Below are 144,179 nucleotides of genomic sequence, written 5' to 3' on the forward strand. Positions count from 1 at the left end.
TCAGATTCAGATTTCAGATTCAGATTTCAGATTCAGATTTCAGATTCAGATTCAGATTTCAGATTCAGATTTCAGATTCAGATTTCAGATTTCAGATTCAGATTTCAGATTCAGATTTCAGATTCAGATTTCAGATTCAGATTTCAGATTCAGATTTCAGATTCAGATTTCAGATTCAGATTTCAGATTCAGATTTCAGATTCAGATTTCAGATTCAGATTTCAGATTCAGATTTCAGATTCAGATTTCAGATTCAGATTTCAGATTCAGATTTCAGATTCAGATTTCAGATTCAGATTTCAGATTCAGATTTCAGATTCAGATTTCAGATTCAGATTTCAGATTCAGATTTCAGATTCAGATTTCAGATTCAGATTTCAGATTCAGATTTCAGATTCAGATTTCAGATTCAGATTTCAGATTCAGATTTCAGATTCAGATTTCAGATTCAGATTTCAGATTCAGATTTCAGATTCAGATTTCAGATTCAGATTTCAGATTCAGATTTCAGATTCAGATTTCAGATTCAGATTTCAGATTCAGATTTCAGATTCAGATTTCAGATTCAGATTTCAGATTCAGATTTCAGATTCAGATTTCAGATTCAGATTTCAGATTCAGATTTCAGATTCAGATTTCAGATTCAGATTTCAGATTCAGATTTCAGATTCAGATTTCAGATTCAGATTTCAGATTCAGATTTCAGATTCAGATTTCAGATTCAGATTTCAGATTCAGATTTCAGATTCAGATTTCAGATTCAGATTTCAGATTCAGATTTCAGATTCAGATTTCAGATTCAGATTTCAGATTCAGATTTCAGATTCAGATTTCAGATTCAGATTTCAGATTCAGATTTCAGATTCAGATTTCAGATTCAGATTTCAGATTCAGATTTCAGATTCAGATTTCAGATTCAGATTTCAGGTTCAGATTTCAGATTCAGATTTCAGATTCAGATTTCAGATTCAGATTTCAGATTCAGATTCAGATTTAGATTCAGATTTCAGATTCCAGATTCCAGATTCCAGATTCAGATTTCAGATTCAGATATCAGATTCAGATTTCAGATTCAGATTTCAGATTCAGATTTCAGATTCAGATTTCAGATTCAGATTTCAGATTCAGATTCAGATTTCAGATTCAGATTTCAGATTTCAGATTCAGATTCAGATTTCAGATTCAGATTTCAGATTCAGATTTCAGATATCAGATTCAGATTTCAGATTCAGATTTCAGATTTCAGATTCAGATTTCAGATTCAGATTTCAGATTCAGATTTCAGATTCAGATTTCAGATTCAGATTTCAGATTTCAGATTTCAGATTTCAGATTTCAGATTCAGATTTCAGATTTCAGATTTCAGATTTCAGATTTCAGATTCAGATTTCAGATTCAGATTTCAGATTCAGATTTCAGATTCAGATTTCAGATTCAGATTTCAGATTCAGATTTCAGGTTCAGATTTCAGATTCAGATTTCAGATTCAGATTTCAGATTCAGATTTCAGATTCAGATTTCAGATTCAGATTCAGATTTAGATTCAGATTTCAGATTCCAGATTCCAGATTCAGATTTCAGATTCAGATATCAGATTCAGATTTCAGATTCAGATTTCAGATTCAGATTTCAGATTCAGATTTCAGATTCAGATTTCAGATTCAGATTTCAGATTCAGATTTCAGATTCAGATTCAGATTTCAGATTCAGATTTCAGATTTCAGATTCAGATTCAGATTTCAGATTCAGATTTCAGATATCAGATTCAGATTTCAGATTCAGATTTCAGATTTCAGATTCAGATTTCAGATTCAGATTTCAGATTCAGATTTCAGATTCAGATTTCAGATTCAGATTTCAGATTCAGATTTCAGATTCAGATTTCAGATTCAGATTTCAGATTCAGATTTCAGATTCAGATTTCAGATTTCAGATTTCAGATTTCAGATTTCAGATTTCAGATTTCAGATTTCAGATTTCAGATTTCAGATTTCAGATTTCAGATTTCAGATTTCAGATTTCAGATTTCAGATTTCAGATTTCAGATTTCAGATTTCAGATTTCAGATTTCAGATTTCAGATTTCAGATTTCAGATTTCAGATTTCAGATTTCAGATTCAGATTTCAGATTTCAGATTTCAGATTTCAGATTTCAGATTCAGATTTCAAATTCAGATTTCAGATTTTAGACTCAAATGAAATCAATACTGCTACAGATTGTTGCAACTTCAGCTTGCCAGAAACAGTTAAAGTAGAATGAGAAAAGCAGTAAAAAACTTATTGGAATGTGTTGGGACGTCTGCTTGTGCAAACACTGTTCGCAGAAACCTATGATAGTGGACAATGATGAAAATGAATTACATATAAACCGCTCAAAGCGAACGTTCTGCAATAAAGGAGAAATTAATCATTACAGTAACTACAAAATTACACCGGCAACAGTGTACTATTATCCGCCATTATCAGTCTCATCAATGGCACAATAAGACAAACTAGAATCAACACCAATCGACAAACGATCGTCGAACAAACGAATGAATGCAATTGCTGGACTCCACGGCATCGAAGTAGCCAGATGGCGGCGAAAGGCGAACGCGCGCGCTTCCAAACAGGGATTCGAATCAAGCAAGCCATGCCATGACTCTTCTTCAAACTCCCGGACCCGGATCGGCTCGCAGCAGCAGCAGGTTTTGCAACTTTCTGAACCAACAACAAACCAGTTTGCCTAGCGCGATGGATGGAGGCCTACTTCGATCTATGCTGCTCTTACTGCAAAACGCGTCCTCCTAGAGCAGCATCGCTTCGGGTTACGTTGATGTAGGTTGTTGTTATTGGTGTTACTGTTGATGTTCAGGGCTGATAAAGTTCAAATGCCGGCCCCCCCGCTAGAGGTTGTCTATCAGTGAGTGAGGATTGTGTGCATATGGATTGCGGTGAATTAAAATACCAACCAACCAACGATCGGACAGAAATCCGGCTGTGTGGTGGAGTTTCACTTTTTTTTTCTGTATATTTATTTTATTTGCGGTAGCCACCTCAATGGGCAGCTAAGCATGTCCCTGGGAAATTCGTTGGGTAGCCCCCCCGGAAAACTATCGGGTGGCTGTTTGATCTGGTACCTATCCCTGTTTGCCCTATAGGACTTTGAAGAAGTTACGGAAGAGATGCGCGATCGTTAGCTAACAAGCGATTACAGCGAGCCTGCTGTCTTTAATTGAGCCTTTAAAAGTAAATACACTGAGAATGCCCTTTGCCTTTATTGGCATTTGTACTGTTTGGGCGATTACTTTCGGTAACGATTCATTGACCTTTTTGTTCAAACCTGTCTTCAAAATGGCAAACTAGTTTGGGGTTTTTTTTTGGGAAAACCTCCCTCCGAACATTGCTTCAACCAATTTTACTAATTCTACAGCTAGTACTGTTCCATAAAAGGAGTAAAGCTTTTATTGAACCGAGTATAAAAACAAAAACAAAAACAAAAACAAAAAGGCATTCCGTGCTACGCGGTTATTTGGGCGCGTGCCGGTCATGGCATCCATCCATGTGCCACCCGGTGCCCCGAAAGACTGGGTCAAGTAAAACGGTATAATGCCATAATAAGTGGCTCTTACTGCGAGTTAAAATATTTTTTTTACTCCATTCCCATATTGTACTAGTAAAGCAGTGGCCAATTCAAGTAGTCCACCCCATTGCCAATGGTCATTCTAAAAACTACTCATTACAGACACATAAGCATGTTTCACCCGAAAATTTAACATTCGTTTACGATACTAGCAAGCTGGGTAATTTGTCGCCTAGGTTACCACTTTCCTGCACCAACTAAACAAAACGCGACGGTCGGCTTGCTTCGATGATGATGTTTCATTTAAACATAACCATCTGCGTACCCCTCCTGAATAATGGCGAACAACGTTGTTGTCAAACAAGCAAATGTCATTTTCACATCACATCTCGTAGTCTAAGCGTTCTGCTGCTGCGGCACCTGTAGGGTAGAATCGCAAATTAGCGGACAGTTGGACCCGTAAGCGACTGAAATAAATTCTCCATTTGGTAATAACTAGGTATCGTCACCATACTGGACGAGGTTGACACAGATGAGTTGTTACGTTACACTTAGTCCTACTAAGAGTGCACGCGGCTGCTCTCTGATATCGGGTTGATGATAATGTAACTGCTGCTATCGTTGTTGTTGCGAGCGAATTTGCATCGTCATTTGCATAACTTTGAACAGCTTCGCTTCTGGCTGCTCTGGTGTCTGGTTGCTGTCGTTCTCCGTTGTTGACTCTGATTAGGGTTTGATGTCTTTGATGGTTTCATCAGCTGCCAACTCAGCCAACCGCTGATAGAGAATTAATTGATTCGAATTTACGACAACTCTGTTGAAGTTTCGGGATTTACATTTAAAAAGATAATTATTAATAATTCATCTTTTTGTTTAAAACTTATTTTCTACATCCTGTTATAAAAAAATATTTATTTTTGTTTAAGGAGACATTTACATGATCTGAACCAGTTAAACACTGAACAGAAATACTTTACGACTTGTTTACAATTTTGATTACAAAAGTGTATTTTAAACACAGTAGGCGGTCATCAGCATACTTTCTCATCTTTGAACGATCAGTAACCCAATTTCTATATTTCTTTTTATGGAGACTCCTTGAAAAACAGTTCCCAGAACGCATTCGTGCTTAAGAGAATAACTGCACTTTCTAGAGTGAAATGTGAAAGGAACCCTGGAAAGAATGCACCAGGACAGGACACAACGAACGGTAACATTCTCTGCGCAGTGCAGCGTCTTTCACTTATTTACTTACTTATGTTGGATACTTGGTGAAGGGAAAACTTGTCCCGTTTACAGTTATTTACCTTTGCGTTTGATCAGCCTCCTCCAAGAGCGCGTGTGTGCCATTATACGATCATCATCTTCATCTCTTTTTTTTTGTAGGCAAACTGGGGCCAGCGGGAAAATTGACCGTTGAACAGAACCGGCTTTCCAATCACCCAACAACCAACAACCAACAAACGAACGACGGACGACCGCAATCACGGTCAACGAAACCAGGAATGGGATCAAACTACTTACTTCAGTCTTCAGCTGAGATGATTCTCTTTAGTGGGTTTAACCACCTACAGTAAGACATACACGGTATACACGCTAACAAAGAATGTATCGTTTAACAGATTTGTTCCCATTTATATTTAGTAACCTATTGAAGCTCAAAGATTTCGTTTAAGATTGACATCGAGACGTTTTGTTGCTTCCCGAACACCTAAATTCAATCAATTGGCTCCGAGATCCAGCCTCCGGTTCTCGTTAGATTGATCGCAACATTTCAGCAGTTACATCATGGAATCTTGTTTATTATTTTTTTTTTTCGTCGAAGGGAGTGACTTGTGGTTTATGGGATACCACTTTGCAGCAAAGTTGGTGCGGCCACATCGAAAAGGGTAAGGGCATCTTCCCGAAGCACAAAACGCCGAAGCCGAAAAGGTTAGCTGCCTCAATTGAATTAATACCAAGTGATCACTGATGGTAAATTGAATGGATGGAATCATACAATATAGAGTGTAGGAGCATCCATTTCGAATGATATTTTGATACAATTGAATCAAGCTATCGATCTGACTGTGTATGTGGATGCTTATTTGGGAAACTTAATTCATTTTAAATATTCAGAATATTTAGAATGAATAAAGAACAATTTGATATAATCAGAAATGATATTTTGTAGTTTTTGCAAAACTCAGACAAAAAATTAATGTACCAGAAATGTCGGAAATATGAACATGAACAACTTATTTTACTTTAGCATTTCTACATGATCAAATTCGGCAAAAAGAGAAGGAATGAGACCTAAATATTTACCAGATATCGAAAGTAATCAAGAAGAAATTTCCAAAATAAGTAGAAGCTTTACCGTAAAATGTGGTAAAAGAGTGGATAATTCATTTTAACCACAACAAATTCTTAAACTTTAGATAACATGGCCAGCCAGAAAGTTCCGAACTTACTCAACAATCAAACCAACACTCTTCTACTGATCACTGAATAGCCCAATTCTCAAACGCCATTTATTGCTACAAACAAGTCCGAACTGACATGGTCGAGAGTTCTAGATTACGGATCTCCAATATTCCTTCTTACCCAAGCCAAAATTGCGATAAATCTCAGTATAAACATTTGCATTTTGTTATTTCGAATCCTACGGCCATAAATGGCATTGCTCCTCGGTGGCGCTTCAAAAATTCACCTGAATTTTGGGTGTATACCTACTTAAGAATTGTTACCAGCTTGGTAGGCGATGACTTTTGTTAATCGCACGTGTTTTTTTTACGTCTGCGGAATTCTATTAAATTATTAATTATTTAAAATATTTGCGAATTAGATAGAAAGGGTTAAAAGTGAAAGCTGTAAGAAAGTGCAGAAGTGTCCACCGAAAGTTTCGATAATTTTTCCCCTCTAAAGTGTTATTTCATAAAAAGATTTGCAAACCGGTAGCTGCAGAAACGGAGTGTTTACACATTGAATTTAAATTTTATTCTCGTGAGGATGTCTTGTCTTGTTAGGGGCGCTTATTGTGACGAGTGTTCGAGAGCGCTATGTGAAAGTTTAGAAGTAATTTTGTTCCTCGAAGATAACATATATAAACTAATTGTTGAAAGCCTTTACCGAATAGAGAGAAATCGGCTCCGATGTGCTTTATTTAGCCCTTATTCGGGCTACGCAAATGTATTCATTCTGCGCTCGGCTTGCTGCGATCAATTTTTTTCCTTCGATTCAGCTGTACCTATCCGAATTTTTTTTTAACTAACACACACACACACACAGGATCTCAATGAAACTTGATGTTTCTTCGAAGATATTCCTTTTTCTTAACTCTAAGCTCTAACTTTCCCGGATATGATGGCTAGCATCTTACAAATGCTAAAACCACCAACCCACAGAAAGTTGACTATGTATGCCGTGACCAGGACTCGATCTCATACCCGCTGGCTTAGAAGACTTGAAGGCTATCCTCTAGTGCGGCTGCGGCTTATGTTAAATAATTCTATATAATATCTGCTATAATCTGCTATAATAATATCTGCTCTTCTGCCGTGATACGCCGAAGTGACGTATATGCCTTTCCCAGCGCACTTCACCAAGAGTGTCTTTCTCCCCCTCTCTACACTCGACCTCTCCAGGACCCGTCACGAAATGTGATCTGTAAACAGTATTTCATGAAAAGTCCCGGAGGAGTGGAAAATGGGGCAAAAAATAGAAACACTGTTATCGGTGAAAACAAAAATAGGCATATACGTCACTTCAGCATATCACGGCAGTTTTGGCGAAAGGCTCATCGACAGCGGATTCACAACTACTTGGGACAGTAGCTATTCAGGCAGTGGAAAGCTGGATGCCCTCCAAGTGCCTGCGCCTAGCCCACCACAAAACCGATATGGTGCTGATCATCAACCTGATCTCACCCCAAACAGGTACCTTTGAAGTTGAACCGTGTGATATCGTGTCCAAATGCGCAATTAAGTACCTAGGGATGATAATCGACGGCAGACTCAGCTTCACGAGTTGGTATGTATTAGGGCGGTAACGGTCACGAGCGTACTCACACGGATGATTTCGAACTCCAGGGTTGTCCCGAAGTAGCGAGAGGAAGATACTTTCAAGCGTGACCAAGTCAATCTTGCGGTATGGAGCGGCGGCCTGAAGGCAGGCCCAGAGAAAACAATGATACCTGCCGAGACCTTGCAGCGTTCAGCGGCTGATGAACCTGCGGGTTATCAGTGGATACCGGACCATCTCGTCCAAAGCCGCCTGCGTAGTGGCGGGCGTCATACCCATCTCGGTTTTGTTAGAGGGGGATGCCTATTGTTACGAGAATAAAAACACGCCCAACGTACGAGCAACAGCTGTGGGACAGCTCAGTTAGAGGAAGGTGTACCCATCGTCTGATCCCCCGTGAAGTGGACTTCCATATGACGCAACTCCTGACTGGTCATGGATGCTTCATGAAGTACCACTACCGGTTTGGACATGTGGCTTCGCCGCATTACCCAGCTTGTGGTGACGAAAAGAAGACACCCGATCACGTGGTGTTTGCCGGTCCGAGGTTTGCGGCGGTACTTGCCATCTGTGGGCCTGGAGCTGGATTCTAATGGCAGCCCGCGAACAGTGTAGGATGACTCCATCGCCGGGGAGCATCTGAGTAGTGCCGCTTCCTACGGGGGGAACTACGGGGATAAGACAATACCTTCCTCGTAGCAGACCTCGTAGGAAGGAGGTAAACCATTGTCGGTCTCGAGTCGGTGTAGCATGTCGACACTGTCGAAAAAAAATCCAAGTCGCAGCTAATGAAGTGTGCCGTGAAACGCGCGAGTCTAGGACAAGCTGCACTCGATCTGGCACATGACGGACAAAAAAGCCGCGAGCCAAAAATCCTAAAGTTGTCAGGCAAAGGGAGTCAAGAATACCGGACAACGGTCGGAGTAGACTGACCCCATCGACGGGGGGCTGTCGAGTAGTGTGCGTCCGATCTCACGGTTTTAAGCTACAAAGATAAAGCAACATCTTCTGCGTAGCGGATGCCGTGGGTACGCTGAGCTCGTGCGTAAGATGATTCACCTTAGGGGAGTATCTGAAGAGTGCGGTTCCCAACAAACGAAGCTGCGGGGATGAGGTTTTACCTTCTTCGCAGTGGAAATCATTACGAAAGGATTATTCCACGATCGAGGAATACCCATGGGTAGAGTGGCTCGTTCAAGTCGGGTCTTCGCCGGGAATCATCCAAGTAGTTGCGTTAAGTCCTCTGCGTGTGCTGTGACAGGCGCGTGTCTAGGATAAACTGCTCTCGATCGGCACACGACGGGCGGAAGAGTGGCAATCCTCGAATCTAGAGGAGAGGTCAGGTCGGGAGTCTTCAGGAGAAGAGGAATGTCTGATCAACTCCGAGTCTTTACGATAAAAGATCGGATCTCTAGTCGCAAGAAGAGAGATCAGGCCTTTGATCAACAAGAGAAGGGATTTAAGTGTTTACCTCGAGTCATTACGAGGAGAGTTCAGATCTCGAGCCGCTAGAGGAGAGATCAAGCCTTGAGTCGTGCAGAGGAGAGGTAGGTACGTCAACCTCGAGTCGATGCGAGGAGGGGTCGAATCTCAAGTCGTAAAAGAAGAGATCAGACTTCGAATCGAAATTCGTCCCTGAGTATCGCCTTGGAGCGCAGGAAGAGACCTCCCACTATTGTAGGATAGTATGTTAAACAGTTCGAGGTGGGAACTAGGTCTGCGGCCCTAGGTGGAGTTTAGGGAGCAGGAGGTATACACGGATTATATCACGAGTCTTCCCATTGTACCCGTGTGGTTACCAAAAAAAAACAAACACAGCAGTGCTGCGATCGGGGATGATAGATCCACCTTCTCGTGGTCCAGAGCGGAAACGTATCTGTTAATCTGGCGATTGCAGATGCACGGCTTAAAGAACTACCACTAAACCCACCAGAGACCGTCGACAGATCCTTGCCAAAGCTGCGCGGAAAAAGCGGTGCATTTGGATACCAGCACTCGGCTGTTAGTGTTGTTAGGGTCCGTCAAGCGTTCGAAGGATCATGTCCCCGAACTGTGCATGTGACCGTAAGAAGTGCGATCGACAACTCGTTTAACATTTTGGGACCTCGTGAAAGTGATGACTACCTACAAGTTCTTGCTGGCTGTACGTGTCCATATGGCAAGCAAACTGGGATTCATCACTTGAGATGTGGTTTGTGAAAAATATTTCAAGGCAGAAAAGCAACATGCAGTAAGATAATCTCCCAACTACGAGGTCAACACTACTGTTCAGGAAGGATGGCTTTGCAAGCAACTAAACGATGGTAATCTCGACAAATAAATGACAATATGTGACAACCCTTGACAATATTCCGGGACAATATCCGAACAGCTGCCAAGTTATCATCAACTCTTTGAAATCGACCCAGTTAATAAGAAATCGTAATGGAAATGGTTATTTAAATCGTTTCTACAGATACTTTTAATCACCATCGTGAATAAGTCTATTGAGCGATTTTACATGATTTATTTACGAAACACTTTGCTCAAAACAAGTTGAAACAGGTAAATGATAATTTCGTAAATATGTTGTCAAAAAGTCGCAAATATGGTAATTGATTTTTAACGATTTAAGCTGTTATTAGAGTGAAGTGATTTTTTGCTTCAATTGACATGGTCCTTTATGTTCTTCCCTCGGCATACTATTCAACTGACGAGTTAGCCTTGTGGTAAAATGACTTAGAGAAGATTCGGATGGCTCGAGTTCGATTCTCGGTCGGTGCGTTTTTAATACTGATGATCCTCCATTTGTCATTATGTGTATATCGTTTCCACTTTTGTAGCTATATGCTATTTTGGTAAGTTTGATTCTGTTGTTCCTGTGAAATACCTTCTCAAAGCTGGTTAGAGCATCTATCTTAGTCACAACAAGCAATGAAAACTTTTTTGATATTGTCTGAAACTTTCAGACTTTTTTGTGTTCCATCAGACTATGTCCGCAATCAGTAAAAAAGGTTATCATCTTAGAATTGCTCCAAAAAAATTCAGAATTTTCCGCTATTTTTTTCTTTATCTACCAGACATAAATAGTTGGCAACTATGAAGAATATCACGATGGGTGAATAAAGTGATTAGCAATGTTGCACACTAGGCAAGAATTTTACTACTTTTCGTTCATTAATAGTTCTTTTGAAGAATTCATTAGGAGAAATTCAGCAACGACTCGATTTCTTATAGAATAGCGACCTCCACATTTCCACATTTACTCTAGTCATTCGAATTGACAACAGTTTTGGATGCTTAAAATGGAGCGATTAAAAATATTCAAGGTTTTTTACGCGATTCCCAACCAGAAAAAATAAAAAAAAATTCTCGAAAAAAAATATAAGGTTTTTTATGCAACACCCGACCAGAAAAAAAATTGAAAAAAGATGTTTCCCAAACAATTTTCTAGTTCAAAATTTGTGAGTGATTAAAACAATTCAAAGTTTTTCACGCGACCCCCGACCAGAAAAAATCGAAAAAAAAGATTATTTTTCGCAAAGTTTGTAGTTCTAAATTTTTTGTGATTCAAAAAATTCAGGGTTTTTTACACGACCCCAGTCCAGAAAAAATCGAAAGAAAAACGATTTCCAGAAAAATTTTCAAGTTTGAAATTTTGATTGATTTAAAAAAAAATCAAGGTTTTTCACGCGACCCCCGACCAGAAAAAATCGAAAAAATATTTTTCTCCAGAAAAATTTTCAAATTCTAAATTATCAGTGATTCATGAAATTCCAGGTTTTATGCGGGGGCAGTTGAAGTTGGCTACCCACAGATACTGAATGTTTATAACCGTATCAAAGTCAAACTCTAACTTCAACGGAAATGATCACAAAGCACAGTATTTCCCATCCAAAAACTTAAGAAGACCGTGCAGAGTCCGAAAAACTATCGTTCCAACTTTATATTAGAAAGGTTTCTTACGCTTAGGCTATTTTTTAAGGACAGACTGGAGTTCTTAATACTCCGTACTAGTCGTGACGTAATTTTTAGTAACAGCGGAAAGATGATCGTGATTTCCAGGCCTTGATTTGATAGTGTATTTGTCAACATCTCACTGAAAAAGCTAACTCCTACTCACCATCGACTCATCAAAATAACATTTGTGCGGAAGTGTCAAATTTCTAATCTCGACATTCTTTCAGAACGTGCTTAGCACTAACTCACCACCTTTATGTGAATCATACCTAAGTAGCTTGCCGAATCGTGACTTCAACCTTCCTCTGTCGAATTTCACATCCAACGGCGGCTTCGGGAAGCTGTTTACGTTAGATGATTTAGAAAAACCTGGACCAGATGGCATCCCTCCAATCCTGGTTAAGAAATACGCCGATTCGTAATCCGTGCCAATTTCGATTATTTTTTACCGAGGGATTTCGATTCTTAGCTGTTTGTCTCATGACGTACGTTTCAAAGTTGGTTACCAGGCTTGAAAAACATCAACAAGTCGATGTATGTTATGTAGACTTGAGCAAGGCTTTTGGTAGAGCACCGCACAAATTTGTCATCGAAAAATTGCATCGGATAGGACTACCTGATTGGCTTTGCAAATGGATCAACTCTTATCTTGTAGACCGGACTGCTTATTTACCTACGGCTGAACAACGTGTACTCGACACCTTTTCGAATCATTTCTGGAGTTCCACAAGGAAGTCATTTGGGACCTTTGATGTTCGTTCTTTTTGTCAACGATCTATGCGCTATTATTGAATCGGAGAAGCTGTTGTACGGCGATGATCTCAAAATTTTTCGTACCATAGCTTCACTAGTTGACTGTGGTGCTCTCCAAAAAGACATCGATTCAATTCTAACGTGGTGTCATCAGAATGGTATAGCTCCTAAAATTTCCAAATGTAGTGTCATATCTTTCACTCGTAAACGTCAACCTTTGAACTTGGAGTACAAAATGTCACCGACTACCTTAAGCCGCAACTCCATCGTCAAGGACCTTGGCATAATTTTGGACAACAATTTCACTTTCTTGCAGCGTATCTCGACTAAAACTGCTAAGGGATTTGCGGTTCTTGTTACTCCAGACTTCCCGAAAAAAAAGACTTGTTAACTAGCAAGATGAGTTCAACAACAAGCACTCCTCACAAATCATATTCCGGCAAATTTTGTTTAGGCATGGGTATTAGAGTGCCCCAAATGACCCGACTTTTGAAAAAGTTATGCGCTGCAGGCTAAAATTGATCCTTGGCGTAATACAAGATCTCATGCAAAATTTGGGCGAGATCGGATCACGGGAAGGGATCGCTCAACGAGCCTGAAGTTTGTATGTGATTTTGAGACATTTGTTCATTGGAAACATGAAAAACCAGTTTTTCATCAATAACTTTGGTTTCCGTCTGCCGGTTTCTTTCAAAAGCGGGTTTTCTTAAAGCCTAAATTATGAAAAATATTTCATCCGAAGACTACATTTCGATAAGAGTTAAGATAAAAAAGTGATTAGGCTTCAAAAATGGGCTAACTTTTTTAACGGTGGTATTCAGCACTGTTAATGAGGCGTCAATATGTTCGACAGCCTCGACTCATTAACAGTGATGAATACCATCCTTAAAAAAGTTAGCCCATTTTTGAAGCTTAATAACTTTCTTATCATAACTCTAATTGGAATGTAGTCTTCGAATGAAATATGTTTCATAATTTAAGCTTTAAGAAAACCCGTTTTTGAAAGAAATCGGGACGGGAATCAAAGTTATTGATGAAAAACTGGTTTTTCATGTTTCTTCCGAACAAAATGTCTAAAAATCCCATACAAACTTCAGGCTCATTGAGCGACCCCTTCCCGTGATCCGATCTCGCCCAAATTTGGCATGAGATCTTGTACTTGGACTAGGACCAATTCCAGCCTGCAGCGCATAACATTTAACAGGTTTTGAATTTCCCATACAAATTTGGGGCAGTTTAATGGGTATCCTAACTCATATTCGAAAAATGGACAAAACAAGTTAATTTGTAAGATTTATTTTTGTGTAAACCAATATTTTAAAAGAACAAACAATTTCCGATATCGTCACCAATCTGGATTCCTTATTATATCCCCAACGACGAGCTCAAAAATCAATTATTTACATACCATTAGGTAAACACAAAACCAAAATCACTAATCTCGCAAAAGCCACAAATTTGTCTCCTGTGGTCTTCTGCTTCGCTTCGAATCACACCAACCAGACATGGAAAATGAAAACAGTTTGCCTGACACTAGTTTAACCAGCTTTTCACTTTCGTTCAAAACAACATCAAATCTGGCCTAAGCCCAGGCAGGCACGGTCGATGCCATAAGGGACAAGGCGCTTGGCGCTCTTAAATGGAAAATTGACCACCAAAACCACACAAATGAGAGTGGAAATTAGTTTCATCCTTTCCGGACTTCTTCCACGGTTTGTTACCCAGACTCAGGAGGAGAAAAGAGACGGTTGTCGAGAGAGTGACAATCATACTTATATCGGTCTAGTGATTGGAATCTTCGGTACGGTCCAAAACTATTGGTATCACATGGTAGATATCTGCACCGCATCTCGGAAACCGGTGTTGGCCTGCACCAAACAAGGTCGTAAAACATTTCTTCCGAAAAACCACACGATATCACACCGTACGCCATCATCATCATCATCATCATCATGATCGCTACTACTATTAGGGGTACAGTCGTCGTCACATCCGACTTGACTTCAGCTGTCAGTACCCGCCATGTGGTTGGTTGAATGCACTTTCTAACCTAGAAATTTCGTCCCGAAGCTCGAACTGGATGATGAACTGAATTCGGTCATCAATAAATAGTCCGTTCCATGTGGCCGGAAGAAAAAGCCGTTGCTGTCATTCCAAGCTTCGGTCGGAGCCTACTAGATCCAAATGAAGTCGACTGGCCTGGCTGGCTGGAAGTCAGGAAATGTCACCTGGGACATTTGTCAATTGCATGGGAAACAACTTTTCTTGATTGAATTTTCCTGACTGTGTACCTCTGCAATGTTTTCCGCTTGGATTTATACTCCAAGCAATGATGATAATATTAAATTCATGTTAGACAAATCAAGATTATGGCTACCCTTACCTTTTAATTGCTGTCGTTAGTTGCCATCCGTTGAAACTCTGCTTGTAAAGTTAAGCGAGCTCCGTATGAATTTCTGAAATAAGAAAAGAAAAAATATTTGGTTAGTTTATTGTGACTTACATCAATTTCTTGCGAGTTAAAATTAATCAAATTAAGAGATCTCATATCCTGCACGTAATTGCTTCATTTCGTTGCAAGAACCCATCATTCATATTTTTCTTCAGGCAAATCAGTAGCACAGTAGGCGATTCGTAGAAGTTCAAATTCTCCCCGCCTACCGTGATTGAGATGATGACCCGGTCATCAGAAAAACAAACACAGTTTGCTTGTAGGATCCACTGAGAAAAATGTTTTGCTTAACTCAAAAGTCAAAATAGTAGGTAAATAGTAGGCCGCGCCGCCGGCACAGCGAGATTTTATCACACCTAATCGGACCTGTGTGAATCACTTTCATTATTATTTTAGACGACGGTTAACAAGCAACAATCTTGGTGGGCTCCTCCCTCTGGCTGATTTGACAAATGCCGTGGTCGCTGCAGGCTATGGCATAATAGAGGTAGATTTTTGGCTGTAGGCGAGTAGATAGATAAAAAACACCGGGAGAAAAAGGCATTCCGAAAGAAATGCCACTTTTCCGTCTGATTCGTCTGCGAGTCTGTCTGTCTGCAATAGTCAAGACGATCACAGCAAAATAAACGAAAAAACCTAGGCCGCTTAGCTTTGACAAATCGCTCATTATGGTTATGATTGTAATTTTACATTTTTTCGGTTGTCTTTTGTGAAGTTTGTTTTTATTAGTGGCAGCGGATGCTGTAGAAAATATGCTGTTTATCATAGCTGTTAGGTAATTGAGCCGGCGCGATATGTCAGGATGAGTTGATGTAAACGGAATGAAAATGACGCCACTACTGCTGGGTTATATGACACAGGTTTTAACTATCAACTTGTGCAAGCTTTTCTGTTTATAGGGTGCATAAATCTTGGTGATTGCAGCGAAGATTTGTATCGTTATGACCTTGATCTAAATTTATATTTTTGGATCTTGAATGGTTTGTAAAACACAAAACAGTAAAAGTGAACCAAATCATTCAGTAAATTCGTATTTACTTAAATGCATGCCTTTAAAATTCCTTATTCCCTTAATAAAATATTCCAAAGCAAACTGCAATAATTCGAATGTTTCAATAAAATTTTAAAATTAGAGTTGTATACAAGTATGTATTCAATTCAGGATATCAAACAAGCTGATTAAGCTTAAACGTGTTAAGTACGTTCCTTTTCGAAATGTTCCTCTATTTTCTTAAACATGAGGTCGTATGATTCAAAATTCATGGCATGCTCGGCGAGATGAAATATTTCAACAGATATGAAAAAAAAATTCTCTTAAAGTTCATCTCACCGAGCATGCCATGAAATATTGAATCAAATAAAAATAGAATCAAATGAAGTAATTTTTAAAGTTATAAAACAAACAGTGCTGGTTTACTTTTTAATGTTTATTTGGGTTTTAAAGATTTCAAACTTTTGTTTCAAGTTACAATGCATATGAGGCCCCTGGAGCCAAAGGGGTATAAGTGCATAAAAGCAAATGAAGCTAATAAGCTTTAAAGTTGTTGTGTTTGTTAATTTTTCATACATTTTTTTAAATTTTATATTTTTCTTCGTAACGTAAAAGTATATACACAAATTCGAAATAATGTATGTATGTATGTATGTATAGTTCCCCCATCGGTAGCAAGGTCCAGCCTATGTCTGTGTGGCTTGGCCTTTCGAATTGACTTCTAGGGCTTCCACGGCCGATGGTTCGTCGAGAGAAAGCATCCAACCCTCAGAAACCTACAATGGTTGGCACTCCACTCCGCTTGCATAATTGCTTTAGGTTATCCCCAGATGCCTTCTCTCTGGTAAATGAAATACAGTATAAATATAATACGATTGTGGATATAATACGATTGAAAAACAATTCATAATAAAATATAACCATACAACAAGATATGTAAACAAATATAAAAAATATGATATATATAATGATAGAATGAAAATAGTTTTATGTGAATACTACAATGCAACACGATAATTAAATTATTGATTATAATACATTAGAATGGTCCATTTAAATATAATATAATCCGATTCAATATAACAACACATTACATCAGAATAATGAAATGTCTACAAAACGATGAATTGATCAAATAACAAATAATGATAGATAATTTGATTCTATGATAATATTCGTAAATGTTATTCCTGCAATTCAAATAAAATAAATAAATTCTGTGTACGCCTGCGGAGTTCGCTGAATTAAGCTACAAATAAGTGTAATTACATAATGGTTAGCGAATGAAGTAAAATGTATCAAATTTAATTGAAATTTGATTAATATTTCGCACCTGAAGAATATTCCATAAGAAGATGAGAAGAACTAAGTGAAAAAGTCTAAATTAAACAGTTTAATATAATGTTATTAAATTTATTAAAAAAAATTCAGTTAATAATATTTTACCGTCCAATGAGTTTTATATAATGGTGATATTTGAAAAATGCTTACAATGAGTCCAGTTTCTTGAAAAAGGGTTAATTATTATTGACATAGCTTGATGAGAACATTTATTCGATATGAAACCCCTGCAATTCATCATTAAAACATAAAGGAATAAGTGTTTTTCTTACTCTCTGAAATGTAAAGAAAAAAATATTATGCTTAATTGTTTTAACTGAAAATTATAACCCAGAAAGCAATATCAAATTGACTGAGAAAGTATAAAAACAATAATCAATCGCAATAAAATAATAAACGTCCTGCGTACTATAATGATTTGACTATGAATACCCAGGAGTACAATAAAGGGTTTATAAATACAATAACTAATAGTAACATTTTGTAAATAATCCGATTGTTGATACTTTTAAATAATTTCTAAGAAAAAATAACAATTAAATATTTTTTTATAAGTTTGTAATAGTTCCTGGTTAATGTAGAAAAAGATTAAATTCGAAAACCAACTAGAATAGAGTAAATGATTATTCGTAGTTCTAATTACTCAATTTTTGAACTCTAAAATTTTAATAAATGAATGATATGGAAATATAATAATAATAAGGCATATGAAAATGATGTTAAAAGCAAAATGATCAAACAACGATGAAGCTTGATTAAAGATCAAAGATATTTTAATCCATTAAAACTTTGATTATAATAAGAAGTACGTTCACAGTCGTAAACAAATGAAGCGCTGAAAATATCCAGAACATAATGAAATTATCGAGGTAAAAGTTGAATGGAGTCTGATGATACTTTAAATATGTGACTTGAGATGATATTCTGTCTTTAAACTGATGAAGTAATACATCAATATATCTACGTTATAATCCTTCAAACACGAAACCCAGTCATTTTCATGAAATAGATGGGCGGCTGTCTGTCATTAACTCCTCTTTGTATTATTTCTCAGCTGTAAAATATCACACTGAGGCATGAAATTGAAAAAAAAAAAAAAAAAAATTAAAAAATATGATAATTGTGTTGTTTATGGATTTTTCAATGTGTTCCTAGCTGCACTCAGTCTTATATAGTAAATGTAAGAATCTGGTAATCAAATCTATCTATTTAAAACTAATTTCAAATGCGATAGCGCGGGAATTTTGCCACTACTCATGACTCAGCTGGTGCGATTCATTTAACAAAAAAAAGTATAGCAGTCTAGCTCCTCTGTTGTTTTGATGAATGTCCACAATAATCTTATTACAACTATTAAAAGAAATCTATTTGAAGTTTGTTGGCTATTTCTATCCACCTTAAATTGTTGAATCCGTTTTGATTGATTCACATTTATTGCATTTAGTAAAGAATCCTCCCTTTTATTAAATCTTTTCCATTACTCTGTATATTTTGAATTTTTCGATAAACAACAACGCTGGAAAAAAAACAAACAACATATCTTGAAACGAAACTATTCGATCAATTGCCGTAGTCGTAGTGTTCTATAATGCATTATATAATACATATATTAATAATACTAGTCCATTTAACTAATTCTTTTAAAAAAATCACAGCATTGTCAAGCATTTGCTTATCTTAACTAGAATATCATTCAATAAAGAATCCTTTGCCGTAAGCCCTGAACTTACCTGTGCCCTACCTACTTTTTAATATTTTAGTGCAATAATAATAATCTTCTTGGAGAGAAGTATGTTAGAAATTTAGGCACATTGCCACTTTTCACAACCTTATAAAGTGCATTTCTCAAGGGCTAAATAAATTCAAAATCACTTACCAGATAATATCCACAGGCTTATATCAAGTTACCAAAACTGCTTACTTCCTCCTCAGCTTGAAATTTCTTCTACGCGACATCCAACAGTCCATGGTAAATCTGTGATTTCCGCTGGAGCTCCAAAAATAATTAGAAGTATTCATATCAAATAAATATCAACTTTTTGTTTTGGTTTCGATCCAAAAGGAAAAAAGACTCGACTAAACCAAAGATAGTCTTTTCCAAAGTCAAGCACTATAAAACTTAATTTTATTAGTATGGTGATAAATTATTTATCTCGTTTGATATCCAACTAAATTTTTCTTTGTTATTCAGCTTGATGATTCAGAATTTTAATGAAATCGCCGTAATATTTGTAAGGCTCGATAAAAAACATTCCACGGAAACAAGAAAATGTTTGCCGGTCTTTACGACTACCCTGTCTTTCATTTGAAATATTTCCACCCTTTTGATCCCACGCAACAAAACAAAAATGTATCGTTCCATGTACACTGAAAAAAGAAAAAAAAAATACTTCCAAGATTTCAATCGAGTGCAACACTATTTCAAAATGTTTGTAATTTTTTAATATACTGAAACCTGCATCACAAATTAACTTTAAATTTAACCAACGATTGTAACATATAATAAGAATGTTTTAACGTATTTATATACACAAATTCGAAATAATCAACAAATATAGTTTGAAATATGAAGAATCGTTTTTCATTGTTTACTCAGAACCGATTATTTTTACATATACAAGTTATACCCCTTTAGCTCTGAGGACTCCATATTTGAAAAAGACCAAAAACCAACTGGTTACAAAAAATTCAAATTAATGTTATGCAAAATAGTTTAAAATTCTTGTAAAATCATATCTTGTTCAAGTATTCACAATTTTGTTATTTTAATGGATGAGCATTAGAGTGCCCCAAATGACCCGACTTTTGAAAAAGTCATGTGCTGCAGGCTAAAATTAATCCTAGGCCTAGTGCAAGATCTCATGCCAAATTTGGGCCAGATCGGATCACGGAAAGGGGTCGCTCAACGAGCCTGAAGTTTGTATGGGATTTTGAGACATTTTGTTCGAGAGAAACATGAAAAGCCAGTTTTTCATGGATTACTTGGGTTTCCTTCGGCCGATTTCTTTTGAAAACGGGTTTTCTTAAAGCTCAAATCATGACAAATATTTTGTCCAAAGACTGCAAATCGATTCGAGCTAAAATAAAAAAGTCATTAAGCATAAAAAATGGGATAACTTTTTAATTTTACAGGTTTTGAATTTCCCATACAAATTTGGGGCAGTCTAATGAGCATGAATTCTAGATATTTTATTGAAGGTGAACAAGTGAAAAAATTATTAATTTCAAGTTAGTAAATGCAAACAATTCTTCGTATCTTATCTATTATCAGTATAAAATTCTGATTTTTTTTAAATGTTTTCTTCATATTTGGAATAAAATGTGTGACTACCTGTATTTTCCCGAAAATTTTAAGGCTTTCAGAGCCAAAAGGGTATAAATGCATTAAAGCTGTTTTTTTGGGAAAACACGCTCCAAAGTTTCAAAATTGGTGGCCTCGGTCAATCACGGAGTAGCAACCATTGGCGATGTGGAATTCGTTCTACTGAGCCACGCCTGCGATCATGGGATTCGAAATGCATTTTATCCAATATCATTGTTATACCAATAAAGAGTTTCTATAAAGTATACTGAGGAAGTTCAACGGCATTAGTCAATATTATTTTAATACTTGTTAATTAAATAAAGCATTTCGGGTTCAATGTTTAAAGGTGGATGTGAGTAGTCAATCAAACTAAGCTAAGCTAAGCTAAGCTAAAACACGCTCCAAAGTTTTCGATCTTTCCAATTCCTATACATTTTTCGAAATTTTGTAGTCATCGTAAGATTAAAAAAATATAGAAATAAAATTCTAAAAATCTTAAAATTACACCCCATAACGATCTATAGAATATGGAAAATGATGCATTATGAACTCGAATTTTACGATTTTTGTATTTATACCCCTTTGGCTTCAAACGCGTTAATGAAAAACGGACAATACGAAAACATCGAAAGGTGTTTTCCTTGAAACCCGCTTTTATGATTCATTTCCTATTTGACTCTGAGGGTTTCAAATAATATACAAATTCTATATATGAATAAGTTCAGGGTAACGAAAATATTTCTTCAAAGCTCAGCTGAAATTCCACACAAATTAAAAAAAAACTTATGAACGCTTTCGACAACATAAGTGGAGAAGTAGATTGCATTTGAAAGTCGTTAAAAATCAATCCAAGAACTATAATTTAATATCAACATTTTTTTCAAAGCGACAATGAATTGAAGATAAAATAAAATTAAAATATGAAATAAATATCCACTGAAACCTCTTTGTGGTGAAGGATAAAAATACTTCAAAAACTCAAATTACAGATTTTCTGTGATTTTTACATTTTTCTTATATTTTCCATCGAATAAAATTACATACGATTCGCATCATTTTACTTGGCTTTTCCGGCCTCAGTTCCATGCATACTTGTGAATTAATTAGAAAATAAAAGAGGAGTAGAGGATACAAAATTCAAATCTACATTATTCGATTCCTGCCGTTGGCCCAACAGTCTTAATTTGATTTTCTTTTTAAAAAAAAAAAGGTCTACCATATTCGGATTTTAAGATACTAGATCCAGCTCAGAATTCATTGTTTTTTCAAAATGGTGGGGACAATCGGGGTAAAACTAAATTCATATATTGGGGGGAAAAAGTATTCGAAGCTATGCAACAAAATTTGTCCAAAATATTTTAACTGATTTTTATCCCACTGCCTGCTTTTTCGAAAGCTGAATAACTGTATAATGAAAATAAAAACATGCAAAAAACCTCTTCTTGGAAGCTAAACTTGGCAGTTTTTGTTTACTGTTTTTTGGATTAAGGATTTTAAATGTTTGCGTTGGCCTAGCGAGCCAGAGATTGTGGGTTCAAATTCTGTACAGTGTAGTCAGATATTTTGTTAGACATTTTTCCAAATAATTTTTATTTCTTTTTTTTTAACTTTTCTGTCAATCTAACCTGTCTTAATGGACTCATTTCCAATTTTAGTTTTTACTGGCTTTTTTAAACCATAATCCGCTCTTGTTTTCTAAGGAGTTTAGTGGCTTGTAACTTATTCGGGTGCATGCAAATAAAACCATTTCTTCGGGGATCGTTAGTGAATTCTTGAAAAAAACTGACTGTTCAGACCTTGAGTGTCAATTTGACACTCGTCGCTTAAAATCACTAAGTATATCTCTTTAGTTTCTCAACCAATTTTCACAAAGTTTGGAAACCTCGTAATGTAACTCAAATATATTGTTCAGACTACATTCAGCTCTAACGCTTCAGTTATTCAAAGTCTAATAAAAAAAAGTCCTTAAAAACATGATTCGGAAAAAAGATTGTAAATCAGTTACAAAATGCTCAAAAAAAAATTCACGTAGTGTCCAAGGAAGCAGAAAGTTGCACATAAGGATATATATTTTTGAAATTTTCTAAGACAGGGTGGCCAGCGGGTTTCCATTTTCAAATTCCAGGTTTTTTCCCGGTTTTCCCTTGTGAGATTTTTATGTTTTAATACCTTTTACAAGATTTATTGACCGAACAAATAGACATTTCCAGATATTTGTAAGTGAAAGTGTGTCGAAAATGAAAATTTTTAGTAAATCAATTTTGTAATTCGAAAATTATTCATAACTTCAAAAATTGCGGTGAAACTTGATCGGTTTCATACCGATAATAAAGAACTGTTTTGTTACGGAAAATTCTTTATTTTTATAATTTGAATTTTTTGGGCGTCAATTGGAATCTTGAAGTACCGCATTGCATTAGTTGAAATCACATTATGATATCATGTTGAAAATCTAAGTTGACGTTCAAGATCTCAAATTATATGGGAGATTTCAAAGTTTATTCAACTAATCAGAACCGGATCTTCTTTTTGTCAATAAAACAATTTTGGGGTTCAAAGGTTTCTTAAACAATTAAATTAATGATGAGGAAAATATATTTTCCGAGACATTTAAGGTTAGTTTTTTTGTGAAAATCATTAACCAATTAAATAAAAATTTATGAATTCTTCGAAAAATCAAGTTAGATTTGTTAAAATTGGCCAAACATAGATATTTATTGTCATTATTTTCTTTAAAACTCTAAAAGGAACGAACAACCCATAATGATGTCTCAAGATGAAAGCTGCAGCACCAAAAGGGCTGGAAAATGATATATTTTGACAAATATTTGACGATACAGGTGATAATTTTTTATAGATTGCTCATGTAGTTTACTTCATTTTAATTCAAAACCTGGTTAAATTTCAATGCTTTTATTTGATTCCACTTAGGAAGTTATAAAGTTAAAAAGTGCATTTGAAAAGGGGTTCATCAATCTCTAAAATCTCTTAAAATGAAATTTATAAAAATCGCCACAATGAACCAAATTTAAAACAATTTAAATTTTTTTTAATAATTCAGAAAAATCAGTATATTTAGATAAATAAACAAGTTTATTTTTTGCTGTAAATGTATTTTACTTTTAAACTCTGACTTGAATAGTTGAACTCAAATTCTTAAATACCGGCTTTGTAATGAAATTCTGATCATTAAATGTCTATTTGTTTCAAAATTTTATAGTCAATTCGAACTTTGAGTTTAAATTTTGAATTCTAAGCAATGCATGCATGAATAGTGTTACTATTATTTTGTTTTTTTATTACTCTGAATAAGGATATATGATTTTTGAGTGTTATTGGAATAATTATTTCTGAAGTCTTAGTACGGGGTACTGGTTAATAAATTATGGATTTAGGTTACAAGTTTCTTAGTTTCGGTTTTATTTCTGTCCTAAAATGAGTCTGTTAATTCCAGATAATGAGTCTGAATTTTGAATCTCAAGTTAAGTTATATTTTACATTTTGAAATTTAATTTTGAGTCCGATTCCAAAACTTGAAACCTCAAACTTACACCACAATCTTTTTGAAATTCATCTACATTTTCAGTCCAACTTCTGAATGCATGAATGCAAAGTCTTAACACAGAGAACTTAATTCGACCTTCTTAATTCTAAGTTCTGAATCAAATCTGTATTCAGAATCTAAATTTGAACTATCATACTGAGCATGAATTTAAAAAAAAAATTCTATATCAATTCTGGATCTAAAATTTGGATTCTAAAAGTATAACTTCAAAAAATTCTGGAGTAAATTTTTAATATTCGCGAACATTGAAGAATGGAAACACGCATAAACATTTCAGTTTTGTATTTTCATTAAATAAACACAATTTACGTCTGTGTCAAAGTTTTAATAAAAATTAGCTTTTGATTAAATTCAACCTTTTCTATACGAAGCTTTTATAAAAAAAACAAAGTTATTGCACTGCATAAGGTTTTTTCCCGGTTTTGATGTCAAATTCCCGGGAATTTCCCGGTTTTCCTGGTGCAATTTTCAATTCTCGGTTATTTCCCGGTTTTCCTGGTTCGCTGGCCACCCTGCTAAGATCATGACCACAAAAATGTAAAAAAGTGGTGTTAAACTCTACTTTTCAATCAATGAATCGTCAAAATTGTTCAAGTCATACCAGATAAATTTTGAAAGCAGGATTGGAAAGTTGACGTTATTTGGCACAATTTAGCATCTAATATTTTCAAAATACTAAACACAGAATTTTTCACAAATTTTAAAAGGTAGCCGTTTTTCGAACATTTTGTAAATTTGCAATTTTTCAGCTTTTCTTGCACTTAAATTTAACTTTGCACTAAAGGGTGATACGGTCAAAATTTGGTCAATATCAACTTGACGTATTTCTTTCAATTTTGCATTTAAAAAACCTGAACACGCCTCATTTTGAAGGTGTGTGGAATTTTGCTCCTATTTTGATTTTGGAATTCCCTCTTAATTTGTCAAAATGCCGTCCAAGGAAGAAGAGCAGCGTATCAAAATTTTGCGCATCGCGAAAACAGCGACAGCCAGGAAGTCTGGATCGGGGGGAAAAAGAAAACCGGAAGCCGCTGAGACGACAAAGAGAGTTGCAGGTAGTTTCAAGCGAAACCCTAACCTCTCTCTCCGAGATGCCGCCAATAAGCTGGGTGTATCGTCTACAAACGTGCATCGAGCCGAAAAACGAGCCGGACTATCGACTTACACAAAGGTAGTGACTCCAAATCGCGATAATAAACAAAATACGACGGCCAAAGCGCGATCCCGGAGGCTGTACACGACGATGCTGACGAAGTTTGACTGCGTGATAATGGACGACAAAACCTACGTCAAAGCCGACTTCAAGCAGCTTCCGGGACAGGAGTTTTATACGGCAAAAGCAAGGGGAAAGGTAGCAGATATTTTCAAGCACATGAAACTGTCAAAGTTCGTGAAGCTGCCCTTTCCTGAAGAAACACGCTTGTTCCGTACTGTTTTGGCCGGATTTGGTATCTTCCATTACGGTAAAAAGGCCATGGAGTGGTACGCCGCCAACAACGTGCAGGAGGTTCCCAAGGACAAGAACCCTCCCAACACGCCAGAGCTCCGCCCAATTGAGAAATACTGCCCCGACAATTCGGATTTGGAAAAGCAGAAGCCCAACTGAATATTTTTCCTGAATTTTATACTAATTAAACTTGAAAAAGAAATTAAATTTGATTTTTTGAATAAACGATTTCACCGATTTACACGCGTTTTCCCTTGACCAAATTTTGACCGTATCAGCCTTTAGGTGTTTAGTATATTCACGCAAGAACTCATGTAAAAATCGGTTGAGAAACAAGACAGATATTTTGGTTTAAGTCAAATTGACACTCCAGGGACTGTAACTGGTAAAAATTTCATGGACGGATGAGTGTTGAAAAAAATTAAACAAATACATACGCACGTACAAAGCAAGAGATACCAAGAAAAATAAGTTTAGAACTCAAAATTTATGATATCAGCATGATTGATAACTAAACCTTTTTGGCAGAAAGATGAAAAAAGTCATCAGTACGGCATTCTTTAATGCAGCATAATTTATCCTGGTTTTTATATTCACGGTTTCCTGAATTTTGGAAAAAAAGTTGGCAACCCTGTTAGAGAGTAGGCGTTAACTTGATGACAGCGCACGCGTTTTTTCTCCTTCCGTGGAAATTTTGGTATTTTTTAATTGTCAAAGTGAACATTATCGAAGAATCTTGAAAAAAAACTTTTATCAGATAGTCCTAATATGTGTTGTATAAGGAAAATTTATTTCTCATAGCTTGGGTCGTTTAACTGTGCATTTTTCGGAACCCGTATACTAGGGGTTAAAAAACGGAATTCCATCAGTTCCATGGGTGGCATTTTCTGTCTTTTCACGGAAGAAAGAATGGTGATTTGGGCATTCAGCTGGTGCACAAATTTTCAATCATTTTGAAGAATATGAAGTGTGTTTTGATTTTTGCTAGTTCAATTCAGTTTTTGATAAATGTAAATTTGGAATTGCGCATCGAATGTTCAGGAATCGAAAAACAAAAAGGTCATGCAAATGGAGTACGCTGGCTGGCGTTCTATTTTAGAGATAATGGTTCAAAAACAACTACTAAATATAAAATGAGTGCACATTTTAAAATGCAATTGAAAATTAATTAATGAAAATTCCAAAGCTGATTCATGGTTGCATTAGAGAGTGAAATATTCTCGTCCCTGCTGCAAGTAATGTGATGTTCCCGTGCATGTTTTTCGGTTGCAAACTTTGCCGATTTCTGGCTTGCTATGACTATTCTTAAGTGTTTGCCTAATAGAGTTCCTGGAAAATGAAGAATTGGCTATAAAATTGATGAAGAACTAACGTCATGATATTCATGTGCTCGAGCGAATTGTGCTCGAGCGAGAATGTTTATGTGTTAAAAAGCTTAAAATTGTTGGATAACTTGAACGTGATCTAATAATTAAATTTCCATCATTAGGATATTTTTTTGTTTTAAATCTTTCGAGTTCTAAACAGACTCGAAAGGTTTCATGTTCTACTAATTCTCTTTCTTAACTTCAAGAGCGAGTAAAGGCGCTTTATCCTTGGTCGATGACCAGAACACAATCAACTGAAAACGATGAAAAAAAACTTTCTCAAGTGAGTACCACAAAATTTAACATTTAACATTTAACTGTCAACCACTGGCCCAAAGTTTACATATTAGATATTTGTTAGTTAAAATATCTGTTTTGATTTGGTAACACCGTTTTTCATAGTAGAAATTTATTTAAAAAAAATCTTCTTGACGTGATTTGTTCCTTTCTCTTATAAGTAACATCTCGTTTGTTATTATGATTAAATTTTCCGATTTTTTAACTTCAATCTTAATTTAACTTAAAAATAACAACATCAAAAAACATTCACAAGGCGTGCTTTCGAAAAAAAAATCCAACGCCTGCCCTTTTCTGTTCGACTAAATTAAAATTCTCTTGATTACAGTTGAGTCTGTTTAAAAAACTCAAAACATGATTAGTCACATTCGGTGCGTTCAAAAACTTGAACCGTGAACAACAAAATACCGTAGGCTATCGAACTGTTTCCCAAAACGATAGACGGCGCATCTTTCAAAGTTAAGCCAGTTTAGATTCGGTGGGAGAAATTCTTCGTAAAAAAATGAACCTAAACTAGAACAGGTACCATACCTAATATGTTTGGTGAATGGGTTTAGGTTTAGAAAACTGGTTTTCCATTTCCCCAGAATTTCATCATCACCCCTGAGATAGAATGATGAAAAAAAAACCCATTCTGCAAGTTTGATCGCGCACACACACCCCGTGCTTGGCATGAGTTTCATTTAATATCGAATTTTTTTCCCAAATTATACCTCACATACAGGTGTTCCAAACGTGGTGGTGGCACATTTTTTTTTTCAACTTTTCCTCTCGCTACCCGACGAATCGATAATGCAAATTGGAAGCAATCTAGAGTTTTTGAGACCCCGGTGTGTGTGCCTCTGCTTGTTTGAAAGAGAACTTCTCTTATCGTTTTTTTTGGGATTTTTTTTTGCTAACCTTCCAAAGTAGCGCGTTTTCGCAATCTTTTCGATATTTTTTGTCGGTTTTTGGGGGAACATGTTCCTCGAGATTTTTTTTTTGGCTCTTCCACTGGTTGTTATGGGAATCTAAAGTCAAGCACTAGTAGGTAGTGCCTTGGATTGGTGTTGAATTGGATGCCTATAGAGAGCCATCCCATTCAATTGGGTTTGTTGTAGAGAAGTACCCCATGTGTTGAGTGAGATGATGATTTTTTTTTCTTAACCCCGAACACTTCGAGAAGCCGGTACACGTGACGTGGGAAGATAATTTCGAATCGAAACGAATCGATTCCGATCGAGTTTTATTCTACAGGGTTTCATAAATTTTACGTGTACGTACCATTTGAAGTGGGAACGTGATAGGAATAATCGACTATGGAACTTGTTGAAGATTTCAAATCAATCTTTGAAATAATTTTAGATTGGAACTTTTTAATAACAAAATTCAGCTCAATGTGGAATTTCGCCAATCGTTATCAAAGAGTTGAAAACGATGTTAATTTGCCGCACACTCTTATCTTTCGAAAACGTTATCTTGTGATAATTGATTTCTTCCTTTGAGAAATGACCTGGTCATTACTCACTATCTGCTGGTCGAACAACATTTTGAAGGTTTCCTGTTGATGACGCTGATGACTTCAGTAGCAATATCTGGTTTGTCTAATTAAAGTTGCTAATAGATCGCTGAAGTCGACCTAACGTCCCTAACGTGTTCTTCCAACAGCTGGATCGATTAAACAGGTTGACGAAGATGATGGACTTCACCAGGGATGATTCGTTCAACCTATGATGGACGTACCGTATCCAACGTTTGCAATAAATAACCCTTCTCATGGTTCCTCTGGCCTGGAACCTGTTTGCGCTAAGCTGTTCTTCATCAAACGTAAACCATCGTTCTTGATTGGGGATTCATCGTTGCCATCCGGTCTTCGCTAGCTAGCTAAAAAAAATGACAGCAATTATTAATTGATTAGTTGAGACTCATTCTCAACGGGCATCAGCGCTAAGTCATATTAAAAAACCTTGATTAAGTCATGCTTCACACCGCTGTTATGCAACTTTGTAAAACTTCAGCCAGTTGAAGTGTTCTTAGGAAGACTGAGCTCCCCAAATCTAATTTCAAAGTCTCACCCGACCCGTGAGTGTGCCAAACTAAAGTTAAAACAAAATAATTAGCCTACTTTGACTGGGCAATTGGGCACACGCGAACGAATGGCCTGCTGTTTGGATTATTCCTTGGTTTGTTGGTCGCGGTCAAGTCAAAAGTCGTCATCACGTGCGATTCGCTACTTTGAAACACCTAAAGCCGGGTATGGTGGACTACTAGATGCTGAAAACCTACCATGCGAACGCGTGTTTACAAAAGCGGAAAAGAAAATCAAAACAAAACGGAAGTTGCTAGCAAATCAATTCATCTTCGTCGGGTGGGACCATTTGTGTTGTGTTGTTGTTTTTCGGGCAGCAGATTTTTGCTGTTTTGATTCGTTGCTGCCTATCAGCAGCCAGGTTGGAAATTGAACGAAATTGGCGTGTATCATTGCGGAGCGGGGAGTACAAATTGCCTGAAAAGATTCCTTCAACAGTCGGTTTACAGGGGGTGTGATTTTATTCATGTTCTGATGCTTGATTTCCACGAATGTAATCGAAGTTTTGGTCGTGATTGGGAAAAAAGTAAGTCTAGACGTTCCCTGAGTTAGCTTTGGTATTTTCTGAGCAACACATACAGAGTAAATATGAGAATAATTTATTTATTTATTTATTTATTTATTTAGATCCTAGGCTTCAGCCCTTCATCTTAATCTAGATGATGGCACAAAACTTCCATTCTGAACGACAAAACAGCTTAACCTCAATAAACGGATTCGGCAAATATTTACTTTTGTTCGGGTTTAATGTACCGTTTTGTTTAGCTCAATCCAGGTCAATTTCACCTCGCTACGAGGTGAATTCTACCTTATTTGGATTTACCTTTTTTTCTAGGTGAATTATACTTTTTTATTGGGCTCAATTCAGGTGAACTTCACCTTGCTACGAGGTAAGATTTAACTTTTTTAGATTCACCTTTTTTCTCGGTGAATTGTACCTATTTCCCAACCTCGATTCAGGTAAGTTTTACCTCGCTGTGAGGTGAGTTTCACCTCGAAGAGGTAGAAGTTACCTTTTTGGCTTTCACGAGCGTTCACCTCGCTATCTCGGTAAATTTTACCTTTTTATTATTTTCCGTGGAGAAAAAGTAACCACATTGCATTTAGAGTCGTTTATTTTTATTTTAAGGAAGCCTTTTAACGAAGCCATGTTGAACATCTGAAATTTTTGTTTCTATCCACGGGTACATCTAGTCATAGACAATGCTTTCGAAAAGCTTGGGTATAGCTGAAAGGATTGCTACACCACGATAGTTTTCAACGGAGATCCTAGAACCACTCTTGTGTATGGGCACTATACGTGAAATCTTCCAGAACTTAGGAAAAATTCCTTCATGAATCGAGGCAGTAAAAAGAAACAGAAAGGGCTCTTCGAGCGCATTCACGCATTTTTAAGGAGTGAGTTCGGGATTCCATCTGAGCCGCATCCTTTGTATTCGTCGAACATTGAAATTTTACGTCGCAAATCTGTCATCGAAGATGTAAGATCAGGAAAAGTTTGGGCTGGCAGAAGAAATTCTTGACTTGTTCTTAAGGAATCCGAAATATACACACTGCGGAAGAATTCAGCAAAAAGTTCAGAGGCATCTTCCTAGGATAAGGCTTTTTTCGAATTGTATGAAACTATACATATGAATAATGAACAATTATGTTATAAATAATGTAAAAAAAAAATCATCTACTTTTGTGGTAACTGGTAATAGATACTTTTGGTTAATTTTATTTTCTCCTTCAGCTCAGTAAATTCTACACACTTTCGTCCGGGTGCATAATGGAAAAATACCTTAAAAGTTGATCGCTAAAGGGCTGTTTTCGACATTTCTTACGCACACTTGCTGAGCGTGTACAGATAAGTCGGGACAATTAACCTCAAAAACTTTCGGTACAAAAATCGGGCAGCCGGTCGAAAAACTGTAACAGCCGACTAGCTCAACAGGACTGTTCTTCTCAGGATCGGCTACACTTGTCTGGGGCGGACTCTCGACCACGATAACGGCCACTCAACAGCGGACTTAGCTAGCACAAAAATAGAGCGGGATTTCGGACTGACGTGTATAAGGGCGAAAATTTACATTTTATACAATTATTGGGGTTTTCAGTGTTACAGGATAACATGCGGTCAACATAGGGCGTTAGGGTACGGATGTGAGCTGAGTTGATCACGCATACCTGGTAGTGACTTCGGAATATGTGGGTCTTCCGGTTGCTTCCGGTGGTAATGGCTGGCACCCAACCTACACTGGGACTTCCGGCGACGGATGACTGGCGGACACTCGATTCGTCTGACCGGGAATTGAGCTGCAGCAATCGACCTCTTCCTGGAGTTGATGACCAGCGGTTATTCAGCGTGGCGATTCCTATGGTGATGGAGTAATGCCTGACACGTGCTCGACTGTTCTCGAGGAGACTCCTGAGTTACCCCGCAATGGAGCAACGACACCTGAGCCCTTACGGTGGGTAAACTCCGGATCTAAAGGACCGGTGTCCTTGGCCTCCTGATTGATCTGCCGGACCACGAGGTGTTCGTGATGATGGTTCACGACACTCGGATGCGCGCGTGCTGGTCTCTCTGACCGATCTGGCTGACGGTCTCAAACTTTCTGACCCGAATTCTTTCTTCCGTGTTTTTTCCGCATAAACTAGTCGGCATTCATTCGGTAAAATCAGCAACACGTCGTTGAAGAAAAGCGCAAATAAGAGTGGCCCAAGCTTGCTGCCTTGTGGTACGCCCGAGCAATTACTAAATGCAGAAGATATCTGGGATCCAAGTTTAACTGCCATTTTTCTCTTCTTGAGATATTGCGTGAGCTTATTGCGCTCACTGTAAATTACTATTCAAAATGCCTTCATGAATATGGGATATTTAGGTAAGGTAATGAAAATTTTTGTAATGTAATGTATTTGTATCGTATTTCTTGTAGAACACCCCTATATGAAATCTCCTGGGCAAACCCTTCAACTGCATTTGATTGCATTCAACACAACATTGTCGATTTTAAAAGTGTACTGCCTAATGAAACACAGTAGTGTGTCGTTCATAAATTGCGAATGAAAGTTTTCCAAACGACTTGTAAAATTATTTAATTGAAGTCTTATTATAAATCCATTTTATTTGAGACCCCAACTTTAAATGTAAATGATTTGGAAAAAGTTTCAGTTCAATGAATTTTGTATGGGAGTCCTCCCTTTTATGATGGGAGAGCATTTCAAAGTAAAGAGTAACCTAATTAGATCAAAACATGTAGGCGTTTCAAGCTTGAAGAAAATCACAAAATAGTTCATGTTTGTTTGTAAATGAAATGTGATGAAAATCGGTATTTGATGAAAACGGAAAGATTGTAACTTAGTGGCACCCGTTTGAAAAATGTCACTTTTGTAATTTTTATAATTTTTGTAATTTTTGTCATTTTGTCATTTTTGTCATTTTTGTCATTTTTGTCATTTTTGTCATTTTTGTCATTTTTGTCATTTTTGTCATTTTTGTCATTTTTGTCATTTTTGTCATTTTTGTCATTTTTGTCATTTTTGTCATTTTTGTCATTTTTGTCATTTTTGTCATTTTTGTCATTTTTGTCATTTTTGTCATTTTTGTCATTTTTGTCATTTTTGTCATTTTTGTCATTTTTGTCATTTTTGTCATTTTTGTCATTTTTGTCATTTTTGTCATTTTTGTCATTTTTGTCATTTTTTGTCATTTTTGTCATTTTTGTCATTTTTGTCATATTTGTCATTTTTGTCATTTTTGTCATTTTTGTCATTTTTGTCATTTTTGTCATTTTTGTCATTTTTGTCATTTTTGTCATTTTTGTCATTTTTGTCATTTTTGTCATTTTTGTCATTTTTGTCATTTTTGTCATTTTTGTCATTTTTGTCATTTTTGTCATTTTTGTCATTTTTGTCATTTTTGTCATTTTTGTCATTTTTGTCATTTTTGTCATTTTTGTCATTTTTGTCATTTTTGTCATTTTTGTCATTTTTGTCATTTTTGTCATTTTTGTCATTTTTGTCATTTTTGTCATTTTTGTCATTTTTGTCATTTTTGTCATTTTTGTCATTTTTGTCATTTTTGTCATTTTTGTCATTTTTGTCATTTTTTGTCATTTTTGTCATTTTTGTCATTTTTGTCATTTTTGTCATTTTTGTCATTTTTGTCATTTTTGTCATTTTTGTCATTTTTGTCATTTTTGTCATTTTTGTCATTTTTGTCATTTTTGTCATTTTTGTCATTTTTGTCATTTTTGTCATTTTTGTCATTTTTGTCATTTTTGTCATTTTTGTCATTTTTGTCATTTTTGTCATTTTTGTCATTTTTGTCATTTTTGTCATTTTTGTCATTTTTGTCATTATTGTCATTTTTGTCATTTTTGTCATTTTTGTCATTTTTGTCATTTTTGTCATTTTTGTCATTTTTGTCATTTTTGTCATTTTTGTCATTTTTGTCATTTTTGTCATTTTTGTCATTTTTGTCATTTTTGTCATTTTTGTCATTTTTGTCATTTTTGTCATTTTTGTCATTTTTGTCATTTTTGTCATTTTTGTCATTTTTGTCATTTTTGTCATTTTTGTCATTTTTGTCATTTTTGTCATTTTTGTCATTTTTGTCATTTTTGTCATTTTTGTCATTTTTGTCATTTTTGTCATTTTTGTCATTTTTGTCATTTTTGTCATTTTTGTCATTTTTGTCATTTTTGTCATTTTTGTCATTTTTGTCATTTTTGTCATTTTTGTCATTCTTGTCATTTTAGACAGAAATTTCTAAAATCACAAAAGGCAGTACAAAAAGAAATTCTGAAAATTGAAATTTAAATTTTGATTCCAAATGACTAAGAAATGCGAAAGTCGCCTATAAAAGAAGTAATTTTTTATCGAAAAATTCAATAAAATCAAGAATATGAAAGGTGAAATAACTCCTATCTTCCAATATTTCTTTTTTAGTCTTGTAATCTTTCGGATACTTGACTTCTTTTCGAAATTTACATAAAATACTTAAAACTTTATTAATCTCCCCTTCGGGTTTTTTGAAATTTTGAAGGGGGGGCGGATGGTTGACAAAAGAAGAAATTGAAATTTGTTCCAGGTTAATTGGGACTATCAACAAAATGTATATGGTCCGTTCATAAAATTTTTCTCATATTTTTTTTGCCACCCTTGTGATGGTTTCACCAAGAGATATCTTTCATTTTTTTACCAATACACTTATTAAAGTTTTCGAAAAAAAAATCAAAATGACAAAAAAAAACGATGAATTCTTCAGAGAGTTCCTCCCATCCAAAAAAAATGGAAAAGATTTTTTGCCAATATATTCACATTTTATATCCGGTGCGCTTTTACCTGTCTGAAGTTGGCCAGATCAAATTCACCAGGCAGCAAAACCTACCCACCCTTCGAAAAATACAACTACAACGTGCTCATAAAAAATCCTTTTTTTCTTCCTGTTGGTTCTATAACTCAACTGTTTTGCACAATTTTGCACTTTTGTAGTAAGGGAACGATGCGCTCCAGGTTGTTCCAGTTCCCACTAGTTTTGGGTCCTGTCTGGACGAAACGTATTTCCTCCTCATCCCAAGCATAGAGGACGAAAAGCTCAGTCCTCAGTCCGGTCGTTTGAGGCTGTGTGGTGTCGTCCACGGGGCGGTGCAAAGTGATATTTATGGTTAGTTTTAAGGTTGACATGAATTTCGGTGTGGGTCCGTATGGAATGTGCTGGTAAAAGTAAAAAAAAACCTACGGTATATGTTTCGGGTTCGTTGGATTACTGTGTAGCTTTTACACAGTCCAGCAGATACCGATACAGAATTTTGGGTGGTGAAGTGTTTTTTTGGACAGTTTTGAAACGTAATAAAGCCCCTGCTAGTGGAGGTGCAAAAATCGAAAAGGGTGTTTTTGCATAGACTTAGGACAGCTCGACAACCGAAAAATGTGGAATTATGTTGAATTTTTTGTCGGTTTTTTCTTTTCAAACCAACAAGCAAATGAATGAAAAGATGAGAGCCCCTATCAGAGCTTCGATGTTTTTTTTTCGTTTAGTGTAACAAATATTTTGCCTTGCTTTGGATACGAAAAAGGGTGCTAAACCAAATGCCAAACACCCTCGTGTGCTGTACCTTTTTTTAATAGTTTACATTTACACCGTTTCTCATGTTTATTTTTGTTGTTGGCTGGAGCCGTTTTCCTGCTTGTTTTAAACTTTACTTCCATTTGTCTGCATGAGTTGGTCCAAAGGGGAAAAAAACTGCTAAGCCAGCAGGAAACGAACCTTTGAATGGGCAGCCACAAAATTTGCTATAACATTCAACGAATTTTAGTGTTTTGTTTTGCTCGCCGATTAATTGCACAACTCGACGGAGCTAAGCTGGTTTAAAATTCGTAATGGGAAACTTTGTTGCACCAGCATAACTAGCTCTGAATGAAGCTTCTGCTCATGACATTTAAGTAGCTATCTGCAAAACAGCTGGCTGCAGTGGCACTGGATGAGTAATGCTCATACCGCACCCAAGAAACCAACTACATACTTGAGCGCAAGTTCTAAATAGTGGCGCGGCGCCCCGAAGTTTCAAGTTCAAGAAATACAACTCCACATTCCAGCCTGCCATGATTAATCGGGTGTACGTACATCGTAGTTGCGTTGCGTTGAACTCTAGCCATGCATCGAGGAACTCCAAGCGAGTGGGCTACTTGGATTGTGTGAATGGCGGCAGGCTTTGGCCAATCAACTGAGACGGTGAAGTGCGGAATCATCAACGAGGTAGGCGTTGGCGTGTGGAGTGTGGAGTCAAGCGCCAAGTCATCGAGAAGTCGTTGCTCGGCCGCTCAACCTTGTTCCACGCTTCAGGTTCACTGCAGAAATTACGTACAGTAAAAGAAAAAAAGCAAACATACCTATACTTATTGAAGCAGGTCGGTCGATCGATCGATTGACGAAAGGAGGCAGCAGCAGCACCAACAGAAGGGGAGATGTGGAGGTTTTTTCCCTTCTTCATCACGCGTAAGAAAGTTACCCTACCGGTTCGAATCCGGTACTTAACTGTTCGAAGCCTACTTTGTCTTACTAGTATGAGCGATCGATCTGTGTGTATCTCATGGCAGCAAACGAACGAATCACCCATAAGCACTTTAAGTAGCTCGGTGGCTACTACAAACATAAGAGCGCAGAGCAGAGCAGACTGACGCTCAAGGCACGCAAATCCGCTTTCCTGTTGTTGGTTGGCTTGAAGTGCAGCACACCTAACCACCTAACGCACAGCTAATTGTAATAAGCGCTCTCGATCCGTTTAGGCTTGGCACAGGAAAAAAAAAAAGAAACGCTTCGGAATGTATGTGCAGTGGGTAGCTTTTTAGCAGGTGTGACAACTGGTTTTGCGTTTGGTGTTTCGGAGAATCGCTGCCTTGCGAGCTAGATTTCCGGAAGTTTGGCTAATAACGCTGGCTTGGGATCAGCGAGGACATCATTAAGTTTTGTTAAAAGCGAATGCAATTTAAATTCTTCTCTTGTAGAACATCACTAGGACATTTTTCGTGACGAACTCCCTTAAAGGATTTAAGTTTTAAAGTGGGAACTAGGAACAGAATCGTGAAAACCTCCGCTCATTTCAACTTCATGAATCACTGGGACCATTCTTCAGCGGCTGGAAATGATTTTTTTTTTGCACACAGAAATCACTTCTTCTTCTCCTTCTTATTCTACTCGCCAATAGGTCGATTCACGCACTGCCTGACCTCACTGTTTTTGATACTTCGCGAATCTTGTTTTGATTCCTTATTTTCCAATTCTCATTCTTACGTTTTTAGCAATAGTTCTCAGCTCAATTTGGGATAAAAAAAATTAAAAAGGAAATTAGTTGTTAAAAAATTAGATGTTCTTAGTGTCAAATAATGAAAAATCAATCATTTTGTTTGTTAATCCAGCTGAAAACAGAAATATTGGAATAAACGGATACAAACTTAAAAGTTAAACTATCCGACATGATTTTTATTCCTCGAAAATATCATATCCCTAAAAATTTAGAATAGTTCAGCCATTTCTTTAAGTACGTTTACCGGAGAATTTCCCAATATTGGATTTTCTGTCCCTGGATGGTGCCGTCGTACAAGTATGTGCACTGTGTTCACAGCTTCCGGTCAAAATTACACATGGAGCTTCCGGACATTCGATTCGACATATTCGAATTCTTTAGAAGCTTCCACATTTTATGTTTCAAGTAGAAGCGCTGTCCCAGAATATTCAATGCAAAGTGGGTTGTTCAAGAAAAAAATATGTTGAAAAAAGGGTTTTAAAACACGTTGAAACATTTCAATAAACAAACCTTCTTTTCCTACTTTTTAAGAATTTTCAACTTTCTGTACATTCCCGGAGAGATTTCCGACAAGAAACCAAAAAAATGCGCTAGATTTAGTTAACAAAATGGGACTTGATTGTTTGCTATCCTTAAACTGAGTTTTTAGTTAAATTTCTTAACCGTGCATCTACACGGAAAATTTCGACCCACCCCATTTCTCGTTCGTAAAATTTTGTAAACCATGATGAATCTAGATATGGTGGTCTCACTTTGGCAAAATGTAGACGAGGGTTGAATGCGGCGGTGGGGGCGGAACAGCTGGGCTGCTGGCTGGCTGGGATGCCAGGTGTTCTGATTTTTTGTAAAACACGGAGTTTTGCCAATCATCAATATATTGCTCAGATAAAGATTTCGCCATGAGTTTTGCAAATATAATCCATAGAAACGGAAATTTTTTTCCGGCTAAGTTCCGGCCTGGTAAGCATAGCTGGAAGAGGTTGAACCAATAGGTGACGGTGCCAGTTTTGTCGGTAGCATTGAGTAACATTAATTATCCATTACTTATAACAGATTTATGCTTATTCAACAATATTTTCTTCCAAGAGCTGTCTGACAGCAGCAGAAAGTCATCGAATCGGATGGTAACATGGCGAGGTATGACATTCCATCGTCCGACTGGCCTTCCTGCAGGAACATCTGATCTTCATCGAGATGAAACAGCTGCTTCAGGAGGATCCCCATCTGATGCCATCGCTGCTCCAGAAGATCCAATCGAGTAATCCGAATAGGATGGGTATCATTTGGGAAAACCCGATGGAGTTTTTGGCCCTTTTGAACGAGGGAACCGGTGGCAGCGTGGCGCATGATGTAGCCTCGACTGCCGCTTCGATGGTGAACACCCTGAGTCCGACCTTGATGCCATCGATCGGACAAGCAACAACCGGTTTAGGATTATGGTTGTTTGGTGCACCCTTGAAAGATCCTTCCTATTATCACGGTTAATCACAGCTATTTCGGAGCATCCGAAAAGTGCGGAGTGTATTGTAATTAAGGAAATAAACTAAAACCCAATTTTATTTTAAATCTTTTGATCTTTGGTCTACGACATGCACAGACACACATACACTTTTTTTCTTTGATTTTGTATCTCAAACAGCTGGCATCCCGAGACCCCCTTTTTCGTAAACACTTCAGCCAGCTGTCAAAACTTTTTTCAATATGGCTGAACGTGCGATTGGCATGTGAGACCACCATACTAGATTCATCATGGTTTTTATCACAACTCGGAACTGCCTTATCGAGCAGCAGTTTTCGTTTATTCTCTGTAGGGTTTACAATCTTTTATACTCCGTAGAGATATTTTTGTGTTCTTTTCTATTTCCGTAGAGTTTGCTCTTTCCGTTTTCTTTGTTACATTGTTTCATTTTAAATTTTTTTTTAACTGTTTTGTATTGGAATGTACAATCTTTTCTGGTCGTCGACCAAGGATAAAGCGCCTCTACTCGCTCTCGATAAAAAAGAGAAATGGAAAGTATAATAGAACATAAAACCTTTCGAGATCTCGAAACGTCTAAAGGTTTTCCAAAAAAATAAATTTCATAAAATTTCAGGGTGGCCAGCGAGTTTCCATTTTAAAATATCCGATTTTTTCTCGGTTTTCCTTGTGAGATTTTTTGTTTTTAACGGTACCTTCTACAAGATTTGTTGACCGAACAAATAGACGTTTTATGATTTTTTTTTACGTGTGTGAAAAAAAACCGCCAGAATAGATCAAAATTAATTTTTTACAATATTACTGATATATCAGTATATTCTGATAAATATACAAGCTTATTTTGTACTGTTAATGTATTTTAGTTTTAAACTCCGACTTGAAAAGTAGAAATCAGATTCTGGAATACCAACTTGGTATTAAAACTAAGATTCATAAAATTCGATGTAAATATCAACATGTAATTGCCTATTTGAACTTTGAGTTTAAATTTTGAATTCCAATCCTTAGATTTAAACTTAGAAATTTTGATTATTATGGCTTAAATAGCATTACTTACAGATTCTGAATATGGGTTCATGATTTTCGAATGTTATCATAGTACTGTGTAAGTACTGCTTAATAAATTATGAATTTAGATTATAAGTTTCTTAGTTGTGGTTTCATTTCTGTTCTAAAATGAGTATGTTCAATCCAGATAATGAGTCTGAAAGCAAAATCTCAAACATTGTTATATTTTTACCTTTTTAAATTTCATTTTTAGTCCGATTTCAAAACTTGAAATCTCAGACTTATCCCAGAATCTGTTTGAAAATTCATCTGAATTTTCAGTTCAACTTCTGACGGAATGCATGATCCAAGTCTTAGCACAGAGAACTCAATTCGACCTTCTTAAATCTGAGTTCTGAATGAAATATGTATTCAGAATCTAAATTTGGAGTATCATACTGAGCCTGAATTATTAATCAAATTTCTATATCAATTCTGAATTAACGATTTGAATTTCGAACAATTCTGGCTTCAATATTTAATATTTGGTGGAAAAGCAAAAATTGAAGAATGGAAACACGCACAAACTTTTCTTATTTCGTATCATAAATAAAAAATTACTCTTGATTTTATTCAACCTTTTCTATACGTAGGATTTATATAGAAATAGTGATATGCACTGCATAAGGGTTTTTCCCGGTTTCAATGTCAAATTCCCAGTTATTTGCCGGTTTTCCCGGGCCTTTTTTTAATTCCCTGTTCTTTCCCGGTTTTCCCGGTTCGCTGGTCATTTCATTTATAATCAACAATCATTGTTATCTAAATATAATGCATGGCTTCCCTCATGCATTTTAAATATAATTCTAGGATTTTTAAATTTATTTAAAAAGGAATTCGATAATAAGTTTTGAAAAAGGTGAATGCGTCAAATATAAAAAAATGGAGTTATCAGCTGGGTAAAGAGGTCCTTTCGGAGATCTTCATTTTAATGGTACAAATTATCTGAAGGATATTCGGTTTTTGAGATGTAAAGGAAGCAAAATAATATTTTTGCAGGCAGCTAATGAAGCTGTCGAAACTTTGAATGCATTTTTTTCGAAACGGTGATCAGTGTTACCACATATACAGATTTTTCTGTAATTACCCATACAGATTTTTTTTCAAATTTTTGGAACCAAGAATCTGTATATACAGTTACAGATTTTTAAGAATTCATACAGATTCAATAAAGATTTTCAGTCTCCGGCAGATTTTCATTGTTTAATTAAAATTTTCGCTAGTGGCCAACAATCTTTCCACAGGCATATCCAGAATGCGAAATTTTCCAAAATAAAAATGTAATCTGCTGTCCACAAGCTTCAAAATGCTGTTTGTTTGATAAAAATCTTGGCCAAACATGCTCCAAAGGACCAATCAAGTGTATGAAATTGGTCTATAAAACCAAATAAGCCTAAACTTCAAGATAAGATTTTTTTCAGCACGTATCCGGGTTATTTTATCTAAAATCTCGCAAAATCGGGGCAATTCATTTAAAAATTGTCGGACAAAGTTCAGGCAAATTGGTCAAAACCCAGGAATTATTCAACCGAAATCAAGAAAAAAAAAACTTGAAAAAAGACTTAGTAAAACTTTTCAGCAGATTTTGAATCGTATTTAAGGCTTCCACACAAATTTTTTATGTTGGTAATCCACCATGGGTGCACGGATTCACCGCAGTTTCTGCCAAAGTATGGGTTCACATGCATTCCTTAGATTATTAGGTTCGACAAATCTCCAATGCAGCGCGTACACCATACCCGGACCCTATGGCTTCGTGTGAACTGTTATGGAGTGAATGTGGTGTGTTGATGTAGGTGTATTTTGGAAGAACGAATCAATAAGGTGGGCTAGTTTACTTACAGGTATTCCGGCATCCGTGTATATACCTGGCCAGCTGGCAACTGATTGAACATTCCAATTATATAGTTAGTTATATAATGAAACACATCTTACCTGTCGGCCCGCTTATGGGATTCGAACCCAAAAGTTTTTCTTGCCGATACCGGGAATCGAACCCAGTACGCCTGGCGTACCAATACCAGACTCGCGCCAGCCTATCCACTAGACCACATCGGCGCTTATGGCTTCCACACAAATTTTTTATGGTTATTTAACATGCTCAAAAAATTTCGTTTTGGACGCAAAAATTAAAAAAAATGTACAGCAAAATTTACTTTTTTTTTCTTTGATTTGGCAAATAAAGTGAAGAAATCCAGGCATTTTTAAAAAGAAATCCAGGCATCTGGACAAGAGCGGACTTTAAATATTCGGGCAAACCCGGATAAAACCTTGCGATCTGGTAACCTTAGTCTACACCCAATTTTCTTATTGAACTTGAATTGAAAATTCATGTTTTAAGTAGTTTATCATTCATTCTTACCTTTTTGAAACATTCTGCTTCCAAATGCTTTCAATACAGATTAGCTTAAAAATACGGATTTTTATGTAGAAACGCTGACGGTGATGTTGGTGCATTTGCTATATTTCAAATACCGAATTCTACCGACAAAAATGAGTTTACAAGAAAATACTTTTTAAACATCTAAATAAAACTGATTTTGAAAAAGATACCTTCTATTTCAAAACACGTAGCTGCTCAAAAAAAATATGAAAGATACTTATCTTTGCGCAGCTTGATAAGCGAATAAAGTGTAAGCGAAAAACTTTTCTTCCACGCCTTCGGAGAAGCACGTGAACAGTTTCGTAAAATTTCATCTGCATCTCACTCCAGCACACGTAAATTCATGACCAAAACTCGTTCCCAATTCCATAACCAATTTCTATCAATTCTGGAACTCAATTAAGGAATGACGAAAAAACAAGTCATAGTAAGCCAGAAAAATTTAGGCATAGTTTGCAATCGAAACATGCGTGGTAAAATCACACAACATGTAGTAGGGAGCACGAGAAAAAAAGCACTTTCTTATGCCAGCATGAATCAACCCCAGTTTATTTAATGTTCATTTAAAAACATGCACTTCCTTGTTTTCAATCTTACAACTACAAGTGACTGCCTGTTTACCCAACAACACTAAAATCGAACGCCAACAAGCGTACACTTCTATCACATTTGTATTTCGATTCCTGATGATTTGATTCGAAATTCCCACGTTGTCTCTAAACAAAGAATGAAAAAACACTAATTTGAATGTTTTCACTAGAAATTAAATTGTGTTCTTCATTATTAACAAATGTTTGTCACTAGATCTGAAAAAAAAAACCATACACAGCACTTTTTTTTGAATCAACACCTGCAGATTACTATAGCAAAAGAACTGTTTTCCTGGCCGAAATTCCGACAGTCCCGTCAGCGGCTGAATTATAACGATTTTTGGAAAAAAAAAACTATTTCTGCAAATTACCCATAGTTTTTGAAGCAAAATAATTTCACTCCTTGATGCCTCGAACCAATTGCGCAAACTAAGATTGAAACCTCCTACTCAGAGCAAATTTATGCACATCAATAGCCAGTTTAAACACATCTTTCAGCCAAAAGTCTAAAAGTCGGTTTGAAACACCACCGGCGCTCAGTAATTCTATACAAATTCGGTCACTCGTTAAACATATTTTCAAAGATCTTATCTCAAGAATTATAAAACAAATGAAACAATCAAAAAAATAAAAATTTTCAAGGATCGAAATTAAAAACACGTGTGATGCCATCAGGTCAACGCCTACTCTCCAATATGTAACGTTGCATTTCTATTTTAAAATTAATAACATAATTTACACACCTGTTAGAAAGAAAAATTTGATAAATATTTTCCTTGGTCTGCTCATGATAAATTCTTGCTAACGAAAAACAAGCGAACATATTGATTTTCCTTCAGAAAGAAGCGAAAAACAATAGAAGCTGATAATGAATTCAAAATAGACCATAATGTAGTGCGGGAAGCAGAACACCAACATCCGCTTTCAGCATCCTCCTGCCTCACCGACCAAGAGTCAGTCCATCACGATTCGGCACAAGATTAAGCACCAGCCATTAAAAGAAGTTTTCCCGGGGCCAAACGACGACGATATGGTTTCTGCTGTGTGCTGTGGTGTGTCGCAATTTTTTTTGCACTCTTCCACCCCGGTGTGAAACTTTTACTTTCCAGGTTTTTTTTTGGCTTGTCTATGTAGCCATCGGGACCCCACGATATCCTACCTTTTTCTTGCCACTGCTGTTAGGGATAACAAAAAAAAAAGTGAGCAATCGATCTAAGAGAGGGTCGCGGTTAAAAAAGGCGGGAGGTAGACGAAAAAAGTACAGCCCCGAAAACCCTCATTGAGCGACCCTAATGGCCTCCCATTTGGACACCGCAGGTCATAAATTTTCAACCCTGCCTTGTGGCCTTGTGAGAAGAGTTTGAAAAAAAAACACCCTCGAGGAGCCTTGCTAAAACGTGGAGAAAAATGGTGGAACTATTTGAGAAGGCGCTAAACGAAAAAGCAGGATTTGTGTGGTCTACACGATATTGCATCATTCTACTCATCATCGACAGCCATCAGTCTATATGGGAGGTGGTTCATCACAAACTCTCCCTCTCTGTCAGTGTAGTTTGACAACCGTATGTTGGGAAAAGGTCCCCCCAGGCAGAAACGTCAATCGAGGATGTTTGATGGCTAAGTAGTGCTGCTATTGATTTAGAAGCTCTGGGATGTCACAACATCGATGCATACATATATGGCAATATAACAACCCAGCTTGGATGCTTTGACAGGACTCAGCGCTGCTACGTTAGTTCATAACAAGTGGTATCTAGTCGACGTCAACTACAGGGGAAAAAAGCGCAGCCTACTAGATACAAGCGACAAGCGACAATCCTCTGATGATGCTGCTACTGCAATAGGCCATCAGGGAGATGTGTCGGTAGGCTTAGGAGTTGCATGGCGGGCGTTGTAATTGATTGAACTGCGGAAATGGGATGCAATTTATGCAGCTGGACGATGATTATGTGTGAGTGACGTAAAAGAGTAACCCAGGCGCGGGGATGTTACATCACATCACATCACATCAATGGCTGGGTGATTATGAGTAGCTAAGGCTCGGCTGTTGCTGGGGGTGCGCCGCAGGATGATGACGATGATGATAGTTGGACGAATGTTTTCCAACTGGCGACCATAGCTAGTTAGTTGGCTAGCCGTTGGTTGTTCGGTTTAAAGTGTCAGCATGTGGTAAGCAAAAAGGTTAATCCGTTTCGATACGGTGAGGTATTATGTTTATGTTCTATGTGGAAATCTTTGGTTGCAGGCTCACATGTTGTGCCTGTTAACAGACTTTCTGCCTTCAAACCTTCTCAAAATTATACATTACACAGAGCGGAGTTTAACTTCTTGTGATGAACACATTTGCTCTCGATTTAAAATCATAATTTTTTGTAAATTTTAAGGAACTTTTGTTTCATTTGTTGTCACTATGTGGCATTTCTGTAACATAGTGGTGTAATATTTTTGTCACTTGGGTCATGTAAGTGGAATTTTCGTGTAATTTTTATGTAGTTTATATCATTTTTGTTGCAATGTTCTGGCATTTTGTGCCAATTTTGTGTTATTTTGGTGTTTTTTTTGTTTCATTTTTGTTTCATTTTTGTTTCTGTTTTTTTGTATTCTTTTTTATGTTTTGTAGTATGTTTAGTATCATTTTTATTATTTATTCCGTTTTTTTATATTTAAAATTAGCTGACCCGGTGTGCTTTGCAATTGCTTCCAAAAATAAATAAAATTTCGAGAAATTTTTCGAAATTTTTCTTAGTACTCGATTTTTGTCAAAAAACTTGTATGGGAGTCTTCTTTTCATCCGCAAATGCTGGAAGAAGGTAGGGATCCCATTTTTTGTAATCCAAAACCTTCTCATATCAAATTTGGTTCTATTGGTTGATAAACTTTAAGAAATACGACTTTTCACACTACAAGGCAGAAGTGTCTGTAATATTCATGGAAACATATGACGTACTCAAATTTGTTTCCATGTCAATTGGTATTCTATTTGCTTAATAACTTCTCCAGTGATATAAACAAAATTGTATTGAAGCGGTTCCCCACTTCCTATGTGATCCCTTGAAGAAGGGTGGTGTTCCAAACAATCATAGAACTATTTCTCGTACCCAAATCATTTCATATGTCATATCTGGTCCAAACGTTAGACAAGTTCTTGGTTTATGCAAAACAATTTTATGGGAGCTCTCCTCTTCTCTAACTTTATCCCCAATCAAAGGAGAAAGGAGTCTCAAATAAGCATATATCCAACCGTTTCTCATATTCAAATACCCTCCCATGTCAAATTTGGTTCCATTTACACGATTAGTTCTCGAGTTATGTATAAAATTGTAAAGGAGCCCCCCTTCCTATCACTCCACTGCCTATTCCATGGGAATATTGTACAGGCAGTACGCCATGGAATGGAAGGCCGCTTGTTTTTGAGCACCGAAGAATCTATTGGAATCTACTGTTAAGTATTGGTCAGTTGAGTTTAGATTCCGATATATTCCGAATTTGGTGGTGTTGTCCTCTTTTTTGAGATTAAGAGGTCAAAGCAAGGGAGTTTTCCCTCAATTTCTTTTTCCATTGTAAATTTTATCGACCTGTGTTTGGAATTTGTCATCGACGTCACCAGACACGTGGCCAAGAGTCTCATATGACTGGAATACGAGTGAAGAGAGCAGATTTCGCTGGAGGAAATGCGGGACATCACTAAGTCCCTCCAGTTGAACAAAGTTCCGGGTCCGGATGGCATCCCTAATGTAGCAGTGAAGGCCGCGCTCATGGAACATCCTGCAATGTTCCGGTCATCACTGCAACAGTAGGTGGATGAGAGGGTCTTCCCAGACGTGTGGAAGCGGCAGCGATTGGTGTTCCTGCCAAAACCGAGCAAGCCACCAGGTGACCCCGCCCGATAAGTCTCCTGGATACTGCTGGAAAGGTGCTAGAGAAAGTGGTCCAGTGGCAGGATCAGGCATTTGACGTGTCATCGAAGGGGCAGACGAAGCCAGATTGAAGAAGAGGAGAGGAGACCGGTTTAGCGCAATGGTCACCCTTGACGTGTAGACCGCCTTCAACAGCTTCAGTTGGGCAGCAATCGCGTCGTCGCTCTTTCATATGAGGATTCCGGTATATATCTGTAGGATGGTGGAGTGTTACTTCCGTAATCGCCAACTACAGTACATGACCAGCGAGGGACTGGAAACAGTGAGTGTCTCGGCAGGGGTTCCACAAGGATCGATACTAGGCCCGGTATTGTGGAACATCGTTGACGACAAACTGCTGTGACTGCGTCTCCCCACGAGAGTGAGACTTGTGGGATTCAACGACTACGTGGTTCTTCTGGTATCGGCCCATCAACTGAAAAGGTCCAGCTTCTTGCCGCAGTAGCGATTGAGGAGGTGGAACGTTGGATGCGCTTCCAGAGCTTGCGTCTGGCTCACCACAGATGCACCAGATCAGACCGAGATGGTGCTGATCATCAACCTGATTTCAACACAATCAGGGACGATTGCAGCTGGACCGTGCGCAATCGAACCCAAGCGTGCGATCAAGTACCTGGGGGTGATGATCGACGACCGGCTGAGCTTTACGGCCCACGTCGACTACGCCTGTAAAAGAGCGGCAATGGCGACAGCAGCCCTCTTGAGGGCCATGTCGAATAACTCGGCGATCCGCTGCAGCAGAAGGAGGGTCCTGGCGAGTGTGACCTCGTCCATTTTGCGGTACGGAGCGGCAACCTGGAAGGCCGCCTTGAACAGGCAGTGCAACCTGCAAAAGCTCTGCAGTGTGCAGCGGCTGATGACCCTGCGAGTATTCAGCGCATGCCGAACGGTGTCCTCGGCATCTGCTGATGTTGTGGCGGAGGCATGTCCATCTCGGTCTTGCGGATGTGCTGAAACATGCCAGAGTGGCCTCGATGTCCAACTGGCAGCACCAGTGGGACAGCTCGGAACGTGACCGGTGGACCTATCGCTTGATCTTTAACGTCGGATTCTGGAAGGATCGGAGACATGAAGAGGTGGATTTCTGTATGACACAGTTCTTGACTGGTCACGGATGCTTCATGTAGTACCAACATCTGTTTGGACACATGGCCTCTTCATTCTGGCCTCGTCAACCTGCGGTGACACAGTAGAGACACCAGAGCGCGTAGTGTTCAACTGTCCGAGGTTCGAAGTGGTACGCGTGGTCAGCGATGGGTTCACCCGAATGATGACTACCTGGTTGGAACCTGCACCAGTCCGCGACCGGTGTAGAATGACTCCTTCGTCGGAGAGCATCTGAGTAGTGTGGGTCCGAACCTGGCAGCAAAGCATACAAAGATAAGAATTGCCGCCGCCCGTGGCGTAGTGGACAGCCTTCAAGTCTTCTAAGCCAGGGGGTGTGAGATCGAATCCCGGTCACGGCATACATAGTACACTTTCGGTGGGTTGGTGGTTTTAGCATTTGTAAGATGCTAGCCATCATATCCTCGAAAGTTGTACGCTTAGAGTTTAGAAAAAAGGAATCTCTTCAAGGAAACATAATGTTTCATTGAGATCCTGTATGTGTTTGTGTTCGTTTTAAAAAAAAAAGACTTTACTTTCTGCGTATGCCGAGCTGTCTGGTACGTCGCGCGAGTGTGAGTGTAAGATACCTCCAACGTTACCTCTACGCGAAGTCGCGAAGTATCTGAGTCAAACGCGCGCGACGGAGGCTGTGGGGATAAGACAAGACCTTCTCCGCAGTCGAACTCGTAGGGGGAAGAATATTCACGTCGCGGAATACTCTTGAGTAGAGTGGTCTCACGTCGTCGTCGGGTGAGCCACTCAGGGTGAGATGACCCGTCGGGATTCATCTGAGTCGTAAGCGTAAAGGACCCGTACGTGTGCTGTGACAGGTGCGAGTCCAGGATAAGCTGCTCTCGATTCGGCACAAGGCGGACAAAAAGCCTAGGGTTGCCAGCCAAAAAGTTGCTAGTCGGAAGGAGGAAGACCGGTCGGAGTAGAATGTCCTTTCGGCGGGGGGCATTCGAGTAGTATGCCTCCGATCCTAGCAGTAAAAAAAAACGAACACACGCATATAGCATCTCAGTGAAACTTCTTGTTTCTTTGAAGAGATCTAATTTATTTAACTCTAAGGCGTACATCTTTCAAGGATATGTTGGCTAGCATCTTACAAATGCTAAAACCGCCAGACCACCACCAGTAAAGCATACAAAGAAAAGACTATACCTTTTGCGTATGCCGAACTGTTAGGTACGTCGTGAACGTTGTGTAGGATACCTCCACTGCCGCGGAGTTTCTGAGTAGAACGCGCGGCGGAAGCTGCGGGGATCAGACTTTACCTTCTTCGCAGTCGAACTCGTAGGGGGTAGAATATTCACGCCGCAAAATACTCTCGGGTAGAGTGACTTCACGTCGTCGGCAGGTGAGTCACTCGAGTCGGTGTAGGATGACGTCTTCGCCGAGAATCATCCGAGTAGTTTCGTTAAACATTGGACGTGTACTGTGACAGGTGCGTGTCCAGGGAAAGCTGCTCTCGATTCGGCACACGGGCGGGCAGAGAGGAGAAGGCCTCGAGCCAAACCAAGCGGAGCCAAGATCTCGAGTCGTTAAAGGAGAGGTCATTGGTCTCTTGCAGTGGCCTCGAACGGAGGCGGAGCGCAAACCAAGCGAGCCTCGAATTACAAGTAAAGGCCGGACCTCGAGTCGTTAGAGGAGAGGTCCTTAGTCTTGAATACAAGAGGCAGGGTATATATGCTGGAGATTTGACTTGAAATTGAGTAAGCCCCAGGTGGACTTTATGGCGTAGGGGTACATAGTATCTAGAGTCGACCAATTGCACCCATGGACCCAGAGTAACATACTGGGGAGACGCGGTGGCTCGCCGTGCCTTGGAATGCAATCCGTAAAAAGGATTTACCACCTGGGTGATCAACTAATAAAAAAAAGACACGTGGGAAAAGTCTTCTTTTTTCTCCAAAACTGCTTCCAAGTCGCTCATAAAAACTTCCACCAAAAGGGGGGACAGCTTGCTGCCCATGCTAAGCCCAAGGTTTGTTTAAGAAACTTACTCCAAAATATGAAGAAGTTCCGCTTCATGCATACTTCTGCAACAGCAAGGTAAGCTTCTATTTCGTTGGGAAGCACCCGGCGACGTTCCAAGTGCCTCCGTAAGCTGTTGAGGGCGTCCGAGGTTGGTACACTGGGGAAAAGTGCGGAGACTTCGAAAGAAACCAATTTTTTGCCTCGACGCACTTTGAATCCTTTGGGGCGCTCGACCAGTTCCACTGAATTTTTTACACTCCTGCCATGCTTCACAGGGTACTTTTTTCATTAAGGATATGGACCTAAATAAACCCGGAAACTCAATATTGAGACTTGATTTGGTTTTGACTGCAAGATAGTGCTGCCATCTACGACTTGAATTCGGAAAAAGTGTGGTTTCCTTAAAAAAAATCAAAGTTTTTAAATTCCAACCTGTTTTTCTGATTCAAAATTGACCCACAATGTTTAAATCATCACATCACGTTATGTTAAAGGAGGAAGTAAGCAGTTTGGTAAAGTATTACAGCTGGAAAACGACTTGAAATGCAGGGATTTATTCAAATAGTGTGTAGAAGCATTATTATTCACATTTATTTACACAGTATATTTAAAAAAAATCTTGATTTTTGTGGTAAACACAAGTGGTACTAATCTTATTTCGCACTTTTTTTTTTTCATATTTTTGGTCCTCAACGCCAATTGCTTCATTCAAAAAAAAGTAAACTTATGCTTAATTTATCCGTTGAACAACTAAAATAAAGTTGTAGAAGAACATTTTGGTGATTTTCAATCATTCATATTTTAACTAGCAAAACAAAAAGTGGTGCTATTTATGTTTCGCTCACTGTAGGAAGTATGCATGAGTGCATGGGTTAGTTAACACATTTTTTTTTTTCAACAAATAGACATCCGATTCGATTTGCGTTAGAATGAGGCTGTCAAAATTGATTGAAGCAGATATTCGATAGCTGAATTCAAAAATATCCAAACATTGCTGTCTACTTATAGGTCAAGTATGTGCAAAGTTCGTGGTGTCAATAAAAATAGAAAAATGTTGAACGATCCGTTTACGTCTACGCTGGAAAAGTAATCAATGCACGAAAAATGTAAACAACACCGAGAAAATAAACGTTCACGTTGTGGAAAAAATGATGATGGTTTTCGAGGAATGAATTTTTCAATTCTTTCTAGCAAGTGTCCTCGACCGCGAAAAATCCTCATCGAAGAACGTCATTGATGTGTTTGACCTTTTTGTTTGGCTACAAAGCGGCGGGGGCGTGAGAGAGTTACGAAGCAATTTACATGCTTCGTCTATCCCAAGCAACATAGAAGAAATTTTTACCCAGTGCGCCCACCTTTCTCCGTCGTCGCCTACAAACATGTGATTTGGTTTTCTTTGAGAGCGCCATAAAAAACGGATTTGCCATTCATCACCGATCAAAGGATTAGAGAACGGTTAAGGTAGAAGGATCTTTTCTGAGTACCATACATTCGAAAACAAAATAAAACCGAAAAATGGGCTTCGTTACCCTTTAGTTTTTTTTCATTCTAGCTTTCTTCACTTTATATCTTCGAGGACACTGTACATCAAAGTCAACAAGTAGGCTTAAACGTCAAACGTTTAGTTCGAGGAAAGAGAAAAGACCATCACAGAAGGCGTTGAAAGTACAAGGTATTTATGTAGGTGGATGGATGAAATAACCTTGGAAGGAAAGTCTTGGCAAATCAAAAGAAGGTTTATTTTCGGAAACCGGCGCGGCGTTTATCGTTTGTCCGCAGGCAAGTACAGAAGAAGAAGAAACACAATCTAGGAAGAGCTGACTTTTTGATACCGATATAATGTAGGTAGTTAGCTTATATGTGAGCGCGACTCAATAAGCCAACAAATCACTTGCACTTTTGAAATGCTTAGTAAAACACTAATAAAACATGAGTTTCTCCTCGAATCGAATGCGTGTTTTAGAAAGTACCGATCGATGGATTACTTTTTTTGAATCAGTAATGCCTCGTCGATGTGTTCCCATATCAAAACACTTACTCGCACCTATCGAAGTAAGCTATGTATTGGAATGAAAAAAAAAACCCATTCAGCTTACTTCGATTGATCGACTGGTATCACGAGTCATTTTCTTTCCGCAAGTCATGAGCCATGTCTCCGTGTCAGAAGAAAACAGCCTACTTCGCTATCAAAGGTGTGCGTTTTCGGGAAATCGGAACTCAAACATAAATTTTACTTCCCCCTATCAAAAACGGGTAAATTTTGGGGTCGATTGTTTTCGCCCCAAAAAATCGGACGAATGTGCAATAATATATCACACTAAATTGGCGTGAGTATCGACCGAGGGAAGGTTCGATTTTTCATCATTAATCAGACCCTCGGCCTAATACGCAGACAGATGCGAGATTCAGCACAGCCATAAATAGACGTGAGGAGGTATATAAACACATCAATTACCTACGCGAGCTATACCTTCCGTTATGATATGTGATAATGCGGACAAATCTAGACAGCAATACGCTACAAATATACACAAAACAAACAAAAAACTAACAGCCTCATCCAACTGACTTACGCGTGCTGAAAAAGGTAGAAAATGAAAGGAAAATCGGATTTTTTCGGCAAAGTCTGACTGAGGTTGTGCCTGAATAAGGAGAGAAGAAGGCTCTTCTAATTAAGATGCGACTTGATGTATGAATACAGCGTTTAGCGAGAAGCCGAGGAAGAAGAAAACGGATTTGAGGATGTACGCGAAAAGGTGGTGCGGCAATGAAAGGGAAATTTACTGCATTCCTCTAATTAATGAAATTTATGTGCTTAGCACCGAGAGCGTGTTGTAGGTACTCGTACAAACATACCTACGTTTACATTCAGCCATCTTTTACCGCATCGATGTACGGAAAATCTACCATTTAGCACCGGGGCGGGGCTTTCTTGTGAGGTTAGGTTTGGAGGTGCGGTGCCAGGCAAGCGAGTAAACGGAAAGGTGCTGCGGAATTACAGTTTGATAAGATGTAAAGTTATCGGAACGTTGCTAATGCTACTAAATTGATTAGGTATTTTGTGGACGATGGATGGTTTGTTGCTTGCTGTAGTGAAGACCAAAAGCAGGAAGTACCTGCTACTGATTGGAGGTGATTTACTTTCGATGTTTGTAATTAAAAAGCCGTTCAAAACGATGTGCTTAAAGCAGGGTAATCGTTTTATGGATTTAACAGATGTAATTTCAGCCGAGGGTACACTTTGCGCATTTTTATGTATTTTAATGTTAGTGTAACTTTTGCGAGTTTCTACATTGCAGGTCTGAAGGTTTGATTAACAATCATTTTGAATTATTTTTATCTGTACATGTTTTTGTCATTCAGCATTCCCTAGGGAAATCACCTTAACACACTGTTGAACAATCTAGCTTCAACAGACTTTCATGACCTGATTGAATCAAAGAAACATTTTTCGAGCAAAATTACAGCATGACATCTGATCTCATCTTCCACGAAACTTAAAAACCAATCAAATCAGAAAGGGGACAAAAAGGGAAAATAGATAGAATTGTCAAAATCTTTAAAACCGCCAGTAAAACGATAGTTTTTCAGTATGCTTAAACCTTAAACATAATTTTAAATTTAAAGCCTCGCTAAACCTGAAGTTTATCATTGAAGTTTTTTTACGAAATTGGAAAAGAAAATTTCAAATATTCGACCTACTTTAAAAAATCTGCTCACCCAAACGCAATTTAAAATAGGAGGGAGAAGTATAAGTCTTAATATTGTTATCATATGATTACAAAATTATGTTTCAATAGGTTTTTTGTGTACTTACGAGATGCAAATAAATTCAAATTTCTTTTGGAAATACCTGAAATGAAAAAGAAAGAAATTGATATTAGTAAGTTGCTGAACATTTCTGACAAATGTATTAAAGGTGAAATTCGAAAGACAGTCAAACCTGGATAAGCGAGAGTCCAGAGAACTGAGTTTTTTATTCTCACTTAAAGTAGTACTCACTTATTCAGATGTATTCCTGAAGATGTTTTGAAACAGGGTTTGGGGATTCATAGAAATAAAACAAATTCTAAGTATGTAGTGTCTGATAAATCAATTCTAATTTAGAATAAAAAGTGTATTCGATTTTTATTTTTGTGAATTGCTTTTGAATGCTTGGATGGAATGTAGTGAAATTTTCAGCGAAGCTGCCAAGTAATATATTATTTACATTTGAAAATTTTGGTGACGTTCTGTCAATTGGTACTTGAGATAGCGTTCTATAAAATAGTTTTTAGACTTTTATTATTGGGTACCCCCTTTTTTTTTTAGTTGGTCACCACAGGTGCTAAATCCCGGTTTACGGATTGTATTCCAAGGCGAGCCAACGCGTCCCCCCAGTTTGCTACTCTGGGTCCATGGGTACAATGGGAAGACTCATGATATGCTCTGTGTATACCCTCTACTCCCCAAACTCCACCTGGGGGCGCAGCCCTAGTTCCTACCTCGAACTGTTTAGCACAGTATACTTCAATAGTGGGAGGTCTATTCGCGCTAGTGCGCTCCAAGGCAATACTCATAAACGAGATCACTTTCAGCAAAACCTCTCATCATTACGACTCGACGCCTAAACTCTCTTCTAACGACTTGAGAACCGACATCTCCTTGCAATGACTCGAGATTCCCACACAAACCTCTCCTCTTCGAGACTTGAGGCCTGATCTCTCCTCTAACGACTCGAGATCCGACCCCTCCTCGCATCGACTCGAGGTTGATCTCTCCTCTGCACGATTCAAGGCCCGATCTCTCCTCTAACGACTTGAGATCTGACTTCTCCTCGTAATGACTCGAGGTGACAATTTGTACCCCTCCTCTTGTTGATTAAGGGACTGATCCCTCCTCTTACGACTCGAGACCCGACCCCTTATCATAAAGACTCGGGGTTGACCACACAAACCTCTCCGCCTGGAGGTTCGAGGCCTGACCTCTTCTCTAACGACTCGAAGCACACTCGAGGTTCACCACCTTGCCCGTCGTGTGCCAGATCGAGAGCAGCTTATCCTGTTTCGGCACACGCGCGGGTCTTAACGCAACAACTCGAGAGCCACTCTACCCGTTGGTATTCCCCGATCGTGGAATAACCCTTTCCCAACGATTTCCACTGCGAAGAAGGTCGAGTCTTATCCCCGCAGCTTCTGTCGTTGAGAACCACCCTACTCGGATACTTCCCGAAGGTGGAGCATCCTACGCACGAACGCGGCGCACCCACGGCATTCGCTACGCAGAAGGTGCTGCCGTATCTTTGTAGCTTCTAACCGTGGGATCGGACGCACTCTTCTCGACAGCCCCCCGTCGATGGAGTCATTCTACTCCTACCGTAGTCCGATCTTCTTTATCCCCTTTGGCTGGCAACCCTAGGATTTTTGGCCCGTGGATTTTTCTGCCCGTTGAGTACCAGGTCGAGAGCAGCTGGACTTGCGTCTGTCACGGCACACGATCGGGACTTTGAAAACTACGACTCGAATGTTTCCCGACGACATCCTAATCCGACTCGAGAGGCTCGCCCGTCACTGAGAGCCTCTCTACCCGTGGGTATCCCCCGACAGTGGCTAACCCTCTTCTTTTGAGGTCCGCTACGAGAAAGGTATAATCTTATCCCCGCAGGTTCCCCCTGAGGAAGTGGCACTACTCGGATACCCCCCGACATGAAGAAGATGATACCTTATCTTTGTAGCTTCGATCAAGGGATCAGACGCACACTACTCAGATGCTCCCCGTCGATGGAATCATCCTACCCATAGTCCTCTAAATTGCGTGTTACTTACAGGCTTTCACAATGTTACGATGTGCTGACAGGGGCCTCTTCCTTCCCCGATTGATCGTTCGTCTTGTCGGATGATCATCCAAAAGCTTCTGGATGCCTGATAGGCGCGGACGACAAACACGGGCTACCGGGCCGCGTTTCAGGGACCGGAAGGGATGCGATGATTTCTTGTTTTGCTTTCTTGGCCGAACGCTCGTCCGAAGAGGTCGTGCTGAACGAGATTCGCCGGCACAATTCCTCCCTGATTACCGCCACGGGTGCGGCGGTCGGACGCAGTCTGGTACAACCGGCCAGAATAGGAACCGGATCTACCGGGATCTTACCACTGGAGTAGCGACCTGACGCAACCTGGAGCGGCCGGAATTTGGTATTTGTTCCACCCGGAATTCACCTCGTGAGCGGCGTTCGAAGCAACTTGATGCGGCCGGATTTGATGGTTATTCCAACGGAATCTCGCCACTTCTGGTGCGGCGATCGAACGCAGCCTGAAGCGGCGGAATTCGATGGTTGTTCCACCGGGAGTTCGCCAAGAGTGCGGCGATCGGGCGCAGCCCTAAGTAGCGACACGGATTTGGCTCTTGGTCCACCGGGAGTTCGCCACGGGTAGTGACACAAGCGCAGCGTGGGGAATCCAGCGACGAATGTGTATTATGAGAAATGAAAGTTTTCTATTCCCTTTTCTTAAAGTTTTCTATTCCTCCTAGCCCGAAGTTCTGGAGAACCGAGTTTCTCGGCGCAGGATTGATATTGGTCTCAATCCTCCTTTTGCGTTGACTGACTCGGTGTAAAATTTGCACGTGGCGCGGCCCCAATCTTGCCGCGTATGCGCTCCTAATTAGCCTCAAATAGGTTCTCTCTGGACGATTCTTCCTCGGCAAAAAACCAGGTACCAATGCGTACATCTTTTTCTGTCACGATCTTATGTCCGTTTTTTCACCGCAAACGAGAGTGACTTTTATGAGGTTTTCTCTCTTCTACACGCTCAACGTAGTTCGCTCAATCTTTTTTGCACGGTTAACCATACTTCTAAATTTACGTTAATTTTTTTATACACGCATACGCTTTTTAACATGCAAATGGGTTTTAAATGAGTAAATGTTGCCTATCGCTTAAATTGTATCAACTTTAAGAATAATAACGAAGGAATAAATTGAAATGTAACAGCAATTTTTTCCATGATTTGATTAACGCTTGAAAAAAAAGTTAGGAAACTAATAATTTTGTTTTCGTTGGAAGAAGTTTTATTACATCTAGAGGAAAGGAAATTCAAGCGTTATTGTTCTTGGAGCTACTGAATTTCTCATTAATATTTCTATTCAATTCCGGCGACCAGAACTGATTGTCACTTTATGAAGAAATTTCTGTTTTCGAAAATGGGATCTAAGTAGTCAACGCTACAAGAAAGACGTGTTTGACAGAGGAACCGAAAATTTCAAGATTTTTAAGGAAAAATCGTGATACCGTGCAAGAGTCATTGCATCAACAAGAAACTTGACGGAACTGGACTAAATTTTTATCAAGGAAAGGTTGGAGAAAATTGGGACTATCGAACCTTGATATTCCTGCCTGTTAGGTTCCCGATCCCTGAATTGGATTTCCCTCCAGAAGCTGAATAGCACGAAGCTAAGTACTTTTATTTTTTATTTTAAGTATTTTATAGCGTCAAATTCATAAACAAACAAAATCGCCACCCGGAACGATGCATACATAATATGCGTCCTTCAGGGTGAAGATTTTGTTTGTTCTTGAGGAAAAAGTGTGCCCCGTGCCAGTGGAAAATAAACGAAAACGCTATAGGATAGTTAGGTTCACAGTTCACAGTGATACATTTTTAGTTATTTAGTAGAAATGAGAAACGTAATGAAAATAGTATTTCAGGAAGTTAAATATCTGCAGAAAGTTGCAGTGTTCATTAGAGTTCCTATTTTGGTCCGATCCTGGATTCCAAAACTTTGAAATATTGATAATCCTAAAACTAATAATTAACTATTTTGGCAATATGATACTAATATTTTCATTAACTAGAATCAGTTTTGACAAAATTGAAAAGGGTTTATCTGATACATATTTTATACAAGATGTTTAAATTCAATTTGTTAAGCGTTAAATAAAAGAAGTACAGTCAACATTGTTTTACTAACAGATATTTTTTTTACTCTGATTTCATTTTTTTCAATTTGATTTTTCAATATTGGAAGTTAAAAGACGAAAAACATTACGCTTTTTCAAATTTTTAAGTGTCGTTAGGAAAGAACAGAAGCGTTGTAGAATGTGTAAGATTTGGTTTTTCGCATCATTACACTAGTCAAAAGTGTATCCTGCTCATGTCCTTTTCTCCCAAACCTCCAACCTTAAATTATTTTGCTAGGATGCAGAGGTGACCCCGGTCCTAAAGCACAAAATTGAACTTTCATCCCTTTCTACCTTTTCCAATCTATCCATATTGACTACTAGGACGTGGCCGGCGCCGTTATTGATGTTCAAAGAGAGAGCATCTGTTTTGTTCATTGAGGATGAGCTGCTACTCCTAAGCACCATTCTTTTGACCTTTGACAAAACTGATGGCCTCAGTCAATCACGGAGTAGCAACCATTGGCGATGTGGAATTCGTTCTACTGAGCCACGCCTGCGACAATGGAGTTCGAAATGCTTTAAAAGAAATGTGGAAGCAATAATGGAATCACTTAATGATAAATAAATAAACTTGAATAATATTGTTGGTAGAAATTTATGATGAAGCATTTCGGGTTCCATAGTTCAAGGTGGATGTGAGCATTCAATCCAGCTAAGCTAAGCTAAATTTCTGTTTTCGAAAATGTATCAGAGGCTTCATAGAATAAAGAATCATTATTGGGAATCAAAACACTCTTCAAAATTTATTCATCATTCATCAGATCAAACGTCTGCTAGTTTAAAAATGTTAATCTGATCCATTAACATTTTTAAAATGATTATAGTTGCCCTTTGCGCCCACCAGCGGATATCGCCCTCGTCGTCGAATCGGCCGTCCTGTGAAGAAATTTCCCTTAATTCTTAATGAATGACATTGGAAGTGCATCGTGCTGCAATCCATGTTTCAACTGTACAAAACATTACATCTTCAATGTTAATATTACTGTAAAAATCAAACTTTCCAGGACGATTCAGAAACCTTCGCATCAGCTCTTACGGAAAACAAGGTTTTATCAATTGAATAATGCTGGATCCATCGGCTGAAGCAATGATGTTGTATATGGAGGGAACAGAGATGTTGAAATCAAGCCATCAACCTAGATCTTCAGCTTTACGGTGGCATATAGCCTTGATCTCCGAAACAAACACCTTCAAACCACTTCGAGTTTTCTACGTGTATTGGACGTTTTCATTGGCCGATCACGATCAGCATTAGCGGAAGCTTAAACGAACCATCAGCATTACTTATTGGCTCTCCCTTCAGACTCCGGAAATTCATCTTTTGAAACAAACGCGGGAGTAGGTATACTTTTGAAATCTGACCCGCGGACATTTTATCCCCAATGTCCCCAACGAGTCTGACCTGTACTATGAACACCCTTATTCCGAAATCAAAACTATTTTTGATTACGATTTCTGTTACCTTTAAAATTTCTTCGAATTTTTTATTTGGTCGAAGTTATGACAAGTTTAGCCGATAAACCTCCTTCGGCAAAAAAACAACATATGTAACTTTCTATCACTCGACCACAATTTTTGCGAAACGGCAAGATTCCAGATCCAATTAAAACCGTGTATAGACTTAGTAGACACAGCTTTCTTTATATATCAAACCACTCAACTTGACTCACCAGTCAATCGTTATGAAACATTGACTAAACTCCCACAGATCGTCAGCCTCCTAAAGTACTAGAGCTACATTTTTTTCTCCTTGTTCAACACCGGAAAGTACAAGTGAGAATTGTCAATGAAAATTTTCTGGCTGGAAACTTGCAAGGTGCCCGCTAAAGAGTTCGTTACGATTTATCCCTGGAGAGACGAAAATATCGCCCACTAGCGGTCCAAATATTTTGCGCACGATTTATCCACCGTAGTTCGTTTATTTCACCAGTAGGCAGCTTTTCTACCTTAGGCCTGTTTTTTAGTTAGCTAGATGAACCAGTCAGAAAAATTCACCATTTTTATTACTCCCCCATTGAAACTTTTGGATTTCGCTTGATAAAACGGTCGTGATCTTCCGAAATGAATTCGGGGTTGACTCTTTTCTTTTGATTGGCAGCAGTGAAAACTCATCCCTATAAAGAACCCAAATGAGCTGGGTACGCTCTTTTTATAGCTTCAAATATTCGAGCGTCAGAGAAATGGACGGAGCCAATTGGATGGGGTTTTTCTCACTGGATTAAATGTGATAAAATAAGAGATTTTTCGTTCAAAACATTTTCTGCTTAAAATGAATACGGATGATCCATTCTATCTTCTTTCTATTGGGTTGTTTATCTTCTACTTTTTCGCCTATACGCTCTACAAAAACCTCTCACATTCCTTAACTTCATGGAATCAATCATCTTCACTTTTATTTTAATTTATTTAAGCTCACTGTTAGATCCTCTAGGACTCTTCAAAGGATTTACCTTATGAACTTTGGGCGAATATTTGATTTTCAGCTGTTTTTGGGTTTCCTACTGTGACCTTTTTGAATTTCCATTTTTTTCCATTTCTATATTGAACGCTATCTCAAAAACTCTGTAGGAAATAGATATCATTAGGGTGGCAGTCAAATGGGTCATGTCTAATTTCGTAATCCGACCATACACATTTTGTAGATTGGCCCCAAAAAACTGACATATGCAAAATTTCAGCTACTTGATTTAGAGATACCTCAAAGCGCTCAAAGTTTCGATTTTTTAGCCCTCAAAAATCACCAAAGGCAATCAGAAAAATCTAAATTTTAATTGTGAGGCCAAATCACATCAGCCATGAATTTAATGGCAAAAACTTTAAAAATGCGTCTCATTGAAAACCGGCGATTTCTTCTTCCAAAATATTTCAGCTCATAAACGATTTAAAAAAAAATCAAAGCCTGCTGTGAAAAAGCTCTTCACTCTCACTTTGAAGAGGGTAATTGAAGCTCCAGCTGTAGTTCAACGTTAGCTACAGTTCCTAATTGACTCCTCAATTGATATCTTCTGCTCCGAACAGATGATCTAATTCAACTCCTTCCGGTTGGAAGCAATTGTTCTATTGAGCTACAGAATCCTTCCGGAGCGTATAATTGTAGGAAATTAGGCTGGCTCGAAGCCAATCCCGAGAGCGAAAACTTTTGGCCAGGACCATCAACCGGGAAAGGGTAGAATCAAAATCAACTTTGTTCTCGCTCGTTTCTACGGATGATGCTTTGACAGTTTTCTTCCCGGTAGTGCTTGACTTTTAAAACAGCGTGCATCATCCTTGGATTCAATCGACTAACTAAACCGGTTGACAGGAAGCCGAATCATTGTACCTATATACGTATAGATATTCAAAATGGTGTGTAGGGTTTTGCTCGATTAAATTATAAAACAGCACTTGACGCAGGACGCTTGCTTGGCAAAAGGGGCTCGAGGCGTACCTTTTACTGTTATTTCTACTGCTATTGCTTCAGCTTCAGCACAGCAAAGCGAAGCTAATTGAATGAAAACTGAAACCGGGAGAAAAGTTTTGTCAAATTCCCATTCCACGCTCGGTTGGAGGATTGAGTTTAGAGAGTTTGTTCTTTTCGTGGTGGGTGTATAGTGGGTAAGTTCGACGGTTTTTGTTTTGTTTTGTTGGGTTGAAATCGCTCGAACCAACTGGAAACTAAATTGCTCGGAAATCTCGATAGAGTTCAGCGGCCAAAGTTCTTCAGCAGGTTAGCGAATCCCTGATGCAATCAGAGCGTTATGCGGATACCGGGATTCATTCATTCATAAATTAAAAGTTGATTTTTATTTCCATCGTCAAACGAGTATGAAGATATTTTTCGTGAAAACAAGCATGCTTTGATTTCTTGGTCGTATTTTAACTTAATGCTTAAGAAATCAAAGTAAGCGTTTTGTTTGAATTTTTTCAACGCATTCTATTGCTGCGCAATGTCCGTTTGAAAAAGATCGCTCATTTCTGATGATTGAATTTTGAGCTTAGTGAAAGACTTTGAAACATTAAAATCAAATTTTCAGCAACTTATCGGTTTAAAGGGCCTGAAATCAACTTCCTGATTCTTTCTATTTTGTCTCAGAACTAGTTTTTGATTTTTTACAGTTTGTTTTGAAGCTTTTTTTAAAATAATTTTTGATATTTTTGATATTTTTGTCATTTTTGTCATTATTGTCATTTTTGTCATTTTGGTCATTTTTGTCATTTTTGTCATTTTTGTCATTTTTGTCATTTTTGTCATTTTTGTCATTTTTGTCATTTTTGTCATTTTTGTCATTTTTGTCATTTTTGTCATTTTTGTCATTTTTGTCATTTTTGTCGTTTTTGTCGTTTTTGTCATTTTTGTCATTTGTGTTATTTTTGTCATTTTTGTCATTTTTGTCATTTTTGTCATTTTTGTCATTTTTGTCATTTTTGTCATTTTTGTCATTTTTGTCATTTTTGTCATTTTTGTCATTTTTGTCATTTTTGTCATTTTTGTCATTTTTGTCATTTTTGTCATTTTTGTCATTTTTGTCATTTTTGTCATTGTTGGCATTTTTGTCATTTTTGTCATTGTTGTCATTTTTGTCATTTTTGTCATTTTTGTCATTTTTGTCATTTTTGTCATTTTTGTCATTTTTGTCATTTTTGTCATTTTTGTCATTTTTGTCATTTTTGTCATTTTTGTCATTTTTGTCATTTTTGTCATTTTTGTCATTTTTGTCATTTTTGTCATTTTTGTCATTTTTGTCATTTTTGTCATTTTTGTCATTTTTGTCATTTTTGTCATTTTTGTCATTTTTGTCATTTTTGTCATTTTTGTCATTTTTGTCATTTTTGTCATTTTTGTCATTTTTGTCATTTTTGTCATTTTTGTCATTTTTGTCATTTTTGTCATTTTTGTCATTTTTGTCATTTTTGTCATTTTTGTCATTTTTGTCATTTTTGTCATTTTTGTCATTTTTGTCATTTTTGTCATTTTTGTCATTTTTGTCATTTTTGTCATTTTTGTCATTTTTGTCATTTTTGTCATTTTTGTCATTTTTGTCATTTTTGTCATTTTTGTCATTTTTGTCATTTTTGTCATTTTTGTCATTTTTGTCATTTTTGTCATTTTTGTCATTTTTGTCATTTTTGTCATTTTTGTCATTTTTGTCATTTTTGTCATTTTTGTCATTTTTGTCATTTTTGTCATTTTTGTCATTTTTGTCATTTTTGTCATTTTTGTCATTTTTGTCATTTTTGTCATTTTTGTCATTTTTGTCATTTTTGTCATTTTTGTCATTTTTGTCATTTTTGTCATTTTTGTCATTTTTGTCATTTTTGTCATTTTTGTCATTTTTGTCATTTTTGTCATTTTTGTCATTTTTGTCATTTTTGTCATTTTTGTCATTTTTGTCATTTTTGTCATTTTTGTCATTTTTGTCATTTTTGTCATTTTTGTCATTTTTGTCATTTTTGTCATTTTTGTCATTTTTGTCATTTTTGTCATTTTTGTCATTTTTGTCATTTTTGTCATTTTTGTCATTTTTGTCATTTTTGTCATTTTTGTCATTTTTGTCATTTTTGTCATTTTTGTCATTTTTGTCATTTTTGTCATTTTTGTCATTTTTGTCATTTTTGTCATTTTTGTCATTTTTGTCATTTTTGTCATTCTTGTCATTTTTGTCATTTTTGTCTTTTTTGTCATTTTTGTCATTTTTGTCATTTTTGTCATTTTTGTCATTTTTGTCATTTTTGTCATTTTTGTCATTTTTGTCATTTTTGTCATTTTTGTCATTTTTGTCATTTTTGTCATTTTTGTCATTTTTGTCATTTTTGTCATTTTTGTCATTTTTGTCATTTTTGTCATTTTTGTCATTTTTGTCATTTTTGTCATTTTTGTCATTTTTGTCATTTTTGTCATTTTTGTCATTTTTGTCATTTTTGTCATTTTTTTCATTTTTTTCATTTTTGTCATTTGTGTAATTTTTATCATTTTCGATCATTTTTGTCATTTTTATATTTTTTTTTTGTATTTTTGACAATTTTGTCATTTTTGTTTATTTTTTCTTTTTTGTCATTTTTGTCAGTTCTGACATTATTGGCATTTATGTCATTTTTGTCTTTGTTCAATTAAACTGTGGAGCAATCGTCATATAATCCTCAGAATTAGCGTATCCCTTATGCAATCAGAACTTTATGCGGATACTGGGTTTCATTCATTCATAAATTAAAAGTTGATTTCCATTTCCCTCGTTAAGCGAGTATGACAATATTTTTCATGAAAACAAGCAAGCTTTGATTTCAGAGTGCATTTTAACTTAAGCCACAAGAAATCAAAGTAAGCGTTTTGTTTGAATTATTTCAACGCATTCTATTGCTGCGCAATGTCTGTTATTTCTGATGTTTGAATTTTGAGGTAAGTGAAACATTTTGAAATACTTAGGTCAAATTTTCTGCAACTTTTCTGTTTAAAGGGCCTTGTTGATATTAAATCCGAAATCAACTTTCTGATTCTTTCCATTTAGTCTCAGAACTAATTTTTGACGTCTAACTCAATTGAACTATTGAGTCATCGTCACATCATCCTCAGGTGTAATTTCTGATTAAATGACACCGATTATTAGCTACATCTACTAAAAGACAGTTGTGAAACGAGTTACCTTTCACTTCTCCATAGGTAGTAGCTTTGCGAAAACCCATTCCGCCGATAGTTGTAACTGCCATAACAATCACATCTATGTGGATATGAACCTATCAATCTACTATACAAGTAGTAAACATTGCAGAAGCAGCTGATGAGCATTTCTTAAATCACCACTCCAGCAATCGGCAGGAAGCAATGGGGCAACATTTTCTGAATCGACGAGTGGACCACAATGAAAATCCGAGAAAAAAACATCCACTCATTTCCACATTCATTCATCCTTCGCCCATTCATTCAACCAAGCATCTCGTGGTGACTGAACGAAGCAATCGAATCGACCACCACCGAGATGATGATAAGTCTCTGGTCCAAGATGACGACGATGCTGATGATGGAGATGGGATGGGGTTTTGCAGTTTTTGTCGCCTTCTCATCGTAACTTCTTGATTTCGGTGAATCGTTACTGATTTTTCATCTCTTCGTTGGATTGCTGACAGAAAAAAACGAATGAGAAACAAAAACAAAAGAATTCTCCATTCTGTCTGTCTGTGAGCTCCGATGATCCGGATGACGAAATCAGATCCGGGCAATTGTTCTACCGATCCGATCCTCCTACTCCTCGCACAATCTGGCGAAGAGTCGAACAGGATGCCAGAAATAATCATGCAATTTGCCACCCGAGTAGCTCTCGGAATAATTCGGGCTTCAGAAATCGAAAAGGCACATTGTCGTTTTCCTGAAATTAATGGAAATCGAAAGAAAAATTCTATAAAAAATCACAATCGACCATTCGAAAAGTTATGCTAAAAGGGTCGATTTATCAGTGAGTTTGCACCATTCCAACCAATAGACCAGTAGTAGTCCGGTGTTGTCAAATGCAGCTGGACCAAATTTCAAACGAAAATTGTTGTAACTTTGTTTGAGAGCAGCACAAAAAAACCAACAAACGAGCCTACTCTGTTAGTGGCAATTATTTAAAGCGGATCGTTTAAGAACACAGCGTCTAGTGGGTACTTAACCAAACGATAATGATGGTGAGCCCTCTGCAAATCTGCAATTGAAACGATGCTAATGATGAGATGCACAGAATAGAAGGCCTAGTAGGCTTTGCTTTCATTCAGACCGATTCGGTGGATTGCATCGGATATTGCAGAGCCTCACTAGCAATTTATGCCCGAGCGGGTTGCTGCGATTTGCTTGGTTTTGTTCGTTCGAAAAGTTGACAAAAAGTGACTTTTTTATTCAAGTTTACGAAATGCTCACGAATTCCATCGATTTTTTCTGTTCTTCTTCCAATCGAACGCCATTGCCAGTTGTGTTAGAATGGCGCGCACAAACAATTGGCAGTTTTGGAGGTGGAAAATGTGCACTTGATATCGGAACGACAGCCGGCCGTGAAGCTTCTCTCGCACGGATTTGCATACATATCTTCTTCTGCTGTCTGTTGCAGCCAGCGGATGCAATCGAGTAGAAAAATTCTTGAATGGCAAACGATGGCGAACGGCGACAAGTTTGGAAACCTTTCCGGTTAACGTTAAACAGTTGGCAAATTGGTTTTCCACTTGACACCGATTTGGACAGATGCAAGGTAGATATTTATGTTTGCATCAGAATTTTTTTAGAAGGTTCACAGAACGAAGCTGTTGAACTTCATACCGTCAACTGGGGCAACATGCAACAATTTTCAACTTCAAATGCTTCTAAAAAACTTACGTTCACAGTTAATCGTATCCTTTATGCATCAAAAGTTTTAAGGATGCTGGGGCATCAAATTGGCGTAGTTAAAAAAAATATTGATTTCCTCAGTTATTTTTAATTTTCTTAAAACATGCGATTTTCACACTCCTTAGAAAATGGGGTAACTTGCAACAAACTTTGTTTTTAATGAAAAATCTTATGAACACGTACGAAAATTCATAGTTTTTAATATATTTGCGGTGCCTTAAAGACCATTACGCATGACAACACCAATTGCAGTAGTTTTTGGGTCTGTAAAATCAAATTTTCACATTTTTTCTGAAAATAACGATGCTGCATACATTTAGGGGTTAAATAATACTACGAAGAATTCTACAAGCTGAAATCATAAAAATAAATGTTTGGATGAATGAAATTGAAATGTTTACAAAAGCGTGATGCAAAACATTCATATTCCAGCACATGGAAACGAGATTTACAAGGTATTTCTTTGATTTGCATTTTGTTGCATTTAACCCCAGACACCTAACTGAATTTTAAAAAAAATCATTTAAAAAAATTGGGTGATTGTTCGAAAAATATTTTTACACCAATAATGTTGGTATAACATGAGGAAACCTGTAAAAAGTTTGTAGGTAATTTTATCAAGCCGATCCGTCATACTGGGTAAAGTTTTTTTCGGCATCTAAAAATGTTAAAATTTGTACATTTATTGCTCGATTTTTCAAATTTTACATAAAAATAAAAAAAAATTAAGACAACTAGCTTAAGATGCGAGAAATTATGTCATCATCATTTTGTTATCAATTACATTAAATTAAAAATTGGTTCAATGTAGTGTTATATAAATGTTGCATCGAACCCCGCTGTTGCATGATGCCCCGTTTGACGGTATCGTACGGAGCTACAATAATGTCCTTCTAACTCACTTCAAAGGCTTACAAATGTTTCTCAGTTGTCTTCACAACTCGCAGTCTTTTATATTTTTTATGTTCTTCATACATTAACGACCGCGAAAAAAAGGAATCGAAAACAATGAAATTCAACGTAATATGTCTAGTAAAATACTAGATCAAATTTAACAAATCGGTATTTATGAGTTGCCGAAAGTGTGGCGTTTGATTTTATAAAACAATGTTTTAATGATAATGGTTTCTAAAATACTTTCAAACCGCTCCAACTTAAAAGAAGGTAGGGCTCCCATACAAAATTAATAAAAATATGACACAATTCGAACAATTTTCGGAAACTACTCAACCGATCAATGTGAAATTTGATGTGTAGCCGTTTTCAAGAACAAGAATGATCTCAATAATACCTTCAAACTCATCCAAAACCAAAAAGAGGAAGGTTCCCACACAAAATTAACTAATATTTGACACAATTCTAACAATTTTATCAAATCAACGTGATATTTGGTGTGTAACCGTTTTCAAGACCGAGAATGTATTCTATAATACTTTCAAACCTCTCCAAAATTAAAAAAAAAAGAGGGGCTCCCATACAAAACTAACAAAAATTTGACACAATTCGAACAATTTTCGGAAACTACTCAACCGATCAACGTGAAATATGGTGTGTAGCCGTTTTCAAGATATAGAATGCTTCTTAAATACTTTCAAACCCCTCCGAATCCAAAAAGAGGAAGGTCAAATTGACAAAAAATTAACACACCTCGAACAATTTTCGGAAAGTACTGAACCGATCAACGTGAAATTTTGTGTGTAAGAGTTTTCAAGGCAGGGAATGGTTTCTATAATACTTTCAAACCCCTCCGAGTCCAAAAAGAGGGAGGTTCCCATACAAAATTGACAAAAGTTTGACCCAATTCAAACAATTTTCAGAAAGTACTCAACGTGAGTACTTTCAAACCGCTCCGAATTTTAAAAAGAGGGGCTCCCATACAAAACAAACTAAAATTTTACAAAAATTTTACAATTCTCGGAGGATTTTTGTTAAAAATTGATAAACGTAAGCGCTTTGACATAATGATATGATTTATCGAATTGACGAATAAGTTTTAACAAAATTACGTGATTAGAGTTTTTTTAGTTTATTGAAGATCCACTCTATCTTTTTAAATGGTGCCTTCTTCAACCTTCAAACTTCAAGTTACGTTGATACTCAAGACAACACAGAAGCTTAAATGCCATGAAAAATAGTACGCTATTGAATAAAGTTGAAATTTAATTGTAGAGAAATGAATCCAACTTAGATGAAATTTCAGGGACTAGATAAGAGAAAATCGATGTTGAAAAACATGCGAAAAAAATTCGCCTTGTCTCCCGGTGAGACTTGAACCCACATCTTGCGCCTCTCCGGGGCCCATGTATTAACATTCTACTACAGGAGACCAACCTGGCGTATGAATATTATACTGGTTGAGTGTCGATGTCTATCGGAATGAGGGAATAGTTCTCCCATGTGATCATCTCAACCAGTATAATATTCATACGCCATTTGCTGCTTCTCTCATTGGATAATTCTTTCAAATGAATCATCTGATTTTAAGCAATCTAGTGCACTGCATATCGCAGAGAGTACACTCAGAATCAAAACAGCCCAAAAATAAGAACTCCTGCGCATCAAAACAAAGTTCGATTGGCTTTCTTAATTTTGGGTTGCTGTCAATACACCGAAATCAAAGTTTGAACTCGAACTGACCACCCCAAAAAAAATTCCTTTGATTTCAGTTAGTTTCGTTTTGTGACCGAAAAAAGTCAGCCGCACCGACTGGTAAAATCCTTATAAATTGAAAAAAGTGTATTCTTAATTAATTCTAATTTAAAGTTTTCCAGTAATCGTCTATTCATCAATTGGTGATTGTACCTTCTTCAGAAGTCGATCTACCAGGTCATCATTTACATCATGTCTCCAGCGAATTTCCGGAAGGGTGAAAACCCATTAGGAAACCGAGACAAATCTGGAGTAATCGCAGCATTTTTCAAATGGGAACACCGGGTAGCACTAAGCTTGGTGGTCTTAAGAATTTGCTAAACAGTGCCAATTGCCGGATGCTTTTAATATAAAGAGAATTCGGCTGTTCTGCAAATCAATCGTAGCCGTAGACACTATCCACTGGAAAGCCAATTCCAATGACCATTATAACCTGGTTTTCCATCCGGATGCATCGTGCAGGTTGATTTTAAAAGAAAAGTGTAAGCTTTCTATAAGTTCCGTTTTTTATGATGCTAGCAGCATTCTGTTATACATGGCCGTATTCATTGAAAATTGCTCCGGGAAAAATGAGACTCGGGTTTCTTCAAATTGCCTTTTTCGAAAACTTTCCGATGTCAGCCAATTATTGAAAAATTTTGGAAAATAAGCATGTTTAGGAAATATGAAAAAAAATATTGTCTTAGTTAAACTTTTAGAATCCCTCTTGATAATTGGTTCATCACATGAAAAAATCCCAAAAAAAATCCCTGCCGCATGCCCCAAATTTAAGTTGCAAAAATGACATTCATTCTCATGTTTGGGAAAACCTCCTCGAACTTAAAATAGTCGGGAGGGCCAGTTTCATCCGATTTTGCGGCATTACAACTTTGTTTTGGGTTGTAGCGGTCTAGAGTGTAGAACAAGGTTGTTTTCTCAATTGAATCCAGCGTGGGTGAACAAATTTTCAAACATAGCGGACTTTTTATCAAATCCCAGATTTCGATCGAGATAGACTTAAAATAACCATTTCTACGATCGTTTACTTATTTGGTAGGAATTACGATTTGCATCTACATTGTTTGCGATTTGATCTTTCATTTTTAATGCGATGTTTGCTGGGTTCTTGACTTTTGACTATTATTACCTCGGTGTATAAATTTTCGGTCATACTCGTTAAACTTGCCTCTTGAATGTTTAAATATTAACGCTGATTTCTTAACTTTTAATTTTGTTATACAATTCTTGGCTCTAGAAACTTCCCAAGAAACCAATAGTCGCGTATTTTCTTGAACATAGGACTCCTAAGTTCACATTTGGCTGAAAAAAGGATTTTCGCGACTTCTAGGTACCCATGTTCCGTAAAAGTTACTCTGGAACTTTCAGCGCCTTTTGAAAGGTAGAAATAATTAACAACAGGTTATTTGTAAAAATAATCAAGTATCAAGTCAAAATAATCTGACAACGGTTTTTTGCGCATGGAGGGGTCTTAGCTATTCCCTTAAAGGCTGTATAACATTCTGTTCAAACACCTTGAAAAACTTCCAAGTTTGTTTGAGAACTTAAATTTTGGGCTGATTAGAATTCTCTAGGAACTCAGACGAGAGCTGATTAAGCTTCTATGAACTTGTTTCTGGTTGCTTGGGTTTGATGCATCAGTATCGCCTCTTTACACTCGACGCTTGTGTCGCGACTCTTGTATCTTGAAACATTTACTTATGCCTCTTCTTAAACCTTTGATTCTTGACTTATAACTCTAGAAATTCGAGTCTTTGACTCTACTCTTTATTTCTGAGTTTTTGACTCTCAACCTTAAACTGTTGACTCTAGAAACTATGATTTTTGACTCTCAGCTTTTTGCATTTTTAACGATAAAGTCATGCCCGCCAAATTCCGGGGTCTTAATTTGTGGCTCATGACACTTGACTCTATGGAACCTTTGACTTTTGACTTCCAAATCTTGACTCTTAACTCTAAAAATTCAACTCATGGCTCTTAAACTTTCGATTCTCGATTTGTTGCTCATAACATTTTTGAACCTTTACCAGTAGTAGTTATCGGATAACATTCCAAGTTTGTAGCCGATCTCGAGTCGTTAGAAGGACACGTTACAAATGATTTAGGGTATTTCCTTGAAGCGCACTAGCGTGAGTATGATTTCTCATTCGAAGTACAGCTTCAACACCGTTCCTGAAGGTTTGAAGAGCAGAACCTAAGGTGAGTTTTAGGGGGCAAGGAATACGCGTTGGTATTCCGTGAGTCAAAGCATTATATCTTTGGATGAAAAGTAGGAACTTGGATGGACATGCTTCTGCTGTACTCCAAGTAATATTCGCAAATATAAAATATAACAGTTTATACGAAAGTACCGAAACCCAAGTAGAAGGTTGAATTGGTTAAAAAATTTACCAAGCTGAACCTGGCTCAAGCCTATTTGCCAATAATGCCGGTGCGACCGGAGGACTAAGCCATGCTGACGTTGAATACCCACCTCGGCCTGATCAGCTAACAACACTAATGTTCGGGGTAGCTTCAGCCCCTGCTAACTTCCAGAGAGAAATTTCACAAATCTTGCACGGCATATCGGGTGTGTCTGTCTTTTCAGATGACGTGAAGATTACTGGGTCAGTTACTGGGATAAGAAAACTCCTGTCCAAACTCCGGTTGTAACGAACGCGATGATAACAAACTGAGAAGGCAACACATCGATAGATCCGTTTCTGAGTTGACGGGAGCTTATCTGAGAGATCACATATCATCTTTTTGTTTGTTCGCACTGCAATTTTTCCGCTTTTGGAGCGAACCACGCTTGGCCTTATGTGTAGTGGTAGATGCAACTCTATCTGTATTTACCACTTCATAGTAGTTGGCCCATGCCGAACAAAAATTTGGTATGTGCCTCTAATAAAATTTTACCTGCTCTTTTTCACAATTTTTCATGTTTCTTAACTTTTTATTTGTCTTTAAAATTTTATAACCTTAATATGTTCTTACTAAAAAGGACATACCTTTTTCACCGATGAGGTGGATAAATTAGGTAATAATAAACTTAATTATCGCAATATGCTGCGATTTTTAAACTTAAAGTATATTTCGAATGGCTCTGTTGTCTTTTTTATCGATGCATTTGAACTTCTGAAGCTAATATTTATTTTGTTGATCCATCTTTACTTTAAAAAAATAACAGACAGAAAGCATCTCGATCTCAAAACCTGCTTGAAGAATGGTTGAAAATCAGCTTCAACCCTACTGCGATATAAAATTCATGGTAACAAAAATCTTACGGTCTGAGCGCATTGTTTACGTGTTTTCTCGCTGCTCCCTACATATTTCAAGCAAACCTGTAGCAGGAGGTAGCTCGATACCCGACCCGACACAAGGGATGCAGATATGTATCTTTATTCATCCTTGGAGCATCATTCCTGGGTCGAAGCAGCAGTAACTTTTCTCCAAAAGCAAGAATTTCTTCGACAACGACGAGCTTTTCTTGGGAGTTTGGGTTGGGAAAAGTATCTTATTCTCATTCGTTTTTATTAAAGTTCTGGATTCTTTGAAGGAATTTGATGCACCGGTTCTGGCATGAGTCGATCTTCGGTGCGTCTCCACCGAATACGGGTGGGAAAATTATTCCCACGCCTCCTTGTCGCTTGTTTTGGGGTGTTTGTTGTTATTGTTGTTTTTATGGCTTCTGTTGTTTTGCGCTTGCTGTTGTTGTTGATATTTACCTGTTCTAAGATAAATTTTACGCTGAAAGTAAACTGAACCCCGGTAAAACAGCAGCCAGCAGCAGCATCTCTCGGGTGTTTCTCGTCGTTCGACAGAGGATGATGTACCTTTGTATATGGTATACATACACGTAAAACGGTAAAGTTCCTCTGGGGAGCAATGCTCGGTGTAGGTACATTTGCAACAGTCGACTCCCATTTCCGCTTTTTTTTTGCTATAACAAAATGAGGGGAGAAGAAACATAAGGGGGAAGAGTCTGTGGAAGGAAGCGACCCAGTAGCAAGAACGAATTTGACTAATTGAAAACTATATCTCGGGTAAAATGGGAGTGGGAGTGCACATTTTGGTGAACATACTTCAGTAAAAAAAGTGCTCGTTTGCGTAGCCTTAATGAAAAGTTGGCAAAAGAAACAAACATCGTAATCGTTGAGTAATCCGGAATGCGCCCGGCTTACTTAAAGCTCATGGAACCATTCATGTTGAGTGGTGCTGTTGGTAAGGATTTAGGAGGAGAAGTAGGCGGAAAGTGAAAACAGAAGCAAATGCAAAGTTTTCCATTCATCGTCCATCGCAGTTGGCTGGCTGGTTGGTTTGTTGTCGTTATTTTTTGTTTACGTTTTGTTGGCGAGCGAGCAGAGGAACTTTGGAGTGCAAAAATAAATGCAAATATGGATCCTGGAGCCTTTGCCGTTGCCTTCAGTGCTGTGCTATCATCATACGCCAGGAGTGGAGTGGACTCGTTGCGATAAAAAGCTCGGTGGAAGCGTATGGTACTCAAGATTTAGCCCAGCTGCTGCTACTGATGCAGTCTTGCTTGGATGCTGCCAACTGAAATGGCGGAAAATGGAACCGGAGGCGCAGATTAAATGCATCGCAGCAAGCGTGGTGCTTTGACGATAAGAAGATAACATTGCTTGCGAATGAAGTTGGGAGAAAGGAAGGAGGAAAAGTGGCAATGGTTTGCTTGGACGAACCAGGAAACGAAGTTGGTTGTCAAGTTTTTGTTGAAGACTTGGTATTCATCACATTTCTGCTCGCAGCAATGCATCAATTAAAAGCGTCCCAATTACTGAGAGCCGGGAAGATGGCATTTTTGCTTGGATCCTTTTTTTGTGTTATCTTCTGTGAGGGTATAGGTACTTAGTGCTTGGCTGTAGCTCTCAAACCACTGTGAAGCTTCACGGCCCTTTTTTCAACGATTTTTATGTACAATGAGTGCATTCTAATAGAGATAAAACATAATGAAAAATGGACAACGCCTTTGGAACAAACTTCTCATTGTCCATAGAAAGAGGTTTATTGAAAGACGATTTAAAAAAAACCTGGAACTTGCCCGAACAATTCTTTAGTGGCTGCCGGTCAAATAACCCGCCTCCCATGTCGAAAATCCATTGCACATTGGAAGGCCTTCAATTCGAAAATCCTTTGGTAGATCATCCTTACGGAAAGCTGTCAGGCCAGTGCCACATAAGGTAATTAAACCCAAGTAACACCGATTTTGCCAACAAGCATTTTATTATGGTTTTATTATGGCACTTTATATGCAGCTACTTTATAACCGTTTTAATATGGTCATTAAAATCCTCATTTTTTGATAAAACCATTTGTGTTCAGGTAGTTCTAAAAATGCTAATAAAGCTTTTACTAAATATACTAATTAAGTTTTTTTTAAAAGAGTTCTGAATGCTCTATTAAAACTCCTATAAAATATAAACTAAGAAGTTTGCTCCAAGGCACACAGTGCTTGATTTTGAAACCGTGCAAAAATTAGGTGACAGTTTTCGACAAACATGTCAAAACAGGACACGCTCAGGTCAGATATAACATATTTGAATTGGAATTTCCATTTTACACATTTTTGATAAGTCATGACTCACGTATAATGTTTTTGGGTTAAATGAAAAATATGTCTAAAAATCTTTGTAGAACTTCAAATCACCGAGAGCGGTGTATGAATGAATATCTCTACAATATGAGTGTTGAGTGAAAGGACCCAACGGGTAGGAGAAAAAATGTTTCTTGACGCCATCATTAATCCAAGATGGCGGCTTCCACTTTTATTTTCAAAGCTTTATATGACTGAAAATCTCATGAAACATCCACAATATGGGTATTGAGTGAAAGAGTTAAACGAGTAGAAATCGAATTTCGTTGTCCGACGTCATCTTGAAATCGAAGATGTTTTCATCCACTCAACTTGAAAATGCTGTAAATGACTGAAAATCGCATGAAACCCCCGGAATATAGGTATTAGTTGAAAAAGCTCAACGAGTACAAGTGGAATCTGACACCATCTAGAAATCTTTTTTTTTTTCAAACCTGTATATATGTAACTGATAATAGCTTGAAACTATCATAACATGGGTATTGAATGAAAGGGCTAAACAAGAAGAAGTCCAGTTGACGGCTTCAGCTTAAGTTTTAAATGCTGTAAATCACTGAAAATCCCATGAAAGCCCCACATTTTGGGTATTGGATGAAAAGGCTTTATAAGAAAAAGTCGAATTTCGCTATTGTACGCTATCTTGAAATCCAAGATGACGGCTTCGGCTTTTTTTTCGAACCTGTATATTATTGATAATCGCTTGAAACCCCCATAATATGAGTATAAGTTGAAAGGGTCGAAAATTGAAATTGAAGAACTCGAATTTCACTATCTGACACCATCTTGATAAGCAAGATGACGGTTTTCGCTTAACTAAAAATGCTGTGAATGACTAGAAATCGCATGAAACTCCCACGATATGGGTATTGAGTAGAAGGGCTATACTAGAAGAAGTCAAATTCCACCATCTGACGCCATCTTGAAATCAAATATAGCGGCTTCTGCTGCACTTTAAAATGCTGTTAATCACTGACAATCGTATGAAACTCTCACAATATTGGTATAGGGGGTAAGGGCTAAACTAATAGAAGTCGAATTTCGCTTTCTGATGCCATATCTTGACATAAAAAATGGCAACTTTAACATTATTAGAAAATGATGTAAATCACTGAAAATCGCATTAAATTTAAATGAGATTTTCGACCATTTACGGCATTTTAAAGTTCAGCGCAATTCATCTTCTTGGGTGGCGTCAGATAGCAATATTGTCTTCTATTCTTCTAGCTCTTTCACCCAATTGTCATTTTGTGAGGGTTTCATACGATTTTCAATTATTTACAGCATTTTGAAGTGCACATTTTGGGTTGTTTCATGTGATTTTCAGTCGTTTATAGCGTTTTAAAGCTAAGCGGAAGCCGCCATATTGGATTTCAAAATAGCGTCAGATATCGAAATTCGACTTCTTCTAGTTTAGCTCTTTCACCCAATACCCATATTATGGGGATTACATGCGATTTTAAGTCCTTTAGAACATGTTAAAGTGGCGATGGCGCCAGAACATAATAAAGCTATTGAGCATTGAAGCTTTAAATAAGCTTTGGTGATCAAAACTTTACACCATAATGATTTTATCAAAGATTATAAAATTTAATTAAGTTTATTTAGTTCGTCTTTGGTTGGAATACCGTCCAGACTATAACTTAAAAATAAGATGTAATGCTTAATCCTAATTTAAATCTACGTTTACACTTTTAAAAATTAAAAAGATGGTAGTGTCGTAGTGCTTTAGTGGATATGTAAAGGTTGACACGTTCCAGTACATTAGCAAAGTCAACACGATTCCATACCTGAGCGGCGTATTCAATAATGATACGAACCGAAGAGCAGTACACTGCTTTCAGAGCATAGACGTCGTCGAAGTCTTTCGTGCTACGACGCATAAATCCTAATGCAGAAAATCCCTCCGCAGACGTGAGCGCGATGTGTTCAGTGAATATTATACCGTATTTGTTTTCACCACCCGAAAGTGTTGCACCATCCACGCTGAAAACGAGCATGAATCGAGTTTTGCACCCACCTTTGTTGGTGTACGTGAAATCGGCTGTGTCAACAGAAAACATCAAGCTGTCAAAAATCCATTACAGCTGGTATTTGTTTTCGTTCTACTTCGAAAATTGAAATGAAATTTACTTTAGTTGATCATTAAATTAAATAATATGAAAATTTTAGCATGAATTTATATATTATGTTGAATTGTGAAGATTTCAGATTTATTTTGCTTGGTAGATTCGCCTCTGGCTCTGATGATAACTGCAATACCGGCTGATTCTGGGTGGTCTATGTTTGCTGCTGCTAGACTGCAGTTACCCCAGCTTGAAGGTTCCGGTATTTTGAACGTTTATTCCTCGCAAATACCTCGAGTACCTATTTCCGTTTTCAGATGTCAAAAGAAAAATTCTTGGAAGTCAAATTGGCGAACTCAGATCGCGGAAGTCGGGGAGAGAAATTTTGCTAACAGACCGAAACGAACGAAATTCAAGCTCCCAATGCGGATGTAGTCTCGAACTACCGTTTTTGAAGGGCAACGGGTGGGAATCCGGGACTTGGCGCAACCGAGCATCGTCACCCTAAGGCACAGCTCGAAGCAGAGTAGCTTCGATGCAGCTGAACGCTTCTTGCTGTGGAGACCAACTTATAGGACCCTCCCGAACAAGAAAACTTTTCGGTTTGGGCGATTCCACCAGATCTTTGGGTTGGCCTTTTTGCACTCGGATTTGCTGCTCTTTATTGGCATCGCCTGGAACCGATTGCAGCAAACCTTCTGGGCACATTTCTTCTTGGGAGCGTTGTTTGCTTTGGAACGTGCCATCCAGGTGAAATTCTTCGCCTCTGTTGGAAACGGCACTGGTATTGAATCCGGAACAAGTTTCCGTTCTTCGGTATAATAAAGAGAAAAAAAACAGCTCGAACGCAATTTTTGCGGTATAGAAATAAACCAACCAGCTGATATTTGTTTACAACGGGAAGCATGTACTGTCAAAATTCATGATAGTATTGGTGAGAGCGCAAGGAACACCGAATATTTTCAGAGTGTTCCACCGTCCACATTATGGTGCACTACCAGTGGACTACTCATCGTGAAAACGAGCATGAAAACAGAAAAAAGTGCACTAACGGTAGTGCCCCGGTGCACCACCACACGAAAACGAATTCTCTATTAGTTTGTTGTCAATTTTCACTCCCAGGTCGAGAATGGCATCAGCATAAAGCAGAGTGTCGGATTGAAAAGTTTTACATAGGTCATTCACGAAAACTATTAACAGAATGAGTCCAAGGTGACTTCCCTGCAGTACTCCAGATGGATGTCGAAAGTTTGTGATCGTGAATTGCTAATTTTCGTGAATGCCTGTCGGTGCAATAGAGATGAGGCAATCCTATCAAGTGACCAAGCTAAAAAAACCTGTGCGATCCATCTTTAAAGGAACGCTTTTATAAAGTCAGTATAGACTGAATCCACTTGACAACCTTTCTCCAGACTATTACTCAGGAAACTAACGTAACACATTAAATTCGTTTTATGGCAACATACAATCGCTCGTGCATTAAAACTTTAAAAACTATTGAGATTGAATTCAGAATTGAGATTGGTTGGTAGTTTTCGACGTGATCAGTGTTGCCTGATTAATAAATCGAAGAAATTGCTGCGACCTTCCAAGTACTAGGAAACGTCCTTATATTAAGTGATCGATTTAAGACTGCAAATCAAGTCAGCTGTGCTAGACTTGGACTACATGTTCGAAATTTACCTTTTTCTAAAAGCTATCGATCTCCGTCTATAATTCTTTTTATTTTCATATTTCCCTTTCTATCTTCTTTTTCTTTAAACAAAAAGTGTTACGATAAGCAAACAATTGTTAAAACAAAAACAAGGAGTTTTGGCTCCTTAAAACCTGAAGGTACGAGCCGTTTCAAATAAGATCTACAAAAAAAAAGTCAGCAAAAGATGTAGCGCAATGTTTCATAATCGCAGGAGGTATGCCGTCAGAACCAGATCCTTTCGTTTAATCAACTGCGGTCAGCGACTCGTAGATATCCTGAACGAAAAAGCTCGGCAGGGGAAGTGTATGTCGTATTTAGGGACTCGAGCGATGCGAGGTAACTACAGTACATTATACCTATCTAAAAACCTGGAAAAATTCGAGCATGTAAATTCAAAATTTTTAACTCAAATATCCGGGCAACATCCGAGCAAATGTGTATAAATCCCAGATATTGTTCAATAAAACTATAAAAAATTTGAAAAAAATTTTTTATCGAAACCTATTAGTAGATTTTGGCTTAAAATTTCGTTTCTTGGGCGCAAAAATTAAACATTGGGAAAGCTCAATTTGATGTTTTTGTTTGGTTTTGCAAATAAGGTGAATAAATCCGGGCGAAAACTGGTTTTTTTTGCGATGAAATCCGCGCAACCGGATGCAAGCTTAGAGTAGATGTTCATCAGATGGCAATCGGTAATCAAGATTGGATCTAAATATCTCGACTCAGTGAGAAAAGGAATGAAAAAGATCGAAAGATCGATTCGAAAATAAATCGATCTTATTGACTTTTTCCATGCTGAAGAATCAATCTGAAAAATCGAATATCTGAGTTGAAAAGATCGATCTTCCGAAGATCCATCCAAGATCGACCAATCCTAGAGTAAACGCTTTGGAAGAATTCAGCTAACATATTAGCCGATTTGGTCAAGCAGGAGGAAGTGACAAAGCGGAAGATCAATGCTAAAGCTCTAACAAAGTTGTGCTGACCATAATAAAGCTAAAATTGTTACTTGGCAGCACATCTTCAAAAAAGACTCAACTTATGACCTCAACGAACAGATATTACCCATAATTGAACCTCATGATATTTTGATTAAATTTTCCCTACTGACATTCTAGTAAAAACGGTTAGAATTTCACAAAAGTTATGAACTCCTGTAATTTTTGAACAGCTGAATTCACCAAATTTTTCTCAGTTTCTCTTGAAACAGAAATATTTGGCAAAAATGTTGGGAAAATTGAAGAAGAAAAAATTTACCAGTATCGTGACTCAAAAAGTGTGCACCGACTCAAGGAAGAGGCAAAGAGTAAAATAGGATATTTTTTATAAAAAAAAATAGATAGGTCTTGGTAGGCTATGGCCATGCTAGACAGTAGTATTTTTTTCGGCTGTAAATTTCGGGAAAATTTAAAAAGCAAAATTATATAAAGATGCTTAAAGTGCTAATCATACAAAATATTACTGAGGGAACTTCTACTGCCATTCCGGAGGATCCTTAGTAGCAGATATTTAAGAGACGATGAAGCGACTGCCGAAAGAAGTTCGAATGATGATACTGCTGAGCTGAAACGGTTTTTCTTGTAAATCCGTAAATGGTGAGATCTACCCTTTGTTTTCATGAGAATTTTTTGCAAATTGGTTGCGTTTGTGTGACTTGTTTATGTTGCATCAAAAATTCCTTTTCCACGTGAAAGAACATGACAAAACTAAGATCATAATAGTATGAGCATATGCCCAGCTAACATGAAATCGTAATAGAAATGATAATCCAAATCGAAAGTCATTTTAAATAACCACCGTAAAAACGTTGGTATTGAGTGATTTTCCATCATTCATTTACGACAAGCTTTGCCTAAAAAAAGTTGAATCGGATAGCGGTTTAGTCAATTCGTAAATATGTCTCCAAAACATTGAGATTATGCTAATTTAACATCTACGATTTGAGTGAACTGAGTTACGATAAATGGGCGGTCCTTCAATTAACACTCTTTCCAGTCTCCTCTCATAAAAAGAGAATCTCACCCATAGAGCTATAGTGTGGATCAAATCAGTAGATGAGTTGGCATCGTGGTAAGATATCGGACAGCCAACTCGGAGGACTGTAGTTCAAATCTCGGTCGGTGAAATTTTTTTTCGTTTATTTTGCTTTTTTTTTGGAAACGCGAATCGTTGGAATCTTGTCATTGTAGATATATAGCCTCCAACTTTGTAGGTATACGCTATTTTGGTAAGTTTAATACAATCTTTTCATCTGGTATATTTGTTTGAATAATTCTGTTGTTCCGGTGCTATACCTTCATAAATATTTGCTGGGTGTTTGGTATGAACATTAGGTTCCCCATCGATGCAATTAGCGGGTGCTTGTTTTATTATGTAAGTATTTTTTAAAAATTTCATGAGCTTGATTAATAAAAGAGGCATATGATTTAAGTCAACAACGTATAGAAAAATATGCTTACGCAAAGCGTCGGCGATGACAGTCGGATTGAGATTTTTATCTTATTATTTTTATTTTATTATTTTTACACATCTGAGATATTCAAAGTGGCCTATGTTTCCCCTACATTTTCCTCTTGTATTACAAATTTCATTATTCATTTCTTGAAAACGAACCTTAACGTCTGTAACATTTTTTATCCGTGTAATACTACGCCATACTCACTGAAAATTCCAAACATTTTACCAGTAATCAGCCTCCAAATTGACGACAATTTACCTGTAAAAGAAGAAAAAGACAAAATTAGTCGAACGCAAGAAAAACCAATCAAGGCAATGCTATCATCGTGTTGAAAAGTGGTGAGGCTAGAAACGATTTGCCATCCACAATGACCCCACGCCCCGGGGATGGGAAAAGGAACACAATTTGACATTTTAATGCCTCAGTAAATTTGCTTTTCCAACCCAGCGTGGGTTTATGAGAAAAAATATCCTCGGGGTCAAAAGGGCATCACCATTTTATCCCATTCTAATACCAGAGAGGCGAAAAAACAAGCTTATGGGGGAACACGCCTGATAGAAATTGATAACGACAACCTACGTACCCTAACCAACACCCACCGAAGCTTTCCCAATTTCAACGAACCGAACTGTGCAGTCTTCTGTTGCAAAAATAACTGTGTTCCGTTACGATCCAAAGCATCCGGAAGGTTCCGAAGGTGGTACGAGAAGTACAAAGTAAGGGTATTATGATAAATGATGATGACACCTGGGCGAAATTTCGCATCCTTCAAAGTGCCAATATGGAGCAGTTTTGATCGGCTGGTTCCCATTTTTGCTTGCGAAAAGATGGGTGGGTAAAAATTCGATGAGGTGAGGGATCAAACGGATCCTGAAGTGTCTATCTTTGACCAGTTTGTAGGTTGGTAGAGCTTCTTATTTTTCGGAAGCCCATCACGTTCTCCTAGCTCTCAGAAAAAGGGATTCGAAGTGACGATAAAATCCCTTTGGATCGATTTCCAAAATGCCAATTTTGCTCACTACTACTGGCAGCTTGAGCCGAGAAATAACCAATAATAATGTATGCAATTTATTAAGGGAGAAGGAGGAAAATACGCTTTCATTATTTCATTGTTCAGTAATGCCCCCACACTCCCACTTGAATTTTATGAGCAGTATATGTACATTTCTAGCGCCCATTTGTCAATTACCATCGAAAGTCCGAGATTGCGATCTCTGGGTCCGAAAAAAAAAGTACACATTTTGGCCCACAATTTACGGTTAATCATAACATTCATCTCAGTAGGCCACTTGTTCATTGACTAGAACGAATCGTCTTGAAGCCTTGAAAGTGCCTACTGTGATGTGAATGTGACTGTCGTGGTCGGCCAAAGGAAAGAAAGTAAGTAGGAGTGAAGCCATCGACTCGGAAAGGTCGGCCAACTTTGATGCTCCCCCGAAACAGAGGAAGGAAAGAAAAACACACACCCATCGAAGCGCCACATTCGCACTGAATAATGCAAGAACGATGTTTTCTCTCGTTGCGGTATACCTATTTTTTATTTCCTCTGGTCTTTCTTCTGGTCTCAGTTTCCTCCTCGGCCAAATGTCTATCACTTATTCATATCTGATCTTTATTTCACCCAGTCAGCAGTCAGACGCTGCTAGACGCTTTTCCCAACTCCGGTTTCGTTTATTGGGTGGGTTTCGTTACTTTTGGTGTGGTTGGCTGGTCCATTTCTTGTTTTTTTATTTGGCAGCAATCACACTCACCGTGACCGAACACACGGGCTGGCTGAGGCCATCGCCGAAGATGTGCAGCTCCTATAAATTTGGTTTAGTGACCTAATTCTTCCACCATGTATGGTCTCCGGGCACTTTCGTCTTGCTGAGTGGTGATCAACTAAAAATGGGCAGGGTGTTAATGCACTTTCTGAGATTTTTACCGAAGTGTAACATCGTGAGCTTAAATATCGTTTACGAACAGAGATAATCTGCTTCAGCGAAAGCTGCTCCCAAAAGTGGAATGAGTTTTTTGTGTGGCAACATGGCCAAAGCAACTAAATAGGTTGAGTTGCGAAAGTAAGCACTAGCAAATTAAATACTCTGATAACAGCTTCCAGTCTTTGTAGCTCTATTAAGAAATCCTTAAAAAGCAGATATCTTCGTATTTTATGCACGCTTTCACTTTTATCGGCAATGAAGTTTTCACATTGTTACTACTCCTATGTAGTAGGTATAAAATGGCAGCTATACTGAAACATTCATAAGGACAGATCTTAAAGTGTTTTATAATTGGATTCTCCGCTATTTCCACTGTGACCTGTCAAAAGACTGATGAGAAGAATATATTTTTTGAATTTTTTTTCATTTAGTTTTGTTCTGATAGTTCATTCTGTGACCATATATTTATTATTAGAAGGATGATAGAATTGGGAATATAGGAAGGGAAGAGGAAAGCTTGCATTCAATTTTTTTCTCTGAGAAATGGACCAAACTTAACATGGAAAATCATGTTGGTATTATTCTATGATGATTTGGCACACCATCCTCCTTCCAGTGATAAAGTACATAGAAAGAGGGAGATGGGCCCAAATACAATTTTGTTAGCATAAGTTCTCAATTAATCTAATGAAGCCAACAAATATGGCATGGAAAGGCATTTGGTTTCGAGATATGATTCTACGATTGTTATAGACCCTTACGCTCTACCTACAGTGCACAGTGGTGCAGAACATCAATCTAGCTGTACGAAATTAATAGCGCTCAGGGATGAAGACATAGACGTTTGATGTCTTCAGCCACATTGTTTAGTTTTACATGGAGCATATTCTAGTATCAAAATTTTTGCCGAGGGGTCCACCGATAGCGAGATAAAAATGCTAACTTTTTTGGTTTTCAAATTAGGGCTTTGATGTCTTCGACAAAGTTGTTTATCTAATCAAAATACATAAGTTTGTTGAATATGTCAAAGTCCTATCACATCACGCTCAGGAGTTACAGTCAAAGTAAAAAAAATCTCTTGAAAAAACAGTTTTTTGAACCTGACACGTTGTAGATTGGATAAAATGGTTCGCTGTCTTTGAAACAAAGTTGACACATGTCACGATCTACAATTGTCTCAAACATTACGGTGAGTTTAGAAGTTGCTGAAGCCCTATAGAAAGCATTTAGTGTATGTTATTGGCAATTTTGGAAGGTTCGTTCATCGAAAAGTGCACATTTTCGCAACATCCCCTTTTTTGTATTTATTTTTTATGATAAGCGGAACCATTTCCATTAGAAATTAGCGGAGAAATCGGTGGAACTAGTAGAGATTTGAATGATTGAAAATACACTTTTTATATAAAAAAATACCTATTTCACTTATAGTAAAAAAACGTTGAAAACATTTAATTTATTAATAAAGTGTTGTAGTTTTCTTTTATATGTTTTATTTGATTAAAATACATTGAAATTTGATTTTTCAAAGCATTTAAACTCCAACAAAATTAATGGAACTAATCTGTTAAATTTTGTAGAGCACAACTGTGTACTGGCAAAACCGGTTCTATTATTCATTTATTCATTTGATCAAATACTAATTTAGTGCTTCATAAAATTAAACAGATTAGTTCCATTAATTTGGTTGAAGTTTAAATGTTTTGAAAAATCGAATTAAAATGTCTTTTATTAAAACATAACATTGAAAAGAAAACTGCAACACTTTATTAATAAATTAAATGTTTTTAACGTTTTTTTCTATTAGTAAAATAGGTAATTGTTATATAAAAAGTGTATTTTCAAACATTCAAATCTTCACTAGTTCCACCGATTTCCCAGCAAATTTCTAACGGAAATGGTTCCGCTTATCATAAAAAATAATCACAAAAAAGGGGGTGTTGCAAAAATGTGCACTTTTCGATGAACGAACCTTCCAAAATTGCCAATAAAATACACTAAATGCTTTCTATAGGCCTTGAGAAACTTCTAAACCCACCATAATGTATGAGACAACTGTAGATCGTGACATGTGTCAACTTTGTTTCAAAGACAGCGAACCATTTTATCCAATCTACAACGTGTCAGGTTCAAAAAACTGTTTTTTCAAGAGATTTTTTTTACTTTGACTGTAACTCCTGAGCGTGATGTTATAGGACTTTGACATATTCAACAAACTTATGTATTTTGATCAGATAAACAACTCTGTCGAAGACATCAAAGCCCTAATTTGAAAAACAAAAAAGTTAGCATTTTAATCTCGCTATCGGTGGACCCCGCGGCAAAAATTTTGATATTAGAATATGCTCCATGTAAAACTGAACAATGTTGCTGAAGACATCAAATGTCTATCTCTTCATCCCTGAGCGCTATTCATTTCGTACAGCTAGATTGATGTTCTGCACCACTGTGCAGTGTAGAGAGGGGAAGAAAGGGGGGAGCTCCATATAAATTTGGTTGTAAAGCTTAAAAACTTATCAACGAATGGAACTCTATTTGATATGTGATGATTTTTGGTTACGAAAAACATGGGTATGATTATTAAAGACCACGACCTCCATTCAGCTGGGGGTGATGGGAACGACAGAGGGGAGAGGGGGCTCTCTTATCAGTTTTTAGCATAAATCCAGAATATATCAAGCAAAAACAACCATATTTTATAAGTTAGTTTGTTTGCGTACGAATAATTTGAGACCCTCCTTTTCCAGGGCGAAGCTTAAAGAAACAGATTTAAGATTATTTATCAGGTCTTTAACGCAAATTTCCAGATCAAGATTCAGAAAACAAGTTTAAGTCATCTTTGAATTGCAACTCGAAACTCCAGATGCAGCTCTCATTTTATAGCGGTTGCTTTTAAATTATGTTATAATTCGATTCAACATCAAGCACAACAACGGGTCAGCTAGTCTTTCTATAAAAATGGATTTCTATCTGTCTGTCTGTATGTTCCCAATAGATTCGGAAACTACTGAATCGATTTGCGTGAAACTCGGTAGGTGAGGGTATTGGAGCCCAGGGAAGGTTCCTATTATGTTTGAGACCCCTCCCTATGACTGTAAAAGAAAGGGGTTCTTGAAAGCAAAAAAAATGTTTGCATAACTTGAGAACTATTCAAGCAAATGGAACCAAATTTGGCTTGGAAGGGTATTTGGCTACGAGAAATATTTCAATGAATTTTTGATACCCTTTCTTTTTTCAGAGGGAAAATAGGAAGCAGGAAGGAGGGCTATCTTATAATTTTCAACATAACTCGATAATTAGTTAAGCAAATGGAACCATATTTGGCATGTGAGGGTATTTAGATACGAGAAATGTTCCAATGATTATTTGAGACTCCTCCCTTCTTCCAGTCGAGAAATTGTGAGGGGGAGGGGGGCTTCCATACAATTTTTATTGCAAAACTCGATAACTTTTCAAGCAAATGGAACTACATTGGCTTGGGAGGATATTTTGATACGGGAAAAGGTCCTATGAAACTCCTCCCGATTTGCATTAGAAGGATAAGAAGATGGGAGGGGCCCATAAAATTTTTGGCAATACTCGATTGCTGATCAAGCGAGGGGGATGAAATTTGGTATGCGAGGAAATTTGAGTGAACGAAATGATCCCAAGAGGGTTTGAAGCTCTTCCCACCTTCCATTAGAGAAACATAAAGCGAGAGGGGTCTCCCATATAATTTTGTGTATGATTGGTGAAATAATCGAGCAAATGGAACTAAATTTGGCATGGAAGGATATTTGGATACGGAAAAAGACTATATGATTGTTGAGATCCTCCCTCGATCCCAATAAACAAATAGGAAAAGAAGAGGGGACCATCACAGGCACCGAATTTAGTATGGGATTGTATTTTGACAATAGAAGTGTTTCTATAATTATTTGGGGCCTTCTTCCATTAAGTGAGATAGGAAGAGGAGACGGGAGCCTCAAACATTTTTGTTGCATATCCTTAGAATTAGTCATACAAAAGAACCCAACTGTTTTAGGGGAGGGTTTTTGAGATGGAGAAATGTTTCTAAGCTTATTCGGGAACCCTCCAGTGGGGGAATGAATAGGGAAGACTCTCACACATTTTTTGCCTAACTGGATAACATTTTAAGCAAACAGGGTCAAATTTGTCCTAAAAAACTATATGCAAATAAGAATTTAAGACTCCTCTTTTCTTTTCAGTAGGGAGCTAGGAAAGGGAGAGGGATGCACCCATACTTTTATTTAATAACTCTAGAAATGATCAAGCAAATTTTACATAGAAGGGATTAATTAGGAAACGATTTTATTTTTAATTATTGAACAGGGGTACTCTCATAATCTTATTTTTATTGACTTGGAAAGTGATCAAGCAAATGGAACCAAATTTGGCTCGGGAGAGAAATTTCATACAAGTAAAATATTTATTGAAGCAAAATTTAGGAACTTATGAATAAATAAGTACAGAGACTTAATTTATGCTATAAAATAATGATTGAAAAAAAATAGAACAGGCTTTGGTTAAATTTCCGTCAATTTTAAAAGGTGTAGCAAAGTACACTGAGTCAGCTAGTATTCAAATAAATTTATCGAATTTAAAAGTCTTTTTTTAGTTTTTAAATAAATTTGCAAAATTTAAGAAATCAAATTTTTTTTTATTTTAATAAATTTCTCTTTTTTCAATTTTGAATTGGTGTGTTTTGAAAACGTTATCTTTTTGGAAGCCTATAAATCAAAAATTTTTATACGAAAATTATAGTTTTTACCTTTTTGTGTTTTACTGGAGTATTTCGATAGCGACAAAATATTCAGAGCTTGAAGTTTTGAACTAGAAAACTTGTGCTTGAAAATTTATAAACGTTCCACTTGCTTTCATTATTTCAGCTAGCAACTTAAAAGCTAAATTTTAATGCGCAACATTCACTAAATTAGTATTTGCTGTGTGCTTTCAATATTCTATGAACAGCAAATTATCAGTTTTTTACTGATCATTCAAGAAATTCCCAACCTGTATTTCGTCAGTATATGTCAGAACATGTTTTTTTTATAAATATTTGAAGTTATTATTGTGAAATGAAATTTTGATATAAATAAATTAATCAATCAATCAATCAATTTTGATAACTGGAAGAGTTTTAATATAAAAAAATGATTTAAACTCTGATTTTGATCACTGGAACTTTTGAAATAAATTTGACTTTCTTCTTTGGATCAAATTAAATTAAATCTTAAAGTATGTGTTTTAAAAAAAATTCTCACAAGTTCCAAATTGAGTTTGTTCCTTATCAACCATTCACAATTCAAAGAATGTTAAAATATTTCTTCAAATTCAAAATTTTACAACCTAGTCTTCAATCAAGATTTAAACTGAAAATGAAGAAAAGGAATGTTAGTTTGAAGACGATTACTAAAGAACTTTTATTATCATTTTGCTGAACAATTTGTTACCATGATCAATTTCATAGCTGATCTGTAATTTAAAATAGAATTTGGATTTAATTTCTATTTAAATCTGGGTGATAATTAATTTATTTTATTTCTGTAATTCTTATATCTGAAGCTTAAATTTTGTTTTATTTTTAAAATTTCAATTCAGTTTCGTTTTCTGAGGGTCCGGAAATATTAAAATTGAATATGTAATTTAGACTGCTTAAATTTTTTCTCAAGAAAATGTCTAGTTTATAATAAGGAACATTATTTTAATTATTTAATCTATGACTTACCGGAAAAAACAGTAATTCAAAACTTCGATTTTCATTTATTTTGAATCATATCAGAAAAATTTATTATGTTTTCTAGTTTGAGTTATGGTTATATGTAAGAAAGTAGAACGGGTTTAGTAATAAATTTCCTTATTTACTGTGCATTTTTGGCATTGTCATTATTAACTTGCTTTTTTTTTCGTTTCTAAAATTTCTGGTTTCCTGGTTTTACTTTCAGAAAAAATATTTATCATACTTTTGTCAAGTATTGCATCGCCAATGCAGTTACATCACTAGAATCGGTATGAACTATCCTTTCTTGCGCATGTAGTTTTATTGACTAACCTTAATTTAACGTACTCAAAACCCAGTGCGAAGCTGAATTTAGGTGTATGAATTGACTCAGAAAATCAAGATTGATAAAAAGTTCGAAATACAGCTAAGAGTCGTTAAAAATTTTGTGTTCCGTGTTTAAAAATCTTAAAAATGCCAAAATATGACAAATTACTTCTACTTTCCATTTCACTTTTTTTTTTAAAAAATTCTTCTTTGACTGGAACAGCTTTGGCGCTTGATTGATTGAAAAGTACGGGGTTTATACATTTAAAAAAAATCCAAAAAAATCCCTATGTGCAACATACAGCTTCTAACTTCAACTTACCTAGGTACTAAGTGAAATTTTTCTTGAGCACTTCATAACTGACTTACAACCTTTTTCCTAAAGTATGTTTAAAAAAAATCGATTTTGAATAACTTGAAAATAAATGGTTGTAGCTGAAAATTGTCTGGAAATCATATTTGAGTCACATTTTAAGCTTTCCAAAACTTCAAATTTTGTAGAAATCGGTTAAGAAACAAGAGAGTTTAAGCGAAAAAAGTGTTTGCTGTCATTTGACTGCTTGCGTTATAAATAGGTAAATACAAAGGGTCGATATGTTTAGTGTAGTATGTTTATTTGAAAGGAGTGTATTTTTACATTTGAACTAAAAAATAACTCATACCAATATCATATTATTTTCATAAATCAGAATAAAAAATTTAATATCAATCTTGACATAAAAATACTATTTTAACACGGTGTCTAAAGTTTGAAAAATCTATGATATGTACGAAAATGTTTCGAATTCCGTGATCTGCGACACAGATTCTGTGTCGAAAATTATCTTTAAATTCTTTTAAGTTACAGATTTATAGTATTGATAGGCTGATAGGTTTTTCATAAATTAAAAAAAGGATCTGAAGGTATGAAAATGGGCCCTTTCTCTTTCAAGAGTTTTGAAAAAAATAAATAAAAACCATGAAAACTTTAAATTACATCCGTCATAACTACTGTTGAATCAACCATACAACGATAGTTGAATCTATCCTATTGAATTTACATGAATCACACAAGTCTCTTCAAATGTTTAAGTCACCGTTGTTGTTATCTTCTCGTTTTTTGGATTGATTATTTTCGGTGATTCAATGATTTAACTGCCGTGTAGTTTACGTTTCGGTTTACTTATTTTATTTCAACCATCTTCAGAAACTAATAGCTTTTCTACACCCGCTGGGGCGGTCACATTGGTTTTCTCTAGTCACTGTTGATGCTGCTGCTGCTGCGGCTAGCTGTCGACAGTTGTAGTGTGTAGTTGATTCCGTTATAGTTATACTTGTTAGCCAAAAGTAAAAAATACTATTTCAGTGGAATCTATTTCATCTATAGTTTGAAATTTAAAATATGTTGGAAAAACTATCAACATCATACATTGTGTTGCTTCCAAGTAACGACAAATTTTCTTCTGAAACCCAAGAGCTAAATACGATAAGCCAGATTTTCTCATTTCAGGCCCACTCCCAAGATAGGGAAAGCAATGATCACACTGACATGACACTTAGAACAAACATTCGACAATTTCCAGGATTTTTTTTTGTCACATTTTGCAGGTTCGCAATATTGACTGTAGGTGGCGAACCTGAATTTTTTTTTTTAAAAATGCCCTGTAGGAAAAATTTACCGTTTTAGCCCGATTTTATCGTTGAAATTGCCCTTTTTTTTAAAATTGGGTGGCACTGGATGGGATAAATAGCATTTCTTCAAATCGATCGATGCGAATCTCTGGAATCAATATTGCGTACTGTTGGAAGAATATACAACAAACGAAATCGAGTGTACAGTCAGTATGGTCAGAGGGCAAAGTATGTTTTCCATATTTCCTAATTCCAATAAGCTGAGACCCCGGATTGAAACTCGTATTTCTAGTTAATTGTGCAATAGAAGTCATTGCTGTTGAGGTTGAACCATGTTATAGGTCAAACATTGTTTATGTTTCAACACATTAAAACCTTAAATGTGCAAACACCATCAGTTTTGAACGAAACAACAAACATCATGCTTCGGAATTGAATATTTTCTTCGAACGAAAACACCAACTTAAGTTGGCAGCTCCCCCTTAACATTCAACCGTACATCTATACACGAGAACGATATCAAAATTGGTACATGTTAGTCATGGTGTTTATTATCATTAACACTAGCTTCCAGATAAGAGTGGCTGGAACTTAGGTGACACGTTGTTTATTTTTGCTTTCCTAATCACATTCTCATTAGCAGAGGTTTTCGCCATATTGTAGCAATCGCTCACCTTCCCCAGAAGAAAAAAAGCACAAAAATGCTTAGCTGGACCCAACTGGACTATTTTTCCTGCATTCGAATTTCGACAAAGTTGGCCTTGGACGGGTTTCTACCGGGTATGGGAACAGTAGTGTTTACAAATGAATCATTTCGAATCACGTTCCAGCCTGCTAGATCGCTCACTCTGGTAGTTCACTCGAAATTCAATACACTTGAAATAAAAAAAACACCTTCTGCTTGAAAACGGCAACCAACCACGTGTTGGGAATAGCGTCTTGGCAGATTTATTGCAAATTACACCTCCAGGGCGAAGTCGTCGGTAAGAGCAGAACGTGCCAAATGGCGAAAACTTCGAGGACTTTTTTACGCCCGGCGACAACTACGCACTAAAACCGCCCGGCTGGCACTGAAAATTTTATGAGCCAAGTAGCGTTTTCGCCCTTTCCTTAATATTGGACAACGCGTCCGGCTTGTCGGCTCCCGAAAGATATAGCAATGGACTTTTTTTTCCTCCATCAGTACATTTGCTTCGCGTCGAGCCGTAATGAAAAAGGCATCGCACACATTCTGTTATCAGTGGAATATGTGTGCGGAAAAGAGCACTGATACATCGTGGTGGATATTAGCTAGTTAGTTTGTCGCTGCCTGGTAGAAATTTTAAGTGCTTCTACTTGTTTCTCGGTTCGGTTTGACTAGCAGATGTCTCAAAGTGACCGAATGGTTGGGATAATTGTCAGGGTAAGGCGAGGGTGGGTGGGGTGATACAAGAAATAGCAAATTGTCGGTTTGTCACATTCTAGAAAAAAAATATCAAGTACGAGATAACACAAGGTAAAGTTTTGACATTAAACGGAATAAAATGATTTACTTTTATTCTTCAACATAATTCCTTATTTAAAGATAACACACGGGAACAGTAGTTTTGGTTCTTTTGTATTCAAGTTTAATATTGAATTCATTGAAAAAAAATATCACTATTTATTACATAGCTAAAGAACGTTTATAAGTGATTGATATAGATAACTTCTGTAATTTTTTTCTCATATGTCGAAATTACTTTCTAAAAGTTTACTTTGGATTTTTGGATTCACAAATAAATTCTTTTAATATGACTGACAAGTTTGCCGAAATCACAGAAAAAGTCTATAATTTCACAGAATTTTGATCAAATTTTCATCACAGATTCTGTGTCACAGAACACAGAACTTTGAAAACATTCATAAATTTCACAAATTTTTCAATTTTGTATGTATTTCCAAAATTATCATTTTAAGGTAAACATAAATTTTGGATTTTTAACTTTGTTTTGGAAAAAAAAAACCTGATAAGATTGGTAATGTTTATTGAGTACAATGTAAAACAGACTTAAATTTTCAAAACTTTTCAAAGATATTTATTTTATTTCCATCACAGAAAACCATCGCAGAATTTTTGGGTAAAATCACTGAAACTCAGATTTTTTTTTCGCAAAACACAGATTTTTTTGACAACCTTGATGTCTGATTATAAAGTCGACACCGGATACTAAAAAAATGATACTGCTTCAGACAAATCTCGAAGTCAATTTCCTCTGTAAATAGAATTTTCATCTAAAATTACCTAAAACAATCTTTAAAAAACGCATACGTCCTCCACCTTGTATTTATATACCTATTCATACTGCCAGGGATCAAATGACCTTAAACACCTTTTCCGCTCAAACTGAATTTAAAAAAAATCACCGCCTACTGTCGTTTTCATTTGAAATTTTTTCGAAGTGATTTGATTTGAAATTCGTTTATTAGGAAGGGTGCCGTGCGCTATACCGATTAATTACTCCTTTTTTTGAAGTGAAGGATAAATGAATGATGTGTGATAACTGTTAACTCATCGAAAGTGGATGAGTTGTATGTTATCAGAAAAATTTAACTTTTATCGTTCGAAATCGAACGTAACTTGATGAATAATCATCTTGGAATCGGCATGGGAGTAAGCATTTTTTATTATCTGTTTCGCGTTCTTTTTCCAATCACATCAACTTTGAACAAATAAAAAGTTTTAAGTTATTAAGTAAAGAAAAATTTAATTTTTTTGCCAAATTTTTTGCAGCGCATACAAAAAAAAATATAAATACAGCGAGGCCACTCAATTTCAATATTTGATTTCACTAATTTTTTCCGCATGGCTTAATCAGTCACAAAAGCCCTATTTAACGGTTATCTACATTCAATAAGAGATTCAATTATAATTTTTTAACTGAACCCAAACGCATGCTTAAGAAGATATCATTTTTTTTAAAACTTTACTCTTACCGGCTCTAATTCTGTGCATATTCATATCTCACTAACCAGAAACCTAATTTTTATATCAAGAATTCAGAAAAAGTCAAATCTAAATGAGAAAGTGCGCAAAATTAGCCTAAAGCCAACATTCCGAACATCAACTAATTAAGCACATTATTGAAATAACATCGAATTACATACAAATAGTGTTACGTCTTAAAATAACTTTTTTTTTATCTGATTGGTATGAAGACTAAAATAGAACTGACTAAATTTTCACTCCATATGCTTTATGGCAAAGTCATGGGTTGCCTCGATGAACTTTAGGTTTTTAATTATTGCTTCGATCAAATAGTAAACGAGATTTGACATATTAAAGACCGCAAAGATATTCAAATGGAAAAATCTCATATTTCTACAAGCTCTTTCTCGATAAGAACTGATCTGAAGTCTACCATTTTCTCATGTTTGAATTAATTAAGGTTTCAAGTTTATATTATTAGAACATGTTTTGAATATAAGTTTCACAATTAAGATATATGTTGGTCTGAAGAATTGCAGGCACTGAAATATGAAAACCAAAAATTCCCGATTTCTTGGAAGAATTCCCGAAACATTCAGGATTTCCTGATAAATTTTAAATCCCGACTTTTTCATTTTTGTTCTATTTTTCACATTTTTATCAACAACAAAATGTTGTCATTTTGACATTTTTGTCTCTTTTTTGTCCCATTTATGGCTAATTTTTGTCTAATTTTTATCTTATTTTTGTCAAATTTTTGTCTCATTTTTGTCTAATTTATCTCAGTTTTTTCTCAGTTTTGCCTCATTTATGTCTCAATTTTGTCTTATAATTGCTCTCATATTTGTTTCATATTTGTCTCATATTGGACTCGTTTTTGTTTCATTTTTGTCTCATTTTTGCCTCATTTTTGTATTTTTTGTCATATTCTTCAATTATGTCTCATTTGTGTCCCATTTTCATCTCATTTTTGTCTTATTTTTGTCTGATTTTTGTCTCATATCTGTCAAATTTAAATCACATCTTAATCTCATTTTTGTTCCATTATTTTCTAATTGTTGTTTGATTTTAGGCTGATTTTTGTGTCACTTTTGTCTAAATTTCGTTTAATTTTTGCCGCAAATTTGTCTCAATTTTGTCAAATTTTTGCCTAATTGTTGTCTGATTTTTGTCTTATTTTTGTCTGATTTTTGTCTGGTTGTTGTCTGATTTTTGTCTGATTTTTGACTGATTTTTATCTGATTTTTGTCTGATTTTTGTTTGATTATTGTCTGATTTTTGTTTGATTTTTGTCTGACTTTTTTTTGATTTTTGTCTGATTTTTGTCTGTTTTTGTCTGATTTTGACTGATTTTTGTCTGATTTTTATCTGATTTTTGTCTGATTTTTATCTGATTTTTGTCTGATTTTTGTCTGATTTTTGTCCAAATTTTGTCTGATTTTTATCTGATTTTTGTCTGATTTTTATCTGATTTTTATCTGATTTTTGTCTTCTTTCGGTCTGATTTTTGTTTGATTTTTGTCAGATATTTATCCGGGTTTTGTCTGATTTTTGACTGATTTTTGTCCGATTTCTATCTGTTATTATTCGATTTTTGTCCGATTTTCGTCTGATCTTTGACTGATTTTTGTCAGATTTTTGCTGATTTTTGTCTGATTTTTTTCTGATTTTTGTCTGATTTTTGTCCGATTTTAATCTGATTTTTGTCTGATTTTTGTTTGATTTTTGTTTGATTTTTGACTGATTTTTATCTGATTTTTGTCTGATTTTTCTCAGATTTTTATCCGGTTTTTATCTGATTTTTGTCTGATTTTTGTCCGATTTCTATCTGTTCTTATTCGATTTTTGTCCGATTTTCGTCTGTTCTTTGACTGATTTTTGTCAGATATTTGTCTGATTTTAATCTGATTTTTGCGTGATTTTTGTTTGATTTTTAAATAAATTGTATCTAATTTTTGTCTTTTTTTTTTGATTTTTGGCTGATTTTAAATTGATTTTTGTCAGATTTTTGCTGATTTTTGTCTTATTTTTTTCTGGTTTTAGTATGATTTTTGTCTGATTTTTGACTGATTTTTGTCTGATTCTTGTCTGATTCTTGTCTGATTTTTGTCTGATTTTTGTCTGATTTTTGTCTGACTATTGTCTGACTTTTATCTCATTTTTGTCATTTTTGTCAATTTTGTTAATTTTGTCAATTTTGTCATTTTTGTCATTTTTGTCATTTTTGTCATTTTTGTCATTTTTGTCATTTTTGTCATTTTTGTCATTTTTGTCATTTTTGTCATTTTTGTCATTTTTGTCATTTTTGTCATTTTTGTCATTTTTGTCATTTTTGTCATTTTTGTCATTTTTGTCATTTTTGTCATTTTTGTCATTTTTGTCATTTTTGTCATTTTTGTCATTTTTGTCATTTTTGTCATTTTTGTCATTTTTGTCATTTTTGTCATTTTTGTCATTTTTGTCATTTTTGTCATTTTTGTCATTTTTGTCATTTTTGTCATTTTTGTCATTTTTGTCATTTTTGTCATTTTTGTCATTTTTGTCAATTTTGGCATTTTTGTCATTTTTGTCATTTTTGTCATTTTTGTCATTTTTGTAATTTTTGTAATTTTTGTCATTTTTGTCATTTTTGCCATTTTTGTCATTTTTGTCATTTTTGTCATTTTTGTCATTTTTTGCCATTTTTGTCATTTTTGTCGTTTTTGTTTAGTGTAATCGACACTGGTAGCAGAGTTCCAGTGAGCAGAAAAATAGATTCGGAAACGTGTTTCTTTAAAATTTTATTCCCATTCCGGGGAAAAGAGCTCGAAGCAGAATGAGTGCCTGCCTTCCTCGGAGTGCCGAAATAGAATAAGGAATGCTTCACTATTGCATGGAAGAGGATAAAGTACCTACCTCTTTCTCGGGGCTTACTTTACTAGTTCTTCGTCAAAAAGGAGAATATTTCCTATTATAACTTGATTCCAAAATAATTTTGTAATAAACATAAAGACATATAGATACATTTTGTCTCCAGGATGTTTCTTAACTTCGCAAACTAATCTCACGGCCTACTACATACAATTTGATAAAATGTTTTTTATTACGGGAAATTTCAGAACTGCGCCCTTTTGAAAACAAAATCACCGTTTTGGTAGCACCAACTTCAAACCTGGATATTCCGGAGAGTATGTACTCCAGTAGAGAGGCATAACACGATTCCGACATAAATCGGAAGCGGACACATTTCTGGTCGTCCGATGTTAGGTTAGGAGTAGCAGAAAAAGCGAGTGATTCAGGCGAGGCGAATATTTCTTCACCGGTATACACGAGAGCTTAGAAGAGGAGCAGCACAAAAAATGTAGGTAGGTAATAGCAAATTTTGCTGCTCCTCCACCGTGTTGTCAGGCAGGTGACAAGCAGCGAAACACAATTTGTTTTCGGGAAATTCAATTTCCAGTGGGCGCGCAAAATTGTATAAATTTTCCAGCCAATGGATTATTTTTAAGGTAGGAGCAAAGAGATATGAAAACCCAGTTTGAAACTTTAACTTATCTCTAGAGTCTAGGGGAAAGTCGAAGGATATAGAGGAAAGGTGAAATGTATGCAGGATATGTTCTTTAACAAATACCTATAAATTTTACAAGAGAATTTCGTACTACTTTGAACATTTTCAAAACCTTTTTTTCAAAATGTAATTTTAAAACCCAGATGGATTTTGAAAACTTTTATCGGAACGATTTCAACAAAGATAAAAGCTATCTTTTTCAAATCCACAAAGGTAAATTTTTCATCAGAAGCAACTGCTAAATTATGTACCAAATGAACGAGCTTTTAAGAACTGAGGAAAAGATAAAGCAAACCCAGCGTAATTGTTGAATTAATTTTTCACTTCCTTTTGAGTTTCCTGTGCTCTTGTTTTCGAACCGGCGGAATGGAAAGTCGTAACAACAAAAACAAAAAGATTTCAACGAGTTCATCCCTCGGGAGACAGAACAGAAAAGATCGGCAGCAAAAATTACTTAACTTTTTCCATTACCGTTTAATGATACTGGGAAGGATGACAACCAGTTTTGGAAGAGTTTTCCATCGATGGTTTTTGGTGACATTGGTGCCAATGTTGCGACAGTTTCCGGTCGATTTAGCGATGGGGTCCCCTTTTCGTTTAAATGCCTTTTTAAAGTACACTCGTAAACACTCCATAGAATTGGAATTGGCTTCGTCATTCGTGAGGTTTCGATTTTTGTTGTTCGCTACACCATTTTCAAATGTCAAATGGATAAACTCGGAATGCTGGCCGTGGTTCTATCGTCACGATTTTACGATGACACTTTGAAATCTAGGATAATTGCCCGTATTGTTGGTTGGTGCCGATTCGAATTGGCAGAAAAGTCAAAAACTCTCGAACAAAGTCCCCCCGATATCAGGATGTCTGTATGTGCATCACAAAAGTAGGTTCCTCGAGCCCAGTCGTTGAACGCATTCAGGGTGGCTTAAGAACTGTGTCGGTGCTGCTCGGAGAAACCCCAAACGAGTTCAGCAAAACTAAAAGAAAAAAAATCGCCATTCCAGCGAAGAAATCCAGTTCGAGATTCACGTTCAAGGGTATTCCCGCATACTTCGCGCGGATCTTCGAATCGGGGCCTTTTTTTGAGAAGTTGCACGAAGAACTGCAAGCAAGCGAAAAAAACTGGTTGGCCACAATTCTGACTTGGGATGGGAGATGTGGTGGGATTTGTTCCTTTCTCCGTCGAAGCAGGCGGCGATATTTTTTTATCTATATCTCAGCCTCAGAAAGCCGGTTTTTCGGTTGATCCATTTTCTTTGCGACTTTCGTGGAATCGAAGCTCGATCTAAGTGTCAGTTGAACCAATAATGTCTGAACTGGTCCCAGATGAGTTGGCACAAAATTATAAAGAAAAAGTGACACCTGACTGTTGTTAAACATTTGATAGAGCACGATTTCGTTTCAGGACTGGAGGAGAATCTGGAAGTGTAAATCGAGGAACGGACGCGTGCCCAGTTTTAATTTGAAAATTCGGTTATCAACTAGCTGCTGCTGGCAAACTGGTCATATTCATTACAATCAACCCAGAGCACGTGAGGTATTTTCAAGCCGACGTCCTCGCTAGGTTGTCGAACGCACAAAAATGTGACAATGAGTATCAAACGTTTGCGTTTGCGTTGCATTTTTCAGAACTTTTCTCAGAAAATAGCTCAGGTGCAATCTGCTTATTTTGTTTTAAGAAGTGCATAAGTAACTGCATTCAAACTAATTGAAATGTTCCGTATTTACATACTTAAGTCCGTGCTTCAAAAGTTCCATTTAGGCCGAAAAAACATCTCGAATTGTAGTTCAACAAAAGTTTATTTTTATTCAGCAAATTGTTCATACTAGCTCAACATTCTTTCTCACCTCTTATTTAAGAAATTCTTGTTAGAAAACGTCTGTTGCTCACATGTATAGACCTGTTTTATTTTCGTTGAGTTATTTCCCTTTTTGAGTGTATTGGTTATTAGACTGAGTCGATTTGGGGTTATGTTTGAGTTTCTCAAACCCTTAAAAGCTTTGTTCTGGTTCAAAATTCATCCTTGATTTTTTGCAGAATTTTGAAGTAACGTTTACATGAATAAATTTCAACTTTTAGGTTTGTAAGGTTTGTAAAAATTGAATATTTGTACTGAAAAATCATAACCATTTTCGTTTCTTCCATAGAACCGAGCCTGCTAATCTAATAGTTTTTGTGTCAATTTATAAACTATTCAAAGGAAATTTTCGCTAAACAACTTTATCCAAGACCGTAACTTCGTATTTTATTAGACAAGAAAGTTATTAGCTCTTTATCAGGGGTATGTAATTTAGCATTAAAAAGCAATAAATTCAATTGACAACACTGCGGGTGCCTCGCGAAGTATTGTTTGGAAAGTAGTCCTGCAATACCTCGCTAGGCATCCAGCAGTGATGTCAATTGAATTTGTTGTTCTTCAATGCCAAAAGACATTCAGCAGAAGATTCCTTTTGAAGAATTTATAAATTGACACAAAAATCATTAGCAGGCTCGGTTCTATGGAAGAAACGAAAATGGTTAGGATTTTTCAGTACAAATATTCAATTTTTACAAACCTTACAAAGCTAAAAGTTGAAATTTACTCATGTAAACGTTATTTCAAATTTTTGCATAAAATCATGGATGAGTTTTAAATCAAAACGAAGCTTTATAGACCCCCGGGTTTGAGAAATTTATAAATGTCCCCAAATCGACTTATTCTATTGGTTATACCTAGACCGCATTCAGGGCGGGAGGAAGGTTGCCGAAATCACTGAAAAATCTATGTTATCACAGAATTTTGAGCAAATATCCTCACAGAATCTGTGTCACAGATCAAAGAATTATTAAAAATTTTACTGAATTCACAGATTTTCTCAATTTTGTACAGATTTCCGAAATTATAAATTTTTATGTCACTTTCGACATATTGTTTCTGCCTCTAATCCACGGAAATATGAAAACAAGGTAATGTAAATTGATTCTTTTCTATTGAACTGTAAGTAGTTTCCAATTTGTTGATGTGTCATATGATTTCCCAATGAATTTCGTAGTAAGTCCCAGAAAACCGCCACAGAATTTTAGTCTCAATTCACAGAATTCAAGAATTTTTTTTTGTTGAAAACACAATTTTTTTTTCGGCAACCTTGGTCGGAAGAGATGTTATCCGGAGGCCCCCCGGAAGCTTTCTATTCTATAGGTTGTCCCATAATGTCTAAGCACGATTTTGATACAACCCTACTTATTCCGGATGACGTTCCGCTGTGTGTTGTTGTTTACAGTTAAACTTAAAACTCTGTGTATCGTAAGCTCTAGTTTTCATAATTTTCGTGAAAATGTGAAGCATTTCCCCGGAAAGCGCAAAAAAATCGTGTACAAAAAGTGTACCATCTCCAACATTTCGCTATTTATGTCAGTTAGTGAACATTGGAGAAGTAAGCATTGGATGGAGCGATCCTGAATCCGATTCAGAAGTATGGAGAGGAAATCAGCTTCGTGGAAAAAAAAAATCTGGGTGGAAACCGGGTACGGTGGACAAAACTTTGGACCTGAAAGTCATGCGTGCTTACGCCAGTAAGAAAACTGCCTCACTGTGCTAAGGTAAGATTAAGTCTAAAGTAAGATTGCCAGAATTTTTTCAGCACGTATCCGGGTCGGACAAATCCGGGCAATTTTATATAAAAGCCTGGTAAAATTCGGGCATTTGATTTCAAAATAGACAACCAAAAATTCGGGCAAACCCAGAAAACGCTCAACAAAAATCAACACCCTTATTCTCGTTTACGACGTATCTGTCGTTCGTTCGAACGGATACTTTCGATCGAATTCGAAAAACCTATTCTTGTTTTCGTTCGAATGCGATACGTTCGATGTTGGTGTTACCAGATCGAATTAGAAATTTCGAAGTCAAAACATGTGTCAACATAACAATTCTCACCATGACAACTTGAGGTAAACAACTGTTTATTTTTGTAAATTTGTGAAATTTTGACTAGTCGTGACGGTGCACCATCATAACTGGACCAGATCAAATGGAAAATTCTTGGGTAAGTCGAAGTACCAATCCGGTCGGGTCGGTCTCCGCATTCCGGTCAGGCGAATTAATCGCCTCCAGTGAAATCGCAGCTATGCTGAACGAGTCGGAGCTAGTGTTCCGGTATACCTATACAAAAAAGTTTTTCAACAAACGGATCTGAACCGGCAAAAAATTCTTCAACAGCAGCAGCCGCAACCAATCGATTTTTGGGATGTTTCAAATTTCAATTTTCAAGGAGCCGAAGCGGGTATCAGTCGGTTGTGAGAGTGCTGTCGCTGCTGCTTTTAAAAACCTGCCCCGCCAAAGGCTAAAAATCATAAATAACTAAAGACTGCAAGTCCAATATGAAAAGGAAAACATGAAATAAAGCTGATTTATTGAAGTTTAGAAAAAATGTTGTTTTCAAGCATTTATTTTTTTTTTAAATTGTTCATGAGAAATTTCACAAATTTTTTTCACCTTTTGAATCCACACAGCCAATCTCAAAAATGTTTTCAATTTTTTATCGTTGGTAGAATTAAGATCGGTCGAATGAATTCCATCAGCGATATTTTCGCAAAATATTGAATCAAATGATATTTTTAGTTTCATTTCCTCTCAATTTTACGATTGTCTCTACTTTTCATACATTTTGTGTACAATTAAGAGTCCTTTTTACATTAAACGCCAGCCGTTCGCAGCTCAAGACTTGCGTTTGTTTGGCAGTAGTAAAAATACGTTCGATCGAAAACGGGAATGCTACATTTTGTTCGTTCGAACTATGTTCGAAAAATCGAACTGTTCGCATTCGTTCGAACGAAAACAAGAATACGAAATAGCAAAACTTTCGAACGAATGTCATTCGATCGAAAACGAGAATAAGGGTGCAAGAGAAAAAAGTTTTTGTCACAATCCATCGACAGATTTAAATTGTAGAAGCTCACAAAAAACAACCTTTCATGATTATTTTTATGAAGCATGCTCATAAAGTTTCGTTTTTGAGGCATAATTTGAGGCGGAATTTCCCGGGACTTAAAAAAATTGAAAATTCCCAAAACCCGGAAAATGCAAAAAAAAACCGGGAATTCACACGATTTAAATTTAAAAAATGTGTGGATGCGAGGAAAATAATAGTTCTACTTTGATATAGCTGCTTTTGAAAAAAAAATTAAATCACGTGAAACTGCGCACTCTCTTCCAACTTTGACTAGCACAATTTTTCTCTCAATTCATATTTTTTAATAAAATTTTCACACAATCTAGTTCAACTACCCGACTAACGCTTTACAAAAATTGAAGTCTTTACAATGACTTGAAACAAAGATACAACTTTTCCCGTAAAAAAGGGAAAATTGGAATTGCTTCACTAAATTTGCTGTATCTTTGACAATTTTCATTGAAAAATTTTGAAATTTGGTCCAAAGATGTAAAAATTTTTGTTCTAGTACCAGACCGAGTTTCGACAAAAACGATCAACGCGATAAAAAAAGAATGAGGGTAGAAAATGAGGTTCATTATCGCCAAACAGACGATTTCATTCTTTTTTAGACGGATGTTAGTATGGAAAACATCGCAAATGAACGCAACTTTATATGGCTTAGACATAAACATTTTTGCCTAACTTACATTGAAAATGATAACAAATATTCTTTCGTTCGAAAACTTGCAAAAGTGAAAAACGAAGAACAATCTATAAAATAAAACATTTTTAATAAAGAAACGCTACGAAAAGAATCTGAATGTACTATTTTGCAACACTCATCATTTAGAACTTTCCTTTCGCCAACTGTTGACAAATAGGGACGTGAAAACGTTTTTATTTCGTTTCTTTTAGTCATACGCCATGCGATTGCGCTGGGAGGTTAATGCCGGCGATCTCAAATACAATCAGTGCCACTCGCATTTTTATCTCATGCCAATTACGCTGTGATATCGAGAACTCATGATTGCAGTAAGGGCTGAATTTTGGGTGTAGCAAACCAACTTCTATCAATAGTGAACATTCTTTCTTACTTCTTTAACATTTTAGCAGCAAGAATCAAACAAGTTTGTCGATTAAGTTAGTTTTTGGGTCTTGGGTTTTATAATTGTTAATTGAAGATTTGAAATGTTTTGGTATACTACCTACTAGAGATGTACCGAATATTGGTATTCTAGATAGAATTCTTCTATTTCTGCCATTTTAATGTCCCTTAGGTTTTTAAGTCGACTTTTCCAACCAGATGGATCAGATCTTTTTTAAGTAGAGGTCTCTTTGATTTTGAAAATGTCACCATTAGCTGAAAGAACATCAGATAATTTATCGCTTTTAGGACGTTTATCACAAAAGAGAGGGGATTCTGGAGAAATCTGGGACAAAACAGGTTTTAGCTATTTGAAATTGCTTTTTTTATATCGAACTAGCTGACCCGGTGTGCTTTGCTAAAAGAGCCTTCCCTGTCCTTCCCATCATCCCCGGCTGAATGGAGGTCGTGGTCTTTAATAATCATACCCAATTTTTCCTTTTATATCAAATATAGTTCCATTGGTTGAAAAGTTTTTATGCTTTACAACAAAATTTATATGAAGCCCCTTCCTTTCTTCCCCTCTCTACACTGTAAAGCGTAAGGGTCTGTAACTGAGAACTTATGCTAACAAAATTGAATTGAGCTCACCTTCCTCCTTCTATGTACCTACTCACTGAAAGGAGGATGGTGTGTTTGTAAAAAAAAAGTTAAATATAAGCTTTCTTCTTCCCTTCCTATATTCCCAATTCCATCTTCCTACTGCAAGAAAGAAATTGTTTCACATAGAAAAATTTCTCGTATTGAAATACCATCCCATGCCAAATTTGGTTTTATTAGCGTAGTAAATTCTTGAGTTATGCATAAACTTGAAAGGAAGTACCATCCCCCCTTCCGTTCTCCCCATTGAATGGAGGGAGGAGAACTTAATCTTCATGAAAGTATTTTTCGTACTCAAACACTTTATGAAACCAAATCTGGTGTCATTTGCTCGATTAATTCTCGAGTTATGCAAAAAATTTGTATGGAAACCACCCTTACCCCCTTTATATCTTACCGCTGGAAAAAAAAGTGGGCCTTCCATTTATAATAAAAACATATCTCGTATCCAAATACCCTAACATGTCAAATATGTTTCCATTTGCTCGATCAGCTCTCCAGTTATACTGAAAATTGTAAGGGAGACCTCGCTTCCCCCTTTTCATCCTCCTCTTTGAAGGAGTGAGGGATACCAAATAATCATAGAAGCATTTCTCATACCCATATATCGGTCCATGCCAAATTTGGTTCCATTTGCTGTTGTAGTTCTCGAGTTATGCAGTGAAAATTGTATGAACTCCCCTCCCTCTTTCCTTTCTCCCCGTTGGAAGAAGGGAGGGATCTCAAATAATCATAAGAACATATCACGTTCCCAAATACCCTTCCAAGTCAAATTTGGTTTCATTTGCTTAATTAGTTTTTGAGTTATGTAAAAAAATTTAAAAGAGGCCCCCTCCCCCCTTTATATCTCCTCACTGGAAAGAGAGAAGGGTCCCAAATAATCATAGAAATATTTTTCGTATCCAAATAATCTCACATGCCAAATTTGGTTCCATTTGCTTTATTAGTTTTCGAATTTTGTAAGAAAATATAACGGGGCCCCCTCCTCCCTTCATATCTCCTCGTTGGAAAGAGGGAGAGGTCCCAAATAATCATAGAAATATTTTTCGTATCCAAATACCTTCCCATGCCAAATTTGGTTCCAATATCTTGATTACTTTTCGAGTTATATGAAAAATTGTAAGGTAGCCCCCCTCCCCCCTTCCTATCACCCCAATGAGAGGAGGGAGGGGTACCTAATATTCCTAGAAATATTCCTCGTTCCTAAATACCATCCCATGCCAAATTTGATACCATTTACTTGATTGGTTCTCGAGTTATGCAAAAAAATTGTCTTTTGCTTGGGAGGCCCCTCCCCCCCTTCATGAGAGAGGGAGGGGTCTCAAACCGTAATAGAAACCTTCCCCTGCCTTCAAAACTTCCATCTGCCAAGTTTCACGCAAATCGGTTCAGTAGTTTTCGAGTCTATAGGGAACAGACAGAAATCCATTTTTATATATATAGATTAGATGAATATCTAGATTTTGCTAGTTGTCATCAAAATAGTTGCCAAATAGAACGATGAACTTTAACCTTACGCATACAAAATTTTCTACGACACATATCCACTCGGCCGGGTCTGAACGATGTTTTGAAAAATTTGTAAAAAAAGAGAAAATTTAAACAGAAACTAGGCATTTTTCTCAAACATATAAGAGGAAAAAAATTACTTGAAATTTAAAGTTCTCATCGAATTACAACAGCAGTGCTCAAATCGTATCCAACGAATAAATGTACTCTAAAAAATCGTTCTAAATCGTTTTAAATTTTAAAGAGATATTTGATAAAGCAAAAACTCTGAATAAATCCGGAAATTTAAAAAAAATATGTGGCCATCCTGGTCAGATTTAACTTTTCTCGAATTCTTTAGTTGGTTTTCTTCACTTTTTGACTTTTTTTGAATTTTGTCTTCGAAGAGAATGTCTCTCCTAATTTGAAACGGTGTGAAATGGGTTGATACACGCAGGAATTGTGAAACAAAACCGGCGAAATTGAATTCAAAAGTTTTTGCCTTCTTGTCGTTGTCGTCGATGCTGCTTTTATCGATAGTAAGCTCTTTGTCTTTCTTAAACTTTAATTTTGATTTTTTTTTAAATTCATTTTTACAGATGGCGGATGTAACCAGGCTGGAATTTTTATTCACATGGTTTTTGAAAGAAATTTTCTTTAAAGTAAAGTACTTGGAATACGAGTTGAGAGGACGAGTTGAGAGGACAGTGATCAAGTGGGTTGAGAGAGCAGCTTGATATAAATTCCAGCAACCCCTTGAAGCGAGTTAAAGTGACAAATTGGTGAGAATGAAAACTCAAGCGGCATGAAAAGATAGCTTGAAATTAATGAAAAAATCACATGAAAGCGAGTTAAGAGGACAGATTGATAAAAATGTTTTAAAAAAATGCTCTGAATCTGGTTCAGAATACAGATCAAGTGGGTTGAGAGAGCAGCTTGATATAAATTCCAGCAACCCCTTGAAGCGAGTTAAAGTGACAAATTGGTGAGAATGAAAACTCAAGCGGCATGAAAAGATAGCTTGAAATTAATGAAAAAATCACATGAAAGCGAGTTAAGAGGACAGATTGATAAAAATGTTTTAAAAAAATGCTCTGAATCTGGTTCAGAATACAGAAACTCAAGCGGGTTGGGAAGACAGCTTGAAATCTATATACATAAAAATGAATTTCTGTCTGGTAGGTGGGGGGTTTTATAAACAAAAGATAAATGTTCGCATAACTCGAGAACTGATTAAGCAACTGGAACCAAATTTGGCGTGAGAAGGTATTAGGGTACGAGAAATGCTTCAGTAGGTATCTGGCACCCTTCCCTCCTTCCACAGAGGAAAGAAGAGGAAAAAAGGAGGGGGCTCCCTTACAATTTTGTGCATAACTGAAGAACTAATCGAGCAAATATAACAAAATTTTTCATGGGAGGGTAATTAAATACGAAAAATGTTTTTATGGTTATTTGAGACCATTCCCTCCTTCCAATGGTGAAAAAGAAGGGAAGGAGGGAACTCCCCTTTCCTGTGGGGGAGTTAGAAAAAAAAGAGAAGGGCGCCTTCACAATTTTTAACTTTATTCAAGCAAATGGAACTAAATATGGCATAGAAGGATATGTGAATATGAATACGAGAAATATTTCAAAGGGGCTCTCATACAATTTTTATTGCATAACTTGAGAACTATTGAAGTAACTGGAACCAAATTTGGCATGGAAGGTTATTTGAATGCGAAAAAGTTTACTTATGATATTTGATACCCTTCTTCCATTTGGAAGATAGGATTTTTTTGTATATCTAGAGATCTAACCAAGCAAATGGATTCAAATGTGGAATGGGAGAGCATGTGATACAAGTAATGGTTATATCATTAGATTTTTTTTTATTTTTGCACAACCCGAGAACTCATTTCAAAAATGGAACCAAAATTGACATGAAAATGTATTCTATAATTATTTGAGACACTACCTTTCTTCACGTGAGTAAAAAAACGTGAGGGAGGAAAAATTGACCTCAAACAATTTTGTTGGCATAAATTAAGAATTAATCAAACGAATGGAATCAAATTCGCAATGGAAAAGTATATGTTTCCAGATTTCACTGGAACCCAATCTCTTTGGTGATGAACGTGCTAGAAACGATAAGTCATCTGATGTTCTTTGAGCTAATGGTGAAATCAGCTTATTTTGAAAATGAAAGTTAAAGTTGAAAATTAAAGCGACCTCTACTTGAAGAAGATCGGATGTATTAGATTTACATCTGTTAGAAATAATCGGTCATTAAACATAAGCGGCATCAAGAAATAGAATAGAATAGGAGAAATACAAGAAAAATGAAATTATCGCTTTTGTATTTCTATGGAAAACTAAAAAGAATATTGGACCGAATAATCGGCCGAATATTCGTTTGGCCGAATAGTTGAAAAGGTCAATATCCGGTATTACGCCGTACGCCAAATACCTCTTCGGTACATTTCAGTTCATACGATCTGTTCAAAACGAACTAAAATTATGTTTTTTTTAGTTTGGTTTTGACAGTTCTGAAGTGTCTGGTGTCTGGAGACATCTGGTGGCCCAGCCAAAAAAAAAATTGGTTCAAAACGATCGTTGGAAATTTTACACAAGTTTCGTGGGCTATCTTGTACGCCTGTTCTCTGTGGTTTAAATAACTTGGGGAAAAAACAAAATCAATAGAAAAAGTTAAGAGGACAGCTTGAAATTCTAACTCAAGCGGACTAACAGGACGATTTAAATATGAGCAATACAACGAATTGAAAAAATAGTTAGTTGGAATTTGAGTTAGTTTATAGTGCAGCTTTTAATTATATGGAATATGGAGTTCATTGATCTGAAGTTTGAAAACTTTGAAAATAATTCAACATTGATAATCAAAATAGTTTGAAAAAAATACAAATACCAAATGTTTTCGATATGACCACGCGATTTGGTTATTAGATTTGCTAACGAAAATCGAAATTTCAAAATTGAAGTTCAAATGATGTCATTTATGTAAGGGTTTGCGTAGCTTCTAGTCTTTTCAAGTAATAAAAAAAAAACAATTCAATCTTAAATTAGGGTATCAATTAAGACAAAAACAAAAAATATGTTCTCCCACTTCTAGTATTACATCAGAAAATTGTTCAAAAGGGGTTTCCCGAAATTCCCAGTACAAATATGAAATGTTTGTAATTGAGTGATTTATTTGCACCTTCTAGAAAAGTAATTCCAAATGGTTCGAGAAAACTTTCATCGTTTAACGAATGACTTTTTTTTATTTCAAATGGATATAAGAATTGCAGCTGCAGTTAAATGAACTCAATTCAACTGAACTGGCTCGAAGACTTTGTGTTTGATCTAAACTAAAAAAACGTTACAAAAAATAGATGACTTCAACAACTCTTTTATTTATTCAAAAAAGAATTCTTGAATTCGTCGTGGGTCTCTAATGGTTTTCACAATCACGGACATCTATGTCAATGAACCTGTCATCCCTATGAAGTTTGGAATAAGCCAAGTGGTTCAGTAACAAAGGACATAGGAAAAGGTTTAGTTATTATAAATCTTTTAGCTTCTTACTTCATGTTCATAAAATCTCTCTATCTCAAAATTCGGAAAACATTCCAAGAAATTGAGATTCAGAAAGCAAGTTTTGAACAGAAATCAACCTGACATACTATACCTAACAATAATGGAAACTCTATTCATGCTCTTTTTCTGTACGGTAAATGTCTGAAATTGTTCCAAACCGGAACATGCATTGCTTTTTTTTTGTTGATCCCATCATGAAATTTAAAATTTTATCAATAATTTATCAGCTGAACAGCTGGATGATCCAATAACTGCAGGTACGAATGATAATCGTAACATTAAAAATTGCAACGCAAAACTTTCCTCACCTCGACATGCGTTTATCCAAAGGTGATTTACATTGGGTTAAATTTTTTCATTTATTCCCCGCACCTTCCGGTTTTCATTTGAGTTTGATCACGATCAAAATTCAAAAGATAAGAACTACTGCATTAATTTGCAACCAATTCATGAGGTGTTTGAGGCTGTGATTTGTTTTAACGAGCTATTTCGAACAATGAATGTGCTGTTCATCCCTTGGGGTTGAGATCAAAAGCTGGGGCGTTTACCATAAATGGTTGAAATTGTTCAAATTAACATGTTAACGAGTCTATTTGGTATGTAAATGACAAGTACATCATGCTTCAATGTGTTCTAAGTAAGTGAGCCGAAAGTTCCCCAGGGATCAATTCTGACACCTTTGATTTTAAAGGTGTGCATGAAAATGGAAGTTTATCATCAAAGTAAGCGTTGAAATGCCTTTTAATGTTTGCAAATTATTGTTCAGCTTTCACCTACCTCGTTTGTTGATTTATTCGGTTTCCAATCACGGGAACTAAGTTGACATCCGATGATAACTGTCGGCCTATTTGTTTCTGGTCACACCACACCACTTATTTAATTTCGACACACTGCACACACGCTTTTTGGCTGCTATATGTTTTGATTTGTTTTCTTATTTCTTTTCCTAGTTTGCTCTCGTTGCTATTACACCAGCTCTTTCTCTCGCTAACTAGAAGTTTTTTGGAGTTGATTTTATCCGTTCTCTTTGTTTGTAGAATGATATGAACCTTCCTAGATACGTGCGTTTCTACTTTGTTGATATGAACTGTGTATGCGGTGCTTTTCTGTCCACCTTGCTTATTTTCCACTCACATACGGTGCCAACTCACTCCACTCGGTGCTGTTTTTCTTTTTATATCACTAACGTAGGTTGCTATCGGTGTGAAGAAACAGAAAATCGATATCAAACAATTTTTCTCCGTTTTCGGGATAAATTGTGCTCTCTCACGATTTCTCCGATAAACACAGCTGGAATCTGACGAAAATTAGGAACGAATTCATCATTGAAAACATATTTTTATTGTCTGTGGCAAGTGGTCAATTGGGTAGCTTTGACGTTTCGCTGAAACAAATCCATTGCGTCAATGCTGCCAATTTTCCGCTTACTGAGATTGCTCTCTGCCGTTACTCTGTTCAAGAGCCTCCTCTGATGGTGCAAAAGGATGACACCTGAGTCCACCCACATAAGCACTCACACAAAAGCGTTTAATAATATGCCTGTACCCGATAGAGAAAAACCAAAACTAAAACAGACCACAAAAATGAGTCCAATAACCCGTATATTGAGCAATACAAGTTATTTTTACCGAGCCAAACGATGGACACCTTGGCATAGATTTAAGACAAAAACGGAGCCTCGTTTAAACTGGAAGCTGACGATGGGACAAATTAACGGAGTCTGTCATTAGCATCCGCATTTAATTTTTAAGTTATGTTTACTTTCTTTTCTGGAATGGATGTGGAAAAAATAATAAACGCATCCAATGAGGGGACATTACGACTGGCCACGAACAGAAGACCATCGAATGGTTCACAGTGTAAATCCAAGCTCTTCTTGCGTGATTGCAAAGGTAAACAAAGAATGTAAACCGAGAGTGGTGTGTTGAGATAAAACAACACACACAATTTTTAAGTCGGGTCTCAGGATTAAAGAAACGACGAGAAAGATGAGAAAAGAGGTAACGCAAAGATCGAACAAAACATGATTTTTAGGAGTTCCATTGTCGGATGATTAAACTTTCCTAGTGGAAGTAGGGTAACAGAGGCAAAAAGAAAACCCGACCAACCAGCCAGACAGCGTAGACTACTAAAGTTTGCACTTTAAAAAAAGTCCGGAGAAATGTTACACCCATACGTGACCACCATCGCCAAACAGGTAAGCCAACAAGCAAGCACCTCGCGCGATTGATTCCTGTTCTTCTTCCCCAGACACACACTTGCTGTTCTTCTGTATCTGAGATTTCTTTTTATTTATTCCTTCCCCAAACCCCAACACAACACACAAAACAGTAATACAGTAGCTTCTGATTGAAATTCTACTGCATTCAACTGTAGAAGATTTCCTGCTAGATCATTCTCAGTAGGCTGTGCCTCGCCTTCTTCGATTAGTTGATCACCCAAAAACACCCAAAACAAGTAAAAACCCCCAACTAGGTGGCTTACTTTGATCTTCCACGGACGGGAGCCCAGAAAAATCTCCAAAAGAAAACTATTTCAAATGTTGCAAAGCAGACACACTGAAGCGGCCACCCCCGTTAGCCGCGCGGAAGAGCCGAGCCGACGAGCGCACAAGAGACCGTGTAGAGAACCCGAACGATAGCGAGCGACTGCCGTCAACAGTTATTGGACTCGGGGAATACACCAACCCAATCCAACAGTCAGTGAAGAGAATTACCATCATTGGTGCTACTTCTGCCTTTTTTACGGAACAAATTGGAAGGTCGGGGATTCGGAGCATCATCCGTGATATGCTGACGGACGGACGGACGGTCGATGATGATGGTTTTAAAACACCCTCCCTCAGTCAGTCAGCGGGGCTGTTTAAGCTCTTCTGTAATGCTATCCGAAGAGTAACGAACGAGTCCCACCGAAGAGAGTTTTCAGGCTTTTTCCTTTCGCACGAGAAAATGAGAGAGAACGGAGCGAGCGAAACTGTCAAAGAGTGGATAAAACCGATAAAACGGTGGTCAACAAAATGCTTGCAAAGCTCTTTGAAGGCATTGGAATGGAGCGGGTGGAAAATCCATTGGAAGATAACACGCTATTCCAAACTAACACAAATGGGACCGAACTAGACTTCAACAAATCGCTCCTATCATCATCAATCGGTTGGTGAGCAGGAGCAGATTCAATACAGAGAGGTCTCATTATTGGATAAGCACTGTAAACAAGAGCGTATGGTTGGTCTGGTTCTCTATTTTTCTTTTCCAGATCTCATAACATCATGCCGGTGTCTTTTAACATCGTTTTAAAATATGGTTTTTTAATTACTTTTTATTTGAAAATAAATATGCCTTTTTTAAAATTAGTTAGGATTCTTATTTATGAAAGTTTTTCTCAACTTTTATTTTACTTGTTTCTAGAAATAAACCATTGTTTTTGTCATTAACGTCAATTTACGTTATTGGTGACGAGGATAATGACCCTACCCAAGTAACCAAAAGTCACATAGATACTTAATCCTGTGCATTAGAAGTTCACATTTGGCTGAGTAAAAAGTACTCAAGATAAATGAAAATAGGTGCTTGATTTGGACTTCTGACCGAACATAAAAAGTCTAAACAAGTAGCATAGAACATTATTGTGCGTTCCAAGTACCTTAAAAAATCCAGAATTCAATTAGGCTTATCGTGCTTCGTTACGAACTTCTTACGAATTTGTTGGTTCAATGCAGAACTTCTTACGAACTTTTTGGTTCCAAACAGAGCTTGTTACGAACTTTTTGGTTCCATGAGGAAGTTCTTTAGAACTTCAATACAAACGTTAGCATTAAGATTTTTCCCAAGAGTGAAAAACAGAATAACAGAACTTCGAATGTACGAGCAACGATTATTTTTGTCTTTATTAGAGAGATTTTCAGCCTTTAGTTGGTTCAACGAAGAACAGCGCAAGAACAACGAATTAAACCCACAAATAAATCAACTATTTTAATCAAAATGGAAAAATTACATAAATCTTATATATTTTTCACATTGTTTTGCATTTTAAAGAATATTCATATTTAACTAACCGAAAAAAACACACCTTTTCGTTTACAATTCGATTTTTCTTCTTGCACCTGGAGCAACGTAATAACCGGCTTGTATCGACGGTAGCCTCTTGCAACTAGCGGCAATTTATTCTTTAATAGGATAAGCAGGGTGCGAAATTTCTGTATGCCTTTTTGATAGTTGAACAAGGTCCGCAAATTTTCATTATCGTGGTTGGGAGAACTCTTGATGAGGAATTAAGCGCTCTCCATTTTTGAAACTAAAACAGAAAACAGATAAAAAGAAAATTAATCACAAAAAACAACTAAAAACATAAAAATACTCACGTTCAATTTCAATTCCTCCTAGTTTGTTTTGGAAAAAGTTGAAACATCCTTTGGTGATCAAGTACGAATGTTTACATTTTTCATTATCGCCTGCTTTGAAAAGTCGATAATTCCAAGTTTATTTCATATTGATGTTTAAAATAACAGCAATCTAAGCATTGGCCATGGTACAGAAGTAGCGTGTTCAGTTTTCACCTCGCTGGTTCAGGTTCAAATCTCCAAGCATACAAATTTTTAAAGTAAGTATGAAACTCAATCACAGTTAAAGCAACATCAGATTAATAATAAAAAGGTATAAAAAACCATAGCAAGAAACGAATTTTTCTTTTTTCATTTTTTTTTAGGTCTCATGTGGAGGCTGAATAGCCTTCTACTCAGCTTCTATTATGGATTTAGAAGTATCGATAAGAACTTAAATTTGAGGCTGTGTAGAATGCTACTCATTCGTTAAACAAAGCTGAGTAAGCTTTTAAGAGCCTGTTTTATGGAACTTTTGGTTACTTGGGTAACGGGTTAAACTCCTATCAACATAGAAAAAAAAGTTTTTTTTAGACAATTTTAAGTCATTATTATTTTTATTAGGTTTTAGCCACATTTAGCACTTTTTTCCATTTTTTTTATAATATTTAATAAAACTTGTATTTGTTTTTTATAGATTTTTTTTTTGCATTTTTGAGTACTTGATTAGAGAAGTTATTTTTTGTTATTTTTAGTTTTATGTATGTATTTTTTTCAAATTTTATCCTATTTTTGTATTTTTGTAATTCTTGTTATATTTTGTCAAATTATTATAATTTTTTTTATTTTGAAACTATGCATTTGTAATAAAAAATTATTTGAAATTATTTAAAAAAATACCTTGACATCGAAAACATCTTTTCATTAAAATAAAATCAACCGCCATATTTTCCCCAACCCTTAGAAGTTCCTTTTCCCCTTGTGACTAACTACGGTTGTCCTACCCTAAAGCACCAGAACTCCAGAGCGAAAGCTTCATCACACGATACTTTCGATCGATACAAAATGATAAGGCTCTCTCAAAGTATTGATAATGACATCTACTGGAACCATTTGGAACCAAACGACCGAAAGTGCTCTCTCGCCAACCGAGAGATTTTATTTGAGTATGGTTGGATAAAGAAGGGCGCGTGTTCCCACTCTTCCACAACAAAAATGCGTTTTAGGTACTTTCTTTTGAATCATTATTCCAGGAGTAGTACTCGCGCGTTGAAGCGTAGAACTATTTTTTTTTAAATTTAGATATGTTTGTGCAGGCTTCGAATTATTTTTCCTAAGAATAGCTTGTAGTAGGCGTTGTCTAGGTTGTTGTATACATGTTGTTTCAACGGCAGCGAGTGCTTACAAAAAGAACTTTGGTTTTTTTTCTTAAATTTTTATCAACGAATAATAACTCTTCAAAGTAGCCACATAAAACCTTTTTTTTTATTAACCTTAAAATTCCCGCCACGCTTCCCCAAACCAAAAAACTCGTTTGAATCCACTAGAAATGGACGCCTCTGTTCCCAGCATGTCGGCAGCACAAAAACAATAACAATCGTGAACAGGGTTGCCAACATATATTTTCAAAAATCAGGGAACTGGTGAAATAAAAATCAGGCAAAATCAGGCTACATAAGTAACGGAAATTCCTCTAAAACTGATGACCTTTTTTTTTTGGTCATCACTCTACATTTTAACTGTGTTGTGGGCCGACTTGGTTGCATAATTCTATTGAATTAAAGCCGAAAGATTCCTTTTCATTCCCTTTATAAGGTATGAATTAATGGGAATCTTTCGATTGGTTTCATTCAGCCACATTTTCGCTTTTTAATTTCAGCAATGGAACCTAATTTAGTTCCTTACTACCTATTTTTCATCACATTCGCAAAAATCAGGCAAAATCAGGCATTTTTTGAAAAATCGGGGAAATTCAATAGCTTTTCAGGTTGTCAGGCAGAGCCTCGAAAAATCAGACAATCCCTGAAAAATCAGGCATATTGGCATCTCTGATCGTGAACAAAACTCATTCATGAGAAGGTGAATTCGACAATCAAACAAAGCAGCAGATTTCCTGTTTTTCCAAAGCCTAGGGTAGAATAGAAGTTATTTGAAATTAATCACTGTCGTGACTGATTTCGTGATCATATTTTCTACAACACCAAGAAGTTTTTGTAACCTACCGAAACCAACACATACTTACTGTTTGGGGGTGATGGAGGTTGCTTCGGATAGCTTTCGGACGTCCTCTTGGACAATAGGTAGCACTGTGGGCTGATAGTGATGCCTTAAAACACACAATACTCGGATCGACGATTTTAACTTCCCGCAATACGGACTTTCAGATCACTCCCGAATAAAACACCACGGCATAGCATTAGACTATTTATATTCTACCGTTCAACTAACATTAATTTGGGGTTTTGTAGAAGGTACCCGACCTTATAATTTTATGCGACGAATTTAGATGTCTCACGACGATTGACAAAAGGCTACTTTTTCAATACTAATGGGCTTTTACAAAGGCGCCCAACTTTCGCTGGATGGCTTGATGCTCATTCTCGCGCCAAACTAATCGAGCAGCCGCTACCAACATTTGCAAGTTGGAAAAGCCTAATTTGAGGTGAGATTGTTTGGTAGCCAATCTTGCATGCAATCACTTACTAACGGCAACTTAGTTTCATGTTTTCACGCTCAACATATCACGAAAATAACCCTCTAAGCAAACAGCTTCTTCCAAGGTACTCCACCTCCTGGACCTTCTAGTTAACCACTGTACCTTCTCGATTCGGATACTGCTGGAATGCATCCAACCAACACAAGCTCACCACTGCACAAAAACCGCTGATTACACTGACATGACACTTAGAACAAAAATACAACCATTTTCAGTCAATATTTTTTTGACAATTTTTGAAAACTTGGACAAAAAATACCCTGTAGGAAAAATGTACCTGTTTAGCCCGATTTTATTGTAGAAATTTCCTTTTTTTTAAAGTTGGGTGGCATTTCCTAACTGGGATAGAGCTTTTTCAAATCGATCGATGCGCACTCTGGAATCGATATTGCTTACTGTTTGAAAAATTATCCAGAAAACGAAATCGAGTGTCCAGTCAGTATCGTCAGTGCAAAAACTGTTTTGAAACACCAAATCATTTAATCAGTACAATTGATCCAACTTTTTTCCAGGAATTTACCACTAGGTGGCATTCTTCCCTAAATCTTGCAAAACATTTTTTTGCGAGTGATTTTAAACTAAGAAAAGACTTCACTTCTTTAGCAGGTCTTCACTTAACCACGCATTGCATTAGCGATAACCAACGATTGTTAAAAGGAGATTTTAACAATGCCTAGAAGGAGCAGAGTTTTTCAGCTGACAGATTTTCTTGATGCAGAAAATCATCAATAGTTATGAAGAATTTACTTCAAATTTTTGCGATAGTTATGGATTTTTTTTCTCAAGTCAAATTTTATTTCTCAAGTCCAATTTTGCGAGAAGCAGGGGAGATCGCAGCAATCCTTGCTCGAGACCGGACGTTGTTTTTTTTACGTTTTTGTGTCTCGTAGTAGGAAATATTAAGGAATGTGATTAAAGACTATAAGAACGGCGATTTCGATATCATTTCTCGCGTACTGGCCACCATAGACTGGGAATCCGAGTTCGAACTAGCAAACCCTAATGCTGCAGCCGAAACTTTCTCGCACATCCTCCTCGGACTTCATGGGCTACAGCAGCTTTACGACAACTGAAAGCGACAAAAAGGCGTGCCCTTCGAAAAAGAAGCACAAATCTCCGCATACCAAGGAAGAATATCGCAAACTTAACTCTGCCTATAAAAAACGTAGTCAACGTAGCTATCAAAACCATCTTATACCGTATTTGTTTTCTCCCCTCGATCAGTGTTCCACCGTACCCGACAAAAACAAACACAAATCGTCGCCAGTGTATTGCTACCTCACTTACTCACACGCTCTCTCGCAACACTGGCAATATTATCGGTGGGCCACCGTCCGTAAGCAGAACTCCACCAGGTCAAAACCAGTGCAACACCGTCCGAATAAACAAACAGTTTGACAGCACCTAGTGGTGCACCAGTGCAACACTCGGCATAAACAAATACGGTATTAGTCGAATTCAGCAAAACCTCAAGACTAGTCCACAGTCCTTCTGGAATCACGTCAAGAATCAGCGGAATGAACCTGGAACACCGTCCTGCATGTTTCTGGATGACATCATGGCGAACTCTGACTCCGGAATCTGCGATTTCTTTGCCAATAAATTCTCGAGCATCTATGATACATCTTCAATAACCGACGATCAACTGAATTGTGCCATCAGGAGCGTTTCACCACTGGGCTTTTCTTCAAACGGTATTAAAGTCGAGGATACAACCATCTCTAAAGCAGCCACTAAGCCCAAAAACTCCTTCTTTACGGGCCCGGATGGGATACCAGCCGCCTTCCTGCCTTTTTTGCTGACTCCTATCAGGCTCATCTTCCAAGCTTCGCTCCCCTCACTATGGAAAGAAGCTTGCATGTTCCCGGTTCATAAAAAGGGAGATAGGAAAGATGTCAATAATTACCGAGGAATTTCAACTCTGTGTGCCATATCCAAACTTTTCGAATTGGTGGTTTTAGATCCCATTTTCATGTTCTGCGAGCACAACTCCTCCAACGACCAGCATGGATTTATGCCTCAACGCTCAACTACAACTAACTTACTGACCTTTACCTCGTTTGTGCATCAAAGTTTTGCAAAGAAATCCCAAACTGATGCCATCTATACCGATCTGTCTGCCGCATTCGACAAGGTGAACCATGATATTGTCATCGGAAAGCTCGCGCGTAGAGGATTTTGTGGATCTCTTATTGGCTGGTTCCGCAGTTACCTTACTGGACTGTTTTTCCAGGCAGTTCTCAGCTTCATCAGGCGTGCCTCAGGGAAGTCATTTAGGGCCGCTAGTATTCCTAATCTACTTCAATGACGTGCTGCAACTCCTCGATGGACCAAAATTAGCGTATGCCGACGACTTGAAACTGTACTACTCTATCAATCGCCCCAAAGATGTGAACTTCCTGCAGAACCAGTTTAACCTCTTTGCCTCCTGGTGTGATGCCAATCGCCTACCGTTAAACCGTAGTAATTGCGTAGTAATATCATATTCCCGCAAACGACGCCCGTTCTCAGCCGATTATTTCCTTGGAAACAACGCGATCTCTCGAGCTCAACACGTGAAAGATCTTGGTGTGATCCTTAACGTGCGGCTGGATTTTAAGAATCACACCAACTATATCGTTGACAAGGCCTCCAGAAGCCTGGGTCTTTTTTTCCGCAGAACGAAGGACTTTAAGGACATCTACTGCCTCAAGAGTCTTTACTGTAGTTTGGTTCGATCGATCCTTGAATATGCTTCTGCGGTTTGGTGCCCATATTATCAAAACGGTTCTGATCGCATCGAAGCCACCCAACGACGTTTATTGAGGTATGCCCTTCGACACTTAAACTGGCAAGACCCTTTTCGACTTCCCAGCTACGAAAACCGCTGCCGCCTGATCGACATCGACACGCTGCAAGCCCACAGGACCACCACTCGTGCGTCTTTCATCGCTGATCTGTTTTCATCAAGAATCGACTCTTCCGCGTTTTTGAAAGTTCTTCCACTTAGCGTCCGACCTCGTGGTTTGAGGAATCGGGATCTTCAGCTCTTCGTTCCTGTTAGACTAAACAATTAGGGGGCCAACTCTGCAATAATTGGCGTCATCAAGACTTTTAACCGATTCTCAGAGCATTCTGATTTTGACGTTTCGAAGGTTGTATTCCGAAGTAGAATTCTTAGTGTTCTAAGTTCAGTGTAGATTTGTATTTGTAGTTATTCTCTTAATTTTTAAATATCATTTGGATCAATATATGATCTGTTGATTTAATAATAAATAAATAAATGTAGGGTCAAGGGTAGTAGATATCAATGTTGTTTTTTTTACCTTTAAAAAAAACGAACACACACATATAGGATCTCAGTGAAACTTCATGTTTCTTTGAAGAGATCAAAATTTACTTAACTCTAAGGCGTACATCTTTCACGGATATTATGGCTAGCATCTTACAAATGCTAAAACCACCAAACTACAGAAAGAGTACTATGTGTGCCATGGTCGGGATTCGAACTTATGGACTCTGGCTTAGAAGACTGGAAAGCTATCCTCTAGGCCACGGCCGGCGGCAACTTTAAAGTGGAGTTTTGAAGAAAAATGTATGTACAGTGCTTTTTCAAAGAAGTTAATCGCGTGGTAGGAAGAGAGCTACGAAAGAGTATTGAATACTAGGGCCGTAGGAAGAACCGTAGGAAGAACCGTAGGTGGGTTTTCGCTTATTTATTTAATTATTTATTTTAATTAAATTCATCGAACATAAATGTTTAAATGAATAGGTTTAGTTACAATCAAATTAGTAAAACAATTTTGACTGACGAATTCGACGAATAAATCGGCTGGATGATTCTTCAAACTGATGCAGGTCCTCAGCATCCTGAAACATACGCATCATTGCACTGAGTGGTTCATTGTAGCCATACGATGTTCGGTGGATTTGATGTGACAGCAACGAATTATATCGCAGAGTTCTCGATGGGGCACTGAGGTTTATCATCCTTAGAAGATTTGGCGATTGAACTTCTCCATTTATAAATAAAGAAATAAAGAAAAAAAACATAGTTCATCTTAAATCTGGACGTTCAGCGCTCCTTATTGTCGGGTATGGATTATTTTGACAGTACTTTTGTTTTGGAAGGTTTCCTCTATCAGTGCGAAAAATTTCATTACGATTTGTTGTGTTTCAAAAAAGTTACACATGATAGAAGCCGCGAAACGAAAATTAATTTTGGACACCCACGTCAAAAACCCGACGTGGTCAAGTTAAAAAATTGCGAAATCGTTGAAAATGGTCAAATCGACCGTGTGCAGCGTTCTCAAAAGTTTCCATGAGATACATACTATTGATCGGCAGGTTCATACCAACCGTCAAAGTTGAACTAAGCATCGGAAACTGCATTTGAAGGTGTTGAGAACGATCAAGGCAAACCCATGGCAGTCGGACTATGACATCGCTAAGACCTTCAATGCCGACCGGTGCACCGCCAGAAGGATTCGTCTGCCAGTATGCAACCAAAACCTATATAATGTATTTTATATTGCCAATGATCGGGGTGATGTCCCCGGCAAGTTCAAATTCGTTTTTGCCGATAAGTTTGCAAGAAAATGTTTGATTTGGCAAGGCATTTGCATCTGCGGATAAAAGACCTAGGTGTGGTATCCTGACGCACGAGATAAACTGCCCGAGTATAAACGACTATAAAAAGCTGGCATAGTCGAGAGCAGAGGCTCATCATCAGTCAGTGAGTCTTGTTTTGACCGCGCTCTCGAACGGTTGCTTTTTTCCTTCGCTCCGTAAAGTGTTTTCAGTCAGTTTTACAAAACTTTCCAAATCACGGACATCCTTTCGACATACCATCCACTTGGTATATTTTCCACGCGTCGTTTAAAGAACTTTCCTAGTGAATTGTTTTCGATACATTCATCGCCCAGAGGGCCCATTTCTCCATCAAGATGGGGGACCCTCCTCCGGCTTGGGGGCACTCCTCCCTCCGGCCCAATAATCGAAACGCAAGAACGGTTCCCGAATGGTTGGATCCCCGTGGCGAACATGGGGAAATTCTTTTCCTGCGTTTAAAACCTGTTAGCCCTTCCAAACTGCCAAAAAACCCATTCATAATCTCCACCTCCGTCGAGCAGTTAGTGGGTAAAATCGAAGGAGGTAATCCAATCGATGGCGGTTCCAACTATCTGCTCAAAGTACGGAATCCGACCTAAGCTGCGAAACTGATGAAGCTCGATCGCCTCACCGATGGAACTCCAATCATCATCGAACAACACCCAACCCTAAACTCGTGTCACTGCGTCGTCTCTTGCAATAGCGTCGACGGCCTCAGCGACGACGAACTTCAAAAATCCCTGGCTGATCAAGGAGTCTCTAAGGTTTTCCGTTTCCTAAGGAAGACTGGAGACAAAACCACCCCCACTAACTCCATGGTACTTACACTGCAAGGTTCTGTCCCTCCTCCGTATATCTATTTCGGATTCCTCCGAGTGGCCACCAGACCGTATTACCCACGGCCGCTCATGTGCTACCGATGCGGAAAGTTTGGCCACTCCAAGAACCGATGCCCCAACACTCCTATCTGCATCGATTGCGGAGAATCAAGCCCACACGATGAATGCCCAAACCCCCCCCACTGCGCCAACTGCGGAGGCAATCATTCAGCAATGAATCGTTCCTGCCCCCTTTTCAAACAAGAACAATCCATTGTCCGGCTGAAGGTTGACTTTGGCCTCAATCATTCCGAAGCAACGAAGATGTTCCGCCAACAAACGAACAACCATCCGGAAAATGCACCTCCCGCCCAAATTGCCAACAACGATAAAGATCTCCGAATCGCCGAACTTGAGCTTCTAGTCTCCCAACTGAAGGAACAGCTGAAGCAACAAGCCAAGGAAAGCGACAACGAATCCACCCTGGTAGGTAACTCTACCACTTCCCAAGACTCCGAGGTCTCCGAATCCGAAGACTCCCAATCCGACACCGAACGTCACACGATGACCCGCAACATCCAGCGCCAAACCTCAACTCCGAAACGTAGCCGACAAAACAGCTCCATGGACAGCCCCCCCGAACAAATGACGAAGGTGAGCCGCCAAAAGAACCAACCTCCCGAGGCCCGGCTCCCACAAACGGCAGGTAAACCCCCACATACCCCTTCATCCAAACGGTAAGTCCTTCTGTCATTTTTATAGTTACCCCTCTTACCCATACACCACATCCCCTACTTCTTATACAAATGGCCAATTCAAACCATAATATCCACCCACACAACAATAATCCCGCAAATAACAGACAGCCCCACGGTAAGAGATGCAATAATCCCCCAACTCAGAAAAAGTCCACCAATTTTGCAATACAGTGGAACACTCGAGGCCTTGTTTGTAGGCTTCCAGAAATTCAAATTATTATCAAGGATTTTTCCCCCCAAGTCTTTGCTATTCAGGATATCCTTAGCAACACCACAATACCCACTAACCTCATTCGAGGATATCACCTATACACCGTCTCAAACCCGAACACCCGCCAAGGTGCCGGACTTGCCATCAAAAATAACATCCCCCATCAGCTATTGAACATCAACACTGATCTTAACGCGATATGCGCTCGTCTACAAGCCCCACTAGAAATAACTGCTGTTTCATTGTACATCCCCCCTCAAATGCCCTATCGTGACTTCGTCGACAAACTAGAAGATCTTTTTCCACAATTACCCCCACCAATAATAATAATGACCGACCCCAATGCACATTCCACCTTTTGGGGAAGCTCCCACACCTCCTACAAAGGAGCCTTCCTAGAAAATCTTGCTGTCGCTCAAAACTTAACAATCTTAAACAACTGTCAGCCTACCCGTGTTGACCCTGCCACAGGCAACATGTCCGCCTTGGACCTGTCCCTTGTCTCATGGGAGCTGGGACCAAGGTTCAGCTGGGAGGTATTAGACGATTGTCATGGTAGTGATCACCTACCAATCTTAATTAAATTACAACACCCTACCCCCAAAGTTTTAACCCGACCTAGATTGAAGTACAAAGAAGCCAACTGGCCCGAGTACCAATTCACTGTAGACAGCCTTATCTCTGCCAAAAAACCAACATCAATAACATCCTTTACCGAAATTTTATCCGAAGCAGCTTCTCTTTCCATCCCCCGAACCAGTGGTATTCCCGGGCGATCCACCGTCCCATGGTGGGGCCCCGAAGTAAGAAATGCGGTGAAAAACCGCCGAAAGAAGCTGCGCGCTTTAAAAAGATGTACCATCGATGGCCCTCTAAAACTCGCCGCCCTCAATGAATTTAAAATCGCCCGATCTCAGACCAGAAGAATTGTCAGAGATGCCAAAACCAAGTGCTGGCAAGAGTTCACTGAACAAATCAACCCCAACACCCCCTCCTCTGTCCTATGGTCCAAAATTAAGGTTCTTAACGGTGGCTGTCGCAGAGATGCATTCCACATTCAGCTCAACAATCAGTACATCAACGACCCCTCAAAACTGGCCGATTCATTCTGTGACCACTTTTCCAAGATCTCCACCCCCTCCAATTCTGTCATCCTCCCCTTTCCCTCCCCATCAAATCAGAACTCCGACTATAATTGTCGCCTCTCCCTAGACGAACTTGAGTTCGCCCTACGAAAAGTCAAAGGACTCTCTGCCGGCCCAGATGACGTCGGCTATCCATGTCTTAAAAACCTATCTCTATCAGGAAAACTAACATTTCTCGAAATACTAAACAAAATCTGGACTGAGGGCATGTACCCCGATAGCTGGAAGGTGGGACTTGTCATTCCCATCCAGAAACCCAACCAAAACCCCCAAATCATTGACAACTACCGTCCTATCACCCTCCTGGATTGCTCAGGCAAAATAATGGAGAGAATTGTCAACCGGCGCCTTCACACCATCCTAGAAAAACAACAACTTCTTGATCCCCGGCAGTACGCCTTCCGAGCCGGAAAGTCAACAGACGGCTATTTCGATGACTTAGAAATTCTCTTCGACACCCACTTGAACCAACACCACCACATCGAATGTCTTTCCCCAGACCTTTCAAAGGCCTTCGATCGTGTTGATCGCATTGCCATTATCAACCAACTGGTCAAATGGAACATAGGTGGTCGCCTGTTGCACTACATCAACAATTTCCTCACGAACAGACGTATCCAAGTTCTCATTAACGGCGTACGCTCTCAAATGAAACCCATCCATGGCGGGGTCCCCCAAGGCTCCGTCATCGCCCCCACCCTGTTCCTCATTGCAATAAACACCCTTTTCCAAACAATTCCCAACAATATAACCACCCTAACCTACGCCGATGATATACTCCTCGTTTCCACTTCCCCTTTCCCCATCCTAGCCCGCAGGAGACTCCAATCTGCCGTCCAACGAGTTGAAACCTGGGCTCCCACTGTTGGCTTCCAATTCTCCCCAGCAAAATCAAAACTACTCCATCTGGGGCCCAATCGAAGAAAACTGCGAAAACTGCCCCCTCTCACCATGCTAAGTCAAACCATCCCCCTTGTACACTCCTTTCGCCTACTAGGAGTCTGGGTAGATGACCGGCTTAATTTTAAATGTCATCTCAACAAAATAAGAAAAAACTCCACCAACAAAATTAACATCCTCAAAATATTAACCAACAAAACCAGTTTCGCACATCGCGACTCCCTATTTCGCTTTCTGCACGGCTGGCTTATCCCCTCTATCCTGTACGGCCTTGGATTTATCAGCCGAGAACTAGAGGAAGTGTGCCAAAAACTTGAGCCACTATATAATGAATGTGTTCGCCTTATCAGCTCAGCCTTTCGAACTAGTCCCATACCCTCCCTGATGGCCGAAAGTGGTCAATTACCCTTCCAGTATCTTATAGCCAAACATCTGTCATCAAAAGCCCTACGCACCATGTCTAACAGCCCATCTAACGGCTCATTAATGGTTAAAAGAACAAACACTCTGCTAACTGAACTAACAGGTGACCCTCTCCCCAACATCTGTCCTAGACTTGGACCCAAGATCCGGCACTGGAATGATCCCATTCCCAAAGTCGACCTTTCCCTCAAGCAACAAATCAAAGCGGGAAATCCCCCAGCAATAGTCCTTCCCAACTTTCTCCAACTCATCCAAAACAAATATCATGCCCTACCTCACATATACACCGATGGGTCCAAGGACAGCAGTGGCAATGTGGGATGTGGTAAATTTGATAATACGGACGATAGGTGCCTTGGCCTACCCAACATGTGCACTGTCTTTAGCGCAGAAGCTTATGCTTTACTCGACGCAATTGAACGCTCAAACCCACACTCCATCATATTTTCCGACTCAGCTAGTGTGCTGACAGCTATAGCTGCCGGAAATCTGAAGCATGCGTGGATTTACTCCATCTCCCAGGCAGCCCCTAGAAAAAATATCACCCTTTGTTGGTGTAGAGAATATTGATAATAACATAGAAAAAATATTGTTGATAATTATACACTATTATGGGTTAAAGGTTAGGTTAGCATTAAGGCAATGAGAACTAATTGATATTGGTAACGTTACTACGAAACCGAATATAATCATGTTCTGAATAATTATGTATCACCGTGTCTTGAGATTCCGTTCAGAAATGAATACGTCAAAAGAAAGTGTGTGAGAGAGAGACTCTCGAAGGACCTTTGTTGTTGGATGAAATGGAGAAAACACGCGGCTTTCCGATCTTTCCGTTGCGTAACTCAACAAGAAGAGAGGGTAAACTGTTCATGCGAGAATAAGAGTTCTTCGAAGAATCGAAGGTGGGATTCAGTTTACAAAGAGAGCTATAGAGTGACGGTAGATTTTCTGTCGTAGTGCTGTGATTTGTAGTGAGTTGAACTAGGAAAGAATGTGACGCGGCTAGTTTAAAAAAAAAAGGATGGATATTTCGAGGATGGAAGTTGACCGGTTACGACAATGGCGTGTTCGGTAAGGGTAACCAATGCTCCCTGATTTAAAACGGTATGTGTCTTAAGAAATTTTTATTATGGATTGGTGAAATTTGGTTGGACCAAAAGATGGTATGTACTTTTCAAGATGGTGGCCTCGATAGTCAAAATAAATTTACATTGAACGTGTGCCTGTGTTTTATTTTTTTCGATTGTGTTGCTGCAAAGTGAATATTTCAGAGTTTATCTTATTTTTGGATCGAGCATTGCATCATATCAATCAATTTTACTGCGGAACAAAAATGGAGCAACCATATATTCGAAAGGATTTTGAAATGCTAGGGGAAGTATTGTCGTTAAAAAAAACATTAATCAGTCTGCTGAGGAAGTGGCAGTCGATTTTTCTTCTTCATTTTTGTTGTGGTAACGCAATCAAACTTACAGTTAAGGTGAATATGGATTTTTTAACAAGTGTTCGAAATACTAATTGAATTTTAAAAAAACCTGGTTTAGTTCCCTTTTTCCGATAAAGTTTAATAAAATAACAAGTAAACGGTATCTCGTTGGGGTTAACTTAAGTCTCAAAAACTATTTTTGATGTAAAATTGGTGTCTGACAGTCTCTTAATCGAAATAAATACTATGCCTCAAAAGGAAGTAGTTTCTTTGGGGTGGAGAAAAATTCGCAAAGCGTTGATTTAAAAAAAAAAATAAATAAATAACAAAAGCGCTTTCAAGATGAATATTAAGGAGTCAATAAAAAGGATAGTCGAGTTCAATGAAATTAATTTAATCTAGATCAATTAAAAAGCATTTGGATGGATGAAAGATTTTAAATAAGTTTATATACAAATAAAAAATATATAAATTTGTGTAAAAAATATATCTAAGTACCTTTCAACGTAATTTGATAAAATGGTCCAAGGAGAATAAATGCACATTTGAACGATGTTTTTTTTATTGGTAATTAAGAAACAATGTGGTAAAAAGGTTAAAGTGTTTTGAAATAAATAAAATAGTACTGTTTTGGGGTGAATAATAGTCCCTAACAGGTAAAGTAATTCAAAAGGAAGTAAAATAAAGTCCTGTTTTTGGGTTAATAACAGTCCCAACAGGTTGAGTGAATCAAAGGAAGTTACGTAAAGTCCTGTTTTGGGTGAATAACAGTCCCTAACAGGTAAAGTAATTCAAAAGGAAGTTAATAAAGTCCTGTTTTTGGGTGAATAACAGTCCCAACAGGTTAAGCGAATCAGAATGTAATAGAATAAAGTCCTGTTTTGGGTGAATAACAGTCCCTAACAGGTAAAGTAATTCAAAAGGAAGTAAATAAAGTCCTGTTTTTGGGTGAATAACAGTCCCAACAGGTTGAGTGAATCAGAATGTAATAGAATAAAGTCCTGTTTTGGGTGAATAACAGTCCCTAACAGGTAAAGTAATTCAAAAGGAAGTAAAATAAAGTCCTGTTTTTGGGTGAATAACAGTCCCAACAGGTTGAGCGAATCAGAATGTAGTAGAATAAAGTCCTGTTTTGGGTGAATAACAGTCCCTAACAGGTAAAGTAATTCAAAAAGAAGTAAATAAAGTCCTGTTTTTGGGTGAATAACAGTCCCAACAGGTTGAGCGAATCAGAATGTAGTAGAATAAAGTCCTGTTTTGGGTGAATAACAGTCCCTAACAGGTAAAGTAATTCAAAAGGAAGTAAAATAATGTCCTGTTTTTGGGTGAATAACAGTCCCAACAGGTTGAGTGAATTAAAGGAACTTTAAGCATCCCTGAATGGGGAAAATTAATAAAAAAAAAACTGGGAAGGTTAAATTCAAAAACAGAAGTTTATTGGAGTATTTTGAAGTCCCAAAAATTGTTGAATATAACTATGAAGGTGAACGACAGTCATATATTGTGTAATCAAAAGAAGAAGAAAGAACTTAGGAATACGAATAAAAATAAAAGTTTTTTTTTTTGGTAAAAAAAAAAGTTAAAATTAAAAGAGAAAACCATAGATGAAATCAAACTATCATAGTTAAAGAAATGAAACAATGAGAAGGTAATATGATGAGTAATGGAGATGTTATGATTTTCGTTGCTCTGATCTTATCGTTGTTGAGATAAAAAAGAATAAGTAGAAACATTTGAGGTAAAACAGTGTCCGGATGGTAAAGCTCAAGATCAAAGCCAATCATGTAACTTGTGGCGAGCCTATAGTCAAGAACCAGGAAGCATAACTCCAGAGTAAAGAGTTATTTCTTCTAGCTTAAATTTTATTAGCAAGAGTCAAGCGAAAATAGAAAAATCCAGAGTCAAAATAATAAATCCAAATGACAACGTTTAAAAAAGAGTTTAAAAAAAAAATTGAACCACAAGTAAAGAGCTAAGTTAGGTGTCGAAAATAGTTAAACACTAAAATAAGAGAATAGGGTCAAAGTGAAATACTCGAACTGAATATTCAAGAGACAAATCAATAGTCTCTAGTAAGAACTCAATAATCAGGAGTCCAAAGTATAAAAAGTAAAAAAAAAAATGCAAAAGTTCAGATTAAAATTCGAAGAAAAGAAGGTAAAAAGAGAAAGAAGATGAATAACAGGAAAAAAAAAGAAAAAAAATATAAAATGAAAAAAAAGAATAAAATAGAAAAAGGAACAGCGGGAAAATCCTAGATATATGAATAAAAAATAATTAAAATGTTAGAACATGGAGAGATTATAAAATGACTACATTATAAAATGAATCGAGGCATGAAGGATAAAAAAATTATGAGAAAGATAAGATTGGGAGTTTCATTGATAACTATTGCGACTATGATAAATTGTGCAGTAAATGAAAATGATTTAAAAAAAAACGGTTAACGATGAAACACTTCTCAACAAGTAAAGGGTTGAGAGAAGTGATAACTATATGCTATTAAAAGACTCCCCAAACAGTCGTTTGATTGTCATTTGAATAGTCTAAGTATTTTTCCTATGATTTTCCGTGATGTATAAAACCATTTCTAAAGTGGATTTGTAAAATATTACATAACGGCTCGGCCCGTTTAGCCGAGAAATTCTCTAGACTCAAGAAGGTTTACAGCAGATTGTAAAAAAAAAAAAATTAAATTCAAATTTATATCATTAAAAGTATCAAGTGTTAAAAAATAATAATCTTAAGTCAAGATGCAACAGTAAATAGCTTAGGAGTAGAGATAGTTATCATGACTTGGAAACTTGGAAGAAAGGCTCGAGAGTTAAAAATGTCAACTATACAATAAATCACAGGTACAAAGTATCAAGTGTAAAAGAAATGATTCAATGGTTCAAGAGTCAACTGTAGATAGTCAATTGTCAAGGGAAGTTCAAGAGTTAAGAACCTATAAATAATAGTAAGCAGTCAGAATGAAATAATAATGAATAAAACAAATGGAGTTTCAAGAATATAGAATCAAGCTTCTCAACTGCGAATAAATGTAAATTTACGATGCAAGAATGAAAAATAAATAAGGTCGATAAAAGATTTTGGAATAGATGTAAGATGTCTAAGGTAAATGTCACGAATCACCAGACTGATTGTCAAAAGCCGAAGGTTAAAAGTTGAGGCCCAAAAGTCTAGAGAAAAAAGTTGTCAATCGAATGATAAAAGTTAGAATTAAAAAATGAGGTAAGGAACATAAACCGATATTCGAGATTCAAGAACCGAACTCAAGAGTCAAGAATGAAGTTCGAGAATCAAAAGTCAAGTATCAAGAGGTGCTTAAAAAAAATAGTTTGGCTAAAAATCAGAGCCATTAATTAAAGTTAAGGAGGCAATAATCTAGAAATATGAGAAAGGACAATCTTAGAAAGCCAAGAGAAAAAAGTAAAGTCTAAGAAAATTTGGGTTTTATATTCAAGAATAAAAATTATATAGAGAAAAGGTAATCAAAAGTCAGAGTGAATAGCCAAAATGAAATAAAAGAAGATCCATGAATAAAATGGTAAGCAAAACTCCGAAATCAAGTGTTAAAGGCTAAAAACCAACGCTCGGAAATTCAAAATCAAGAATGTTAAAAATTTGATAGCACGAGTTTCAAGTGTCAGGAATGAAAAAAAATTAAGTCTAGTGTCCAAGATAAAGAGTGTCATAACTTATGACTAATAAGTTAAAATTGAGGTGTTGTTGATCAACAGTAAAATGTAATACGGAAGTAACTGTTGGTTGGATTTTAAAACTCATTTTATATTTTTAGCAAGCGAAACGTTTGCTGATATCAATATGAAATCTGAATGAAAATAATAATCATCAAGCGACGTTAGCGGAATTTAAGCCACGACATAAACAGCACTTTTTGCACACAAAAAAAAAAGATGTTCATCTTAATTATTTTCAAATTTAGTTTAAATAGTCAGTGAATGAAATTGTTAAGATAAAAATGAAGAGGAAAGATTAAAAGATGAAATAAAAAAAAAACATGAATAGAAAAGTAAAACGACTGAAATAACAAAAAATAAATGAATAAATAAATGACAAAATGAGTATTTATGAAATTTTGAAGCATGAATTGTTATGTAGATGGGAAGCTGATGAGATGAGACATGAAGAAGACGATATTTTCAGATTGTATAAATTGTTTTTTTTCACTGACTGACTGAGCAAAAACCAAAAGAATGCAAAATTTAGGATAACACAGTTTAATCGTAAATGTTTTAAAAATAATTTTACAGAAGTTAAAACAATTTGAGTTGAGAAATATCACAACAGAGTTTTAAATTGCAAATTCAAATATTGTAAAATTCCTTATAATTAGTAACAAGAAGTGAGGTTAATGTGTCAATTTAACAAAATTGTTAAATTTCTATAACTAAGAATCAGGAAACAGTGAATGGCTTAGGAGTAGAATCAATTACCATGGTTTAAGTATTAAAAGTTTAAGTGAAGTCTAAGAAAACTAAAACTAAAATCATAAGTCGAGAGCCAAAAAAAACAATAGCAAGAAGTGTAAAGTGAACTCGATGATTCAAGAGAAAGAAGAAACATGAGTCAGTAATCATGGTTCATTGATTAATTAAACATTTGAAAGATTAAGGCTCAAGAATCTAGAATCAAGTAATTGTAATAGAGTATAAAATAAAAATTTAATTAAAAGTGACAATATCAAAAATTAAGATTCAACAGACAATGATCAAAAATCGGAAGTAAAGTAAAAGAATAAAGAAAACTTAATAGTCAAGATTCAGAATTCAAAAAAAAAGTCAATATTCAAAATAAAAGAGAAAACGAACAAAAGTCAACATTTGGAGAGAATTAAAAAAAACAAGGATCATGATTCAAGAGGCAAGAAACCGTTATCAAGAACGAAGAGTTAAGAAATTTTTAACCAAGGTTAAGGATTAAATAATTTGAAACAAAAGAAAAAATTATTAAAAAAAATTCCACGTCAAGTTTTAAAAACAAAAATAAATAAAAGTAAAACCTTCGTTGAAACGCAAGAAATTAAGATCAATAATCAAATCAATAATTAAAAAAAGGTAATTATACAAATACAAATACATAAACTTAGCTACTTTTTTTAACACGAATCACTTTAAAGAATCAATCATTATAAAGATATTAAATTGTTTGGCAGTGGAAACTAATGGACAAAAAAGGGTTAATACAAACGACATAGGAACAAAAATAAAATTTTACTGATCGAGCTTTACAAGCGAAATTGGAAACAAGACATGAACAGCCTTTACTTAAAAAAACAAACATCGTTTGTTAAAAAAAAAAATTCAAACTAAAATATCAAAAAAAAAATTCAGTTATATCATTAATCTCTTTCGTAGGTCGGTAAATGAGAGTAGAGGTGAAGGCGAATGTAGAGAATATTGATAATAACATAGAAAAAATATTGTTGATAATTATACACTATTATGGGTTAAAGGTTAGGTTAGCATTAAGGCAATGAGAACTAATTGATATTGGTAACGTTACTACGAAACCGAATATAATCATGTTCTGAATAATTATGTATCACCGTGTCTTGAGATTCCGTTCAGAAATGAATACGTCAAAAGAAAGTGTGTGAGAGAGAGACTCTCGAAGGACCTTTGTTGTTGGATGAAATGGAGAAAACACGCGGCTTTCCGATCTTTCCGTTGCGTAACTCAACAAGAAGAGAGGGTAAACTGTTCATGCGAGAATAAGAGTTCTTCGAAGAATCGAAGGTGGGATTCAGTTTACAAAGAGAGCTATAGAGTGACGGTAGATTTTCTGTCGTAGTGCTGTGATTTGTAGTGAGTTGAACTAGGAAAGAATGTGACGCGGCTAGTTTAAAAAAAAAAGGATGGATATTTCGAGGATGGAAGTTGACCGGTTACGACAGTTGGGTACCCGGACACTGCGGGATCCCCGGCAACGAGGCAGCCGACCGTTTGGCCTCTGCCGGTACCAGTCTCCCATCAACCATCAAGTCCATCCCCCAGTCCGATGCCATGCTACACCTGAAAAACAGAATCAGCAACTCATGGGGCAGCGAATGGACTGCCACCCCTCAAAACAAGCTCCGAGAGGTGAAAAATACCACCGAAAAATGGCAAGACAGACAAAACACCATCGAGAGAAAAGTCCTCACCAGACTCTGAATCGGCCATACCAGGCTTACACAGGTCCATCTTATTACTAAGGAAGATCCCCCCAACTGCCCATCCTGCCGAGTACCAATAACCATCAAACATATTCTCACCTCCTGCCTCCAATACCAACCCCAAAGACTATCCTGTTCCCTAGCAACTTCCCTACGACAAATCCTTTCCTGCTGCCCCGAAGAAGAGAAAAAACTATTAAGCTTCCTCAAAAAGTCCAAACTCCTTGATCAAATATAAACCCTCTCCCCTCCCCTCAAAAAAAAAAAAAAAAAAAAAAAAAAAAAAAAAAAAAAAAAAAAAAAAAAAAAAAAAAACATCTTTCAAGACGTGAAACAATTAACTTCGGGATGAATAAGCCACTGAAGCTTAAAATCCCTTGAGAAAAAAAAAAAAAAAAAAAGCAGAGGCTCATTCGTTGCGCGACCGTGGAAGAGTAAAGTTCTAGTTCTCTCTAGTGATTGTACCACAAAAGTTTGTTCATTCTCTCTTTTCTCTGCGCGTTGGACCCGTTATCGTCGTCGTCGCCTGCTTTGGCGTGTTTACTTCAGCACGCGAAAAGAAAATCAATGGGACGCAATCGTTCCAGTGCCCCTCCCGCCGGAGGCCCCTCGAAAAAGGCCCGCACCCAAATGGAAACACCATCCAGTGATACAAACAGCCAGTTATTAATGAGTAATCGGTTCTCGATGCTCCCAGAAGAATCTGGATGTGAAGACGTCATCGCTAAAAAGGAACGAGTTCCTCCCTATTTCACTCCATTCAAGGAAGTTACGAAGCTCGAAACTGAGCTCTCGAAACAAAATTTAAGACCGTGCTTCAAGTTGTGCAGTGTTGGTACAAAAATTGTGTGCTCCTATCTGGAAGAATACGAGAAAGTCGGTGCGTTTTTAACCAAGAATACCATTAACTTTTACACCCATGACATTCAATCGACGAAGCCATTGAAAGTGGTGCTGCGTGGTCTGCCGCCCTTCAAAGAAGACGACGGGAAGTCAGAACTGGAAAAAATTGGTCTGAAACCGCAAGCAGTTTTTCCAATCGCTCGTCGGTCTCCTGTTGGTGCTGAAGCAAGTTTTAGGGATCAACTTTTCTTGATTCATTTCATCAGGGGCACCACCTCCGTCGGAGCCCTAAAACAAATTCGAGACCTTTTCCGTATTATCGTTACGTGGGAGCTGTATCGACCGCAACACCGTGCCGTAACGCAATGCAACAACTGTCTGTGGTTCGGACACGGAACGAAAAACTGCAGTATGAATCCTCGTTGTGACATATGTGCTGCATCCCACCCCACGGCGGACTGTGATCAACCAGATGACAGTGAAACGAAATGTGCCAACTGTAACGGAAATCATCGAGCCTCCAATCGAGAATGTCCCAAGCGTGCTGAGTTTTTGCGCATTCGGCAGAAAGCATCAACGAAAAACCAGCCCGGACGCCATAGCGGTGCTCGTGCTCCTCCAGCGCTCTCTGTGGAGCATTTTCCTTTACTGCAACCTCGCAGGCAGGTTCCAAATTTGGACCCGCTTCCCCTCAACAATCAACAAATACCTAATGCAAGCATCATTAGGCAGCCTACAATCAACAATGAAGCTTTCCCGAATCGAACAGTCCAGCATCGCCTCACTGCTGCAGCTAAACAACCTAACCAAGCCTACTCTCCTCCACCAGGTCTGAGTTACGCTCATGTGACATCTGGACAGAAGATTGACGATACTCCTTTCACGTCGGAAGAGCTAGTATCACTCGTTGCGGAAGTAATCATCATTCTACGAACCTGTAAAACTAGATCCGAACAGCTTCATGCTGCCCTCCAATTTGTGAACAAATATGGATCGTGAAGTAATTCGAATCGTTAACTGGAACGCTTGCTCCTTACGGAATAAGCAATTTGAGTTTCTCGACTTCCTCAAGGAAAAGGAAGTTGACATCGTTGCCATCACCGAAACACATCTCAAACCAAATATTAACATCTTTCTTCCGGATTATCGGCTCGTAAGGCTTGATCGAACCAGCTCCGGGGGTGGAGGGGTAGCTGTTGCAGTGAGGCGCAACATCGAATGCCGCCTACTCTCAAGCTTCAATCTTAAAATTATTGAAGCCATCGGAGTGGAAGTTTCAACATCGCTTGGTTCGATCACAATCATCACAGCATACTGTCCCAAGCAAGCCAGAACCAGGGACGGCTCTTCCGTTCTATTACGCAACGATTTGGCCAAACTGACTCGTCGTAGTTCGAAATTCATCATAGCAGGAGATCTAAATGCAAGACACGAAGTTTGGGGCAACCATCGTCGAAATCAAAATGGCATAATATTAGCGGAGGATTTTGAAATTGGTCACTACAACATCTTGGCACCTGACAACCCAACCAGGATCTCTAGATCAGGGATCCACAGTACCTTGGATATCTTCTTAACTAACATGGCTTGCGCTGAAACCCCAGTCGTCTTCGAGGAGTTATCATCAGACCACTATCCTGTATTGCTGAAAGTCGGTGCTTCAACCAACTCGGTGCCATCGCATTCCCGGCGCAATTACCATCGAGCCAACTGGCCAGTTTTCCAGCAACTAGTCCAGGAAAACGTCGATTTCGAACAACCCTTGGAATCCCCAACAGAGGTCGATCAGGCGCTGGAATCCCTCCAGCAATCAATCGTAGCAGCCCGGAATAGGACGGTCCCAACAGAACAGGCCCAGGTGAGTACCTCTCTCCAAATCGATAGCACAACGAAACACCTTATCAGACTGCGTAATATTTATCGGCGTCAGTATCAGAGATCTGGTGACCTTCATAAAAAGACCATGACTCGTAACCTTACAAAAATTATCCAGGTGAGGATCGAAGATCTTCGTAACAAACAGTTCCAACAAAAAATTCGTCAAATCCATCCGTACTCTAAACCCTTTTGGAAGCTTACAAAGATCCTTAAAAAGAAACCTAAACCAGTCCCTCCTCTGGTGTCATCTGGTGACTCTGGGGAAGGTCATCTTTTAATATCCCCTTTAGAAAAAGCAAATGCATTGGGGCAACAGTTTGTCTCGTCGCACAACCTAGGACAACACATCCTTAGTCCTTACGAACGGGACGTTGCTGAAGGGGTTTTCTTCATCGACCAATGTCACAGCTCAGTTCCTCAGGAATCTCGAGTCACTGCGGAAGAATTAATGGGATTTGTAAAAGTATCTAAGAATATGAAGGCTCCCGGTTTTGACAATACATTCAACATCGAACTCAAACATTTAAGCCGTGACTCATTCGCTTCCATTGCCAAAATATTTAACCGGTGCTGGGAACTTTCCTACTTTCCTTCAGATTGGAAGTTGGCTAAAGTGATTCCAGTTCTGAAACCTGGGAAAGATCCTTCCATCCCAAAAAGCTATCGACCAATAAGTCTACTATCCTCTTTATCTAAGCTTTTCGAGAAAGCCGTGCAAACCCGGATTTTGACGTTTGTCGATACAAACGGTGTCTTACCTGAAGAGCAGTTTGGGTTTCGTAGGGGAAGGTCAACAATTCATCAGCTCGCCCGAGTCTATAACAACATCCGGCACAACAAGTCAGTTTCTAAAACGACAGCAATGGCACTTTTGGACATCGAAAAAGCCTTCGACAATGTGTGGCATGAAGGATTGATCTTTAAAATGAAGCGATACAATTTCCCTGACTATCTTATTAAGATAATCAAAAGTTATCTCTCTGGTCGAGCGTTCAGAGTCTCCCTTCATGGGGCTTGTTCAGAAAAATACAACATTGTGGCTGGTGTCCCTCAAGGAAGCATTTTGGGACCTATTCTGTATAATATATACACCGCTGACATCCCATCGCTCCCTGGTGGTGGCGTGTTGTCTCAATTCGCTGATGATACAGCTATAATGTACAAAGGTCGAATCATCCGCACTCTGACAAACAGTCTCCAAGAAGGCCTTGACACCCTGACAGAATACTATAAAAGTTGGAAAATTGTCATAAATGCTACTAAAACTCAAACCATCATATTTCCGCATTCGAGATCCCCAAAACTCATACCAGCTGACAACGTCAAAATTCGATTTGGTCTCTCCACTATCGATTGGTCAAATGAAGTAGTTTACTTGGGCCTTACCTTGGACAGTCATCTGATATTCAGAGCACACGTTGAAAAAATCATCTCCAAATGTAACTTATTAATCCGGTCCTTGTACCCGTTGATGTGCAGAACATCGAAACTGAGACTAGAGAACAAATGGGCTGTATATAAGCAAATCATCTACCCTACCATTGAGTATGCTGTACCAGTGTGGAAAAGTTGTGCTCAGACCCATAGGTTACGACTCCAACGCATCCAAAACAAGGTCTTAAAGATGATCCTAAATCTACCTCCCTGGACGAGAACAGTCGAGGTTCACGAAAGGGCTTGCCTGGATACCCTCCAGACGAAATTTCAAAATTACAACGTAAGATTTGGAGAGAGGTGCCTCGCCTCTGAACATGCTATCATCCGAGAACTGGAAACCTTAGGTTAATTAATTAGGTTAAGTAGGTAGTTATATTTAAATAATTTAAAAAAAATGATAACTCATTGCCTCCATCATATTGCCTCTTGAAGAATCATATCTAAATGTACCTATGTAAATAAAAAAAAAATCAAAGATGAGTTGCTTATTCGCAGAACACTTGAACTGTTAAAAATTTGCTATGTACAAAAATTAAAGGTGAAATAAAACTTATTTAATGTAAAAAAAAAAAAAAAAAAGAGCAGAGGCTCAGTCTGAAGAGAACCGACGAACGGTTCAGAACGGGAACATCACACTAGGATTTGTGACAAACAAGACCATGGACTAAAAGATGTACAAGGAGTGCCCGAAATTTTTTTTTCCGTACATTAGATCTCACAAAGGGCAATTGGCAAGCAAAAGATGAAGAAGAATGGAAGGACGACTCGAGATGCAACAGAGATGAAAAGATGGTGGAACAAAATGGCTGCTGAGATCAGCGAACAGGTTGTCAAAACTATGAGTGGTATGAGTGGTATTCTTCGAAAAGTTTAAGATTTCATCAAAACCACATCGGAATAATTTTTTTATTATTTTTCATTTAAAGTGCAATAAAAACTCTACATTTTGAGTACAAAACATTTTTATTTTGTTTACAAAGCTCCGAGATAGACCCATTTGAATGCGTCCAGATTTAAGATGATCTATGCTTTACCTTTATCAAGGCCCGGCCCACTCACTAATATGAGAAAAATCTTAAGGCATTTCGGTAAAAATGAAATAAAAATGCAATGTTTAGATAGAAAATAAAAACGAAATCATTTTATTGTCTTAATTTTTGCATCGACAGAACTGATGAAAATCGTTCCGGTAACACTTGGCTGAATCTTCAAATATCACCACAATTACTCTGACTAAGGATACGAATGTTCAAACCGTAAATGGCTGCTTACGACTCAAACACTCTACACGTGTGGTGACTTTTCCAGAGTTGATCCAATGTGGGGCGCTACCGGAATTTTGATATTAAGTTCTATTAACTATCTGATTCAGTAACCGAAATTTACCGAATGCGTTGTACAGGATGCAAGTTTCTTACAAGCTATCAATATATTTGATTTGTTCATTTCCATTTTTTGTTCTAAAGCACATCATATACAAACACTAACGACTGACTTTAAGCTAAACTACCTTATCTGATTTGCTAAATATATAATATATCGCCATTTTCTTCTTTATTCTTAGCTATATAGTTATCCACGAATGTATATATAGAATATCATCTACATGTTGCAGGTGTATATAAAAGTTGCACCTCATAACGCGAATCTTGATTTAAAGGGGAATTCCCGTTCCAAACAATACTTTGGCTAAAGAGTAACACGATTTCATCGATAACAGTAAGTAGTTTTCTCTTTCTTTCGCTCAATCTCTTACTCATGCTAGCTGTCCAACTTTTCTCCTACAGGGAATGAAAATTTCGATTCTGATGAAAAGTAAAAGGGAAGAATTTTTAAAATGCAACACGCGAACAAACCATCTCAGTTGGCTGTGCTGGCACAGTTTGCTCTGTTCTGAAGAAATTCAAAACAAAATAAGAAGGTATCATCTGTTAAATCATCAGAAGTAATGGTAAGTACGATTGAGGTTCGGAAACTTTAAACTTAAACCAACCACTCCGTGGCCAGCGGGAAGGACAGTTTAGTCATCCGAAATCCTGCATATAATCCGTTATCATGCTCACTACTCCTACAGTGGTAGCTTTGGTAAACACTATCAGTATCACTAGGCTTTCTTGTTATCTTTGGCTTGCAGTAGCTTGCAGCGTCCACATCTAATAGCAAATTATCTCCTAGTTTATGTTGTTCGTTTGTATCATACTCAGTACCGCTAGAAGAACGACGTACACCATTATGGTTATTATGACTATGCTTACTGGTAGTAGTAGCTATGCTGAGATTAGTGATATTCTGGTTGGAATTGTAGCAGTAATAGTAGTACTTCGGGGAACAACTACAGTTCGTTGGTGAATCGATACGATTAAAGCAATAGTTATAACGGCAGCAGCTGCAGCAACAATGGCAGCAGCAACAATGACGAGGTTGACGTTCCGGATAAGCCGCCTCGCGGTCACTCGTTTTCCTGGGGCAATCATGTCAGACGGCCGTGCCCGAGTACGTCTGCCCTGGTATGGCCGACTGTATCAAAGGTTCCGGCTTGAACGTTTGATGAAGACGCTAAATTTGTTAAAGAAAGTAGCAATACATGAGTCACTCGATTTGATCAACAAAGCTTCCAATACTCACATCCTTGCAGTTGCCTCTGCTTCTCATAAATTTATAAATGACATACAATGGAATGCATAACACCGACGATAACGTCAGAATCCAACCTGCGGCAGTACTCCACTCCGGATACGTATATTCGCCTTCGAGCATGGATTCGTAACCCAGCAGGGAGAAGACGAGGATGCACTGCGAAAAAACAAATTCATCAAAATCAGTAGAATCTTTTGTTTGAAAAACGCTCAACAACTTACGAACAAAAACGTTGGGCTGATGTACTTCCAGCAGATGCGCCAAAATAGCGAGGGCTTCTTGCCCAGCATCTGTTCGATGTCGGCGGAGAAATTTTCCACCCCATAGAACCAGAACACGCCAGCTGCTTCGACAAACACCACAAATAGGATCGCTAACCCGGGCCCGTATACGTTCAGGAAGTTGACCAGATAAACGCCGCCCTGGAATGAACAATTTTTGAAAAATCAGAATGGGTTTTCACAAGAAAGAATCTCATTATTCACGTTGAAATTTTTTCTAAGATCTATGGAAAACTAACTGGAATTGAATTCCTTAAAATTTGAATGAATTCAAACTTTCAAATTTGATCTCGCAACAGTCTGTACAGTATGACCCATAACAAAATTCGAAAATCTGTCATCACGGTTCAACAAAACTTTTCTTGATGTTAACATAATTTAAAAACCTTCATATTCATTCAGGCTTGTATATGAACATATTGAGAAACAGTAACACGAGGTGTCCACTTTCGTCCTCAACGACTCTCTCTAGGCGAGTTTTGAATCGAAAGCATACTTTCGCAATATAAGCCTCTGACATAGAAGCCCACTGCTCTGAGATGGAGGCCTTCAGAGAATCGACACTTGAATATACGCCCATATCAAATAATCGAGGGGGTTCAAATCAGGACTGTTTGGCGACTAAAGATCTTATGGCAAAAATTACATATTCTCCTCCAGCCAAGTTTGGGTCCGTTTCGAGGGCCGCATATTGTTGGAAAACAACATTCTCGGGTTCACCGAAGTTTGTCCGAATCCGCGGAAGCACTTGGTTCTTCAAAATGTCCTTGTAGACTTCAGTTATAAATGTTTACACCAGCTTCCATGAAAACAGGATTGTTACGTCATACACGAACGCGCCGCCGCTACCAACAAGCCCCTACCAAAACTCGCCTTCCATGGCTCACGATAAGTACTGATAAATAGAAAGTAGATGATAAGAATAATAAGCAGATGCATGTCACAGCCAAAAACTGCATGTAATCGTCGAAGGCAAAGTTATTTCTCCGGTTGCTTAATTTGCTAAATTTAGTTTACGCGATAGTTGATAGGCTCTTTGCATGGATGACATTGCTAGTTGTTATCAACAAAAGGTAAATAATACGAGGTTTCGGAATCTGAGCTTGTTCTTAACCGTAATCCGTTGTTTATAGTAGTTCACGCGATACTCATAAGACTAGCGACTTCGGCATACGTACAAAACAGACGGACTGACTAGTACCACAGGTAATGAACATGAATTTAAGACTGTGCACTGCAACATAAAGAAACGTTGATCACATATGTTAGGTCTCACGCAGCACGATTACGTATTACCGTACTGGAACGAATTCCGTGAATTTAAACAGATTTTATTGATCAGTTAAATTTCTCCTGTAACCGATACAAAATAGAAGAAAACCGCGTGAATACTCATTATTCCTGTATATCTAATTCTATTGCATGTTTAATTACTAAGGACTTACGTTTAGTGTTTTTATGGTATCTCGTTTGCTATCCGGAATGCGATGAAATACGGTTACGGTAAATCGTATTCAGTAATACCTATCATAAGTGCATGTGTAACGTTTCATTATTATGCTTATAGTTTTTGTTCGGATGACTTACGCTTGTAGTATGTGCCGATGTTTGCTTTCTGTCCGAAATTCGATCCAGTACGGTAATACGTAATCGTGCTGCGTGAGACCTAACATATGTGATCAACGTTTCTTTATGTTGCAGTGCACAGTCTTAAATTCATGTTCATTACCTGTGGTACTAGTCAGTCCGTCTGTTTTGTACGTATGCCGAAGTCGCTAGTCTTATGAGTATCGCGTGAACTACTATAAACAACGGATTACGGTTAAGAACAAGCTCAGATTCCGAAACCTCGTATTATTTACCTTTTGTTGATAACAACTAGCAATGTCATCCATGCAAAGAGCCTATCAACTATCGCGTAAACTAAATTTAGCAAATTAAGCAACCGGAGAAATAACTTTGCCTTCGACGATTACATGCAGTTTTTGGCTGTGACATGCATCTGCTTATTATTCTTATCATCTACTTTCTATTTATCAGTACTTATCGTGAGCCATGGAAGGCGAGTTTTGGTAGGGGCTTGTTGGTAGCGGCGGCGCGTTCGTGTATGACGTAACAAGGATGCATCTTCCATCCCTTAGAAAGGATCACTCCACTGCCGTGATGAACATCCATTTTTATCGGTTTTAACCTTTTGACGTCATTTTACACAGTTTTTTAAAAGCTTCCAAATACTCTGAAATGTTTTTTGATATTCCATTGTAGTTTTCGAGTAAATTCAGAAAAACAAAGGGACGGATGTGCCATTCTGACGCCGATGTGACTTATATCCGTTAATCCATGGGAGAGATACGGAAAACTCTTGCAGTTCTAATAATTTTGAAGCGATTTTCAGAAATTTAGGACATCTTGACATGATGATATTTTAAAAGAAAGGACATCCCTCCCACATCAATAACTGGGGGGGGGGGGGAGTCCCATATAAAATAATTTTAGTTTTTTTAAGGCGATCATTTTTTATTTTATCAAATTAATCAGTTTTTTTTTTCAATGTTTTGTTTGCTACGTCACAAACGATCATGAGCGTCATTCACCGACAATGTTTCATTGATTCAAAAAATCACAATCAACATAGTTTCCTCGAACGAAGATGTACATACGACATATTTCAATCACATTTTGCGCAAACGTCTTTTTGTTATTTAATTAGCTAAAATCTTCGAGAAATAATTTTGAACTATGCTCATTGAGCGTTAAAAACAATAATCCGATCAAATATCAAGCAGAGGTTGCCATGCAAGGGCATTTGAGTTTTTTCATTGACCGGGATTATGGCCTGCCATCGAGCATGGATGACCAAACTATGACCTGTCGACCACATTTGGCCCGCGGCTGTTTTATTGGTGCCAGCCAAGCTCTTTTTGAAACTACTATGATCTCAGAATTGTATGTTTTTCTTGGTTTACACCATTTGAACAAAAATTTACATAAATCATCATCAACTTCATTCGAAATGAAAGTCGGAAGACCTTGATTTGATATGATGTAATTTTACAAAAAGGTTACCATCACTGAACAAAGGATCAATTACAATTCCAATCAAAGTATTCAAATTCTCAAAATTGTACAATATTTCTCGCATTTACAGCAGGAAACAGCATTTTTGCAGCCTATGTTTTAATATATGATTTTAGAAGATGGTGGCGTCTTGAATATAAATTATTTGTCAGATTCAATCTATCACATATAAATTTAAAATTCATCAGTTTTAAGTAAAATCGATCATTGATAACTAATAAATAAATTAAAGCTACGTGAAACTGAAACCATCTGTAAATCTGTTTATTATCCTTTATTCAATCACGGATTCAGATCTTGCTTAGCTATTTGTTTCAGAGATACGTTTAAAAAATAAAACTTTACAATTTTTACAATTTAGAATAGATGAGATTACAACTATTTCTAACATTATTCAAAAAAGTCTTTGAGTATTTGAAATTGAAGGTTTTGAATCATTTAACAACTTTGTTCCAGACGATTCGACGTATGCCTAAAAATATTAAAGATCCAAATTGGCTTAAATCTTTATTAAAAATTCCATCAAATTTACCGTATTTTTGCAGGATTGGAAAGAATTGACAAAAAGAAAACTACTATAATTTTTTTCACAGATTACAAAATTTTAAGCGGTCTTTGAAAAGTTGTTCATTGAGTTAAAAATTTTGTTTTCAAAATTTTTTAAATATTCCATATTGTTTGCCAAAAAAGTTCACAAATTTATTTTATGAATTTTTAATAAGAGTTATTTCGAAAACAAGAATCATATTAGTGAAAATTAGCTCTTATAGTCTCCTTAGAAAATGTAAATTTTGTTGCTTTGTGTTATCTGGACTTTCCATCACATAATTGGCCATTTTTCCGATTATCTTTTTTTTATACCATGCATTAGTTTTTGAAGTGGTCTCCACAGTTGTTTGAGCGTTATGAGTTCAAACGAACGGACTCTATCTTCAATTTTGGGGAGTTTGTGGGGCCTCAGAAAAACAGATCGTATCAAACTTTAAAAATTCTCCGAATTACATTCAGTCCATAATTAAAATTAAATTTTAAAAAGTTTGTTTTAAAGACATCGAATATCCATCAAAATTTAACAACATTTGCTTATTATTTAAATACCTGAAACTCTGGAATGCAAGTATTTAACATTTGTTTTTTTTGCTCGCAAAAGATATATTTAAGAAAATTAAACCATATTTCAATAGCTTAGTATTAATAACGTGTTCTTAAATATTTAATAGAATTCATTTAATGTCCCGATACCCATATCAAATCAAAATTTGGTATCATGAAAAATTCCACTGAAATTTAATTTTTTTTTTCTGTGCTTATGCTTATGACACGAACACAGCCAGATCTTGTCAACACCCCGGTGAGTTGTAAAAGTACATTTACTACTCATCTTTACACGGCCAGGCCCACTGTGCAGTATTAAACGCAGAGACAAACTGGAACACAGGGGAGGAAGAATCGTGGACAACTGTACTATACGTTTCCATGATAAGTTATGTCTATCGTTGAGAGCTCATTTGCTAGAAAGTAACGTGTTTCTGGATGCCGGTCCTTGATTACTCTTTCTCAATTCGAATGGAAATGAGGTTATTTCACACAGAAACTCAAAATCTAAAGTACTTGATAAAAAAATGTTCTGTATTAAACATCAAAAAACATATATTAATATTTTCCTCAGATTTTAAATTTGTAAATTTTGAATTTCTCTGTACCTCATTAATGGTCTTCGACCTTGGATATAGCGGTCGTTACTGGAAACATGAGAAACAGAAAAAAAAATTAGAATCTTCATAAAATCTTTTAAAACTTACTCTTTCAAAAGATTTCATGGTAAAAATCATAAAAATGACATTACCATATGCGTACCTTTTCATTAAGATTAGAAAAAAACAAAGACCAATAAGAGTGGAACAAATATAAATTCCCCCCCCCCCCCCCTCCCCCCTTCGCAATTTCCAAAAAAAACCCGAAGGGGGAAATAAATAAAGTTTGAAGAAATTTATGTAAATTTCAAAAACAAATTCCTGAATCTGAAAGATTACAGGATCAAAAAACAAATTTAAGAAGATGAGAGTTATTTCACCTTTTGTATTCTTGATTTGATTGAATCATTCAATAAAAAATTACTTGTTTCATAGGTTTTGTGCAATGATATAGTATGCAATTGAGTTGCATACAATCTTCCATGCAACTTATGCCAATTTATTTGTTTTTCGCATTATTTTTTATTGTTCCCCACACCCTCCTACCTCTCGCGATATTTTTGAAATCTACAAACATTCTTCCTTCCTTCATAGTTAAATTTCTGCAAAAGAAATGATGAACTTGACAATAATCAATATAATTTTATGCAAAAAAAAACCCGTATTACCACTTTCGATTCCATCAACCAAAACCAATTGAATTTCCAAACATTCATGGAACTCTTTTTGTGTCCACCAATTTTGATAAATTTATAATTTAAAAATTAGAATATATGAAAATATGTTACCGTAAAACGGGATAATTTTGATCACCGGGATAAACTTGACCAACAATAAACTTTTCCACATTATCATCAATAACTCAGTTTATAGCAGTGATTGAATTTTGCTGAGCATGAGTTGATCAACCATCTCTCGCTCAACGCTTTACTCGGAAGCAAAGGTTGCTTTGAGGCAGC

The 144,179-nt window shown here is 37.2% G+C and overlaps 1 long non-coding RNA gene across 1 annotated transcript; it reads right to left on the reverse strand.

Moving 5' to 3' along the window:
* Nucleotides 1–14,635: 14,635 nt before the first annotated feature.
* LOC129748239 (uncharacterized) lies at nt 14,636–110,545 on the reverse strand. Its single transcript, XR_008737693.1, has 3 exons — nt 110,371–110,545; nt 108,664–109,081; nt 14,636–14,712 (listed from the first exon to the last, which is right to left on the reverse strand). It is a non-coding gene; the product is annotated as an uncharacterized LOC129748239 (long non-coding RNA).
* Between the last annotated feature and the right edge of the window lie 33,634 nt (nt 110,546–144,179).

Source organism: Uranotaenia lowii, chromosome 2 (assembly GCF_029784155.1).
Source record: "Uranotaenia lowii strain MFRU-FL chromosome 2, ASM2978415v1, whole genome shotgun sequence".
Taxonomy (NCBI): Eukaryota; Metazoa; Arthropoda; class Insecta; order Diptera; family Culicidae; genus Uranotaenia; species Uranotaenia lowii.